Source organism: Scardinius erythrophthalmus, assembly GCF_964197995.2.
Source record: "Scardinius erythrophthalmus genome assembly, chromosome: 14".
In the NCBI taxonomy this organism is placed as follows: domain Eukaryota; kingdom Metazoa; phylum Chordata; class Actinopteri; order Cypriniformes; family Leuciscidae; genus Scardinius; species Scardinius erythrophthalmus.
The window spans coordinates 29,130,773-29,274,951 of NC_138234.1; the positions used below are offsets into that span (position 1 = coordinate 29,130,773).

At 38.1% G+C, this 144,179-nt stretch overlaps 5 protein-coding genes and 1 long non-coding RNA gene across 7 annotated transcripts in view; all 6 read right to left on the minus strand.

Annotated features, from left to right (window-relative positions):
* Positions 1-9,705: 9,705 nt before the first annotated feature.
* Positions 9,706-11,832, minus strand: LOC308701806. The gene is made up of 4 exons (XR_014031514.1): positions 11,753-11,832; positions 11,230-11,286; positions 10,691-10,765; positions 9,706-10,600 (listed from the first exon to the last, which is right to left on the minus strand). It is a non-coding gene; the product is annotated as an uncharacterized lncRNA (long non-coding RNA).
* Positions 11,833-22,949: 11,117 nt separating this feature from the next.
* On the minus strand, positions 22,950-60,245 carry LOC308702209 (adhesion G-protein coupled receptor G7-like; the record flags this gene model as incomplete). The annotated part of the gene is made up of 15 exons (XM_081384874.1): positions 22,950-23,118; positions 23,213-23,371; positions 27,539-27,620; positions 46,203-46,531; positions 46,623-46,735; positions 47,092-47,256; positions 47,483-47,640; positions 47,740-47,844; positions 50,430-50,560; positions 50,677-50,768; positions 58,660-58,809; positions 58,939-59,042; positions 59,122-59,235; positions 59,326-59,775; positions 60,074-60,245. The coding sequence occupies 15 exons, from the start codon at positions 60,243-60,245 to the stop codon at positions 22,950-22,952; spliced, it is 2,493 nt and encodes an 830-aa protein (XP_081241000.1).
* A 6,250-nt stretch (positions 60,246-66,495) lies between these two features.
* LOC308702210 (adhesion G-protein coupled receptor G7-like) lies at positions 66,496-68,594 on the minus strand (the record flags this gene model as incomplete). Its single annotated transcript, XM_081384875.1, has 5 exons — positions 66,496-66,601; positions 66,728-66,887; positions 67,114-67,272; positions 67,844-67,925; positions 68,318-68,594. The coding sequence occupies 5 exons, from the start codon at positions 68,592-68,594 to the stop codon at positions 66,503-66,505; spliced, it is 777 nt and encodes a 258-aa protein (XP_081241001.1). The 3' UTR covers positions 66,496-66,502.
* Positions 68,595-82,319: 13,725 nt separating this feature from the next.
* Positions 82,320-86,005, minus strand: jagn1b (jagunal homolog 1b). The gene is made up of 3 exons (XM_081384173.1): positions 85,887-86,005; positions 84,719-84,833; positions 82,320-83,213 (listed from the first exon to the last, which is right to left on the minus strand). Exons 2-3 carry the CDS (start codon positions 84,805-84,807, stop codon positions 82,751-82,753), a joined length of 552 nt encoding a protein of 183 aa, XP_081240299.1. The 5' UTR covers positions 84,808-84,833; positions 85,887-86,005; the 3' UTR covers positions 82,320-82,750.
* Positions 86,006-88,254: 2,249 nt separating this feature from the next.
* col8a1b (collagen, type VIII, alpha 1b) lies at positions 88,255-107,526 on the minus strand. Of its 2 annotated transcripts, XM_081384730.1 has the most exons (4): positions 107,453-107,526; positions 106,338-106,494; positions 92,032-92,311; positions 88,255-91,694 (listed from the first exon to the last, which is right to left on the minus strand). In XM_081384730.1, exons 3-4 carry the CDS (start codon positions 92,306-92,308, stop codon positions 89,785-89,787), a joined length of 2,187 nt encoding a protein of 728 aa, XP_081240856.1. In that variant the 5' UTR covers positions 92,309-92,311; positions 106,338-106,494; positions 107,453-107,526; the 3' UTR covers positions 88,255-89,784. The 2 variants fall into 2 exon arrangements, with proteins under 2 accessions (XP_081240856.1, XP_081240855.1); XM_081384729.1 differs by lacking the exon at positions 107,453-107,526 and having other exon boundaries at positions 106,338-106,505.
* A 32,273-nt stretch (positions 107,527-139,799) lies between these two features.
* The window catches only part of LOC308701446 (uncharacterized protein), a 7,320-nt gene continuing 2,940 nt past the window's right edge, over positions 139,800-144,179 (minus strand). Inside the window, exons 2-8 of the mRNA XM_081383749.1 lie at positions 143,563-143,671; positions 143,285-143,406; positions 142,769-142,867; positions 142,462-142,658; positions 142,081-142,144; positions 141,925-141,987; positions 139,800-141,140 (exon numbers count right to left, since the gene is read on the minus strand). Coding sequence (XP_081239875.1) covers positions 140,073-141,140; positions 141,925-141,987; positions 142,081-142,144; positions 142,462-142,658; positions 142,769-142,867; positions 143,285-143,406; positions 143,563-143,671 — 1,722 coding nt within the window. The 3' untranslated portion in view covers positions 139,800-140,072. The remainder of the gene's footprint in view (positions 141,141-141,924; positions 141,988-142,080; positions 142,145-142,461; positions 142,659-142,768; positions 142,868-143,284; positions 143,407-143,562; positions 143,672-144,179) is intronic.

Sequence of the window (144,179 nt, forward strand, 5' to 3'; positions counted from 1 at the left end):
AGGGAGTGTGATTCTCTAGGAAATGTTCTGCTGGGAAACCCTGGGTTTGGCCATTCATGTGGATGTCAATTTAATACGTGCCAACTACCGGAACACTGTTGCAGACCAAGTCCACCCCTTCATGACAGTGGAGTTCCCTGGTGGAAGTTGCCTCTTTCAGCAGGATAATACACTCTGCCACAATGCACACATTGTTCAGGAATGGTTTGAGGAACATGATGAAGAGTTCAAGGTGTTACCCTGGCCTCCAAAATCCTCAGATCTCAATCCAATTGAGCATGTGTGGGATGTGCTGGACCAACAAGTTCGATCCACGGCAGCTCCACCTTGCAACCTACAGGACTCAAATGATCTGCTGCTAATGTCTTGGTGCCAGATACCAAAGGACACCTTCAGGGGTCATGGAAATACCAACATGTAAATTATGAAAAACAAGTTGTGCAGAGTAAAGAGAGAAAGAAAAAAGACATGAACAAGAGCAAGTACAAATTGTCTTGCTATATTGTTACCCTAAAAATTAACATTTAAAAATTGACTCTTATAATAATAATACAATGAATTTATAATATATAATTATTTTGATAATAATTATTATTAATAATGATAATAATAAAACATTATAAACATTTATATATGAATAAGAAGTAACAAGAAATGTTTCTTGAGCATCAAATTAGCATATCAGAATGATTTCTGAAGGATCATGTGACACTGAAGACTAGAGTAATGATGCTGAAAATTCAGCTTTGATCACAGAAATAAATAATCAGTTCTTTTAATTTCTAATAATATTTTGTAATATTTTACATTAAATAAATGCAGCCTTGGTGAGCATAGGAGGCTTCTTACAAAAACATAAAAAAGGGTAATGTTTCCAAACTTCCAAACAGGTACTGAACACACACACACAGTTTAAATGGAGAAAATCTAAAAATGTCCCTCATGACAGGAGATCGTTTAATAAGTACCGTGCTTTGTGGAGTTTCATCACAGGAGAGCAGGATGTTGGTTATTTTTACAGCATTTGTGATGTTGTGGGCTGTTAGCCGTTCTGGTATGGATGTGAGGATCTGGGTACTGGAGGCTAATTTGAGGACATCGGCTTGACCTCCAGAAAGCTTCATTTAACAAAAAAATATATATATCAATTATGCAAACATGCAAGCTTTTCTGTTTTCATCTGAGGAAAATTCATGTTGTATATGACTATATATTACAATCATTAGACATTGATTACTTACATCATTATTAATGGTGTCCAGGGTCAAACCACACTCTAGAGTGTTTGGAGGATCAAATAAGTGAGTAGATCTATTACAGAGGGCCGAAGCTTTGGCGATTCCAGCTGAAAAACATTCATGTTAAATGAAGAGATTTTTAAAGTATAGAGTATATTGTAAATACAGAAAGGTAGACTGAAATACCATTTGGTGTATTTGATGGACATCGCTCAACTGAGAAAGCAAACTGGCCTAAGACTGTTTTTGGAAAGGTGAATTTACTTGTTTGTGTGGAGCTTTGTTCAGGGCAGAAATTTGCTGTAAAAAAGTGAAGACTCTTAGTAACATTGAGAACTTAAGCAAGATTATTCAGTCTACATATCATGCAATATTTTAAATGGGTTTTACAGATGTTGCAGGTAGTTCCAGTCCAATCGTCTGGGCAGAGGCAGATCCCGTTTAGTAAGGTACCCTTGTTTTCACACACCAGATTGGGTTTGGTCGTTGTTGTGTTCAGGGGTGCTGTAGTGGTGGATCTCTGGGTTGTTGTCTGGAGTGTAAAGTTGTCGAATGTTGAGGCGCTGGTGTCCAGGGGTGCTGTAGTGGGGGATCTCTGGGTTGTTGTCTGGAATGTAGAGGTGTCGAATGTTGAGGCGCTGGTGTCCAGGGGTGCTGTAGTGGTGGATCTCTGGGTTGTTGTCTGGAGTGTAAAGGTGCCGAATGTTGAGGTGCTGGTGTCCAGGGGTGCTGTAGTGGTGGATCTCTGGGTTGTTGTCTGGAGTGTAAAGGTGTCGAATGTTGAGGCGCTGGTGTCCAGGGGTGCTGTAGTGGTGGATATCTGGGTTGTTGTCTGGAATGTAGAGGTGTCGAATGTTGAGGCGCTGGTGTCCAGGGGTGCTGTAGTGGTGGATATCTGGGTTGTTGTCTGGAATGTAGAGGTGTCGAATGTTGAGGCGCTGGTGTCCAGAGGTGCTGTAGTGGTGGATCTCTGGATTGTTGTCTGGGGTGTAAAGGTGTCGAATGTTGAGGTGCTGGTGTCCAGGGGTGCTGTAGTGGTGGATATCTGGATTGTTGTCTGGGGTGTAAAGGTGTCGAATGTTGAGGTGCTGGTGTCCAGAGGTGCTGTAGTGGTGGATCTCTGGATTGTTGTCTGGGGTGTAAAGGTGTCGAATGTTGAGGTGCTGGTGTCCAGAGGTGCTGTAGTGGTGGATATCTGGGTTGTTTTCTGGAGTGTAAAGGTGCCGAATGTTGAGGTGCTGATGTTTATAGAGTCGGTCGAATTGTTTTGACACCAAGTCTGTTCAAAAACAGCTGTTTACAGAGACAAACATTAGACAAAAGGTATCTGTCAGGTTGCAGGTTTTATCTGTCTCTTCTCCTTCAATTGTTTTTAGTTTTTCACGTGTTGTCCGCACGCAGTTGATCGGGCTTTGTAATAAATGCGGACGTGCACGCGCAAACAGCTGTTTCTCATTCTTTTCCTATGTGTTCCTATTTCTACCCCTCAGTTTTCTCTTTCATTGCCAGTGTGTTTTGTCTATTTAACTACACATTTGTCTCATTTTTGTTTTTTGTTCTTTTGTTTATTCATCCCGGCTTTTTTCTATGCCAGTGATTCTCGCTACCTCTGGCTAGTGACTTGCTCCGATGGATTATTCCTGTCTGCGCTTTAACATGTCAAGTGATCGTCTGCCTGGGTCTGAACCTCTGCCTGTTCTTATGGATTGTATAAACTGGCTGCCAATTCGGATTTGGATTTTCCCCTGTTCCTGCTGAGTCTTACCTGAGGGACGTGCTCATCTTTTTGCCTCCTGATCTCTTCATCTGTTATCTAGCCACCCGTATGGACTTTGATCTTTTGCTGGGACATTTATTGACTGTTATAACTCAATAAATTTTGAGTCACATTTGAGTCCTTTTCCTTGAGATCCCTGACAGCATCAACCTGTGATCACTTGCCTTTACAGAACCAAAGTCCCTGTATAAATCTGGTCCAGCTTGCCAACTTATTCCAAGAGCCAGCCATTAAGACAGGAAAAATCAGTCTAACTAACCTGAAAAGCAACCAATCTCAGTTTGTTTTGATTTCTAAGTGCCATTTAGGCACTTTTGGCAGGTTGAAAAACCTAATTTAAATAGCATCAAATATTAGCAGAAGTGTGTAGTCTCAAACAAAACTTAAAACATCAAAATTAAGTCAAAAACTACTTGATATGACTTGAATACATTGGACTATAGCAATAAACGTAATTGATATGGGTCAGACCAGAAATAGCTCAAGATAACAACTGTGAATGTTCACGTTTTGCACCGTATACACAAACACATCACTCAAACCCCCTTAATGTGATTTGTAGCGAGATGTATAGTGCCTTAGTCAAATTAGTAGGCTACTTCTATCTCACAAGTATTTGGAAAATTAGGATGTGATATGCAGTGGTTACACAGAACATATGTGGAAATTAACCCAGAAAACAAACACACAATCAGGAATGCAAGTTGTGCAAAAAGGGTAAAGAAAGAAATAAAATATGAGAAGTAATGTCTTGCTGCACAATCAGATAAAGCATCAAAATGAAATAATAATGCATTAATGTCTAAAATATACCCATTATTAATTAATTATAATGACAATAGTGGAGAAATATTATTTTATTATTGCTATTAATTGTTAATAATAATAACAGCATGGTCAATACAATCTATGTATTACAATGTGCACACACACACATATTTATATATACAGTATATATATATATATATATATATATATATATATATATATATATATATATATATATATATATATATATTTATTTTTTTTTTTTATCATTATGATAAATAAACCATTAACTATATATAATTAACTTGTATAACAATTCTAACTATTTCAAAAGTGAACCTTACCTGTGGTTAAGATTAAGAGCAGAAAGTGGTCCATTACACATGACAAATATAAAGCTAACTACTAATATGAACTCTTGTTACTGTCTGGTTTATAAAGGGCTGGATCTTTGCTGGAGTGGGAAGTCCTTCAGTCATGGAAATAACCATCATTTCCAATTAAACTTACATTATAGACAGAGCTAAATGAGGCAGGAAAACAGCACTAAACTGTAACAGTATTTTACATATTATTCTGTATTATTCACACAGGCACAGCACATATATTTCTTACCAATCTTTATCAGGGTATCCCCAAAACATGCATGCAAAATTATGGAGGGATATTGTGTCTTGAGACTGAAAGCTCAATAATACATTAATTCATCCTATTTACCCTTTGTCAACATGTTTAATGCTGAAACTCATGAATGATGTAGAGGAATTTAAAAATGAAACAGTTTCTACTTTCTACAAGTATGAATGAATTTTTAAGGTAATGATTACCTGTATCCTACCTCAATAACAAGATAAAACATGAACACGAGGACACTGTACCGAACATTTTCTTATGTAAGTAAAGACATATAGACGTAATAAAAGTCCTTATCTCTAGATGTATAATATTTACTTTACTGAATCATTAAGCATCAACATTTGACAAATATCACTATAAATTGTAGTTATATTTTGTTTCACCATCGCTGAGCCTTTAGAGCAGTAAAGAATAAATAAAACAAACCACATATTTTCAACTAAACTTTTTTTAATAAACAGTAAGAAAATTGAAATCCATAATTTGTCCTAAAGCAAGTCTGATATAAATCAAAGACTAAAGTAAAGTTTTTGAAAAGACTGTTTGCATATTATATTATATATATTATAATATCTAAAGTTTACTATACACGGTAAAAAATTATGTGATCAGTAAGTAATGACAACCTATGCTTTTACATTGCTTAACTCATAAAAATAAGTTATACAATTTCAAGTAATACAAGGTTCAGCTAATTAATTTAATGTAATTTAGGTTGAAATGATTTTATATTTTTAAGTACAATCAACTTGTACAGTACCTAATGAAAGTATATGAGATAATTGAATAATGTATTAAATAATATTAAACTGAACTAAAATAAATGTCAGCAGACAAAGGGAATATTCTACAATCTTGTCAGGTCTTGGACCTCCGTGAAGTTGGCACCCCATAAAACGAAATCATTTCCAAAACTATGCCATTCGTTTGTGCTGCGTTTGTGCTGATTTGTGCCGCAAAAACAAACGTTTATGCTGGTTTGGTGTTTGAGATATTGAGCATTATTTTTTTGTGTTGTGTGACGTCACTCTCCACCCCATGTCCTTCAAATCGCTCCAAACCGGTGTAATTCGTTTGTGCTCGGTTTGTGCTGGTTTGTGCCGTTAAAACAAACACTGTATCTGTTTTCCTTTCGCAGATATAACAAATTTAATTCGGTGCAGTGACGTCACTCTCCACCCCACCTCATCTAAATCGCACCAAACCGGTGTTGTTCGTTTGTGCTCGATTTGTGCTGGTTTGTGCCGTTGAAAGAAACATTGCAACTACGATCCCCTCTTAAACATAAAAAAAGAAACTTTTTAAGAACAGTTACATAACTGTCCACCCCATATGGTCCAAATCGTTGCAAAACTGTTTTTCCCCTCCTTAGAAATAACACATTGGATTCGGGACAGTGACGTCACTCTCCACCCCATGCCATCCAAATCGCCCCAAACCGGTGCTTTTTGTTTGTGCTCGATTTGTGCTGTTTTGTGCCGTAGAAAGAACCATCATAAATTATTCCATTCTTTAGACCTCACAAAATCTTTGGAGGAGTAGTGACGTCACGCAAGCAAGCCGCGCTCTCCATCCATCTCGTCTACAAACCTGTCCCGTTCGTTTGTGCTCGCACAGGGCCGCAGCTGTCAGTGTTCTTTTCTGTAGATATGGGAATGTTTTATTTTAGATTTGTGCTAGATATTGACATTTGGTTTTTATATAATCACCAATGCACTATATGATATGTAATGTACTATGATATGTAATGTACTGCCACTACTGTGACTGTAAGCTACGTGTGACTGATGCTTAATTTTGTATTAAAATGAAATAAAATAACCAATAAAAAAAATATATTTAAAAAATTGTGTAGTGTCTTAAGTTTTCTGAATACTTTTAACAGCTTAAAGTCATTTAAAGTCTTTCTGCCCCCTTAAAAACATTTGTTTACCCTAAGCACTGCATAGTGGGAAAACAAAACAGGAAAGGGCATCTGGCTGTGAAAAAGGTAAGCATGTGCTCTGAGATAAAATACTAAAAAAGTGCTAAAATCATGTGTGCAGGTCAATACAATTTACAGGATCATTTTAACAAATAATAAATTGATAGACGCGTCAAAGATGTGAAACTTTTTATTCATTTTGGGCATTTAGGTAAATGTATCATGTCCAAATGATCATCCATTGGTCATTAATAAGAGTAGACCTATGACATTCTTATGCCATGCCATAAAATACATTAAGTTATTAGTTTTGTACAGCAATGTACATTTCATGGCAAAAAGCTTGATTTTATGCAGAGGAAATGACAGAAAGCAATATAAAAGTGGAATATGTGTTCCATTTAATCCTCTGAAGTCATATAATTAACAGTGAACAGACTAAAATTTAACTAATTCACAGAAAAGATCGTCACCCATCCTGCACTGGGCAAGTTCAGTTATTTCTACTTTTCTTATAACTGGAAAATGTGTTGTCTTTTCAAGCTCTTTTGTAATGAATTTGTTGATTTAGTTCACAAAAGGATTCTTTGTAAATCTTAATCTGACTGATATATATATATTTTTTTTTTCTGAACTCATTGACTTGCTGATCCATATCACTGGAATGAAAGATTAGAAAACAATGACTTTGAGATGAGATTTTTACTGAAATATTGAAAATTCAGTCTGTTCTTTTAAGCCACCAAATGACGGATTCTCTAGTCATAAAAAAGTAGCAATATCTAAACACGGCCAATATAGGATGGATGACCAGATTTTCTGAGGTAAATCTAATTGAATGACCACAGAACAATTGGACTATAGTCTGCACATGCTTTTATTTCAGCCATCATTTACTTGAACTGATTTGGAAAAAAATATGCAGTTTAAGTGAATGGCAACTAAGTATATCACTCCCTATCATTTTGCCCAACATCTCGATTCCATGGAAGAAAGTATACATATACATATACATGTACTGTATATGTATATGTGTATATATGTGTATATGTGTGTGTGTGTGTGTGTGTGTGTGTGTGTGTGTGTGTGTGTGTGTGTGTGTGTGTGTGTGTGTGTGTGTAGGTGTGTGTGTGTGTGTGTGTGTGTGTGTGTGTTTATAGATATATAGATCGATAAATACTATATATATATATATATATATATATATATATGTGTGTGTGTGTGTGTGTGTGTAGCGACTGGGCTATTTGAATCATTCATTCGTTTGGCCTGAATTCTGAATTAACAAATTCAGACTCTCTGTGTTTTCTAAGCACTTTCCTTCCCAAAACGATCTTTGCTAAGCTTACTAAAGCTTGTAAGCTCCTGACCCCCCAAATACAAATCATACGCCGGCTCCAGAGAGACTGGAGCAAATGGACTTTTACGACACTAATTGCACCTCAGAAACACTCCAGAACCTGAAACTAACATTCCTCTCTGCACCAAAGAGATAACGAAACTTTCTCCTGCTACGTGACATCACACCCCCACACACACACAAACATCCCTTTGTGTTTTGAATTAGGATAGAATATCCTTTAATATATGTACAATTACATTATGCATGTGTGATTAGTTTTTGCTTTATAATAGAGGTGTGGTTTTGCTAGGGTATAGTTTTGAATTCTAAATGGTCCCTGAAAGAAGGTTCCTCAATAGTGTCTTGTAACCCGACCTCGACCTGGTCATAAACTTTATGACTCCAAAGCTGCAGCTCATCCAGTTTCCTCTGCAAGCCAACGTTCCAACACATTAACACAAACACACACACACACACACACACACATACACATACACACACACACACAAACACCATTCATGGAACTTTTCAGAGAAAAGTACCTCTAAAATGTTTGATATGTATTCCTTTGTTTCTCAGGTGTCTTCACATGCCATAATGGAAATATTGACAATTTTATTATGTTAATCAAACTTTAATTGTGTGTAATTCTGCATATCTTATGTAACTTGGTGTTCCTATAATCTTCATATGACAAGTTTCGTATCTCTGTAATCCTCGCAATCTAACAGAGTTGAATTTCGATAGCAGAATGCAGTAATGTACATTGTTTTACACATTTCATGTCTTGAGCAAATCGGCTCAAATTTGATATCCCTCATGACTCATTCGAGTGGGCGTTGCCTGCAGGACAAAGAAACTTCTTCCCGCTCTGAAATCTCTGAAGGTGATTGGTTGTTCGCACGAACAGAGGCGTCAACCCATCTTTTCCATAAAAGACGACTCAGGAAATCTTCGGAGAGCACTTTTACGAACCCTCTTCGTCAGCGAGAAGATCCATATGGCTCCCTTTTTGGGAGCGTTCTCCGTTTTTCTTTTTCTTTAAGTCTTTTCTTTATTTTCGTCTTCGGACTCTCCCTACGTTCAGCGAAGCGAAAGTAGCCGGCAACCTCAACTTTAAAGAGACTTGAACATCCCGCGGCCGCGCTCACCGAAGCAAGCCCTGCTTTCTTAAAGAAACACACGCATGCTGGATGCACGCACGACTCTGCGTTCTTCAGCAACAAAGAGAACCATTTTGCAAGATAAGTTTATTGAACTTTTAATGTAATCTGATTTCTTGTTGTCTCTCAAAGGTTACCTGGTCTGTGATTTTGCCTAACTGTGATCTTTCTTTGATCGCACATGTTAGTTTCACTTTCTCTCATCTCTCTCATTGTCCAATCTCTCTCTCTCTCTCTCTCTCTCTCTCTCTCTCACACATTTTCGTTATTCGTTTAGTCTTGTATTTGTTTACGTGTCCTGTACATACATATTTACTCGTGTAAATTGTAGTATTTTGTATTCCTTAGTTCAATGTATTAGTCCAATTATTAAAATTCCATATATCCTTGATTGCATCTGTCTTAAATGCTCATAATTACAAAGTCAATGATTTGTTGATCTTAAGCTACACTGATTTGTTACTTTTAAGTAACCTAATTTTATAAGAACAGGAGAGTTGTTTTCATGGCCAGAAAATAGCTTTCTTTGAATTATAAGAAAGAGATAATTTTTGTTGAGAAATTGTTAAGTTAATCTTACACTGTAAAAATAAAAGGTGCCTGGAGGAACCTTTTGGGGTTCTTCACTTTGCCACACCGGCGGAACCGTCTGTAGATCCTCTAGGCACCCTTTAAAAAGGGCCGGTTCTCTGAGGAACCACACAGGTTTCCTGAGGAACTCTTATATTAGGCACTGTGTGGAACCACTGTGGGTGCCTCCAGGAACCAAATTTCATTTTTTTTTTAAATATTTAATTTCATGTTATTACTATGGTTACCTTTGACTTCTATTATAATAAACAAATTGAACCAAATACAAAATAAGAATTGTTTATTACATATTTGATATTCATTTTTATACATACACTTCCATGCACATGGGGAAAAAAGCTAACTACAGATTAATATCAATGACTACACAAAAAAATAGTATAATACATAAGCAACATGAATAATCAACCATGTATATACAATAGATAAACAAGAAAAGACATCTCAACAAAATGCATGGAAACACATATGTTCCACTAAATAAATCAATGTAAAAAAATTACATTTGAACTAATTAAAAATGTCCATCTTTACTTAACTTTAAAACATTTGTGTTTCAGTCCGATGGTTAGTCTGACATCACTGTTTCCAAGTCCAAAAGCTCTATCAGATGCCAAAAACAAACAACAGTGCTAATATACACTCATTGTGCTGTAACCTTTATCTCTATACTGAAATCTCTGATGGTTAGTTATTCAGCTATTTTGAATCATAAAATGTTTAAGTCTGGGATGCCGTTAGACTGGAGACTGTAATACACTATGGCTTTTGAAAAGCTTAAATGTGTGACTTGAATCAACAGTATTCATAAATGGTTGTTGAGTATTCTCATGAAACAAGATAGAGGAAGTAGAGGCTTCGACCCGGAAACAGAGTTAAGGTGCAGTAAAATGATCTGTTGTTCTGTGAATGTTCACTGGTGAATTCAGTCATTTCAATATGAATTCACACGATCAGCAATTTCGTTTGTGGTCAAAAATGTCACTATGGGACCAAGTTGGTGTGAGGTACTTAACGAGTTAGAAAAGTGAAAAGGTACAGCATCGTTTTCCGTTTGTTTTTCCTCTTTTCTGGTGGATGGTCCAGGCACTTCGATGATTTTCAGGTCTACAGGAGGATTTTTATTCTTGATCAAACTTGTATTTCAGCTTACTGAGATCCCTGCAAAGTACAAAATGTACTGTTAGTAAGGTTATTAAACTGATAGTTGTGAAATTTTAATAATTTCCTCAGCCTTGTGACGTTCCAGACCTGTTTGACTTTCTGTCTGTGGAACCCAAAAGCAGATCTCAGGCATAATGCAACCCCAGTCACCGATCGCTGACACTGCATGAAACACAAGCAGAAAACAATTGTGTAAATCATTCATGAAACCATTCTTATGCACACTTGTCTAGTTCAATTCAATGCAACAATTTATGTAAAAATGGTTAAGCTCCAAAAATGTCCCAGAAAAGATCCTAAAAATAATCAATGAGTTCACAACTCATGTGTTATGGGTTGTGTTGCAAGTCTTCTGAAGCCTAATAGCTTTTTCCTATTTATTTATTTTTTTGTCGAAAAAGACTAAACTTGAAGTTATAATTCAGAGTTAAAATGTCTATAGCATTTTTTGTGAATCAAACCTGTGATATTATTTTTCTGAGTAACATGAATGAGATTTGAGATCATGAGAAAAGATTTTCAGAGAGTAACTGATTAAAAAACACAAGTACACAGTCAAACAATACAATTTCACACAGAGAAAGTTCATAGTAATAAAGTACTTGCATGTGGTGCAGGTAACTTACTGTAATTCAATGTTGCCACTGAAATGTTCAGATTATTTTAGAAATGTAATGGTTGTTCTGGGGAAACAAAAGAACAAAGCTGATTATTCACAACATAATATTTATTGACCAGTAAATGGCTTTAAAATGGTATTTGAGAGAATGAGGGCACCTGTAGTAAAGTTAGGCTAAACAAAAACAGACCAAACTATAACCTGTATTTGTTATTCATAACAAACGCCAAGAATCAGAGAATTTTCTAAATTAGTTAGGCTATATCAGCAATTTGAAGACACAGTTGTACAAAATATGTTGAATTGAATGACTAAATCAATGTAAGACAATAAGTCAATAATTTCCATTTGTTCATTAGATCAACGTAGTTAGCATCGCGGCTAAAACCTTCATGCCAGATACTGTGCAATAAACGAGTGGTAAACACTGTAAAAACGTAGTAATGTATAATAAATTTAGTTTAGATATATGTGTGTGTTTGAATAGTGAGTAGACTCTGTATTTATATTTATTTGGCGAGTTTACAAACCTTGTAATGGAGAGCCGAACAAACGGCGGAAGCTTTGATGAGAGGAGCCGTTACTTTCTGATGACGATCAGCTGAGCTCTGTTGCGCGCGAGCAGCGCGAGGATCACTGAAGCGACGACAGCAGAGGAATAGCAGCAGTTTCGTGACAGAATAATACTTTTCTCCTCCTGCTTCTTCTTCTTCATATAATATTATTATTATTTAGTGTTGTTGTTTAAGGTTTAAATGACTTAATAAAATAGGCCTATACTAAATATATGTAAGCTACCCAAGTGAAAAAGACTATAGTTACTGTTAAATGTATTAAAAATGCATTAAAGTATATTTGTATTGTAGGTCTACTAAAAACACACTCAAGTACATTTTTAATACATTTAATAGTACATCTTTTCCACCTGGGTATGTATACTGAATCAAACTTGCCTATAATAATAATAATAATAATAAAAATGCATTAAAGTAGGCTATATTTGTATTGTAGGTCTACTAAAAACACACTCAAGTACATTATTAATACATTTAATAGTACGTCTTTTTCACCTGGGTATGTATTCTGAATCAAACTTAAGTAGCCTATAATAATAATAATAATAATAATAGAATAATAATCTAATTCGGGCCTCACTGAACCATTGGGTTCCTCCAGATGCTGGCTTTAACATAAGAGATCTTCCAGGAACCACTTGAATGTTAAAAGATCTTCCAATAACCCTTCTATCGCATTCAAGTTCCTCTATTTTCCCCCAAAGCACTTCGAGGTCTCATAGTAATGAAAAGGTGACTCCAGAACCTCTGAAGTAAATACAAAGTGCTTAAAGGATCCCATAAGTTCCAGCAAGAACCTCAAAGATTGTCAATGGTCCTCCAGTAACCCTACTATAGGAAAAAGAGCTTTGAGGCACCAAAATTACATTTTGAAGTTCCTTGAGTATCCGACAGGATACTTGAGGCTCCTTTAGTTTTTACAGTGTACGGCCGTTTTGCTGTGTGTTACATGTTAAATGTACTACTAATGCCAGTGCGACAACATATATATACACACACACACACACACACACACACACACACACACACACACACACACAACCGTGGTATGAATAAGCATGTAACCTGTTGGTAACAAGTTAGTTCATTTGGCCCAACTACTTTATTAAAAATTACATTAAAAATAATTCCTGTTTTCATCAGATGCCTAGGAAACCAGCCTGTGGACGTGATGACATCATCAAAGTAATCAGTGCTGCAAAGGAACAGATTATTACAGGGACAAACATAGCAGTTCCTAGAGAAAAGGTGTGGGCAGATTTAAGCAAACAACTAAATAACAAAGTTTCACCAAAGAACCTTTATACTATTGTCAAGACAAACAGGCACAATATATGGCAAATCCTTGAGCTCAGCAAAATCGACACAGATATCCAAGATCAAGGTCCAAACAGTGACAGCTCACAAGAAAGCTCAGCTGATTTTCATTCAGTAGTGTCAAAGGCAGACACAAATCAGCAAAGTCAATGCGACTCTCTCATCAGAAATGGGTAGAAATCTGGTCTGAAAAGGTTGATTACAATGACAAATCACTCAACACATGTAAAAGAGAATACACCATCCTGAAACGTGGTGCATGGACACACATCCTGTATGAGGAGATATGGAAAAATATCAAGACCTCATGCACTCTTAGATTCAGGAGGGCAAAATGTTTTCCAAATGTTGCATCTCACTACATAGACATAATTGGGCACTGCACAGAGTGTGACGCACAATTGTCTATAACCGCAGAGAACATGCCAGTGGATAATGAACCAGTTGTGCTTCAATGCATAATCCGCAATGTTGATGACAGTCTCCATTCTGGCAAAGCAAAACGGAAGTTATCAGGGGATCTGAGAACACGCGTGTCTAAAGAACTCTGGGAAGGCCGAAAACCAGCACATGTATGGCTAGCAGCCGAGGCTTACAAAATGATGGATGTTGGTGACCCAGAGCCTAGCCACCTGCCAAATCTGGCAACATTAAGAAAAGCCAAACAAGAGATGGGTGACAAAGAGCTCGGAGACAAAGACCCAATCATGTCATTGCATCTACTAAAATACAGTGTACCCCACAATGGAAGTATTCATGACATAGGCCTTGATAAGTTTTTTTGCCATTACTGGACCCCATCTCAGTTGCAAGTGTATCAAATGAAATCCAAGTACTCTGGCTCATTTGTGAGTTTTGATGCAACAGGTACAGTTGTGAAAAGACTGAGAAGACCCTGTGGCAATTCTGGACATGTCTTCCTGTATCAAGGAGTTTTGTGTTCACAGGGAGATCATATTCCAGTAGTGCAAATGCTATCAGAGAGCCACACCATCAATTCTATTGCCAACTGGCTCAATGAATGGCAACGAGCAGGTGCTGCTGTGCCCAAAGAGGCGGTCTGTGATTTCTCCTTGGCTTTGCTTGGAGCACTGGTTAAGGCCTTCACTCCTTACCCAGACTTGAAAACATACATCAATCAGTGCTTTGGAGTGCTGACAAGGAAGCCCGAAGACTCAAAGCTACCACCTTGCTTCATCAGAGTAGATGTTGCACACTGCATCAAGCTCATTAGCCGGTGGGAATGCCTTAGACAAAGAGGAAACAGAGTTAGAGAATTCTATCTACGAGCCATGGCACAACTTTTACAGTCTGATACACTGGAAGATGCAAAGGAGCTCATTCATTCAATTGCAGTTGTTGCCTTCAGTGAATCAGAAGGAAACGATGACAAAGGTTTACCTGTTGTTGTTTTGGAAACATGCAAAGCACAATTGAAGAGACGATTTGCAGAGGGGGTCTTGCCATGTGTCACTAAAGATGATCATTTAACAGAGGTGACCAGAGTCGAGGAGACACTCCACACAGATCTGAAAGCATGGGTTACAGATTTCTGTGAAGAAAGTAAGATGATTGCAGCACATCATGGTGACAGAGACAATATTCATTTCCTTCCAGAGCTTGTCCCAAATATAATAAGAATGGCATGCTACCTACCTCTTTGGACAGCTGTGATGGTTCCACACTTTAAAAGCGTACACAACACAGCAAGCTCTGCAAATGTTGAGGCTGAATTTAAAACATAAAACATGGTCTTTTCAAACATGAAAGCCTCCCCATCCGAATTGACCGTTTTGTCACACGCCACCTTGAGTTTCTTGAGGGAAACATGAGGATTTCCTCTGCACCGGTGAAGATAACAGAGCACATTGAGACAAAGAATCAGAAGACACAAACTGCCCATAGTGAGCAGGACACAGAGGTTAAGCAACAATCAGTGGAGGAAGACCCTGTTGAAAACTGGAAAGGCCTCTGTGTTTCTCCAAAAAAACGACTGTCCTACCTTACCCTGAGTGGTTGCATGCAGACATAAACCTGAAAAGAAAAAATACAAAAATTAATGTCTTGAAAAATGGCAACTACCAGGCAACTAAAGATGCTTATGCAAAGAGGGCAAAAATGCTGTTGGATACATTTTAGTGTGTTCACCTAAAATCAGGTGTGAGGCAGGTCAATGCGGATTGCAATGTTGCTAACATTATCGCATCAACAATGAAACAAATGCCAAGTGCAACACTTACAGCTGAGTGCTCTTCTCCATACTGCAGCCGAAATACTAAATCTTCAAGGACCATCTATCTCCTACCGGTCAACGTAGATATTCTACAAACTGGTGGACTGAAAAGCCTCCAAGCAGCACTGGAAGATGGGCTACACCTCAACAGGTCCAAGTGTCTGAAGCCACTGAAATCACCCCAAGAGTGTCCAGATAACTGGAAAACTAAGGATGATCCATCAATGAAATTCCTCTGCAATGACAACTACTGTGTATTGAAACAAGTGTGGATACTAACCATCCACTGTCTGAAATCCCTGTCCACATGGAGCTGGACAATCAGCTGTTTACTTTGCGAGGGGTTGTTGCATTCATTCCAGGACCAACAAGGGAATCTCTTGGACATTACGTGGCTTACTGCAGAAGAAACTCTTTTGCCTGGGAGAAATATGATGACCTGTGTGAGCATGTCACAACAGTCTCAGCAAAAACCAAAATACAACCCCATGTCATGTTGTTCACAAAGGAGGACTAAACCTTTGATTAATGAATTTCTTGGACTGGTCTCTGCAGAAATTAGTTAATTTTCATAATCAATAAGAGAATAGTCTATATTGTTTTTCTATTGTTGTTAATCTACATTATTCACTTTATGTCTGTTTTAACAGTTCCATAATTTTTTGAAGCTAGCTTAGCACAAAGATTGGATGTAAATGGCTACAGCTAGCATACTAATCCCAATAAGTGACAAAATAACGCCAACATTTTCCTATTTACATGTTGTGATTTGTATAGTCCCAGTGTGTACAAATAACAAGGTCATATGAGACACAGCCATTTTTTAAACGTTTAAATACTAGGAACTATTTTCTCAGAAGGCGAAGCACTGCTACTTGGGCGGAGTGATTAGCGCAGCACCCGAGAAGCGCCGTTCCGTCAACAAAACCAGCGTGACTAACTAGCTAGTAGCGAACGTGATTCGTGATCATGGCTGACTTTGAGGAATTGTCAGAGGATTTTTATTTGGTATCAAACCAAGATCCAGAACCATATCGTTTTGAGTCAGAATACACAGACGAGGAGTTACAAACTTTGGAAGCTGATAGACAAGATGCCGAACAGACTGAGGTCGAGGGGAGAATCAGAACGGGAGTAGCCTACTATTTCACAAACAAGGTCACTGTTTCTCAAAAATTAAAATTGCCCATACCCCCCTCCAATTCATTAGCAAGTTGAAGGCTACAGTCCTGAAAGTACCCTTAGCGCCGCTTATTTGTTACTGGGGCGATAGAGCGCGTTTGTGACAACACAATACTAACATTACAGGGGATACATGGAGCCCGGGAACAACTGTAATAGTAGTGAGCACCCTATTCATGTAATGGTGTCACTAAGGTTACACTAGCTAATGGCACTGTAACAGTAGGCTAACGCTGGTCATCTAAAAACATAAAGGAACACTTACCACAGCCGCAGGTGATCCGCTTTGCCCTGTCTTTACTATCGATGGGATGGCCGTATCCTTCAGCATACGTTTTGTGGTCCCTGTGGCAAATTCCATTTTTTCAAAATAGTCGTCCTCAGTAAATGTTCTGAGCAAACGCGATAGTTCTTGATGATGTCTACAGGTGTGTTTGGATCTATATCCAGAGCAAGTAACGTTAGCCATTGATTCATCAGGTCAGCGTTTTTGGTTGGAATCATGGTATTACCTGTTCTCCCCTGTTTATTGTCGCAGCTCTTTACAATACAGCGAACACCCATGATTGTAAACTTTGCATTTACTATCTAGTAATTGCTGACTCTATTACTCCAACTCTGAGCGAACTCTCTGCTCCTCACCACGGCGCTTCTCGGGTGCTGCGCTAATCACTCCGCCCAAGTAGCAGTGCTTCGCCTTCTGAGAAAATAGTTCCCAGTATTTAAACGTTTAAAAAATGGCTGTGTCTCATATGACCTTGTTATTTGTACACAATGGCCCTCATTTATCAAAAGTGCGTACACCAAATTTCCAGCATACACCTGGCGCACACCCAAAACCACGGTGACTTTGAGATTTATCAATATGAACGTTGGTGTACGGCACGCTCAAATCCTACGCCAGCTCAGGAGAAGGTGGTGTACGCACGTTTTGAGTGCGGGAATGGGCAGAAAAACAATTCCTAACACCAAAAAACGCACTGACAAACTAAAAGATATGATATATTATGACCCACTGTAAAAAAACAACAACATAGTAATTATAAACTTCAGTGTTTATTTTTGTGCAACATGGACTTCAATGTTTAATTTGTGTGATTTTACCAAAGCATTTGATTTGTAGGCATATGTATTCCTTCAGTTGTGAGCCTGTGCGCTTTACCTGACGTTTCAAGCCTTGTTTATACTTTCGCCTGGCTCCGCAGCGCGAGTCTCCGCAGACTGCGCGCGCACCTCCCCAAACGGACGAGGCGTTTATACTCGATGCGCTAGCCGTTGTACTATTCTTTAAAACGATGGTTAGGCCAGGGTTAGGCCCGGCAGATGTGCACGGACTGGGTTTAGTAATGAAAGGCTTTCAATGACCAAAAAAATAATTCAGACTGACAAAATAATAAAAATGGCATTCTTCTTCTTTTAAATAATAATAATAATAATACAGTTTTTTACAATTGCTATGACAGATTTTTCAATACATTTAACAAATTTCCAAAACTCTTAACACAGTTAGCACTACATCCGCCTGTGTAAGCTATACTATTAACACATTTCTTGTTGCTTTAACACAAAATGCATACAATTAACACAAATTTAAAATGCTTGAACTTCTTTTACACACAAGCTCAAACAAGAACAAAACAATGGATTTTTACTGCCAAATTTACCAATGATTTAACACTGTATGTCAGAACAGATAACACCATGTTCTAAACCTAACCTTACAGGCTAAAGTCAAGGTAAACAGCTGCTTATATTGTGAACTGAAACAAAAATATATCCCCTGTATTTTATTCTATTCTTACTGAGAAACAGCTGATTGAATTATGCAAATAATTAGAAGATGACTCTTTTTTCATTCTTCTGGTGCTTTTTCTGTTTGTATATTTTGTATTTTCACATTATTCCATTGCTAGTGAGAAACAGCTGATTGAAGTTCAAATATGGGACAATGTGGCATTCCACCATTCCCGTCTAGTCACAGCCTGGTTTGACGCCCATCAGAGGATGATGTCCATTTTCCTTGCCCCTTACTTCCCTTTCCTCAACCCTATTGAGGAGTATTCTCAGCCTGGAGATGAAGAAAGGTTTTTGACCATAGTCCACTGGACCATAGCTGAACACTGCCAGGATAAGGCAAGCCAAAAGATTCTTCCCAAGATGCCTTGCCAGGGAAGATATCAGGTGTGATGTGGATGAGAACGTGGACAAATGCAGAAGACCGGGCAGATTAGAAGATGGCCTTTTCTGTTTGTATATTTTGTATTTTCACATACAGTAAAACTGTAAATGGCAGCTATATTGCATATTTTTGTTATCTTGCAGAAATGTCCTGTTGCAAATAAAGCTGTTACTGCAGCAATTCTGTCTCTGTCTTCTTTTTTTCATAAACCATACATTCTATAAAGCTTCTCTAAGAAGGGTCATTTATTTTGTTGTATTGAATTTCTGCTGCTGCAAAAAAAAAAAAATGCATGCATTTACATTACAAACAAAACCAAATGTAGAGAAAAAAACTGCAGTGCAAAACACAATCTATGATCAATACAATATAGCCTACTGTCTGTTGTATAAGGGCAGACCTGACACATATAAAATAATGCAGTTTCTGTAATTTCAGCTGATGATAGTGTTTTTTTTTTTTTGTCATTGTGTTATGATTGACTAAATGTTCCTGTTGGAAGAGAACATGTGTTAGTGTTTTGAATAATTATTTGATTTTGAAACATGTTTGCAGTGTTTTGTTAGACATAGTGTATTGTGTTAGTGTATTATTGCATTTTGAAAATTAGTTTTGGAGTTTAGTTTACAATGTGTGATTTTGAGCATGAAATTGACCGTTTGCCAAATGTGTGTTTTAGGTGTGTTGGTGTGTTAAGAGTTTAGGAAACTTGTTAAATGTATTGAAAAAAACTGTCATAGCGATTGTAAAAAACTGTAATACAAATAATAATAATAACGACATTCTTCTTCTAAATAACAATACACCTCATTAATAATACAGATCTAGAAATCAAATTTGTTTCTTTACACTTCCCTGGTTTCGCTTTCTCTTTCTCAAAGAAGTTTCTCTTCTTTGCCGTCTTCCGTGTGTCCATGGCGTAAAATGAGGGCGTGGGGGGAGCGGAGACTTGAATATATAGGGGCGTGTTATTCTAATGACGATCGTTTTCAGCCGCGGCATTTATCAAGGTCAGGTATTGCGTACACCTGGATTTCAAAGGTACGCACAGCTTCATAAATCAGGCGATGAGAGGAGTGTAAGCACAATCTTACGCCAATATATACGCCCCTTTCTACGCAAGAATGATAAATGAGGGCCACTGTGACTATACAAATCACAACATGTAAATAGGAAAATGTTGGCGTTATTTTGTCACTTATTGGGATTAGTATGCTAGCTGTAGCCATTTACATCCAGTCTTTGTGCTAAGCTAGGCTAGCGGTGGGTGCGTCAAACAGACTTAAAGCACGCACGGAGATGAAAAGGGTATCTATGGACTTATCTAACTCACATCTGACACACGTGAACTGATGCCAAATATCGCGATGTGTTCGGAACGAGACTTCTTCAGCGCGATTTCCTACTGAAAAAAATATAATCTTAAAAATATCAATAAACAGCAAAGGAATCCAACTTTCCTGGCTATTAAAGACAGAAATAATAACATTAAAAAATACATAAACCATGATCAGATAAGATCTTGTGAATAAATGTAGATTAAACAGCTTCTCTGCTGCAGCTGACAGGCAGAAAGAATCGTGCTGTGATCACGAAAGACGCTTCCCATTGAAAATACATTACGTGCTGGTATTGCTGCTCCCTGGTATTACGAAAATAACTAAATAAACGTGTCCGTGACACGAATCAATAGATTAAATTACGTGACCATATCACGAACTGACGTCAGGCGACTTGCGTTGGAGTTATCCGTGGTCTCACCACAGACTCAATCCGTGCTCCTACAGATTTTAGATCTGACTACAGCCAAGCAAGCAATAGGTGTAAAACGCCATCAAACTGGATTTTATGATGACAGGACAAGACAAAATGTCAACTTAATTACATGCCATTGCAAGTAAGTAAGTAAGAGGAAGAGGACCAGAAAGCGGTGAAGCTCCTAGATCACTTGTAATTTTCCACAGCTCATGTGGTCTGGATTTTTTTTTTTTTTTTTTTTTGTCTACTGAAATGTTTTGGAAAGGTATTTTTTGCAGCATTTCGTCAGCAGAACATAACAAAACACATTAAATAACAGTACAAACCACTGAAGAGATGTATATCTATCTCTCACAGCCTCGCTATAATTTTTCTCCTGACTTGGCTTTAGGGTTCTGGGGCAGTATTACAATAACTTCTTAACCGCTAATATGATCTCAACTAAAATGACCATGGTAACTAAAGTAAAGAAATTCATAAACTCATACATATAATCTCATTAAGATCATGAAAAAATAAAATCAGACCCAACAGTCTATATGTAATTTCATCAATGTTTAATATATGTCAACAGTGATTAGTAAAAAAGAAGAAATGAGCCAAACTTGGTGTGAAGATTGGTGTGTTCACAGTACATTTATATTATTTTACATTAGAGCAAATCAAACATTGCAAAAAAAAAAAAAAACAGAACTGGCAGCTGACAATATTGCAATTCCAAACCTTAGTCGACAAGTTTTGTTCAGATCTAAAAAAAAAATTGTTTCTTTAGTCTGAACAGCAAATAAAGCCAATGAAATCAGGTGTTAACAAAGCTACATCTATTGTTGTTGTTGTTTTCAATTGTTTTCTCCCTCAGATCAGTTTTCGAGCAGTTTTTATCATCATTTGGAATGTGGCACAGTTTCGTGTGAATTATATGACATTCATTAGTGGTGAATAAAAGCCTATCTACTTTTGTAATTAGCAGGGCAGATTTCATAACCTGACAAATGTTTCAACAGTAAGTCCAGATCTAGTAAGATCAGTCTAAGTAAGATCAGTTTTGTGTACAGTGTGAACAAAGCCCAAAAAGCTCCTAATGGCACACACAATAAAACATTGTAAATATATACACACAAAATTAACACACTCACATAAAATTGCTAGTACAGCAGTACTAGCTTTTTTTAAAGTGTGAAAAGATTTTCCCCCATTTTGTGCCCCACCACTTCTCAAACCAAAGTTACACCCTTGCTACTGTGTAATTGTAGCCTATGCTATTCACCTAAACATGTCCTATTCAATGCGTTCACAGTCTCTTTCACGGCCATCATTTGTAGTTGCCTATTCACAAACTGTTTGCTCAAGCATAGCGTTGAGTTCACTGTGTAGCCTCACTGAATCATGTAGTTCAATTTTCCATATTTATTTAAAGGGATACTCCACTTTTTTTGGAAATAGACTCATTTTACAACTCCCGCAGAGTTAAACAGTTGAGTTTTACCGTTTCCGAATCCATTTAGCCGATCTCCGGGTCTGGCGGTACCACTTTTAGCATAGCTTAGCATAGATTGGACAGGACCATTAGCATCTCTCTCAAAAAAAATGACCAAAGAGTTTCAATATTTTTCCTTTTTAAAACTTGACTCTTCTGTAGTTACATCGTGTACTAAGACTGACAGAAAATGCAAAGTTTCTTGATTATTACGCAGGAATGAGAGTATAGTTCCTAGCCATATCAGCCTAGAAAAATCGCAACTTTACATTTTCCGTCGGTCTTAGTACACGATGTAACTACAGAAGAGTCAAACTTTAAATAGTAAAAATATCGAAAATCTTTAGTCATTTTTTTTGAGAGAGATGCTAATGGTCTTGTCTGAATCAATGATCTATGCTAAGCTAAAAAGTGGTATCGCCAGACCCGGAGATCGGCTGAATGGATTCGAAAACGGTAAAACTCAACTGTTTAACTCTGCGGGAGTTGTAAAATGAGCCTATTTCCAAAAAGAGGGGAGTATCCCTTTAATGTCATTATGTCAGTCAGTATCAATATTTGCTTTCTACCATGCACAAATAAAAATGTCACTGAACTTTTGCTGTGTAATTGTAACAATGAGCACTCAAACACACCGAATCAACAATTACTAAAAACACACACAAAAACTGATTTTGTACAAGTTCATTGAAATTAATTAAAGGAAGTCTCAAAATAATCATCAATAATCCTTTGATGGCCCATCAGGACAATTCAGACTCAGTGGATCTGTAGCTTTTGTTGCTTTCTGGTTTCTTATTTTTCCATAAAGAGAAACTCTTCCTGTAAAAGCTTATGTTTGATACACGCACAGTGTCCAGAAATGCTGGGTTTGAGTTTAATAATGGCCTCAGAGTGAATAAAATGAATATCTGAACACCCTTTGGAAATGGAAAGAAAAACAGAAGCATTGCTGATTTCATTTATAATCCATTATAAGATGTTGTGCATTTTTGTGCAATGTGCATTAACACACCTGTGTTGTGTTTAAGAGACAGAAAACCACACTCAGAATAAGTTTGAGATTTGTTTCATGGGTGATGATCAAAATGTAGCCGGTGACCCAGGACAGGCCGAGTATCACTGCCAGAGAGAAACTACTCAAAATCTTCTTCTTTAGAGGAGTTTTCCGTGATCTAAACAGCAACAGTGTTATTGGTTAAATATATTCTCATAAATGCCTTTTGGTTGATAACTGATAGTGCTTTTATGGTCCCAAAGTAAACATACCTGTTTAAGTTAGGGTTGGTCCTACAGATGTTGTGAGAGAAGTGCACCAGTATTGCCATGCTTGAGAGCAGCATGAGCATTAATGGGAGCAAGAATCCCCAAAACATAGGTTTCCCCATACTGAACTTCTGTTTGTGGTCCAGTGAAGCCAGCCAGCAACTGCATCAAAGAAGAGAGACAACTGAACTACTAAAATCCAGAGAGAACAATGTAAAAACACAAATAAAGTAAAAAAATATTTTACATTTAACGGGTTGGTTCACCCAAAAATGAAAATTCTGTCATTTACTCAACCTCATATCATTCCAAACCCATTAGACTATAGTTCATCTTCAAAACACAAATGATGATATTTTACTGAAACCTGTGAGCTTTCTGTCCCTCCGTTGACAGTTACGCACTACCACTGAAACTAATCATGAAACTAATCCACATGAATTGAGCAGTTCAGTCCAAATTTCAGTCAAATTTTCAATCACTTTATAAGATTAATATATTGAATTTAAGCTTTTATTCACATATAAACATTCATCAAAGCCCGCATCAGTTATGGTATATGGAAGCCCAAGCATGCTTGCACACAGCATTGTTTGAGCTACTGCAAGCACCAATGAGGTTCGTTTTTATGTGTTACGCAACACGTTTAAGCTTCGGCAAGAACCAATGAGGTTCATTCTCGTGTTACACAGCACGTTTAAGCTTCGGCAAGAACCAATGAGGTTCATTCTCGTGTAACAGCACGTTTAAAGGGGGGGTGAAATGCTATTTCATGCATACTGAGTTTTTTACACTGTTAAAGAGTTGGATTCCCATGCTAAACATGGACAAAGTTTCAAAAATTAAATTGTACGTTTGAAGGAGTATTTCTGTTCCAAAAATGCTCCTTCCGGTTTGTCACAAGTTTCGGAAAGTTTTTTTTGAGTATGGGCATGTGTGATGTCAGGAATTTCCTTATACGGGTCCCAAGAGCACTTCTGCCGGAAGAACCGCGGGCGCGCGCACTCGTAGACCAGAGAGAGAAGAGCGAAAGCAGTTCGCCCATCAAAGCGCTGTGCTCGGCTTTAGGGAAGTCAATGTCACCAAAGAAGTGGGTTTTTGGTTGCCAGGGCAAGACAACCCTTCACAGATTCCCAAAGAACCCAGCGTTAAGGGACCAGTGCATGGAGTTTGTTTTTTCAGAGCATCATCAAAGGAGTTGTGTAAGACTGTTTGTTCCCTGCATTTCGACAATGCTTGTTTTATAAACAAATCCCAGACCGACGGATTTGCAGATCATCTAATGCTTAAGGATCGAGCAGTCACAATGATAAAGGTTCGCGGTCGTGCGTTGGAACGGTGAGTAAAACTGTTGAACAAATGTCTCTGTGTGTTGTTAGATCGGTTAGCACAGCTTTAGCTCCGCCCACACGGCCCGCCTTCAGCCGCTGGTTTTTTTCCGGAAAGACTCGGTACAGCCTATCTTTCTTTTATAAATATCATAAAACTAAAGACTTTTTGGAGATATGAAGGATGCAATACTACTCTATAGGTAGTCAAGATTAACAGGAGATTGAGTGAAAATAAGCATTTCACCCCCCCCCCCCCCCCCCCCCCCCCCTTAAGCTTCGGATAGAACCAATGAGGTTCATTCTCGTGTTATGCCGAGTTCAGACTGCATGATTTTAGCCCCGATTTTGGCTCGCCGACAGGTTTTGAGCAATCGCCGACAAATGCCCGAAATCACAGGCAAATCGGTGCTCGTTCACGCGAGTGACAATCACGCTGTGTGAATGAACAAAGACGCGATCTGAGAGAATCACCAATGAGTCGCCGACGCCCGTGAGATATTTGGCATGCTAAATATCTGGACCTGTCGGCGATTCAAAATCCTGCTGTGTGAAAAGTGTTCTGACTGAAAACTACATCAGCGATGACCGATAGCCAATGAGAGAGCAAGATACAGAGCATCGGGGAGTTCGGGGAGGAGTTATAGACCACAATATCTGTATTTTAATAGATATATTTACAATTATATCAAACAGAAACAAAGCACAAACATTTGCTTGACCAGCAGCAACAGCAGCACATTGCAACATTATTTATTTACCCCAAACTCTCTTTGCAGAACACACAGTCCTTGCTCCCCTTGTCTTCCCAGCCATTTCCTCACGCATAATGTTTTTCTTTTTCTCCTTTTTGCTGCAAATCAGTGCACAGACAATTTGGATCGCAAGCTTCTTGCAGGCTATCATTTTTAATAACAATTTCAAACTCGCGCGAGAACTGCGGTCTTACGCATGCGGGATTTTGCGTTATTTCGTTATCACTTCTCGCGTGTGTTTGGTTGCGAAATGTAGTTTGCGAGCCAGACAGAAGTTGTCGGTGATTATTCCTCCTGAAAGTCATGCAGTGTGAATCCTCCTGCCGCCGATGCATCGTGCAGTGTGAACACACCAGCAACTGAATGTTACCCTGGATAGTCATGCAGTGTGAAAAGAACAGTGACCCGACTACTTTGAAAATCGTGCAGTCTGAACTCGGCATTACACAGCACGTTTGAGCTTCAGCAAGAACCAATGAGGTTCATTCTCGTGTAACACAGCATGTTTGAGCTTCTGCAAGCACCAATGAGGTTCATTCTCGTGTAACACAGCATGTTTGAGCTTCGGCAAGAACCAATGAGGTTCATTCTCGTGTTACACATCACGTTTAAGTTTCGGCAAGAACCAATGAGGTTTATTCTTGTGTCAGACAGCACATTTAAGCTTCGGCAAGAACCAATGAGGTTCATTCTCGTGTCACACAGCACGTTTAAGCTTCGGCAAGAACCAATGAGGTTCATTCTCGTGTTACACAGCACGTTTGAGCTTCAGCAAGAACCAATAAGGTTCATTCACGCACGTAGGGTGAGGTCTGTCGCTATGCGCAGTTCCTGCATTAACCTGGGTCAGAACTACCCTTGTGCAACTCTTTGAGTGCCTTGGCCTGATACACTAGCAGGAGGGCCATGGCATGCAGGCAGAGGCAGAGACGCCTGTCCAGCATTGCTATAAGCCTTGGCCGTAATCACGGATGAAAACTTACAGGCCTTGAATGGGAGATGCGTATTACCCCGGCAGATGGCAGCATTTTAAAGCCATAGCTGCATCGCAACAGCACGCTCCACTGGGGGAGACCCACGTACCCCTTGGCCACCCAACCATCGAGGGTGTGGAGGAGGCTCCGGGGAAGAAAGGCACTGGAGTGGGAAGCTGCTGTTCAGCATACCCCACCCAAAGATACCAATCATCCAGTCTTGAGCGTTTGGGACACAGTGGAGGATTTCACTCGAGCCTGACGCTCTCAGCGACGCAAGCAAGGATGCTTGAGCTTCTGTTTATGTTCGCTGAACAATGTTCATATTTGAATAAAAGCCTAAATTCAATCTGTTCATCATATATAGTGATTACATTTGGACTAAACTGCTCAAAGTGTCAAAGTGGTTGTTGCGTAGACTGTCAATGGAGGGACATAAATATCTTAGATTTCATTAAAATTATCTTTGTGTTTTGAAGATGAACGAAAGTCTTATGGGTTTGGTACGATGTGAGGGTGAGTAAATGATGACGGAGGCAGGGCTCAGATTAAGCCAGTTTTAGGTCTTAAATTAGGGCACTGAAGTAGCTTTTTTTTAATGGTGCCTTAAAAAAACATTAGTGTGCATCTTTAGACAAAACAATGGCACTGACATAAAACAGCTCAAATATGCATTTTAGTCTTGGACTAGTTAAAGGTATAGCGGAGGATTTTCTTTTTCCAGGTAGATCATCAAGACTATTGGTCCTTCTAAGTGTCAATCATTCTGGTGATATGTTTACATAAGGCCGTCGTACGTGCTCGTGCACACGATTCACACGATGGCATGCGCTCAAAACACAGGTTGGGCTTCCCACTGATGCCTCAATCGCAAAGTTTCTTGACAGGTAAAGTTTGGCATGCTATTTGGAGAAATCCATTTAAAATCACTGCTAGTAAAAGTTAATGTAAGCTATGATTAGCTTGTGCATGCTTTCTCGTGCACGTTTAATAGGCGTTCCCTCTCGGGAGCAGGTAGAGTGTAGTGCATGCATTTTTTTCAAAAAGTGGAGAGGGCGGTTCTTTTCTAAAAATCGGAAAAATCCTGCGCCATACCTTTAAGACAGTCTACGCAACAACCACTTTGACACTTTGAGCAGACTTGTCTGTGAGTCTGGGCATAAAAGTAATAAAGTTGAGTTTTAAAAAATGTAATTTTTTAATAAAGTAATAAAGTTTTAATTATTAATAAAGCAATAAAGTAAAAAAAAAATGGAAATATTTAATACTTACAACTCTTCTTGTCGATAACCTAAAGGATCTTTCACACTGTAGGTGGAACCCAATGAGATACCAACAATAACAGCAGGTAGAACTAAACAGAAAAAGATTTATTGACATTTAATGACATTATATATTGGATATATTATTTCATATTTAGGGTTTAGTCTTATGTTTGATTTTGCAGTTAATACCCAGGATGCAGGGGTGGGTGAAATAAGAAAAAACGATTTATTCATAGAAATGTTGGTTGATAACAATATACACAAGTATACACCTTTCTTTCTTTCATTTTTGGAAAAGTGATTAAAAAAAATGCTGAAAAACATTTTAATTAAAATACAGTCATGTACACTGCAGTAAAGCTACTTGATCAATATAACTAAACAATCATTTGAAATACAGTTTTATAATATCTTCTCACAGAGTCAATAGTGTTTTCTTTTTTTCTAATACAAGCAAGACTTCGTATTTAGTTTAAAGGAGAACTCCGGTCAATTTTAACATTGAGCTAATTTTTTGTACATTTGGAGTGCTGTCAATACAGAGAACAACGACAAAAATCTGTGTTGCCTACACCGTGTTATCCTCTTTTTAAAATTTGCACCCTGTTGACTTCAATGGGGCAAGTTTTAAACCTGCTTTTAGCCTCTTAACATCCTTGATGTGTCATTACAAGTGCACAGCAGGGGCGTGTCTAGAGCATTTTCAGTGGGGGGGCCATGCTGGGGCAGGCACTGCCTCCAAACGGGGTGGCCGTCAGTGACCAAAAAAAAAAAAAGCTAAATTCTACAGTATACAGTATTACGTAAATCCTATTGATTTTTTTTTTTTACTTGATTACTTACTTGTAAACTTGTAAGTTACTTGTATACAAATGTAGTAATAAAGCACATTTTTGATTCATTTATTTTTTTGTCATCCCTGTATATATTCATTAAGTTAAATTTGAGAGCCAGTGTTTATTATTTTTAGTGTTTTCATAAAACTAACAAGTTTATAAAATAAAAGCAATTTTAATGAGCAATTTTAAAAACCCAGAAGCAGAAACAATGTCAACTATTTTATTTTAATTAGTTTGACCATTACAATACAGTAGTTTTATTCACAATCTCTTTCAAATAATAATAAATAAATAAATAAATAAATCCCCCCACTGTAATAATTCAAATGGTTTGGCCAAAATATCATTGTGTTTCATTCAACATTTCTTTCAGGTTAATTTACAAAAAAGCTGAGTTTTAGCACTGTAACAGTTCAAATGAAAACACCACAGTTTAAAAATAAAATATGGAACCATTACATTGTGCTCTGCTAATATATTAAAGAACAGTCATTAGTTTAGAAACAATAAAAACAGTAGCAGAAAGAGAGGAAAACAGTCGAAAAAGAAAGAAGGCAGACCTCAACTAAAACAGCTGGATTTTTCTGTTTCGGTGGTGACTGGCAAACCGTCTAACAAAATTACGGTGCTTTTACGGTGCGTGTTCACTGGCACGGTGCGAGTGGAGCAGAGCGAACGTTTTCAATTCATTCCTATGGAAGTCGAGCTTCACGCTCGCGCAGTTTCATTTTGGGATTGACAGCGGACCGGAGAAAGCGTTGAGAGCGACCGAGAGCATCAAAAGGTTGGGCAGTTCTCGACAAAGCTTGTCTATTTCTAAATGTAATCGCGTGCATCGCTGATGATTATACTGTCCGTGTGTTGAAAAAAAACTTAGATTAAACACACTCGCAACAGACACACCCCAAAGCGGAGACGTTAGGCTACAGCGTTGCCAGCGGCACTGAGCGGAGTTTTGCCGCTGTAGTAGACATTGTAGTATCCTGGAGTATCCACTAGGTGTCATCTGTATATTAGAGTTGTTGGGTTTTATCTTGGTAAATGTTGGTGGAAGAAGATGTGCCATGTGGGAGGCATAGAATGTTTGATGCCTGTTGCTGTAACTGCTGCAAACAGAAAGTAAAGGATTAACTTCAACTCAATACATGTGGTGGTGATTTATATGGACGATATCACATTTCTGGCGACGAGGATGGGTTATTAAGATGCAACTTTAGACCAAATTCTGAGGGATCGGCTTGTTTGTGGCATAGATGATGATCGAATTCAGAGACGGTTGCTTTCAGAAGCAAATCTGACATTTGAGACTGCTTTTAAAATTGCAGTGGCCACTGAAGCCGTAAGCAAAAATGTGCTCGATTTACAAAATAAATCCGGTGTACAGGCATGTAACAGCATCATGTTTAAAGAGAGGAAACCAGATTACTGGAAAAGAGGATAATCTGGTGAACAGAAAGAAATCAGAAAATGTCACAGATGCAGTGGGAAAAACCACAAAGCCAATGAATGTAGATTTAAGAAGGATAAATGTTATGTGTGCGGGAAAATCGGACATATCGCCAAAGCCTGTCGAAACAAAAGCCAACAGAGTGGACACGCAACAACGGGAAAAGGTGGAAAAGGAGTGCGTCCGCATCGAGCATTCAATGTAAGTGAAAATAATGAGAGTGATGAATCTGAAGAAACATTCACTTTGGCATGTGTAAAAACTGAGGCATTGAAGAAAGTGAAACCCCTCATTGTTGAGTTGCATGTTAATGGCAGACTTGTAAACTTTGAGATTGATACAGGATGTAGTGTCAGTCTTATGAATGAGGGAATGTACAAGGACATCTGGAAAGATTCAGAAGCTCCCAAATTGAGACTTACACAAATCAAATTGAGAACTTATACAGGAGAGCCAGTAGAGATAGTGGGTGTGGCTGATGTACAAGTAAAATACCAGCGGCAGGAAAAGAAAATGCCTCTTGTCATAGTGAAAGGAACAGGACCATGCTTACTAGGCCGAGCCTGGCTTGAAGAAATTCAACTACAATGGAGTGAGATAAAGCTGGTTCAGTCGGAGGTGATGACATTGCAACAGGTGCTATCCAAGCATGAGGAAGTATTCAAAGAGGAACTTGGGACATTAAGGGGTACTACTGCTACTCTTCACGTGCCAACTGATGCCACACCACGGTTTTTCAGACCTAGACCCGTGCCATATGCCCTGAAAATAAAGGTGGAAGAAGAGATTAATCGACTGCTACGGGACAAGATCATCTCACCTGTTAGGTATTCAGAGTGGGCAGCTCCTGTTGTTCCTATCTTGAAACCAGATGGCAGTATAAGATTATGCGGTGATTACAAACTCACAGTTAATAGAGTGTCAACATTGGAACAGTATCCAATACCCAGGGTGGAAGATCTTTTTGCTCTATTGGATGGAGGAAAGCAGTTCACAAAATTGGACATGAGTCACGCATACCAACAAATCATCATGGATGAAAGCTCCAAGAAATACTTGACAGTGAATACACAAAAAGGGTTATTCACATATAATCGTCTACCCTTCGGAGTGGCTTCAGCTCCTGCTATCTTCCAGAGAACAATGGAGGGATTGTTGCAGGGTATTCCTGGAGTAGTTGTTTATCTGGATGATATATTGGTGACTGGCGTAAACCAATGAAGTCACTTGAAGATACTGGATAAAGTGCTGTCGAGACTGAAAGAAGCTGGTTTGCGACTGAAACGAGTAAAATGCGTGTTCCTGGCGGATGAGGTGGAATATTTAGGCCACAGAGTAGATGCCCAGGGTCTACATCCTCTGGGAATTAAAGTGAAAGCTATTGAAGAAGCACCAGAACCAAGGAATGTCACAGAGCTTAAAGCATACCTGGGACTGCTTAATTATTATAACAAGTTCCTTCCAAACCTGGCAACGCTGTTGGCCCCACTACATCTGCTGCTGAGAAAAGATGTTCAGTGGATGTGGAAAAAGCCACAGCAAGAAGCTTTTAAAAAATCTAAAGCTTTACTAAAATCGGCAGAGGTGCTAGCACATTACTCATCAGATTCATAACTGGTTTTGGCTTGTGACGCCTCACCCTACGGGGTTGGTGCAGTGCTCTCGCAGCGTATAAAAGGAGAGAGTGTGGAGAAACCCCTTGGGTTCATGTCTAGGACATTAACGCCTGTGGAGAAACGTTATTCACAACTGGACAAAGAAGGCTTGGCTGTGATTTTTGGCATCCATAGATTTCACAAGTATTTGTATGGTCGTGCATTTACAATTTGCACTGATCATAAGCCCTTGATCCATTTGTTTAATGAAACAAAAGCAGTTCCTCAAATGGGATCACCCAGAGTGCAAAGGTGGGCTGTGATGTTACAAGCATATCAGTACAACATTGTTTACAAGCCAGGAAAGTACCATCAAAATGCTGATGCGCTGAGTAGACTTCCAGTGCCAGGGGAGGGAGAACCTGATGACACTAATGATCAAGTGCTGATGATAGACTTAATGGACGATTCGCCTGTAAGTGCAGCACAAATTCGGAAGTGGACATCACATGACATAACACTCTCCATGGTACATGAGTACATCTTAAAGGGTTGGCCTGAGAAAGTAGAGCCACATGTGTTACCGTACCATCACAGGAGAGATGCTCTGAGTGTCAAAGATGGATGTGTGACTTGGGGAGCGAGAATCGTCATATCATCGCAAGGTCGAGCGGCTATATTGAAACAGTTACATCAGACTCATTCCGGCATGTCCAGAATGAAAGGATTGGCCCGATCGTACATGTGGTGGCCTGGTATGGATCAGGATGTAGAGAGAGTGGTTCAGAAATGTGAGGTGTGTCAAAGTTTCAGAAAGGCACCTGCTCAAGCTCCTTTGCACCTGTGGGAGTGGCCAGGCTCACCCTGGGAAAGACTTCATGTAGACTACGCAGGGCCCTTTTTGGGAAGAATGTTCCTAATTCTGGTAGATTCTCATTCCAAGTGGTTGGAAGTTTATCCTGTAGGCCACTTCCCAAATTACAATTGAGAAACTGAGAATGTGTTTCAGTACACATGGATTACCTAAAATGTTAGTGTCAGACAATGGAACGTGTTTTACCAGTAACGAGTTTGAAACTTTCATGGTGAGAAATGGCATTCAACATGTAACCTCAGCTCCTTATCATCCTTCTTCAAACGGCCTAGCTGAACGTGCTGTTCAAACTTTCAAGGAGGGGATGAAAAAGATGAAAGGTGACACCGTGGAGACAAGAGTAGCAAGATTCTTATTTAATTATAGAATCACTCCTCATGCAACAACTGGGTTATCACCTGCTCAAATGCTAATGTCACGGAAGTTGAGATCCACATTTGACTTACTCATTCCTAATGTGAAGTCCAAAGTTTTGAAAAAACAGCAGAAACAAAAAGAAGGCCATGATAAAAGTTGCAAACTCAGAAGTTTTGAAGTTGGAGATTCAGTGTACGTGAGGAACTATGCTGGTGGACCTAAATGGATTCCTGCAGTAGTGGAATGTTGTACAGGACCTCTTTCATACAAGACTGCTCTGGGGCATGGACAAACTGTGAAAAGACATGTGGACCAAATAAGAAATCGTTGTACAGATGAGATGCTTGAGATTGTACTACCCACAGAGAGTGAACAGAATGGTGACACTTCTGCATTGCCTAGTGCGGAGGTTGTCAATGCACCTGCAGACAAGGAGATGTCTGCCCTTGAGAAAGAACAATCGCTAGAATTGACTGTTGTAGAAAAAGAGACTAACCAACCTACAAATCTGAGAAGGTCTGTAAGAGAGAGACGTTCTCCAGCTTATTTGAAAGACTATGTTACATAAGTCAAGTCAGTAAAAAACAAAACAATGAATGCAATCTAACTGATAGTTGTTGATGTGTTATATTTTGTAAATAATGTTATTAGTATTTAGTCGGTGATATTGGTGGTAATAGTATTAATAATTAAAAAAAAAAAAAAAAAAAAAAAAGAGTTAACTAATTGATAGCTTAAGGAGGAGGGGATGTAGTATCCTGGAGTATCCACTAGGTGTCATCTGTATATTAGAGTTGTTGGGTTTTATCTTGGTAAATGTTGGTGGAAGAAGATGTGCCATGTGGGAGGCATAGAATGTTTGATGCCTGTTGCTGTAACTGCTGCAAACAGAAAGTAAAGGATTAACTTCAACTCAATACATGTGGTGGAGATTTATATGGACGATATCACAGACATGCACCGTGACTCCAAGATTACCGAGTCTGTCATGAGTCATGGTAGTGCGTAAATGTGTTTTTATGAGCTTAAAGGTATAGCGGAGGATCTTTCCAAATTTTAGATAAGAACCGTCCTCTCCACTTTTTGAAAAAATGCACATGCGCAACACTCTACCTGCTCCCGAGAGGGAACGCCTATTAAAAACGTGTGCGAGGTTCTCCTCTTGCACACTCTGTTTACAAGTTTACATTTACATTTAGCAGACGCTTTTATCCAAAGCGACTTACAGATTAGGACTTAGTTAAGCGAGTCATCATGAAAAGGCAAAAACAACGCAAGAAGTGCTCAAAATACAAAGTTCAGGCATTATTCAGAGTAGCATAAAGGGACTTTAAGGGGACTTTTTCCCTTTTTTTAAAGGGAAAGGGAAGGGTTTTTTTTTTTTTTTTTTTTTTTAAGAGGTTAAGTGCTCACGGAAGAGATGGGTTTTCAGTTGTCTTTTGAATGTTGTCAGGGATTCTGCATTCCGGATGAGGGTGGGGAGAATGTTCCACCAGCATGGAACTGTGTATGAGAATGTTCTGGTAAGAGATTTTGTGGCTCTCTGTGATGGAACCACGAGACGTCGCTCGTTGGCCGATCGTAGGCTTCTGGTAGGGATGTAGGCTCGTAGGAGTGAGTGAAGGTAGGAGGGAGCTGAGCCTGTGATAGATCTGTAAGCAAGCGTCAATGCCTTGAACTTGATGCGAGCAGCGAGAGGTAGCCAGTGCAGAGAGATGAACAGAGGAGTGACGTGTGCCCTCTTGGGCTCGTTGAAGACAAGATGAGCTGCAGCGTTCTGGATCATCTGTAGAGGTTTGGTTGCACATGATGGAAGTCCAGCCAGAAGAGCATTGCAGTAGTCCAGCCTAGAAATGACCAGGGCCTGGACGAGAAGTTGTGTTGCATGCTCAGTAAGGAAAGGCCTGATCTTCCTGATGTTGTGCAGTGCAAACCTGCATGATCGGGTTGTCTTTGAAATGTGATCTGTGAAAGTCAGCTGGTCGTCAAACGTTACTCCAAGATTTCTGACCGACCTTGATGGGGTGATTGATGATGAGTCTAGCTGGATAGTGAAGTCGTGCTGTAGAGATGGATTGGCAGGGAGGACGAGAAGCTCAGTAGTTGCTGTCGGCATCGCTCATACAAGATTACTTTCCAAAAGAAGATTTGCACTTTTTCTCCAAATAGCATGCCAAACTTTACCTGTCAAGTAGAAACTTCGCGACTGAGGCATCAGTGGGAAGCCCAACCTGTGTTTTCAGCGCACGCCATCGTGTGAAACAATCTCCCAAAAACACTCTGATCTTGTTTCTCTTTTCTGAGGCCTTTCTCTTCTTCTCATACAGTTCGTACAAACTTTTTCTCTTGCGACCCTCAGACATTTTCAAAGGACCCGGTGAAACGGCGAGCTTCAATGAATGGCTGAGCTCTAGCTCGCCACACATAAACACCTGAAAGTGCACATGCGCAGAAAGCGAAAACTTAGGGACGAGCACGTACGACAGCCTTACGTAAACATATCACCAGAATGATTTACACTTAGGTGGACCAATAGTTTACACTACCCACCCGGAAAAAGAAAATCCTCCGCTATACCTTTAAGTGCAGAGAAGCTGCGCTCACAACTTGCAACCGTGTTTCTCTGGCGCTGCACTTCTTTGAATAGCGAACTTCAGAAGGATTGGCCGTAAAATGAACCAATCACAAGACATCTTATAGGGGGGGCACCTGGGGTGGCCACGTAGACCCGCCCCTGGTGCACAGGTCATGTGAGTGATTCCTTCGGGGGGAACGCTGGTTAATCTGACTGCAGTAGATGTGAAAGATATGAATAAAAATGATGTTTATTCAGCCAGCGCACATACATGTATTTTCTTCCTGTTTTCGAGTGGAAGGCCACAGTAGTCGATTGTCGAGTTAACACGCGTGATCATAGGTACTAAACCTATGCGCGTGAACTCGACAATCGACTACTGTGGACTTCGACCGAAAACAGGATGTAAATACAGGTATGAGTGATTTCTGAAGACTTATAAATACTTTGTAATCTTCAAAAACATACTGAAAACCTTTTGGCGATTATATATTGGCCTATGTTTATACTCGACATGCTTGAAACGCATGGTTACTCTAGATAATGCTTAAAGGAGTAGTTCACTTTAAAAGGAAAATTACCCCATGATTTACTCACCCTCAATCCATCCTAGGTGTATCTTACTTTCTTCTTTCAGACGAATACATTTGAGTTAATAAAAACCCTGACGCTTCTGAGCTTTATAATGGCAGTGGATTGCAACCATGCGTTGAACCAAGCTCAAACAAGTAATAAAAACTCAGTGAGTGTTTTAGCGCAATTTTCTCACATCATGGGATCACAACACTAAGAGATAGTAAATCTTTTCCTGGATTTTTTTTGTGCGTTCCCGAGATTAGACCTTCCTTAACATAATGCAGAAAACCCGAAGTCTCTAGGTGGTCTGGTTGAGGAGTAGATAGAAGTGCAAGATTGGTGCGCACAGACAGAACAGAAATCATGAGTTAACAATCGCAATTTTGTCCGGTGGAAAATTGCGCTAAAAAGTGCATCCATCCATTATAAAAGTGCTCTACTACACGACTCCGGGGGGTTCATAAAGGCCTTCTGAAGAAAAACGATGACTTAGTGTAAGAAAAATATTCATATTTAACACGTTACAAATTAAAATTCTAGCTTCCAGCCAAACACAGTCTAATTGCGTCTAAAGCGCAACTTACGACGACAGAAGTAGCATGGCGTAGCGTAAATATCAGCAATATGTCGCACAACTCCCATAAGTTGCCCTTTAGACTCAATTCGAATCCGTATGTTCTTTTGGCTGGAAGCTTCTTTTGAGCTTCAAACTGATGGTTGCAATCCACTGCCATTATAAAGCTCGGAAGTGTCAGGGTGTTTATTAATATAACTCCGATTGTATTCTGAAAGAAGAAAATCATATACACCTAGGATGGCATGAGGGTGAGTAAATCATGGGGTAACTTTCATTTTAAAGTGAACAACTCCTTTAATAATAACTGAGGTACTTCCCTCACCGTTATCGCTTCTTTATGCTGGTAAGAAAAAGTCACTGTGAGAGGGTCAATTCCACACAATCATACAGTACTTTAGATGATTAACGTTCAACAAACCTTAAAGGGATAGTTCACCCTAAAATGACAAAAAAGTCTTTATTTATTCACCCTGGTGTTGTGATAATGCCACATGCCCTTCTTTCTTCTTCTGATCATAAGGGGAGAAGTTTTTCTTTTTTTTTAAATGCCACTTGCACTCATCCATATAATGGCAGTGAATAGCGGACAACATGTAGCTTTTAAAAAATATCCAAAAGTATCACAAAATGATCCCATGCAACACGTTTCTTATATTCCATGTGTACTGGGGGTATATAAAAAAACAAGCCAAACAAAAGTTTTATGTATTTTTCTTATGAAAATCCTGACCTTGGCAGTTAGTCTTCTCTGCACGGCTGCGCAATGTGTGCATTCTATTAGTGCCGCAGTTCACTCCATCTTGCCCAGAAAAAGCACACAAGTTGTGAGAAATCAAGATTAACAAAAATGCAACATGAAATGCCTACACTGTAAAAAAAAAGTGTAATTTTACAGGTAATTGTCTGTATTTTTTACAGAATTTTACCGTTTCATTATACAGCAAATATCTGTAAAATAAAAGGCATTTGCTGTAATTTAAAGGTCCATTGTTAAATTTACAGGTAATTGCTTGTATTTTGGTTTTACAGCAATTTTACGTTTTTTAAAAGGAACTTGTCTGTATTTTTACAGAGTTATGTGTAATTTTACAGAAATTATTAAGTAATATTTTACAGATTTTTTCTGTGAAATTAGAAAACAAAGAAAAGAAGGTATAACTGCGGAAATCAGCATCTATTCAATATGTTTTCCTTACAGATTATTAAGCATGTGGGGGCTAAAGTGAGTTTTTTTAAGGTTAAATAAAAGTATTTGTACCATAGACTGTGATTTGTACATACAGTACCCTACATAGACTACAGTAGGCCTGAATTATTTTTTATTTCACATTTTATTTTATACTCATTTCGATCATTATTTCATTGTCTTATTCTCCCATAATTTCATGTATATTTTATGAATATTTTTCCAAATCTCCGTTGCTTCACATAGAGCATCACAGTCCCGCCCACAGCCGGTTCCGGAAGTAAAAATTCAATACAATTTCTCCATTGACAGTTGGGATATAAGCCATAAAAATGTAACCATACATGGTAGACTTAAAACCAGCTACGGCTGTACTAAGCGATTATATATGCTCATATAACCGCCAAAAGTTCATGGGGCACTAACCTTGTTTTGGGATAAATGCCTTTTATTCGCGATGTCTTGGAGAAGTACTTCATTACCCACAATTCTGAACAATCCCACAGTGATGCATCTGATTGGTGGAGCTTGTGTAACTGTCTGGTTAAACCCCGCGAAAGTCCGTGAAGACTGAAGATCATTTTAAAAAAAAACTGTGTTTGTTGCGTTTTTTGCACGGTAGACTTATCAGTGCAATCATGATCTCCTTGGCTGCCATGATGGCTTTTTTCAAGGAGGAAAACAAAAGTGTTAAAAGGGGTGAAAACCACTTCAAATCGGGTCATGTAGTTGAGTGTAGCGTGTCCGAGGGTCAGCTTGTGGGTTTTGTAAGGGCCAGCATGAGGGACAAGACCTACAAAGTTGTGGTGAGTTTGGCAAGGGAGATGGCAACGTTAGTTAGCATTATCGTTCACTTTAGCTAGGCTACTGTAGCCTCCATATGGTATGAGTCATATCAAGCATTTTATGATGCCACTGTCAAAACAATATTTAGCTTAGGCATACCTCTTCATGCATTTACTGAACATTTGTGTAATAATTTATTCATGGCAAGTTAATAAACTGAATATGATGCACTTTCTGGTTTGCTGACCATCAATGTTTAATTTTCACTTGTTGTGATTAAGAAAATACATTAAATGTTATTACAATTAAGGATGAACTATAACTTCATGAATAAAATGAGCATGGACCACAAGTGGGAAATTGTTGATGCATTTGTCTGCAACCTGCCCGTGGGCCGTTGAAACTGATGAGCAGAACGCCGCGGACCGCCAAAACTATTAAACCTTGCAGGCTGTTGGTGACCCGGCTACCGGCAGTTTCATAAACACGTCCACACACAACACAACATGCTAGACATTACAAATAATTGTAAAGTTGGAACCTTTGAACAAAAACATCTTCAACCTGTCCTGTCAGCAGAGTGTCCTGTAATATTGAGAACAGGCGCGCTCAACTCCCAAATCATTTATGGGTGCGAGTAATAAAAAAAGTTATCAAAAATAAAGACGAAAACCGCACTCTCAAGGTATAATTTCATGAATTTATTGTAACCATGTCAACACAGACGCGTTTCGACCTAAGCCATCATCAGTGTGTAGCAGAGTGTCCCTGTGTCATAAAGGGCTTAACTTGAAATAAACACACAAACTACACACTGAACACACACGCTAAACCATCTCATTAAACATGTCTTTTCACAAAATAATTGTAATTTTCTTTCTTTCTTTTTTGTTACACGATAAAATACACGATGATAAATATAAAATTCAATACACAATACCTATAAAACACTATTATTTACACGATTACTACTGAAAGAACTGCTATAAACAAGAGAAAAAGTTCGCGTGGCTGTCGTCAGATTTAAAAAGGCTCTTTCGCGGTTGTGGCTTCAGTTGACTTCAGTGAGGCGCGGTGGTTTATGGGATGAGTAGTTCCTTCGCTCGGAAATGAAAATATGTACACAGTCTTGTACCTTTGACTTTTTTTGGATTTTCTCGTCGTTTTTTAACTCGAAACGATATGTTGTATGCATATGAGTTCAGCCGTAGCTGGTTATCCTCAGACATGCTCTAAAACTCTTTAAATACGGATTTTCCAAAACGTCTATGGGAGAAATGAATGGGAAATTTACTTCCGGCACCAAAGCGCTCTCGGGCTGTGGGTGGGACTGTGATGCTCTATTCAGGGCTTTGTGTGTGTGTGTGTGTGTGTGTGTGTGTGTGTGTGTGTGTGTGTGTGTGTGTGTGTGTGTGTGTGTGTGTGTGTGTGTGTGTGTGTGTGTGTTTGAGTGCGCGCGCGCGATGACGCAGGTTCAAATTCATTTCCGCTGTTTACTCCCGCCCACAACGGTTAACGTTAGCTGATCAGTCGAGTTTGGGCAAGCGGGAGATTTGAATTCAGTCTATTCTCGTGAAGTGGATTGTGAGATCAACAGTGGTTCAAAGCAATCGTATTCCTCAAGAGCAGCCGTGAGCAGGAGCTGTTTTCAGTCAGTCCGTTTGGATTCTTCGGAAATAACGCCGTTTTCAGTGAGCCTTGTTCGTCACAGCGAGCGGACATCATGCCAACCGATCACCGGCTGAGGTAAGAGTCTCATTATACTAAGTTACATGTGAACGATATTTTTATTACATTTGTGTTAAGTTTACAGTTTTCAAGCTAACGTTAGCATTCTTAAATGATGTTCAGTTAACTGGCGAGAGCTGGAGGGCAAAACACTGAAAATGTAGCATGCGTCTTTACATTTTCCATCTGTTTTAAGAAAGATCAGTTGAACCCACATCTCAAAAGACCTAACACGAGCTTTCGTAGACTTGTTAACTTATACATATCAAAGTCCGTTTAATTGTATATAAAATCTTCGTTAATACGCGATACTATCTGTCAGTAAATCAATCTCTTAAATGGCGGGACATTTTGAAACACTGCCTGGAAGCTGAAAACTCTTCTCTTAAAAAATATCCTTGGTTTTAATTATAGTAAAATTATAGTAACCACGTTTTTGGCGGATTTTTATTACTATTTTTAATAACCACAGTTATACTACAAATAGGCCTACCATGTTTTTTTGTTTCTTTGTGGTTAAACCATAGTTGATTTTCGTAAGGGTTAACGTGGCTATCAAGACTGTTAAGAAAACGAATTCAGTAAATACTGTACTTGATGATACAGGAAAGCACATGAGACTAGAATATGAACACAACATGATAAATTGCATATTCTGGCTGCATCTGCTTGCCAACACGCAAGTTAACGTTAGCTATAGAATGCATATGTGCATATATTAGGCTTATAAAATAAAAGTTGATAGAATGTTTGTGTTCTGATGAAGAAATGAACTTATCTACATTTTGGATGAACTGGGTTCATCATAGTAGCCTTTTTCATAGGATACTTTTGATCATTGGTTATGAAAATTGCATTGATCCAGATGAACAGAAAGTTAACTTACACCCCTAGGTGTCTCAGCTCAAACCTTCACTATTAGCCTTTCCTGCTCAGCTTCCAGATCATAGTCAGTTGAGGATTTGCATTGTCCCAGTGGAACATATTCTGACATGTGTAAATGTAATACTGAGTTGTTAAAGTTTTTTTTTTTTTTTTTTTTTTTTTTTTTTTTTTTGTGATGTCAGGTCAAGTGGAAAGCAGAATGATCATGGCAAACAAGGTATGGGAATAAGTAATTTAAAATATTGTTATGGCTGAGTCATCTGATTCCATATGATTGCACTAAAAGTGGCAGAACATTTAATTTGTTTTATACTGTATTTTCCCATGTGAATATTCATTTGATCCTTGTGAGGCCACTGGAGCTGCACAAGGTTTGGTTTTACTACAGTAAGACCACGATTGTGTTAGATTCCACCCATCTATTTATTTATTATTATTTTTTTTTATTTTTTTTTTGTAGTGTAACTAGGCTCTGTCATTTAGAAACATGACTTTTCCTATCACTTAATGACATATATCTCTACCTTTCATTCCAGCCAGAGGATCTGACGGTTGCTGCTCGCATCTCAGCCTACCTGATGGAAAATTCTTGCTGGATGAATGACCTTCACCTTCAACTCAACCTTGCCAAGACAGAACTGCTTATGGTTTCAGCCAAACCATCCTTGCTGTGTGATCCTGCTGATTTGCCTTATACAACACCAGAAAGATCCGGCCCTTCCTATCGGAGCCACACAACTCCTTGTCTAAGCTCTTGTTCTATCCAGACTGGACTATTGTAATGCTCTCCTGGCAGCTCTTCCAGCATCAGTCAAACCTCTGCAACTGATCCAGATGCTGCAGCAAGACCTAAACTCACTGCTTCAGATCTATGTGTCTCCAGAAGCTTGTGTTCTGCAAGTGAACGGCGCCTTGTGGTGCCATCATCCCAAAGAGACACAAAATCACTTTCACTGACCTTTCCCTGGACTGTTCCCTGCTGGTGGGATGACCTGCCCAACTCAACACATTTTCAAGAAACTGCTAAAGATCCATCTTTTCATAAACACTTGACCCAATAATACTAAATCTTTGTTTTATAAAAAAAAAAAATAAATTGTGCACTGTGCTACACTAACTGGGACTTGTCACTGCACTTGTTGCTTCTATTGTTCTCTTAATATAAATATAAAGTCTTTTAATGTGGATATTTTTACATGTTCTAAATGATATACTAAACCTGTATTTCCTATCATTCACGTATATTGATGTTCAGTGTTTGTTTAATGAGTAATACTGTAAATGTGCAGGTATTCAGTACTTGTACGTTTAGTTAATTTAACAGAAATTGACTGTCCATTTGCTATTATTAAGTGCTTAATTAGAGATTGGTCAAAGTTGTGAAACTGGATCTGCAAAAAAATAAAAACTGTAAATATACAAACTTTGTATTTGAATTTATGGACTTATTACATTTTTATACTTAACTTCATAGTTATTTTACACAGAAAAACTATATATTAAAAGATAATTACTGTAGATAGACAGAGCATTATTATAAAATAACTTTATAAAACCCTAAATTTACAGTTTAACCTTAAAGTTAAATGTTCTTTTTATGTAATTTGCCATAATTTATCTGTTTTCCACGGTTTAATAAGCCATTATTTACAGTAATGTACTGTAACTTAATTAATTTTGACCGTAAAGTCAATTCTGTATTTTTACGGTTTTTGCCTGTAATTTTGTGAAATGGTAATTTGCTGTAATTTAACAGAACCCGTCTAGAAACTTTGCTGCCAGAGATTTACCGTTTTTTTACGGGATTTTTTTTTTACAGTGTAGAAATTCCCCGAAAAAAAGTATCTGTGTGCTATTTTAACCAAGTTAAATATCTCGGGGAAGTCTCAAACTCGCACGTCGCCCAGTAGTGCACAGAAGACCAACGGCTAAAGTCAGGATTTTTCTGCAAGTTTCTGTTTTTGTTGTTTTTTTTTCAAACCCTATAGTATACTCCCAGAACACTTGGAATATATGGCATGAGTCGCATGAGATCATTCTGTGATGCTTTGGCATATTTTTTAAAAAGCTTGATGCTGGTTGCTATTCACTGCCATTGAATGGATGAGTATGAGCAGGACATTTTGTTTTTAATTCTCCTTTTGTGGACACAAAAAGAATGAAGGGCATACGGCATTGGAACAACATCAGTTTGAGTAAATGATGAGAAATTATTCATTAAAGTTTGTGAGGAAAACTCAACAGAAAGCAATGAAAAAAAAAAAAAAGGATTTATTTTGCAGTGGTGCTAATGATTCAGCAGCAGAAAAGTGGCACAGGTAACACTAGCATAACCACACTAAAAATGTAAATATTTATACCAGTTGATACATTTACGCATATATCATTTTAACCTGTACTGAAAACTAGGGATGTGCACGAATATTCGAATTTTCGAATATTCGATCTGTAATTATTATTCGAAAAATAAAATACTATTCGAATTTTATCGAATTTATGAAGCCGTAATACTTTGCGGGTAGTAAATGCAGTGAATCCCTGATAAATCCCCAAGCACTAACTCGCAGTTATAATTAAATGCACTGGGTGGCACTGTGGCGCGTGTTTGACAAGTTGTTTGTATTTGATCATAATGTCGTCGTCTGCCTCGCGAAGTTTGGAATTACTAGTCGAAAATGAGGTTACTAAATGATTTTACAAAATGGAATTACTTTTGATCAAATGAATTAATAAATCTGGAGTTATAATATCTTCACCACAATGAGAAATCACATGAAATCCAAACTGCAGTCGACTGAGGAAAGACAGCTGTCCATCACTGTATCACGACTGCAGGTAAGCGCAGCTGTAGTGCGAGTGATCCGAGATGATAACTTATCTAATAGCAAAATGATTTTGAGATATTTCCTTCCTTTAAGTTTCGTTGAGAGAGAGGTTTAAGAACAGAAAACGCAAAGTGCTGTTAGAACTAGAAAACCGTTATCTTTGTTTCTCTAAAACGTCTGTCAGCGCAGCGCGTTTTCTTACTCGAGCATAAATTGCTGGCGCGCCTGCATGTGGATATTATTGTTTTTCTCCAAAAAAAAACAATGTTTCAACATAAACGTGAAACAATATAAACACGATAATCATATGCTGACTCGAGTGTATGTGTACGGAGGGCCGGATTAACATAAGGGCTAGGTGGGGCTGAAGCCCCAGGGCCCACGGAATTAGGGGGCCCGTGATTGGCTGGAGGAAATGAGATTGTCAAGTCATAGGTTGTTGATTTGTTTATAATAAAATAACAAGAAGTTATTGGAAAATGTGCCTGACTGATATAATTCACCGGCCAATCAAATTAACTCTACAATTTGCGCTATGACGTTGGGAAACACCTCTTTTCGTTGTGTTTTCATATAGAACATGGGAATAAATCGCTCGCAGGAGTTCAAAAATGATGAAAAAAAAAGTGATAGTGGTGAACAAAAAAGGAAAAACAAAGTCGAAAGGCAGAAAAGGGATGCAAAAATTCCTAAACTAACTACTTGGGTTCACTTTCATCCGTGCCCGTGGAAGACCCCGAGTGCAGCGGCAGCAGCCCACAGCTTCACCCTCCTGCCTCGTCACCGATCCGCGTGTTTTAGATGTCGAAGAAGGGAAGCAATTGCAGCTGAAGTAAGTTAATGAGTTAAGCACTATTTGGATGTTTCACGTGGAGACGTAAGGTATTTTCAATACGGGCTATAGGTGATTTTATTGCAGTCTGAATCGGAATGTCAGTGTTTTTTTCTCCCTCCACCCACCTGCGTAAAAATCCCTGCCGAATTACGAACATCAAGGTCCAATATATCCAAGGTTACACATGGGCATTTTTTGCCCCGATGAGTTTTTGTCTTATTGTAATATTACATAATATAAAATAAATATATCACACAAGTAAAAGCACAGTTTTCTCCAAATATCAGCACAATTGCTAATGTGATATATGTTATGCAACAATGAGTTGACCAATAAGTTAACATTGAGAGTTACGTTTTAGTTTATCGTCATTTCGCCGATGGAAATTACAAAATGAAACCACAGCAGAAACAATCTCTGAAACTGATAGGGGTGATTCGTTACTGAATAATTTGCGTTTTGAACGAATGGGTTCATTTAATGATACATTGACTCCTCGTTTGCTTCGTCGTTGAATCAAACAGCTGTTTGAATAAATCGGTTGAATGAATGACTCGCTTATTAAGACAGTGACTTGCCGCCACCTACTGGTAGTTTTAGTTTCATACTTAATGTACCCTTTAATTAGAAATAAAAAATAAAATATTTTTATATTTAAATATTAAATAAAATAACAATCATAGCATTTATGTAATTGTAAATGCAGTGTAAATGTATTAATATTTTTTTTACAGATATCCACATGAGAAACAATTACCATCTAGGGCTTTAGAAAGCAAATGTTTTATTAATGCTTACTTTGTCCCTTTAGATAAAATGAGAGAAATAGCCATAAATGCACTTATGGAAGGGGAGGGGGTAAAAATGTTTTATCAATAAAATGTTCCCAAAATGAACCAAGAAATTATGTGGAGTAATTTTTATCATGATGTTCCATCAAAATATGTGCAGTAGAGGGTTAATGTGTTAAATAGCCTGGACTATTTAGTGTGCAAAAATAATAATAATAAATAATGATAAAGAAAAACATTAATTAAATACATTGATTAAAAACAATAAAACAAATTTATTGCAGTAGAAGACTGTGGCGTGGCAATCAGATGAAAGGGGGCCCTTGGTGTTGCTATAGCCCCAGGGCCCAAAGTCCTCTTAATCCGGGCCTGTGTGTACGTTCTGTAACTACGATAACTGGCGCAATCTGCTTCTCTGCTTTATTAGGCGTTTTTTTCCGTTCGCGCTGCTTGAGCTTATATCCTTTTGTTCTTTATATTTTTTGGTTTACACATTTTCTTACTGTTTAATGTTTTCATTTAAAAGAAAACTTTTACATATTGTAAGCTTGTTGTGTATATTGCCTAATTGTAAGTTTCTTCATAAATGGTGACAAAAAAAAAAAAAACTTAAAAAATAAAGTTAAACGTCTTTTTCGTTAAACGTCATTTAAATAAACGAATATTCGAATATTCGAATTTTATGAGCCCGAATATTCGAATGCAATATTTTTTAAAAATGCCCATCCCTACTGAAAACCAAGATGTTAGTCACAAACTACACAATACATTAGTGTTTTGTTCAATGTCCCCTACCCCATCCGATAGCCAAGGAGACCTTTGGAAACCATTGGGGTGTTCCAGACACGTTTTTGAAGAGGAGGAACACATTAATGCCGTACAGAGTGTTCCAAGTGAACGTGGCCAACAGGAAGTACTGAAGCAGAGCTGTAAATGCTGTACAGGGACCCTCATCTGGGTACTTGTGATGGTCTGACTCAGGTACTATGTTCTGACCAGACAACTTTGCCACATTCCGATGTTGGACAGGGTTGTTTATGCCGAAGATGAAGAGAAGGTAGAAAACCGTCATGCTCATGCAAATGTTCACAACTAGCAGAGTAGGACTGCCTCCTCTTGACTTCCTGTGGCAAAGTGCATGAATATAAGCTATAAAAAGTTTCACCACTCAAATAGCTGTGGCTATGCTTAACAGTGTAAACTATAAGCCTTTACCTGGTTTTGATTTGGTACCCAGCTGTGACAGACAGACCCAGTACAGACAGAGCGCAGCCAATGAGACTGATCCAATGCAAGGCTTCAGAATACTGATAGTTGATATCAAATGTCTGCAGAAAATTACACTAAAATTATAGTTCCAATAGACTTTAATTCACAGCATCATAGACTTTACACTCTTAAAAATAAAAGTTATTTATTGGCATTTTTGGTTCATTTGCATTCCATGGAACATTTCCATTGCACAAAAGGTTTATAGTGGAGAACGGTTCTTCTGATTATTAAAAATGTTCTTTACACTAACAAAAAATGGTTCTTTTAAGAATTGTTCAGTTAAAGGTTGTTTGGTGAAGCAAAAATGTATCTTCTATGGCATTGCTCTGAAAACCACCTTTATTTTTTAGAGTGTACTGACCCATTTAAGTCAAATATCAATGAAATTTACAATTGCTACAAAATATCTTACCATCAGAATGGCAAAGTTTGCATTTTTTATTTTTTTCTGTTGACAGCTGCATACTGCATGACCCCAAGTGTTATTTGTTTTGGAGCAGCCTTCTGTACTCCAGTCATTTTTAGTGTAACTCCAAAACACACATGCAAAGTCGTTGAGGGATAGTGTGGAATCGACCTGAAAGTTCAACAATGTATTAATTCATGAACACCATACCTGTGCCGCCCTCTGTCAATATCACACTAAGAAAAAAATGGTTTAGAACTATATACTGAAAGGTTCTTTAAGGGAACCAAAACCCCCTTTTGGAACCTTTATTTTTTTAAGAGTTTCATTATTAATAAGCTACAGCAAGCCACAAACCACAAAAGCGGCCCAGAGGGAAGTGTGATGTTGGACTCACCGATGGTGTGAATGCAAACTCAATGTTGACAAGTTCAAGATTTTCTTGAAGGTTAGCAGATATTACTCTTCTCTTGGTATCCAGAGACAGTTGAAAGCTTTTTGACTGAAAGAACTGATCACTATCATAGAGGACAAACCCAACATCTTTATCAAAATCTACAGAAAAAGTGACAAAGTTACTATAGTTAAAATATCATTTTCAACCGATAATTTCATGTGGAATAATCACAAAATAAAACAAGGGGGAAAGTAGACCTTCACTGAAAGTCAATTTCATTTGAAGGTCAATGTTATCTTTGGAAATCTCAGCCTGTGTCGTATCCAGTTTTATTCTGTCAGGTAAAAAAGTATCACTTTGCCCTGAAGAAATGAAGAGAAACATGACTGTTAGGAGCATTCTAACATTCCAAACCCTTACAAAAAAAATAAATAATAATAAATTCAGTATACATAAGTAAAGTTCAAGTATATTTTTACTTTATGTATAAGTATAATAATATCAATATACTTGTAGTATACCTGAGTGTACTATTTCAATACTACTTAGGACAAAATTGGCCCACTCTTTTTAGTGCATAAGTGAACTTGTAGGTATACTGATAGTTCCCTTTCTGACGTTGTGTTGAAATACAGATACTAGGGGTCACTCTTGGGAGCCCCAATCACTTCTGATGTATTCAGAAAAGGTCAATGAAATTAGCATGTGGAACCAGAGCAAACATCAGCGGTCTCTCTCAGCGTTTGCAGAGATAAGTGCAGGGAGTTCCCATCAGCGCCGTTCTGAAAGAGGCACTTTCCTTAATAAAAGAGTGAATTCTTCTAAAAGAGCTGCACAGCAGATCACCTTTTTTCAAAAGATGCCGTTCTGTGCGTGTCCTCCTGGGTGCAGATGATTTCTCTCTTCGACGGCCACGAGTGATGTTTTCACTGTATGGACCACGCTCATGATGCAGGGTTCGTATGGGTGCTTGAAATCCTTGAAAATGCTTGAATTTTGATGTGTTTTCAAGGTTTGAAAAGTGCTTCAATTTTGGATAAAATACTTGAAAATGCTTGAAATTGCAACTGTTTTTCTTTCACAACAAATACCTATCTGACTGAAGTGTGTTTATTAAATGAAGAAATTAAATGTAGCTCTTCAGATATAGAGCGATTTGTACTACGTTGGCCAGAGCAAAAGTAGGCGGAGTTTTCATTTTGATTTCCGCGCTTGTTTGGATGCCCCGTTTTTATTGGCCGCGCGGCTAATCATCACAGAGTGCAGCGGCAAAAGTTGAACTAATTTTAACTTTGATCGCGGCGTGCGCGTGAACTCGCCATTTCTGCGCTCTGCTTTGGTCAACGCAGCAACAAATCGTCTTCACGCGGCGCAAGCCATTGAAACAAATGGGTTTCATAATGCAGCGCATTCCGTGTCCTGTCTGAAAGGGCCATTAATGACAGAGTACTTGGTGTGATAATGTAATGTTTGTAATACATGTCCGTTGTGTCACGTTCGTTTGTGGAATATGCAGTGAACATAGCCAAAGTTACAGCACAGTAACTGTAATGTTATCTACCCGCAACTTAAAACCTACAAACGTTAACCCAGTGCATAACAACAATCGTTGATTGCTGAACAGAAATCGTGTCAGATGGAGTGTCATACAAGTAGCCTACTGTAAGGTTGAGGATGGCTTTATGCAATATTTACACGGCTCCATTCAGATAAATGGATATGTCTTGATATAATGAAAACATTTTTTTTTTATTAATATAAGCTATTTATCAGGCAGGTGTCTGTGCCCTGTCAGAGTCTTCTGGGTTAAAATGGAATTACAGGTTGTTGTCCGCACTGTCTCAGATTTTGTTCAATCCTTGTCTATATCAAGAATGTGTCCCAAAACCAAGGCCTGTAAAATATTTCTGTTCAAATCCTGTCTTCATATTTTCAGCCCTTGAAATTACTTCAGTTTTACAGCCTGAAAATCACATTATCTGGGAAGCAATATTTGGACATTAATTTAATGAAAAGTATTATTCATAGGCATTATTAACTTAGACAGTGATACATTTTGAAAAATAAAATTTGTGGAAAAAAAAACTTTAAAATGGACCTTGAAAGTGCTTGAATTTGACCTTGGAAAGGGGTACGAACCCTGATGATGAAATAGCGTTCATGGATAGGTCGTACACTCACTACGAGAGCATGCCCATGGGAACGTTGCGGACGCAACTCTCATACTTCTTCAAGAGGCATAGAGTCTCCTCAGCTGCTTTCTCTCCTGGTCCTTCTACCTCTGGGTACAAGGCTTTGGCGGCAGGTGCTCAGGACAATCTGGAGGTTACATTGGGAGAGCTTCTGCCGAGATAATGCGGGCCCCCTGTTCTTCAGCACACTCGTGTCCCCCAGTCGAGTTTCTGGATGAGTTAGGCTGCTCGTCCATGGGTGAGCTTAATTTCTTAATCTGGGCTCATGAGGAAGATGAGTTATCAATCACAGCATCAGAGGGCGGGCTTATGCCTTCTGACTCATCTGAACTTCCATCTTTGGGTGTCATAGTTCAGTCTGTGGCTGACATCGAGTTGGCAGCCATGACTTCCTGGGCCTCCACAAGCATCAGACTTGGGGCGAGCCTCACTCCCATGGGACGGGGAGGGACATTTACATAGTCAGAAAGATAGCAATTTTCTCTTTCCCTGGGTCACACACATACACACACACATGGTGTTCATAGCCCTTGTTTTTTTTATGAAGGCCAGACATCAAATACTCGCACCAGAACCTTGGTGGATACGTACCACGTATCCTGGTTCTCTCCTGGTGGAGAGAAGACACTTGGCCTCCCCGCAATTTGTTGCAAGCGAGAAAGGTAAGTGTGAGAGAATCAACTTGTCATTTTGACATGTCATGAATGCACCTTTTTTCTTGAGAGTTCTGTTGTATATTTAAGCTTCAAACTTGCCTTTAAAAGAGGTTAATTGCACTTGTCGGATTGGAGTTTGCCCCTTCAGTGACAGCACTGCCATGTTCGGTTGCACCAGCAATGGATTTGACTTCTCACACAGAGAGAGTTTCTGTAGAGTCTGTGTTAGTCTAAACAAACACAATTAAAAAGTCAGACAACAGGTCAAAAAGAAAGTACTTACTAATTTGGTTGAGATGGTTCTGTATGTAAGTGTCAGTGCAGTGAGTGTGAATTGTTTTGTTACTCATTTATTGCAGTTTGGTTGACGGAAAAGTACATCCCATGACTTGCACTCAGGAGCTGACTGACTGTGGCGACTGCTGACACTGCAATATCCTGAACAATGAAGAAAAAGAGTTTCTCAAAACAACTCTGGTTTGTATAAGCACTGATAAGCCAAAACATTATGACCAGTCACAGGTGGAGAAAAATATCGCAGATCATCTCCTATCAAGAGCACATATTAAGTTCTAGGTAGATTAGATTGTAAGCAAACTATAACAATTCTTATCATCAACATGTTGGATGCATGAGAAATGGGCAGGAAAAAAGATCTGATTGAATTTGATAAGGTCCAAATTGTTATGGCAAGGCTACTGGGTCAGAGTATCTCTGAAATGGCAAAGCGGGTTGTGGGTTGCTCACGGTCAGTAGTGGTGAGAATTTACCAACAGTGGTCCGAGATGTGTCCACCGTCAAAATAGTCTACAATGGGCACTTGAGCGTCAAAACTGGATCTTGGAGCAGTGGAAGAAGGACGCCTGGTCCAATGAGTCCCTTTTTTTTACATAATAAAAATTATAATGTAAAAAATCACAGGTAATGACACCAGGATGCACTGTAGGATGCCGACAAGCTGGTGGAGGGAGAGTGATTCTCTTGGAAATGTTCTGCTGGGAAACCCTGGGTTTGGCCATTCATGTGGATGTCAATTTAATACGTGCCAACTACCAGAACACTGTTGCAGACCAGGTTCACCCCTTCATGACAGTGGAGTTCCCTGGTGGTAGTGGCCTCTTTCAGCAGCATAATACACTCTGCCACACTGCACACATTGTTCAGGAATAGTGTTACGATCTGCGTTTGTTTCTCCTTTGTTTTGTCCCTCCCTTGTTTGTCTTGGTGTTTTTCTGGGCGTGTGCGCGCGCTCTCTATTTCTTTGAGCGTGTGCGCGCGCTCTTTCTGTTTCCAGGTGGACGCACCTATTCGGGCACCATTTGCCTGATGGAAGTGACTTGTATAAAACGCCAACGAGGAGGAGAAAGGAGTGCGTCTTCAGATCTTGTGGGCTAACCAGCAAACAATTTGTCTTTAGTAGCTGTATATCTGTTAACTGTTGTCCGTACTGTTTAGTCCATTTACCGGATGAAATGTTCGTGGTTGTAACGTCTGTTGTGAGTGAGTAAATAAATCATTGCGGTGATTCAGCAGTTCATTCATTCTTTTTTATGTTACGAATTCTGTCTTCTCTCAGAGCCAATATATATTTGTGAGAGGTCGTAACAAACTGGGGGCTCGTCCGGGATTTTGAAGAGATTTAGAACGCGTCGTAGGATTAGGGTAAGTTGCTCCGGTTATTTAGAGTGATCCAGCTGGCCGTGCTTAGCGCCAGACTTTCCGTCAGATTACTGTTTATCATGTTGAGTTTTTTATTTTAGTTTGTTATTTTTGGAGGTATTCCGGGGGAGAGATTTTATCTCTTAACTGGTAACCCTCTGAAGATTAGAGAGGTTGTAGTTAGTTTTGTGGCTAGGTAGAGAGGTCCGGAGTATGCTTACTTGATTCATATTTTCTTGATAATGGCGACGTTTGATTTGAACGAATTTATTAAACAACCGAGGGTTGAAATGTTGGACAACTGTCGGAAAGAGGATTTGTATATTATTGCTCAACAGTATGAGATATCTGTTTCTAGAGTGTTACTTAAAAAAGAGTTGAAAACTTGTTTGCTGGCTGGTCTTATCGGAAAAGGGGTGTTACCTGATGACGCTGAAGTAACGCAGCAGGGTGAACCATCAGTCCTTGTTGCAGGAGAAGCTCCTGCTCCTGTCACTCCATTGAATATCGGTATGGTAGGTCCACCGTTGTCTATGCCAAAATTTGAACCGTTGTCAATTTCTACTATGTCATCAATGTCTCAGGCTCGTGTGAAAGTGCGTGTTGCTCGATTGCAGTTGGAGGCTCAAGATAGAGCTCAGGCGCGAAAAAGATTAATTAGAACATCAATTGGAGATGTATCGTATCGAGGCAGATACTAAAATTCGGTTGCGAGAGTTAGAATTGAGACAGCAAAAGGAACCGGTGTTAGAAAATCGATCGCCTGTAGACTTCAGTACTGCCAACTCTGTAGCAGTTGAAAATGACTCTGGTAATTCTGCGCCTGTCCCGGTGTTAGATTCTTCATCGGCAGTTGCGTTTAGTTTGACGAAAAATATTGCATTAGTGCCGCTCTTTAGAGAAAAAGAGGTGGAAGCATACTTTCAGGCTTTTGAGCGGATAGCTATGGCTTTAAAGAATGGCCTAAAGAATCCTGGTCGTTGATGCTGCAGTGTAAGCTCACGGGGAAAGCACAGGAGGTGTGCGAGTCATTATCTTTAGAGGATAGCGTTCAGTATGATGCCGTAAAAAAATGCCATCTTGCGTGCGTACGAATTAGTGCCCGAGCACTATAGGCAACGTTTTCGTATGACTAAAAAATCTGCTTCTCAAACGTACGTTGAATTCACTCGGGAAAAGAGCACATTATTTGACAGGTGGATTAAAGCCTCTAAGGTTACTGATTATGAATCTCTGCGCAAGCTTGTGTTTATTGGAGAGTTAAAAAATTCAGTTCCAGAACGTACAGCTCTTTATTTGAATGAACAAAAGGTAACTACAGTCCAACAGGCAGCTATTCTGGCTGATGAGTATGCTTTAATGCATAAAACTACTTTTGTTAGATCTCCATCAGAATCAGGATCTAGTTTTCAAAAAGAAAATGAAGTTTGTCATACTGACTCTAAAATGAAGCCTTTAGCGGTGAGATTTAGGAAGGAGTGTAGCTACTGCCGTAAAATAGGGCATTCTATTTCTGAATGCTATAGCCTTAAGAAGAAACAAACGCGACCTGAGGCGATAAGTCAGTCTCGGGGAGTGGTGTTTCTTAAAACCGTTTCTCTATCTTCTCCTGTTCCGGGAGATAGTGCTGAAGACTGTTTTAAACCTTTTGTGTTTGAGGGTTTTGTGTCGTTGACTGGAAGAGTTGAGGATCAGCGCAGGGTGAAAATCTTACGTGGAACAGGGGGATCGCAGTCTTTTGTGTTAGCAGATGTGTTACCTTTCTGTACGGAGACTGCATTTGAAACAAGCACTATTGTACAAGGAATTGAAATGGGTTATGTGCCAGTTCCCCTTCATAGAGTATGGCTAACATCTGATCTGGTGTCAGGGTTTTTTGATGTAGCCGTTCGTTCCTCTTTCCCCATAAAGGGAGTTGATTTTATTATGGGGAATGATATTGCCGGCGGTAAGGTTATGCCTGTGTTGCAAGTTACTAACATACCCCAGGTTGAAATGCATCCTAAACAGCTTGCACAAAAATTTCCTGATGTGTTTGCAGCCAGTGCAGTATCAACAAGAGCACAGGTAAAGGCAGCTTGTCAGCCTGAAGTTGATTTGTGCGATACTTTGCTGACGGGTGCTTTTGTAGACGGTGAGTTGCGTAACGAACAAATAGGTGAACCCGAGTTAAACCTTAACATTGTAGCTGTGCCAGAAATGGCTGCATTTTTGCCTGTTTCTCATGAAGCACTGATTGAAACTCAAGATGATGATTCTACTCTTGAGAAATGTCGTGAGAGTGCTAATGCAGGGACGAAATCCGAGAAGCATCAATATTATTGGGATAAAGACGTGTTGATGCGTAAATGGAATGCACGCTCAGTTACGAAGGAAGGTAATGAGTGGGGCTCTGTAAATCAAATCGTTGTTCCTTTTGGATTTTCGTCAACATGTTTTGGCTGTGGTGCACGATCATCCCAGGGCAGGTCATCTTGGTATGACTAAAACATATGATTGTATTCTTCAGCATTTTTTCTGGCCCGGTTTAAAAACTGAGGTTTCTCGATATTGTAAAACCTGTAACACGTGTCAGATGGCTGGTAAGCCTAATCAAGTCGTTGCGCCAGCTCCGCTTCACCCAATTCCAGCAGTGGGTGAACCATTCGAAAGAGTTATTGTAGACTGTGTCGGCCCACTTCCGCGTACTAAAACGGGGTACCAGTATCTTTTGACTATTATGTGTGTAGCCACAAGGTTCCCTGAGGCGATTACGTTGCGCAAGATCACGGCAGCTATGGTGACGAAAGCGCTTGTAAAGTTTTTTACAACCTTTGGACTGGTGAAGGTAGTTCAGACTGATCAGGGCTCTAATTTTTTGTCAAGAGTTTATCAAAAAACGTTGGAAGCTTTGAATATTTCGCATATTGTATCCAGTGCGTTTCACCCAGAATCTCAGGGGGCCCTGGAACGGTGGCATCAGACTTTAAAGTCTTCCTTGCGTAAATATTGTCTTGAAACTGAGAATGACTGGGATGATGGCGTCCCGATGGTGCTGTTTGCTGTTCGCGAGGTGAGACAGGAGTCTCTTGGATTCAGCCCAGCTGAACTGGTTTTTGGCCATTGTGTGCGTGGACCTTTAAAGGTTTTAAAAGAACAGTTTCTTTTGGTGACGCAAGCTAAAAAAACTAATGTTCTTGATTTCGTGACGCGATTTCGTGAGCGGTTACATGACGCTTGTGCTGCTGCAAAACATGCACTGGGTCGATCGCAGGAAAAAATGAAGCGGCGATATGATAAGAGCGCAATTGTGTGAAAGTTTTTGCCGGGGGAAAAGGTGCTGGTATTGCTGCCCTTACCACGGGCTGCTCTTGTTGCACGTTTTTCAGGACCATATGTTGTCATGAGGAAGGTGAGCGAGACTGATTATGTGCTTCATACTCCAGATCGCCGTAGAAAGACGTGTTTATGTCATGTGAATATGCTGAAGGCGTATTCCGAGCGTTCAAACGAAACGGCCGAAACTGTTATGGTATTCGAATTACCCACCGAGAACGAAAAAGTGGGACCTGTATTGTCCATGTTTAACGCACAGTCTGAGGATGGGCTGGAAGTGCACAGTGTGATGCTAACTGGGGGGTTCTTGAATAACTCTGAGGTTTTAGGTTCTCTACAGGAGCAGTTGTTTTATTTAGATGCTGAACAGAAGCAAGATATTATGGAGCTGATTAAAAATTATCCTGTTCTGTTCAATGACGTTCCTTCCTGTACCTCAGTTCTCCAGCATGATATCGACGTGGGTTCTGCTTCACCGATTAAACAACATGCATATCGATGTTCAATGGATAAAAGACAGGTAATGAAAACGGAGGTAGAGTATTTGTTGCAGAATGATTTTGCAAAACCGAGTAAAAGCCCGTGGAGTTCTCCATGCGTTTTAGTTCCCAAACAAGATGGATCGATTCGATTTTGCACTGATTTTCGGAAGGTGAATGCGGTAACGGTGTCAGATTCATTTCCCTTGCCGCGGGTCAAAGATTGTATTGACAATATAGGAACTGCACAGTACATTACGAAGTTAGATCTTTTAAAAGGATATTGGCAAGTCTTGTTGACTCCGCGTGCGTCTGAAATTGCTGCATTTGTGACACCAGATTGTTTTGCTCAATATACGCGAATGGCATTCGGTTTGCGTAACACGCCTGTGACATTTCAGCGTCTTATGGAGTTAGTTTTAAGTGTAATGTGTACTTAGATGATGTGGTAATTTATTCTGCCACTTGGGATGAGCATATGACAACACTACAGACTGTTTTTAGTCGTCTTTCTAGTGCGTCTCTCACACTTAACTTGAGAAAGTGTGAATTTGCGAAGGCAACTGTTACTTACCTAGGGATGCAAGTTGGTCGAGGAAAGGTTCGACCAATTGACGCTAAGATCTCTGCTATTCTGACGTATCCTGTTCCTACGACCCGGCGGGAATTGCGGCGATTCTTAGGAATGGCCGGTTATTATAAGTGCTTCTGTAAAAATTTCTCTATGATTGTGGCACCCTTGACTGCTCTATGCAGTCCTAAGAAACAGTTTCTGTGGTATGACACATGCCAACATGCTTTTATGTGTGCTAAGTCTCTTCTTTGTAGTGCTCCAGTTCTGTCAACTCCTGACCTGTCCTGGCCGTTTACGTTGGAGGTAGATGCGAGTGCGACGGGAACCGGAGCTGTCCTTCTGCAAGAGGGTGCTGATGGATTTTCTCATCCTGTGTCTTACCTCTCTACTAAGTTCACTCGACCATAGAGAAAGAGACCTTAGCGATGTTAACGGCGCTACAACACTTTGACGTTTACCTTGGGGCTGTTTCTTTACCTGTGGTAGTTTATACTGACCACAATCCGTTAGTGTTCCTGTCACGTATGTATAACCACAACCAGCGCTTAATGCGTTGGGCCTTACTGGCCCAAAAAAACAATTTAGAGATTAAGCATAAAAAGGGTAGTGACAACATCATTGCAGATGCTCTTTCGCGAGGATAGAGTCTCATGTGTTGTTTTTGTTTGTTTGAATGTCTGACCCCTCTACAAAAAAACAAAAAAAAAGAGAAAAATGTATGTTTTTTTTTTCTTTTTAGGTGGGGGAGTGTTACGATCTGCGTTTGTTTCTCCTTTGTTTTGTCCCTCCCTTGTTTGTCTTGGTGTTTTTCTGGGCGTGCGCGCGCTCTCTATTTCTTTGAGCGTGTGCACGCGCTCTTTCTGTTTCCAGGTGGACGCACCTATTCGGGATTTGCCTGATGGAAGTGACTTGTATAAAACGCCAACGAGGAGGAGAAAGGAGTGCGTCTTCAGATCTCGTGGGCTAACCAGCAAACAATTTGTCTTTAGTAGCTGTATATCTGTTAACTGTTGTCCGTACTGTTTAGTCCATTTACCGGATGAAATGTTCGTGGTTGTAACGTCTGTTGTGAGTGAGTAAATAAATCATTGCAGTGATTCAGCCGTTCATTCGTTCTTCTTTATGTTACGAATTCTCTCTTCTCTCAGAGCCAATATATATTTGTGAGAGGTCGTAACAGTGGTTTGAGGAACATGATGAAGAGTTCAAGGTGTTACCCTGGCCTCCAAAATCCTCAGATCTCAATCCAATTGAGCATGTGTGGGATGTGCTGGACCAACAAGTTCGATCCACAGCAGCTCCACCTACAGGACTCAAATGATCTGCTGCTAATGTCTTGGTGCCAGATACCAAAGGACACCTTCAGTGGTCTTGTAGAGTTTATGCCTCGGTGGGTTGGCGCTGTTTTGGCAGCACGTGGAGGGACCAACGGCAGATTAGGCATGTGGTCAATGTTTTTGCTCATCTAGTATTATAAACATGTTGCAGACATACTTTTGGTTCTATGAGGGAGATGGGTGTGATTTATCACAATATGAGTGCTGAGCAGAAAAACCTTAGCAAAGGAGTGCAAAAAAAAAGTGTTTGCATGGTTGCATACGCAGAATCTAAAACTGGACCTGCACAGTCGATTATGTATAGTGTTCTGTGGTACCTGGAGTAGTCAAATTAGTATATCTGTCTATTTCATGTGAAGTTTGGAAAATTCGGCACTGATATGCAATGTTTACATTGCATATGGAAATACCAACATGTAAACTATGAAAAACAAGTTGTGCAGAGTAAAGAGAGAAAGAAAAAAGACAAACAAGAGCAAGTACAAATTGTCTTGCTATATTGTTACCCTAAAAATTAACATTTAAAAATTGACTCTTATAATAATAATACAATGAATTTATAATATATAATTATTTTGATAATAATTATTATTAATAATGATAATAATAAACCATTATAAACATTTATATATGAATAAGAAGTAACAAGAAATGTTTCTTGAGCATCAAATCAGCATATCAGAATGGATTCTGAAGGATCATGTGACACTGAAGACTAGAGTAATGATGCTGAAAATTCAGTTTTGATCACAGGAATAAATAATCAGTTCTTTTAATTTCTAATAATATTTTGTAATATTTTACATTAAATAAATGCAGCCTTGGTGAGCATAAGAGGCTTCTTACAAAAACATAAAAAAGGGTAATGTTTCCAAACTTCCAAACAGGTACTGAACACACACACACAGTTTAAATGGAGAAAATCTAAAAATGTCCCTCATGACAGGAGATCGTTTAATAAGTACCGTGCTTTGTGGAGTTTCATCACAGGAGAGAAGGATGTTGGTTATTTTTACAGCATTTGTGATGTTGTGGGCTGTTAGCCGTTCTGGTATGGATGTGAGGATCTGGGTACTGGAGGCTAATTTGAGGACATCAGCTTGACCTCCAGAAAGCTTAATTTAACAAAAAAAATATATATATATATATCAATTATGCAAACATGCAAGCTTTTCTGTTTTCATCTGAGGAAAATTCATGTTTTATATGACTATATATTACAATCATTAAACATGATTACTTACATCATTATTAATGGTGTCCAGGGTCAAACCACAATCTAGAGTGTTTGGAGGATCAAATAAGTGAGTAGATCTATTACAGAGGGCCGAAGCTTTGGGGAATCCAGCTGAAAAATATTCATGTTAAATGAAGAGATTTTTAAAGTAGAGAGTATATTGTAAATACAGAAAGGTAGACTGAAATACCATTTGGTGTATTTGATGGACATCGCTCAACTGAGGAAGCAAACTGGCCTAAGAACGTTTTTGGAAAGGTGAATTTACTAGTTTGTGTGGAGCTTTGTTCAGGGCAGAAATTTGCTGTAAAAAAAGTGAAGACTGTCAGTAACCTTGAGAACTTAAGCAAATTATTCAATCTACATAGCATGCAATATTTTAAATGGGTTTTACAGATGTTGCAGGTAGTTCCAGTCCAATCGTCTAGGCAGAGGCAGATTCCGTTTAGTAAGGTACCATTGTTTTCACACACCAGATTGGATTTGGTCGTTGTTGTGTTCAGGGGTGCTGTAGTCGTGCATCTCTGGGTTGTCTGGAGTGTAAAGGTGTCGAATGTTGAGGTGCTGGTGTTCAGGGGTGCTGTAGTGGGGGATCTCTGGGTTGTTTTCTGGAGTGTAGAGGTGTCGAATGTTGAGGTGCTGGTGTCCAGAGGTGCTGTAGTGGTGGATCTCTGGATTGTTGTCTGGAGTGTAAAGGTGTCGAATGTTGAGGTGCTGGTGTCCAGGGGTGCTGTAGTGGTGAATCTCTGGGTTGTTGTCTGGAGTGTAAAGGTGCCGAATGTTGAGGTGCTGATGTTTATAGAGTCGGTCGAATTGTTTTGACACCAAGTCTGTTCAAAAACAGCTGTTTACAGAGACAAACATTAAACAAAAGGTATCTGTCAGGTTGCAGGTTTTATCCGTCTCTTCTCCTTCAATTGTTTTTAGTTTTTCACGTGTCGGCAGCACGCAGTTGATCGGGCTTCGTAATAAATGCGGATGTGCACGCGCAAACAGCTGTTTCTCATTCTTTTCTTATGTGTTCCTATTTCTACCCCTCAGTTCCCTTTCGAGAGGTCTCTCCTATTGCGTAAGTAGCTTATGCTATGGGAAAACTCCTTTTCTCGAGAATATGAAGCCAAAATTTTCAAAACGCAGTGTACACAGATGAGCGGCTAACGCAGTCATTGGAACCTCCACTTCGCTGAAACTTCGGATTGAAGCCTTCGCCGCCGTTGACAGGCACCCAGCAGCGGGACAAGCCATTGCTTCGCAGTACTGAGGACGCCGGCTTCCTTCACCGCCTACCACTGTTCTGCTGAGCCATTCCGGCATGCCGTATCCTTTCCTGATCACAAGTGTTCGCCGCCGCGACACTTCTAAAAGAGAAATTTCCAACGAGGCGTTGTTTCAAATGTCTCGCACCAACTGCGCCTCGTCGGTGGAGACCGTCACATCCTCTGCGCTTCCTGTCTGGTCCGTTACCATGCAGAAGCTGCACTCGCTAAGGGCGGCTGCCCTGAATGTGACTTGATGGATCTCCCCACCCGCGGGCTCGACCCCTCTTCCCGCTCTCTCTCCCTTTGTTTGAGCCGCGCAAACTGCGCCGTTCACAAGGGATGTCAGAGTGGACAGTCACGAGCAATGTTCAGCACCCGGGGCTAGCTTTCTTTACGTTACAAGAAAGATATCCCACCCTCGCGCCCCGTTCACATGCGTCACTCACCAGCGAAAGGAGGAAAGAGAGTGTTTTAGTCCCACCAAGGCCGGACCAACCTCCAATTCTCAAACATTTCTCAGTCCCCTCTTAAGTTCAGGTGGCTGGAAATATCAATATTGCAGCAAATGAGCCTGTTATAATACATGCACGCCTGCAAACAAATGCCGACACAAAACATGATGATATGTTGATATGATGATATGCTCTCTTATATGCTCACGCTAACTGAAAGCTGATATCTTTTCCCCCTGTGGCTCAGTGGCGAAATCTAAGGCGTGAGCTCAGAAGAGAGCAGCATAATTTTATATCTGCCGCCAGAGCCAGGATTCGATCATGGGTTTCTGGCGGCAGATATAAAATTATGCTGCTCTCTTCTGAGCTCGCGGCCAGCTTTCTAGCGTGCAGAGAGCGAACCCGCCCCTCGCGCCCTCCCGTTCAAATGGCGGGGCTCGGGTATGGATGAGCGTTTTAAACATATGAGCCCACGCCGAAGCCCTCCGCGTGACTCACATGACGCTCTCTTATCTGCTCACGCTAACTGAAAGCTTATGTCATTTCCCCCTGTGGCGAATTCTAGGCTTTCGTGCCAGAGACCCGTGTGTTCGAATCCCGGCTCTGGCGGCAGATAAAAATTATACTGCGCTCTTCTCAGAGCTCGCGGCCAGCTTTCTTACATACAGAAAGCGAACCCGCCCCTCGCACCCTCCCGTTCACAAAATGACGGTGCTCGAGTATTTATGAGTGTTTAAACGTATGAGCCCACGCCGGCCCTGCCCCCCGCGTGGCTCACTTTTTACAGAGACAGACTTATTCTCTTGTGTTTATCCACACCCCTTCTGTGGCTCAGTGGTGGAATCTGAGACTTTCGCGCCAGAGACCCGAGTTCGAATCTCGACTGCGCCGGCCCCGCCCCCCACGTGACTCACTCTCTTTGGTAGCGTAGACAACTTTGACCCCGCCTCCCATGTAATCCCAGCAATATATGCTCCCCTGCAAATATAAGCTGTTCCACATTCCCCAGTACTCTTCTCAGGTGGCTGGAAACGGCGATGTTGGAGTCAATGGGCCTGTTACAAAACATGCTCACCTGCAAACAGACGCCGGTTTTACGGTGATGCAAATAAAGCACAAAAAGGAGCTCTTTTTTGTCTGTGTCATATGTAGGTTACGTGCCCACTACAAAGTACGCACTCCTACACACAAGCACTGTTCCCACAGTTTCAAATTTTTCCCCAGCTCAGGCTGGAAGTCACATAAATGTAGCACGTGTGCCTGCTGTCATGCACGCACCCCTGCACATAAGCACTGTTCCTACAGTCACAAATATCTCCCCCGCTCACGCAGTAAGTTTAATAAAAGTAGTGAGCGTGCCTGTTTTACAACACGCACCCCTACACACAAACACGGTCAACTCGACACTCACTCTCCCCCCTACCAGCGCGGGAGAGATATTAAATGTAGATCCTGTGCCCACTCTTCAGCGCGCACAGCTACACATAAAAACTGTTCCCGCATCAGTTTTCCCTCTAACCCATGCTGGGAATGTGAATATGAGTGTGCCCACTGTGCAGCGCACGCCTCCGCTCATAAGCGCTGTACACATGGCATCTATAGCCCAAAACGGCCTGACGGCCGGGTCCCTATCTCACAGCGACCCATCCCCAGCCTTTATTCAACCCCTAGCAATACGGGTCGGAGCCTGGGAGGCTATCCCCAGCATATCAAAATGGGTGTTGAACATAAGAAATAAGCTACTCGCTACAGTTTGCTCGCAGACCGCCGTGCTTTTCAGCCGTGGTCGAGACGAGAGTGAGAAAAGATGTTTCACATGTTCTCCGCACCGAGGTGCTCAAACTGTTAGAAAGGGGTGCTATCGAAGCAGTACCCCCCTCGCAGAGCGAGTCGGGTCTGTACAGACGCTATTTCCTCGTCCCGAAAAAGGATGGTGGTCTCTGACCCATCCTAGATCTCAGACGCTTGAACAAAGCACTGGCGAAGTGCCCGTTCAGAATGCTGACAACCAAACATATCGTCGCGCAAATTCGCCCGGGAGATTGTTTTTTCTCAGTGGATCTGAAAGACACCTATTTTCATATCCAAATATCGCCTCATCACAGGCAGTTTCTGAGATTCGCTTTCGAGAGACAAGCATACCAATACACGGTTCTACCGTTCGGTCTATCGTTGACCCCCCCATACATTCACAAAATGTATGGATGCAGCACTTTCCCCCCTGAGACAGCGGGGAGTGCGAATACTAAACTACCTCAACGATTGGCTGGTTATAGCACAATCAGAGGCACAGCTAATAATGCACAGATCTTGGATCATCAGCCATATAGAATGCCTGGGTCTGAGGATAAATTTTTCCAAGAGCACACTATCCCCCAGACAGAACACCTCCTTTCTGGGTATAGTAATAGACTCTATACATATGAAAGCAAGCGAGCGCCCGTGCCCCCCTCAAAAGATTCCAGAGGATGTTGGGTCTTATTGCCTCGGCATCAGCAGTGCTCCAGCTCGGATTATGACAAATGCTACCTCTCCAACGCTGGCTAAACAGCCGTGTACCAGCTCATGCGTTGCGCGCCGGCCACTTACTGATCAAGGCGAGTCGCGGCTGCATCAAAACCCTGACTCCCTGGAAAGCTGTCGACTGGTACCAGTCGGGCGTGAGTTTAGGTGTGATTTCGAGGAGAAAGGTGGTCACAACAGACGCCTCCAACCTAGGTTGGGGAGCCCTCTACCAGGGCAGGCCTGTCTCTGGCCTTTGGTTGAGCCCAGAGAAGCGCCTACACATAAACTGTCTGGAGATGAGAGTGGTCGCTCTAGCACTCAAAGCCTTGCTCCCGTACCTGAAGGACAACCACATCCTAGTCCGAACGGACAACGTGACAGTGATGGCTTACATAAACCGCCAAGGCGGCCTCAGGTCAAACACCTTGCACACCATGGCCAAGAGTCTAATTCTGTGGGCTCAGCACAACCTGTGCTCCCTGGGGTCGGCGCACGTGCCAGGCATTCTGAACCAGGGTGCAGATGTGCTATCAAGAGGCAAAGTTTCCCCAGGGGAATGGTCTCTTCACCCTCAGACGGTTCAGCTAATATGAAGCACCTTCGGTGAGGCAGAGGTCGACCTCTTCGCCTCCAAAGACAACGCTCACTGCCGATTATTTTGTTCAAAGAGAACGGACACGCTCGCCCACGAATGGCCGAACTGCCCGTTGTACGCTTTTCCCCCCCGGTCGTGATGCCACCTCAAGTCAGCAAACGGATCAGGGAGAGCTAATGTGCAGTGCTTCTTATAGCCCCCCTCTGGAGGAACCGACTATGGTTCTCCGAGCTGGCACAACTGCTGAAATCAGTCCCGTGGCCGATCCCACTGAGAAAAGATCTCCTCATGCAGGCGAATGGAGAAATCTGGCATCCCCATCCCGACTTATGGGCCCTTCATGTATGGCCGCTCAACAGGTACCCGGGGACCTCCCAGTTAAAGTGGCAAAAGCTAAGCTAGAGCGCCCTCAACCAGACGCCTCTACGGTCAGAAATGGAGAGTGTTCTCTAGCTGGTGCGCCGCTAGAAACCTGAGCCCACACTTGTGCGAGATACCGAGCGTACTCACCTTTTTACAAGAGCTTCTGGACGCGGGTCACACCACCTCCACGCTTAAAGTATATGTGGAGGCCATAGCGGCATTTCACCCTCCCGTGGCCGGGCAATCACTAGGGAAAAACGACCTGGTCGTCCGCTTCCTTAAAGGGGCAAGGAGGCTAAACCCTCTGCACTACCCCTCTGTGCCTCTGTTGCCGCAGCACAGCCAATGACCTCGCTAGCCGCTCATCTGTGTATGCTATGCAGCTACACTGCGTTTTGAAAATTTTGCCTTCATATTCTCGAGAAAAGGAGTTTTCCCATAGCATAAGTTACTTACGCAATAGTCATTCCCTCTTCTCAGGGAACCGAGGTTACGTTAGTAACCGAAACGTTTTCTCTTTCATTGCCAGTGTGTTTTGTCTATTTGACTACACGTTTGTCTCATTTTTTTATTCAGCCCGGCTTTTTTCTATGCCAGTGATTCTCGCTACCTCTGGCTAGTGACTTGCTCCGATGGATTATTCCTGTCTGCGTTTTAACATGTGTCAAGTGATCGTCTGCCTGGGTCTGAACCTCTGCCTGTTCTTATGGACTGTATAAACTGGCTGCCAGTTCGGATTTGGATTTTCCCCTGAGTCTTACCTGAGGGACGTGCTTATCTTTTTGCCTCTTGACCTCTTCATCTGTTATCTAGCCACCGTATGGGCTTTTGCTGGGACATTAATTGACTGTTATAACTCAATACATTTTGAGTCACATTTGAGTCCTTTTCTTTGAGATCCCTGACAGTATCAACCTGTGATCACTTGCCTTTATAGAACCAAAGTCCCTGTATAAATCTGGTCCAGCTTGCCAACTTATTCCAAGAACCAGCCATTAAGACAGGAAAAATCAGTCTAACTAACCTGAAAAGCAACCAATATCAGGTTTTTTTTTTATTTCTAAGTGCCATTTAGGCACTTTTGGCAGGTTGAAAAACCTAATTTAAATAACATCAAATATTAGTGTGTAGTCTCAAACAAAACTTTAGTTAAAACATCAAAATTAAGTCAAAAAATATTTGATATGACTTGAATACATTGAACTATAGCAATAAATGTAATTGATATGGGTCAGACCAGAAACTGCTCAAGATAACAACTGTGAATGTTCCCTTTTTGCACTGTATACACGGGTAAGTACGATTTTTTTAATGTTTTTAAAAGAAGTATCTTCTGCTCACCTAGGCTGCATTTATTTGATAAAAATCAAACAAAAAAACAATAATATTGTGAAATATTATCCCAATTTAAAACAGCAGTTTTCTATGTGAATATACAGTAAAGTGTAATTCCTGTGATCAAAGCTGAATTTTCAGCATCATTACTCCAGTCTTCAGTGTCACATGATCCTTCAGAAATCATTCTAAAATTATGATTTGATGCTCAAGAAACATTTATGATTGATTATTATCAATGTTGAAAACAGTTATTTACATTTTTATTTCATGATGCTATGATGAATAGAAAGTTAAAAAGAACAGTAAAGAACCTTACCTGCAGTAAAGATTAAGAGCAGAAAGTGGTCCATTACACACGATAAACATAAAACTAACTACTAATATGAACTCTTGTTACTGTCTGGTTTATAAAGGGCTGGATCTTTGCTGGAGTGGGAAGTCCTTCAGTCAAGGAAATAACCATCATTTCCAATTAAACTTACATTACAGACATTACTGTTATTCACACAGGCACAGCACATATATTTCTTACCTTTCCTGTATCCTACCTCAATAACAAGATAAAACATGAACACAAGGACATTGTACCAAACATTTTCTTAAGTAAAGACATGTAGACGTAATAGAAGTCCTTATCTCTAGAAGTATAATATTTACTTTACTGAATCATTAAGCATCAACATTTGACAAATATGACTAAAGTAAAGTTTTTGAAAAGACTGTGCATATTATATATATTATAATATCTAAAGTTTACTATACACTGTACAAAATTATGTGATCAATAAGTAATGACAACCTATGCTTTTACCCTGCTTAACTCATAAAAATAAGTTATACAATTTTCTACTTTTTGTTTAAGTCATACAAGGTTCAACTAATTTAATGTAATTTAGGTTGAAATTATTTTTTATTTTTAAGTACAATCAGCTTGTACAGTACCTAATGAAAGTATATGAGATAACTGAATAATGTATTAAATAATATTAAACTGAACTAAAATAAATGTCAGCAGACATCTTGTCTTGTCCTTGGCTTTTTGTGTCCATTTTCCATGTTTTAAGGCTCTCCCCTTGATTCAGTCTTAGAATCCAGATTATATCGAGCTCTCGTCTTTAGAAAAGACTGAAGTGTAAATAAAAAGAAGATCTGAACACCCTTTGAAGGACAGAAAATGAGGTTGTCAGTCACCAAACAATGCAAGACAGCTTGAATAAATCCAATAAAAATTTACTGTCCTTAGTATAAATGTGTCAAAAATATTATAACAGTGTAATAACACACCTGTGTTGTATTGCAGAGACAGAAGACCACACTGAGAATGATGTAGAGTGTTTTGTCATGGGTGATGAGCACAAAGTAACCAATGACCCAGGACAAACCGAGCACCACAGCCAGAGAGAAACTACTCAAAATCTTCTTCTTTAAAGGAGTGGTCCGTGAGCTAAAGAACCAAAAAATAATATAGACAATATTAACTTATTGAACTGCAAATATTATGTTGCCATTAAACATTAAAGCTCTGAGAATTAGACCGCTCCTGTAGTTAGGCCTACATTATCTTCAATAAACTATTATCAATCCGAATCAAATCTTAAAGGACGGTCTTCATAAACTGTGACTTAATTTAAACCCGGAACATTCGTTTATGGGTCAGTTACGTTACGTACCTCTTCAGGTTGGGATTTGCACAGCAGATGGTTTGAGAGAAGTAGACAAGCAGAGTTGTGTTAAAACACAACATGACCGCTAGAGGGAGCAAGAAACCCCACAACATCGGCCGCTTTGGATCAAACGTTCCCGCCTTGTCCAGAGACGCTAACCAACAGCTAAAACAGGACAAAGAGAGAACGAGAAATACTGGGATGTGTAAGTAATGGGTAAGTAAGAGGAAGAGGACCAGAAAGCGGTGAAGCTCCTTGATCACTTGTAATTTTCCACAGCTCATGTTGTCTGGATTTTTATTTTATTTTTTGTCTACTGAAATGTTTTGGAAAGGTTTTTTTTTTTTTTTTTTTTTTTTGCAGCATTTCGTCAGCAGAACAGAACAAAACACATTAAATAACAGTACAACCCACTGAAGAGATGTATATCTATATCTCACAGTCCTTTCATTCCTGTTAAAAATCAAATGGCGCTTTTGTAACAACGTGCGAGACTTCCGGTGTCTCAGCTTACACGTGTTATGCTGCTTGATGTCGCAAACTGTTCGTTATCATATCAATTAAAATGTATTATTGTAATCATAAACACAATTTGTAGCAAAACTGGTTTTACCACTACGTTTTTTATGCACTTTGTTATTCTTTTAGTTAGGCTAAACTATAGCGATAAATGAATCAGAAGTCTCGCACAGTCACAGGAAATAGCTTGGATAAAGCAAAATGATTTTCCACTTACAACTCTTCTTGTCGATAACCTGAAGGGTCCTTAAAGCTGTAGGTGGTGGCCAGCGAAATGCCGACAATAACAGCAGGCAGACCTAAGACATTATAATGGATCAAAGCGATTAAATGTTAGCCTATTATCCGCATGCTCATTTCTACATTTAGAATGGGTTACTCGCTTAAAGTGAATCTTAAATAAAAGTAAAAATTTAATAACAGTTCTTTAGTAAACCTCAAAATGAATATCTACTTTTCATCCTGAAAATTAAAATGATGTGATGCCTAAACTGTTATAGTACACTAGCAAAATAGAATATAGTTTTAATATGCCCATTTATTGGTTACCGGCAATAACATGAAAACATCAGCTAGAATTTTATAATAGGCTAAATATATAACATAATTAATACCATATCTTTGTTTACAGTTATGCAGACAGAATGAAAGTGTCATGTCTTTTAATATCAGTGTGTTTTATTAAATGTACCCCAGCCGGCTGTCATGGCGATGGTGCGGAAACCTCGTGGTGGACCATTGAGAGCGTTTCTGATGAGGAAAAACACGTGAGCCGCATACATGATGTTCCAGGCAAACGTGGCCAGCAGGAAGTACTGCAGCAGAGCTGTGATTGCCGTACAAGGACCCTGATCGACCTTCTGTTGCATATCTGAAGAAGGAATAACGTTCTGCTCGGAAACAGAGGCCTTTGAGCTCTGGACGGGATTGTTGATTCCAAGAATGAACAGCAGGTAATAGGTGGTCATGCACAAACAGATGTTCACTAAGAGCATAGTGGAGCTGGCTCCTCTCAGTTTCCTGTAGAGTTGTAAAGAATTACGTTTATTTGATATGGGGGGGGGGGGGGATTAAGAGGACACTCTTTATATTTTGCCTGTTTCACAAACCAGAACCATGGAAATACCATTAGTTGGCTAGACATGATAGAATGGAAATACACTGGGGAAAAAAAGAGAGTTTTTCCTATCTGTCTTGTTGTCCAGTAAAAAATACTGTCGATGCACCGATATTAAATTCTGGCTGATACTGGTGAGCTGATAGTTATGGTTATGATTAAGGTTCTAATACATGCCTGATATTAAAATCTATACTATTTTGTCCAGATAATTAAAAGGTAAAATACCTAAAAAATCTAAAATGGATTGTTTTAAATGTCACAAGGGAATTAACTGAGAGATATTACATTTAGCAGTCATCTTATTGGTAAAATGTTATTTTCAATAAAATGAGCAAGATTTGTGCTGTAAAAAAATGCATGGATGGGGTGTTGGTTATAGTAATGTTTTGATTTATTTATTTATTTCCGATTTTATTAAGTTTATTTATTTTTGTGCATGTAAGAAAATAAATCTACCTTGTTTTAAGTATGTTTAAATATATTTTTTTACTGAAAAACAAGACAAAATGCCAAAGTACATTTGATTACCATGTGAATATTACAGTATATAGTAGCTTGTTATCAAAGTACAATGGTATTACTATATTCCTCTATTACTATTATTCTTTAAATATATCCAGTGCTTTAGTACATACCTGGTCTTAATTTGATAAACTGTAGTGAGGATCAAACCCACAATAGACAAACTGCATCCAACAATACTGATCCAGTTTAAAGCCTCAGAATAATTATAGTCTGCTCTAAAGCTCTACAAAAAGGAGAGAGAAAACTTAATAGTTAATATAGTTGACCTAGATTCACCAAATTTTCAAGTGTAGGCTACTGTGTATTTTTACTACCACATTACAGGTAAGTTAACATAACAAATTGTGTTAGCTTAGCATCATGCTAACGACATCATATGAGTCTTGTCTGTGTCCTTTACTTGAGGAGCATTGTATACTAGAACGTTTCCACAGGAAGCGATGTTGCACTTTAGTTACTCATCCTATAGGGAGATCACTATAGGTTTTAAAGCAAAGTTTCAAGAGTTTCTTTAACACACGTACTGTATGTTAAACTAACCATTAGAACTGCAAAGTTGGTGGTGTGGTTGCATTTACACTGGACACCACTGGGATCTAGTATTTTGACACAGCCCTCTGTTCTCCAGTCTCTCCGAGCATAGTCCCAAAACACACATGCAAAGTCGCCAAGTGTCAAGCCGGATATATTCTGAAAACATAAGCATATTTAAAAAAATATCAGTGTGTGCACTACCACCAGAAGCTTGGAATAATAAAGAGTTTTTCATGTTTTTGGAAGAAGTCTATTCTCTTTATTTGATGAAAAATACAGTAATATTGTTAAGTATTATTACAATTTAAAAGAAATGTTTTCTATTTTAATATATTTTATAATGCAATTCATCAATAAATTGTGTTGCGTAACTAATTACACATAATTTAATGTTATTTACTATAGTAAGTACATGTAATATGTGTAACAGGGACACAGTAAAATAAAGAAAAGTATTACCAAAACTTTTGAGTGGCAGTGTATTGCGGTTTCCACAAAAATATTAAGCAGCACAAGTGTTTTCATCATTGATAATAATCAGAAATGTTTCTTTAGCAGCAAATCATCATATTCTAATGATTTCTGAAGGGTCACGCGACACTGAAGACTGGAGTAATGATGCTGAAAATTCAGCTTTGATTGCAGGAATAAATTACACTTTAAAATATACAGTATTTAACTAGAAAACTGCCATTTTAAATTGTAATAATATTTCACAATATTACTTTTTTTCTGTATTTTTCATCAAATAAATTCAAGTGAGTAAAAGAGACTTCTTCCCAAACAATGACTGGTAGTGTATTAATAATTTTTCTAATTCCAGTGGAATAATCCATAGTTCATGTTAATTGATTTATTTTCTGGGCAAGTCTAAGCAAAATTAGCAGGATAGTATGCAAACTGGTCATTCCTGATCCTCATAACCCTGACAGGGTTTATTTTGTGATAACGAAAGGCTAACTGTACAGTTATTCCATGTGTAGGTGTTTTATTGACTGGTAACATGAGTGATTCAGAGAAGCTGCTATATGTAATGTAATCATTATGAGTTTACGCTCACTCACCGTGGGCCTAATGGCGAACTCCACGGTATCAAGCAAGCTTTTGTCTGAGAGGCTTGCAGAGATCACCCTTCTCTTTGTATCTAGTTGGCTATTAAACTGTTTTGAGTTGAAAAAACGGTCGTTTTCATAAAGCACCATTCCAATACTTAGATTTTTGTTCCCTACAGGGAAAGAGAAGGAGAGAAATTTATTCAAAACGTTGAGTTTAATTATGCTCCTCAAACCAAGAGCAACAACAACAGAGACATAAACCGTACCCCAATCTTTCAGGGAATTGTTTTGCAGTTTGATAGTTAACATGAGATCAACGGGATGTCCTGAAGGGGATGTCATGTTAGCAGCGTCTCCACCCAGACCTAGTCCTTCAGGAGTAAATTTCTCAGACAGTCCTAGTGAAATGCAGCTTAGTTTAGGAAGTAGAAATGTCTTTTTAATATCAACAAAGATATAACAATTACATGTGAAGCTTTATTTGCTCTTTATGTTTCTGCTCTGACCTGTTTGAGCGTAGAATTGCACTTCCGGGGTCCAATTTGACAACTTGATGTGTTGCACCGCTAGGTTTGGATGCACCAGTGCACTAGAGTTCATGCTACTAACGTTCAAAGCAAAATCCTCCAAAGTCTTAGTGAGTCTACAGATATAATACACATGAAAAAGTTAAACACACATCCATCCTAATGAAAAGTAAATAAATGAAATTATTTTTTTTTCAATGTACATCTTTAGTTTAAAACAAGATTATCTTTTTTTCTACAATCTAAAAATAGATTGAGATTAAATTAAATTTCAAATAAGAAAATATGTTATGTTATTAATGTCTGCAAAAAAAAAAAAAGGTCAACTATGTTACTAACAAAAATGTATTCGATATAGTGAAGTGTGTAAATACCTCTCAAGGGCATCATAAGTGTCTTCAGAGTGTTGTTCTTCATCAGTTTCCATGAGCTGACTGATGGTGGCCATTGCTGACACTGCAACTGTCTATACAATAAAAAACATTTTATATTACATCTATACATAATGATTTTGCTGTAGTCAAACATTGACAGACAAACGTACTAACATGTTTTAAAGTGCCTCTATTATGTTTTTTTTTATATTACCTTTCATGCAATGTGTAATATAGCTGTTTGTGAATGTAAAAGTTATGCAAAATTTCAAAGATCGAAGTGCACGATGAATAAAGTTTTTGTCTCCTAAAAGAAAGAATTGATTTTGAACTGCTGAAACGAGGCATCAGTAAATCCAGTCTCACTTACTGTAGACCAATCACAACAGATTGGACCGTCTGACCAATTAGAGCAGAGCAGACCAATCACAAAAGACTAGACCGTTTGACCAATCAGAGCAGAGTGGACCAATCACAACAGACTGGGCCATCTAACCAATTAGAGGAGATTAGACCAACCGCAACAGACCTGACTGTCTGACCAATCAGATCAGAGTAGACCAATCACAACAGACTGGGCCATCTGACCAATCAGAGCAGAGCAGACCAATCACAACAGACTGGGCCATCTGACCAATCAGAGCAGAGCAGACCAATCACAACAGACTGGACTGTCTGACCAATCAGAGCAGAGCAGACCAGTCACAACAGACTGGGCCATCTGACCAATCAGAGCAGAGCAGACCAATCACCTCAGACTGGGCCGTCTGACCAATCAGAGCAGAGTAGACCAATCACAACAGACTGGACTGTCTGACCAGAGCAGAGCAGAGCAGAGCAGACCAATCACAACAGACTGGGCCATCTGACCAATCAGAGCAGAGCAGACCAATCATAACAGACTGGGCCGTCTGACCAATCAGGGCAGAGGAGACCAATCACAACAGACTGGACCGTCTGACCAATCAGAGCAGAGCAGACCAATCACAACAAACTGGGCCATCTGACCAATCAGAGCAGAGTAGACCGTCTGACCAATCAGAAAGAAGGGGTTTAGAGAGACTGAATCTTTGAATGACCGTTTACGGACTCTGAGAAAAGTGGTGAAGTGCAATTTTGAGAACATCAAAGTGATTTTCAACTTTGATGCTTGTAAACCTATTGTAGGAGACCTCCAAAACAATATTAGGACCCTTTAAAATAGCATAAGAGAGGAACTTTAATGTTTCTTCATCTGCTGAAAGTCATCTAGGATTCTTGCCTCATTTAACACTGTGGAGGACAGCAAGCTATGGGCAATCGTAGCAGCAGAGGTGATGTTCTGGGACGTCAGCTGCTCAGGCTTGGATGTTAACATCTGGACACTTGAGGCAACATGCATATTCTCTTCCAGAGTTACCTAAATCAAAACCACTGTGTCAATCTGGTGTCTAATCAAAAGCACATTAAAATGGCAGAGTTCAAACTACTGACTATCATGACTACAGTAAAGCAGAGGCAGTTCATTTACAGTGTCCATGTTACATGTAGTTACTGTAGTAATGACTATAAATTATGCATAATTACACACAACTAACCCTATAGTAAGTACACAAAGCCAATTATTATTACTTGGTACTTCATGTATAATTACCTTAAAATAAAGTGTGACAGAATATTTTTTTACATTTCACTTCATGGACTATGTTTGTTTGCCAGCAGTAATGAAACTGTTAGTTAAACCATTAAACTGCCATTAAATATTAATATATTAATTATATAATAATTGTATTTTATACAAACAAATAAATAGAATAGAGGGCAATTTTGACCTGAAAAAGTGTCAACTTTTGTCATTCAAAATGATTGTGAATTTGTTCAAACTTTTTAAAGATGTAAATACAGACGTTGACTTTGCTTTCGAACAGCTCCAGGGTCAAGTCACAGTTCAGAAGTTTAAGTTCACCAAATGCGTGGAAGAGTGTGAAGTTCAAACACTGAGCCGAAGCCATAGGAATACCAGCTAAAGGACACATATAAGACATACAACACAGGTTAAACAGGTTAACTTAAGAACACAAACAAAAAATTACATACCTAAACTATTTTTTCAAATTAAGTTAAATCACTGTACAGATGTTATACGATTTCTATTGCAAAAAGAAGACATTTCTAATAATGTGTAGTTTGTCACCATTATATTATAATTAGTGATTTAAGCCCCCCCACCCCCCACCCACACACACACACACACATATGCTTAGCATATTCAACCATTTATTAGTTTGGGGGAAGATTTTTATTGTTTTTCAAAAAGAATTCTCTAATGCTCACAAAAGATGGATTTATTTGACTGAAAATACAGAAAAAACAGTAATATTGTGAAATATTATAATAATTTTAAATGTGTTTTCTATTGTAAAATGTAATTTATTCCTGTGATGCAGTTACTCCAGTCTTAAGTGTCACATGATCCTTCAGAAATCATTCTACTATGTTGAGTTGATGCTCAAGAAACATTTATTATTATTATTATTATAAATTTTGAAAAGTAAATTTTTTTATTTTTTTTTGGACATCATGATACTTTTTTCAGGATTCTTTGATGGATAGAATGTTAGAAGAACAGCCTTTTACTTGAAAGTGAAATATTTTGTAACATTATAAATGTATTACTACTTCTTTACATATTGGGGTTTCTTATGTATTATACACCATGCTTATTTATTTACTTTATAATATAACATACCACTGGTTGTTCCTGGAGGGCATAGCTGTGTTGAATAATTAATCTGGCCGATCACAGTGAGTGGAAAGCTCAAACCGTTGAGTGTTTCCTCTGGACATGTAGTAGTACCTGCAACAAAATCATTTTGGGTACTGTTATATCAACGTCATCCTGGACCAAAACTTGAAATGGGGTGCATCTCAATCAGCTCCCTAGTTCATTAGTCAGGACACTGATCAGGGAGTCGGTCATTATAAGGGCTGTCTCAGTCGCGACATGCAAAATCCTTCCAGTTCGCTCCCTAACAAAGCCCACAATGTATACCGCAAAAACCAGGGAGCATTGATGCTCACTATGCTCCCTTACCAGAAATTACGTCACATTCCTGAAGCACGAAACATAAAACGCAAGAGCCAAATCGCTCAATTTACTGATTTATAAGATTTGAAAAGACAAACCGTTTTTTATTATATGTCAGCATAAACACACATTAATAGACAGGTAGTGAACACATGTAGTTAACTTTTATAATTAATATTCGGCTGAAATGTTGTAAGGATATGTAACTGAACAATGTGTTTACTTAGCATAACAAATAATATTATAAAGATATCGGTCCTGCCTGTTGTTGATTAATACCAGCAGTAACGTTCTACAATATTGTACGTTGACGTTGCACGTAGTCACGTCGCCGGACTTTGAGTAATCATTGTCCCATTGTGTAGTGACTAGGGTCCTTACCAGTGCCCAGATTTCTGTACACGATATACTGATTCACAACTCGGGAGCTGATTGAGAAGCACCCATGGTCTTACAGGCCTGGTTTTCCCAGGCAGGGATGTCAAACTCAGTTCCTGGAGGGTTCCTATACAGTTTAGCTCCAACCTTAATCTCAAGGACTTCGAGATTACTGGAAACTTCCAGGCAGGTGTTTTGGAGCTGGTCGGAGCTACACTCTGCAGGCCAGTGACCCTCCAGGAGCTGAGTTTGACGTGGTTTCAGAGAACACCTCTGCAATGCGTACCTGTAAGTTTAGGAGTGGTTAAAAGCAGGTTAGGGATGATGATTGATGTAGTGGTAGTAGACATGGTAGTAGTGGTTGTAGGAGTGGTAGTAGAGGTAGTAGGAGTGGTAGTAGATGTAGTAGGAGTGGTAGTACTGCTAGTAGGAGTGGTAGTAGGAGTGGTAGTACTGGTAGTAGGAGTGGTAGTAGATGTAGTAGTAGTGGTAGTAGAGGTAGTAGGAGTGGCAGTACTGGTAGTAGATGTAGTAGGAGTGGTAGTAGTGGTAGTGGGAGTGGTAGTAGGATTGGTAGTAGTGGTAGTAGGAGTGGTAGTAGAGGTAGTAGGAGTGGTTGTAGTGGTAGTAGGAGTGGTAGTAGTGGTTGTAGGATTGGTAGTAGTGGTAGTAGGAGTGGTAGTAGAGGTAGTAGGAGTCGTAGTAGATGTAGTAGGAGTGGTAGTAGTGGTTGTAGGAGTGGTACTACTGGTAGTAGGAGTGGTAGTAGATGTAGTAGGAGTGGTAGTAGATGTAGTAGGAGTGGTAGTAGATGTAGTAGTAGTGGTAGTAGAGGTAGTAGGAGTGGTAGTACTGGTAGTAGGAGTGGTAGTAGATGTAGTAGGAGTGGTAGTAGTGGTTGTAGGATTGGTAGTAGATGTAGTAGGAGTGGGAGTAGATGTAGTAGGAATGGTAGTAGTGGTAGTAGTTGTAGTAGGAGTGGTAGTAGATGTAGTTGTGGTAGTAGGAGTGGTAGTAGTGGTTGTAGGATTGGTAGTAGTGGTCGTAGGAGTGGTAGTAGATGTAGTAGTAGTGGTAGTAGAGGTAGTAGGAGTGGTAGTACTGGTAGTAGGAGTGGTAGTAGTGGTAGTAGGAGTGGTAGTAGTGGTTGTAGGATTGGTAGTAGATGTAGTAGGAGTAGATGTAGTAGGAATGGTAGTAGTGGTAGTAGTTGTAGTAGGAGTGGTAGTAGATGTAGTTGTGGTAGTAGGAGTGGTAGTAGTGGTTGTAGGATTGGTAGTATGGGTTGTAGGATTGGTAGTAGTGGTTGTAGGATTGGTAGTAGTGGTTGTAGGATTGGTAGTAGATGTAGTAGGAATGGTAGTAGTAGTAGTAGTAGGAGTGGTAGTAGATGTAGTAGATGTAGTAGGAGTGGTAGTAGTGGTTGTAGGATTGGTAGTAGATGTAGTAGGAATGGTAGTAGTGGTAGTAGGAGTGGTAGTAGAGGTAGTAGCAGTGGTAGTAGACGTGGTGGTGGTAGAGGTAGTAGGAGTGGGAGTAGATGTAGTAGGAATGGTAGTAGATGTAGTAGATGTAGTAGGAGTGGTAGTTGTAGTAGGAGTGGTAGTAGATGTGGTAGTAGGAGTGGTAGTAGTGGTTGTAGGATTGGTAGTAGTGGTTGTAGGATTGGTAGTAGATGTAGTAGGAATGGTAGTAGTGGTAGTAGGAGTGGTAGTAGAGGTAGTAGCAGTGGTAGTAGACGTGGTGGTAGTAGAGGTAGTAGGAGTGGTACTAGATGTAGTAGTGTTAGTGGACATGGTAGTGGTGTTTGTATTTGTTGGCGGGATGGTTGTAGTAGCAGATGTTGTGGTGTTTGGGGAAGTGACGGTAGTGGTAGTAAGAGGTGTAGTAGTATTTTTGTAGGAACTGGCAGTTGTTTCATTTTCAGCATTCAGTGTTGCATTCTGTAGTGACACCTCATTTGTAAATGCTGTTAAAAAAGAAGAAACAATTTGATTAGGATCAGCAAAAAAATGTTTGGTACAATGTGATTTCAAATAGGCCTATTGTTTTGTAAACCCTTTTAAATAATGAAAGCTCTATCCTATTGACAGTTTATATGCTGTTTATGTAATGCACCCAGAAAGGGCCAAGACAATATTTGTATGGGTGGGCCGCTTTTTCCCTGGCCCAATAAGTGCAGTATGCTATAGAGATAGACCACCCCATGACAGCTCTGCACATCAAGGTCATTTGCAAGTGAAATTCCTGCACATACTTCTTTTAAATGACCGTGACACATGCAAATCAGCCTAACCTGGACAATCCAAATTAGGATGCCAGCCAATAAAATAAAAAAACAGCCAAGTTCAAGGGGATATTTCATAAAATTGTTTTGACTATTTAAAGTCTTGGCATTCAAAAAACTTTACATTTATGTACATCTCACCTAAACCTTAATCAAATAAATATGAATATAATTATAAAATAAAAATAGTTAAATCGAGATGGTTCTGCTTTTACACTAACATATTTTTGTTAAATGATTCAATATAATTGTTTAAACTGGAATTTTTGCCATGATCTTGAATCAATAGCACACTAAAATAATATATAACATAAAACTGGGATCGGTGAGATTTTTTTATATTTTTAAAAGAAGTTTCTAAGGCTGCATTTACTTAATTAAAAATTAATTAATTGATTAATTAATAAAAAACAGTAATATTGTGAAATATTATTAAAATAACTAATTTATTCCTGCATTCAAAGCTAAGTTTTCAGCATCATTACTCCAGTCTTCAGTGTCACATGATCCTTCAGAAATCAGTCTAATATGATGATTTGATGCTCAGGAAACAATTTATTATTATTATCAATGTTGAAATGAGTTGAGTACGATTTTTTAGGATTCTTTGATGAATAGAAAGTTTTTTTTGTTTGTTTTTTTTTAACAGCATTTTTCTGAAACAGAAAGCTTTTCTAACATTACAGTACTGTTCAAAATTCAGGTCAGTAAGATTTCTTTTTTACAGAAATTTATACTTTTATTCAGCAAGGATGCATTAAATTGATCAAAATTGACAGTAAAGTAATTTATAATGTTACAAAACATTTTGTTGAACTTCCTATTCATCAAAGAATCCTGAAAAAAATATATATACACCAGTTTTCAACATAAAAAGTGTTTCTTGAGCATCAAATCATCATATTAGAATGATTTCTGAAGGATCATGTGACAATGAAGACTGGAGTAATGATACTGAAAATTCAGCTTTGATCACAGGAATAAATTACATTTTAAAATATATTCAAATAGAAAAGAGTTATTTTAAATTGTAATAATATTTCACAATATCACTGTTTCTTAATAAAAATAAATAAATTCAGCCTTGTTGAGCATATGAGATGAAATCTTACCGATCCCAAACATTTGAATTGCAGTTTACACATTTATAAAACAGGTGTATAATTTCATGAGAGCTCTGTTAATATAGAATATATAAATATAATGAGAGCTATATAGAGTACGGTCTCCATATGTATAGGTAAAAATCTCTGCGTTTCATCTATTTTTCTGAAAGTTAATCTGTAATGTTACAATAACTTACCTGAAAGAAATATGAGCAGCAGAACGGAGCGATCCATCATCTCCCCATTAATGATCTGGTTCTCGAGCATGCCTGGTTATGACTTATGTAGGAGGATCTCAGATGTTGAGTTTGACATGATATATTTGCATTTCTAAGGGAGAAAAAAGCTATGGACACGGTAATGGGCAATGTTTTGCAAAAAAACAAAAATGACAAGAAACATGGGTCAGGCAGGTGGTATCATTACTTGGCTTTAAGTATACAGGATGGCAAAATTATTTAAATCATTACGTGCCACTAAACCTGACAATGATAACATTTTACATGACTGCAGTGTACTAAAATAATAAGAGAACCTACAAGGCGGCCTACACAGGCATTAGTAACTATTTTGGATAAAAGTGTCATGTAGGCCTAACTATTAACAAAAATGAAATCATCTTATTTACTCATTCTCATGCCATCCCAGATATAAATGACTTTTTTCTTCAGATGACCAGCCTCATCTGAAGAAAAAGTCAGATCCATCTCTGGATGAGGGTTAGTAAATGATTTTCATTTTTGGGTGGACTATCCCTTTAAGGATTTTAAATTAACATGTCAAATGTGCCTAGATGGGCCAAATATTATGTGAATAACTTAATATTTGTATACACGTCATTATATGTCTTTACAGAATAATAAATCTGTGTAGAACATGGAGAGATTCAAAGCAGGCACACACGATTACAATCACAGTCACGATAAACAAACTGAAATCACGTCCAAATAAACACTGCATTGTGTAAAAGATTGACGTATGTCACACTTTTAAAGATGAATTACTTTTTTCTCAATTTCATTTTGTTATTCAAAGTGAGCCTTGTGTTAAGATGCAAATTATTGTCAGCATTCACCCATTTCAGATACGCCATTGAACAACAGGCAAATTAACGGCGAATCTCTCTATACTGCAAAACCCCCCAAAGCAGTAAACTATCATAATATAGAAACATTTCTGTCTTTATAGAAATAATTAGTAGCCTAAATGCACATGCTGGACAACTGTATGATTACGTGAACATTCAGACGAGTATTTTCCTGTCAAGAGGTCAGTGGTTTTCCTCGAAGTCACGAACTCCACTTCACAAACGAGGTCTATATTTCTCATAGGAGGAGTGCAAGGGTATTTATATTAATGGTTGTAACTTGTAATTATAGTTTTAGCGAAATTTAAACAGCTTGTAAACACACTAAACAATGCTGGGTTCAAAATAACCATTTATGGGCTATTTGACAACCCAGCGCTGGGTAAATGTTGGGCAGAACACATGCTAGGTCATATACATTAACCCATTTGCTAGGTTGTTTTTTGATGGTGCTGGGTCAGTCAACCTGATATTAAAGGTTTTTCATTTTAAATACAAATAAAATAGGACAGGATCAGTTCAAATACAAAAAAAAAATGTATTCAATGGCAAGTCAGTCTTTTACAATCATAAAACACTCAAAATACTGTGTTTGACCCCCTTTCGCCTTCAGAACTGCCTTAATTCTACGTGGCATTGATTCAACAAGGTGCTGAAAGCATTCTTTAGAAATGTTGGCCCATATTGATAGGATAGCATCTTGCAGTTGATGGAGATTTGTGAGATGCCCATCCAGAACCCGAAGCTCCCGTTCCACCACATCCCAAAGATGCTCTATTGGGTTGAGATCTGGTGACTGTGGGGGCCATTTTAGTACAGTGTTTTGAAATGATTCCAGTTTGAAATGATTCGAGCTTTGTGACATGGTGCATTATCCTGCTGGAAGTAGCCATCAGAGGATGGGTACATGGTGGTCATAAAGGGATGGACATGGTCAGAAACAATGCTCAGGTAGGCCGTGGCATTTAAACGATGCCCAATTGGCACTAAGGGGCCTAAAGTGTGCCAAGAAAACATCCCCGACACCATTACACCGCCACCACCAGCCTGCACAGTGGTAACAAGGCATGATGGATCCATGTTCTCTGAATGTCTCAACAGAAATCGAGACTCATCAGACCAGGCAACATTTTTCCAGTCTTCAACTGTCCAATTTTGGTGAGCTTGTGCAAATTGTAGCCTCTTTTTCCTATTTGTAGTGGAGATGAGTGGTACCCTGTGGGGTCTTCTGCTGTTGTAGCCCATCCGCCTCAAGGTTGTGCGTGTTGTGGCTTCACAAATGCTTTGCTGCATACCTCGGTTGTAACGAGTGGTTATTTCAGTCAAAGTTGCTCTTCTATCAGCTTGAATCAGTCGGCCCATTCTCTTCTGACCTCTAGCATCAACAAGGCCTTTTCGGCCACACTGCCGCATACTGGATGTTTTTCCCTTTTCACACCATTCTTTGTAAACCCTAGAAATGGTTGTGCGTGAAAATCCCAGTAACTGAGCAGATTGTGAAATACTCAGACCGGCCCGTCTGGCACTAACAACCATGCCACGCTCAAAATTGCTTAAATCACCTTTCTTTCCCATTCTGACATTCAGTTTGGAGTTCAGGAGATTGTCTTGACCAGGACCACACCCCTAAATGCATTGAAGCAACTGCCATGTGATTGGTTGATTAGATAATTGCATTAATGAGAAATTGAATAGGTGTTCCTAATAATCCTTTAGGTGAGATATATATATATATATATATATATATATATATATATATATATATATATATATATATATATATATATATATAGTAGAAGTTTTAGAATGTAACCGGAGCAGCCAATGGGAATCTGTGGAAAGAAAACATCACTTGGGTAAAAATATATAAAATAATAACCCACTAAATAAATAACCCAACTGGCTGATGGTTTAATGTTGAAAACGGACTGTGAGATTATGACAGTGTATTTGGAATGACGACAGTAATGTGCTGCACAAGAACGTCCATAGGAAAGGAAGAAGACAGAGGTGCAAAGGTTAAACAGTTAATCTGTGTAAGCTAATAAAGCTCAGGACCCGTGCAGCCATGAGAGTGATGGAGGATATGCACTTACCTAGAAACCTTCACATCAACTCAGCTGTTATCCACTCACATCCTGGCTACAAAAGGGTTTTAAAAGGACGAGACCTAAAGAAATAGTCAGTCGTAAACAGCAAAAGCCAGTCTCATGCATCAACTTGAAACTATAATAAAGCTCAAATATCTCAGTCATCTAGATAGAAGTATGTTATTTTCGTTATCAGTTTAAAGAGTTTGTGGAATCTGATGGACTCATTCATTTATTATAGGCTAGTTTGATTCAAATTAACTTTTTGGATTACATTATTGACACAACTGCAGTCACAAATTATGGCTTCTTATAAAAAGAGTTGCAAATCTCAAGCAAATATATAAACCCAATGTGAACTCTACTACCTCACAAACCTTAGTTAATTATCTGCTGACCATTTCTAGAAAACAAAACCCTTAGGTTGTTCAGTGGAAAGAATGTGAATATTTTTTAGTCATATATAAACAGAAAAAAGGAGGGTCTAAAATTAGCCAATGTTCAGTAAGATGACGTGTAAATATTGAAAAACTGCCAAAAATGTACATTTTGTATTAATTTTATTGCAAGATGATTCGTGGAAAAGAGCAGACTCTTACACAGATTGCTGTAGTAAATGGATTACTTTGCAGTGGGTTTCATATTTTAAGATATATTTCCCAGGATCGTCTGGATCCCACTGGCTCCCTTGTGGATAAGATTTGAGGTACAGGATCTGTTAAACAGCATGTGGAAAACGTGGTGGAAACAGACAAGAGATTACAGAGGCAGCAGTTCAAACCTAATCAGAATCTGGGCCGAGAGCCAGTGGATGAGAAGAACAGAAGATCCTGGTTTAACAAATCTGATCTCTTCTTAGGCTCAAATTAGTTAGTCAGGTAATCATAAAACCATATGTGATCAAAGAGCCCTCAGGAGGAGGAAACAAAGACACAAACAAGAAGCTGACAAGACATTTACTCTCCAGCAGTCTCTTATTTCTTCTTTTTCTCTTGTGTGTTGGTGAACCAGGCGTCCAGCAGCTTTTTGCTGTAGTAGATCTGCCAGCCATGTACTTGAACTGAAATAATCAAGACTAAGTACATTATAGACACGGCAGAGAAGCCAAAGATGAACCTATAAGCTTTGCCGTGGCGATAAAGCTGCTGAGCCACAGGAAACATCTCCATTCCTCCATAAAGAATAGGAGCGACACAAAAAAGCCCGGCGCTGATCATTGAGATGACCAGGTAGCTGATGTTGTTTTTCGGTAATGCCATGAAGCTGAAGACTGTGGGTATGATGCTCAGAAGATACGTGTACTCCCATTGGTACGGAGAGGCCACCACTTTATGGGACACCAGGTTCAGCTGGCTGACCACCACCTGTGCTGCTACAAGAAACCAGACCACTGCATGAGCGATGTTCAGCTTCTTGATCTCAGACTTCAGGGCCACACTGGGGGGATTGAGAAGGGTCAGTTCAACAGGATCAGAGGAACTTTGTAACTTCAGAGATTAATCCTGTAATAGATTAGTAGTTTTAAGGGGTCATTCCCTAAATATGCCCCATCATGTCTTCATTTATTGGATAACATGTTAATAATCATACAAGTTAATTACCATTTTATTTAGGGATGAATTTTAAATCATTTCAGTACTTTGTCTAGGACTACAAGTAGATTATCCCAAGTTCCAAGGAAGGTTAAGCAAGGTTCCCGCTCAATGAAGGACCGTAAACGTAGAACACATTGCTTAAGTGCATGTCTGTGTGAGGTAAAAGGACACAAGCTCTTGAAGCTCCGCCCCCTGTGCTGGTAGCAGCAGCTCATTTGCATTTAAAGGGACAGACACAAAAACAGTGTGATTTTGCCCCCCCTGAAAAAGTGACAATTTTAACATGCTATATAAAAATATCTGTGGGGTATTTTGAGCTAAAACTTCACATACAGACTCTGGGGACATCAGAGACTTATTTTACATCTTGCGAAAAGGGCATTATTCCACTCCTTTAACTTGAGCGCAGCGTTTTAGAATGCAAGACTGCATGTGCAACAGCTCATAGTAGTAGCTCAACTACTACTATGTTTGAGATTTCATGTTTTCATGATGGTGACAGGCTGAAAGGTGCTATTATTATCTTTGTTTTTACAAAACATTTACTGCTAATAATATTATTATCCATGTGGAGACCCTCCCCACAACGTAGGGAATACCAGGACACACACTGCATAGACACTTCTGGCTTCACAGCAGGTTGTGTTTGCTGTAGATAACCCAAACTGTTTTTGTTTTTTTTATGTGGTCACAATACTACATAATACAGCTGAAAAAAGTAAACTAGGCATGATGTTTAATATGAATGAGTGTGTCTGGATTTTTCATAATTTTTTTACTTTTATACATTTTTAAGTTGCACTTATTTAGTTATTTGTTCAATCTCAAACTATTTTATTTGTATTATTAAGATGTCTGCACAAGAGTTAACTGTAAACAGAGCAAACATTAAACTTTGCTGAAATGAAATGTCTTGCTTTGGTCTACATAGTGTTCTGTTAACTCCACTAATCTATAATTACTAAACCTAAAAATAGAAATGTGTTCATAAAAACTAACAAAACCATTCATGAAACTAACTAAAACTAAAAATGAAATGTACAGCAAAATTGAAAACGATATTAAAATAAAAATTAACTTAAAAATGCACAACTATGATAACATTGGTTCCAAGGTACTAACGGTTAGCACATTATAAAAGTAAAAACTGACAATTTAACGTTACTTAGAAATAAAGTACAACGTACGTATTAGTAAATGGATTTTCTTAGGCGCTTTTTGTTTTCAAGAGTTCAAAAGTACTGTACAACAGGAAAAAAATACGCGGAGGAGACACTGTAAATACAAGATTAAAATATTACTACGAATCATATTGTTTACATTCACTCCGGTTCACAGCGTACGTACCTCATCTGATAATGTGCCGCCACGCGCTCGCGGTGCTGAAAGTCGCTGCCGTCCGTTCCTGTGGCGCGCGGCCCTGCTCGTGATGCCATGGCAACCCAACACCGTCGACGACAACCTGAGGTAAAGGTAAAGGTAAACTCGGAATTTACCTCACTCACTTCTTCTGAGTGAAAGTCTACATAAGGCAAACACAAAAACAGCTCACTCGCGTTGCAGTTTGCCAAGCGCACATGTTGCAAGGACACAAAATTAACCAACGTGTAGCTGCTAACTTACGTTATAAACCACGGAGAGGCAGAAAAGTTACCCGAGAAACACGAACAGAGGCTGGAGGTTCACAGATTTGAGACTCGTCCATATTTTCTATAATATGCAAGTAACTGGTGACCGTGACTCAGTCTGCCTATATTTTCACGTATACGTTTATAGAGAAAAAAAAAAAAAAAAAAAAAAAAAAAAAAAAAAAAAAATATATATATATATATATATATATATATATATATATATACACACACACACACACACACACACACACACATACCTACATGATAAAAATTGAATATCACCATAGAATAAACTTAAAATTCTGTACCGTGTCAACTGTGTACTTTGTCGCTTTTGACTAAATAGTTATTTCTCAAAGAATGGCACTATGAATGCAATGCAAATAATGTAACGTGAGCTTCCGTAAATCCTTCACTTTAAGTTAACGTTACCTTTTTTTTCTCGTATATTGACTTTAACCAAACTATAGCTTGTTATTGCAAAAACTACAAATACTATATTTCCGAAAGCGAAATATCCTACTGAGAATCCTGCTTTAGTGAAGTACTAATTACCTTTTAAAAGTTTAAACTTCTCTGTAGTTTTTGACTTCACGACCTTGATCCGTAAAACAGCTTAAGTTGATCCTAAATAAATCCACGCATAGTATGATTTATTAATGAACATTACTGATTGTCAAGGTATTTCTGATTCTAAAACAAAGATATCTGTCACTCGCTCAAGCCAACTTCTACAGCTTTTGCTGACGCTTCCTACAGATACAGTACTTGATTTCATACAGAAACCATTCATGTTCATTCACAGTCATAATCGGCTTTACAAACGAGCAGACGCGCACTAATATATATCAAACTTATGAACACACATAGAATAAAATGCCTACCTTATTTTGAACCAGCAAACAACTTCATATACTCAGACACAGTAGAAATGTGATCAAAGTAGCTCTTCTTCTACATGTGCGTTCGTTTGGACATACTTCAATATCGCCCTCACTGGTGCGGAGAAGGAACGACTAATGCTTATGAAAATAGTTTCGAGATTTGCATCTAGAGGATTGATATTACAAAGGATACACACACTTGGTTATTAAATTATGCATTACATTGGTTAAATCAATTGGGAAAATATGTAAAACTTTTGTGTCATTCTAAGCTCTTTGTTGGTCTGTTTAAGGTAGGCTAACCCTCATCCTTCCCTCGTGGGTTTGTTTGTTTGTTTGTTTGTTTGTTTGTTTGTTTGTTTGTTTGTTTGTTTTTGTTTGTCCAGAAAGCTTATTTTATTTCATTTTGATAATATTTGTTCTATTTTTTTTTTTTTTTTTTTTTTCATTTTATCTATTTTCAAATTACTAGATTTAATCAATAGATAATAATGAAATAGCAATTTAGTAATTTAAGCACATTCCTCACATTCTTTCAACTTAAACCTTACCTAAACCTGCCTAAACCTTATAATTCAGCTCAAAATATCTTACATTGGGTGTCTTTGCCGACCTCTTGTGGAAAATATATATATATAACATGAAATTTCATGACTCTTGCCACTAGATGGTCTTATAACTCTATTTGGAGCCAATGAGCTATTCTGCTGAGTCCTAAAGTCAGTTCATTTCATGCATTCATTCAGATATACATGTAGACATTATAAAATTATTTTTTGATAAAGTTTTAGCATTTTTATTTTTTTCTATGTGTACTGAAGCATTCCTCGCATTCCATTCATTCCTATGAGGTCAAATTGACCCGAAAGGGAAGTATTTGATACTTTTTTCTTTTTTTTTCAACCTTAAAACTCCTCGAATCCATTCAATTTGTTTTGTGTGTAGCCTATTCCTGGTTCAAGTGCGACAAAAGTCCTGGGGTCTTGGACCCCTCAAATGAATACTCAATTTTTTTAAATGACCTGAGGGAAGGATGAGGGTAAGAGACCAGTAAGCACATTTGTTGTGTAGATAAAGAGTATAATTTATCATATATATTTTTTTCCCGAGGTAGCCAGAAATTACTAACTAGGCCTACTTAAACACAGCTAGCTCAATGAGAACTAGAGCTAGGCAAAATTCAGAAATTCGGAATTGGCTCTTTCAATTCAGGTCTCATTTGAAGAGGTCACTCCCCATAGTTTGTTGACATGATTCGTTTTGACTAATCATAACTATATGTTCCCTGATATGTAGAATAGATTTTTGTAACTGATTAAACATATTGTTCTAAACTAAGTTCAATACAGCCATCAAAAGTTTTTATTTATACCATGGGCTGTTTAAATACTCGATTCTGATTGGCTGGAAGGTGTGCAGTAAAACCGTTTAATGCACAGGTAGTTCCAGTCAGTTTGATTACAGTTCGAAATTAATCCGCTACATTGGTAACCATAGTAACACAGATACACTTGCAAGCAGAGTGAGAGACGCATATGGAAACGTTTAGGTAGGCTAAATGGATGATTTTTGAATATCGTTTAATTTGTATCAGTGTTGCCTGTCATTCATAAATAATTGTAATAAATCCATTAAAGAATCATTAAGTTAGCTATATGCTTAAGCAACGAGGGGACTGTAGCTGCTAGACTTTAAAGAAGAGATCGACGCACACAGGTAACTCGCGCACGCATCTCTCTCTCTCTCTGTTCCTTCTCCTTCAGTTCTCTGTCTCTCTCTTTTAATAATGAATTTAAATAAATGTGAATTCATTAAAATAAAAGCAATCTGATGGCTCTACTTTATTTAAAGCGGACGGAGTGCAAGAACTGACGAGCCTTAACTTAAGAAATAACCGTCATTTTTACACGTCTGTTAAAAATATACACTGTAAACATCAGTTACAGCTTTAACTTATTTTTAACTTGGCAAATAACCAAGGTATAAGCGGGATAATCCACGGCTAGCCATGCATTAAAGAATTTTAATGCACTTCGTAGAGGCAACCACCCTCCGCTTCGCGTCGGGTGGTTCTTCGCCTCTACGTCGTGCATTAAAATCCTTTAATGCATGGCTAGCCGTGGATTATCCCTTACATAATAAATTCTTAACTTTCTAACTTTTTATGGATATACTATTTTGATAAATAAATTATATATATATATTAAAAAGTATACTTACATGAATTTGTTTGAATTTCATTGCAAACAAGCATGAAATGTAGTAGGAGATTTGCTCATAAATGCGGTTGTTTGTGCAGTATGTAGCCTATATTACCATAGTGTCCTGTGTGTCCTGACACAAAATTACATAAATGATGGTCAGCATCAAGATTGAAAACAGGGATTCTTTATTTTTTGTGGAATTCCCTAATTACAAATTCACAAAATTTCCATTAATTAATTTTGTTTAAAAAAACAACAACGACAATGACATTAAATCTTCACTCCATGTTTGTTTAACCGTTCAGCGCCGTTGTCAAAAATTAAAGACAAATAATACATTCTTTTTTGTGCCCCACACCATCTCTTTGCACATATACAAATTTAGTCATTCAGTAGTAAAAATAAAAATAAATTACAGAGAGGTTCCTAAGACTGTTTCTGTTTAACTTAGTGTTCATGTGGCCGTATCCAGTGTTGGGTGTAACTCATTACTAAGTAATTCATTACTGCATTACTTGAAAAAGTAAAGTAAGGGATTACTTTTTAAATTTACTCTATTAAAAAAAAATGTAATTAGAGTTACTTCTGATGTAATACTGTATAAAGTATAGAACAATTCTATATACAACAATAATGGATTTAACATCAAAATTTAATGTATAATGTTAAAATGTATGTTTTTTATGTAACCTTCTCCTTTTAAATACTATGGTTAGTTCAAGAATCATTTATGCAATTTTTTTATCATTTATTTGAAATAATTAAAAGAGCAGCTTCGTCTATCCTTGTAGTGTTCAACTGGTCAATGTTGTTACTGTATGGGATTTAGAAAGTATTTAGTAACAAGTAATGCAATACTTTTTTAGAGAGAGTAATTAGTATAGTAATTAGTATATCTAATTACACTGTTGAAGATACAATTAACAAGTATTAATTACTTTGTTAGAGAAACTAACCCAACTCTGGCCTTATCGACTTTTAAATATTGATATACTGTGCTCATTAACAATCAATACCCTTGAGTTTTATTTTGATAAACAATGATCTGATATACTCAAATCAATTGGGTGTAAAATAGCCTAAATGTAAGGGTTCATGACATTTCATGTATTTTACTGATGGTGTTAGTTAATGAGATTATTGAAAAGCAAAATGTTAACAACCTAAACCCTTATGTGCTCACATACTCTTTTGAAGTTAATTGAGATGGCACAATGAGAAACTAAGACAGTAGAAAAATAGTGCATATCCAACAATCTGAAAATTCTTCATTATGACAGTCCCAATATCATTTTACATTGATATGTAAGTCAATGTGACCCCATCTATATACAATCAATATACTGTCAAACAATAGGAAATATGCAAATAAATAATGTGACAAAAGTTCTAACAAAGTGCTAACCGTATGGATGAATGAATACCTTAAGATTTTGAAAGACTGTTTATATTATGTAATTATGTGTATGCTTAAAACATGTATTTAACATTTTCTTGTATATTATAAATGTAGTTCCATTGCCACTGTAGCACAGTCTGCTATAAAACATACCTGACTGAATCTCTATGACTTAATCATCAATTTCTTACATTTTTTGAGATATAAAAAGTGTCTCTGTACTGGTGGCACATACACAATTTACTTAAGAAAAATGTAGCATTGATTTAATATGGGTGACTTTTTTTTCACATATTCACATGGGATATAACAAAAACCCAGAGAATGATGAGTAGACGTATGGATCAGCATAAAGTCCTGAAGCTTGGTCTGATGGTAACTTAACATAAACAGTGTCTCCAACTTGTAAGGGAAGCACTGCACTCCCTGATGCCTGATCCAGGTAACTTTTTTTGTATTCATCATATGTATACATTACTGGCTCATTGTTCCTGTATAAGGCCACCCATACATTGTTTCCTTTGCAATTAACATGGTAGACAAAGTAGTAAATTCCAGGTATTTTGCAAGTGAAGATGCCAGTTTGAGAGTTGTAATTCTGGTTGCCATTATGCAGAATCTTGCTGAAAACAACAGGTTGCCCAACTGGAGGAAATGGGGTTGTCAGCAGAGCTGTAAATGCTGGCATCTCTAGGCCATTCCTACCAATAATGGCTCCTCCAGGCTTTTCTTTCTTGTAACCACCTTTTGCCCCATCTAGCCCAGGACCACTCTCAGGAAGGATTTGCCCGATAAATGGAGCTTGAGCGGGAGGTCCAGGTAGGCCAGGTGGGCCAGGAGGACCAGGTCTCCCAGGTTGACCTGGGGGCCCACCCATTCCAGGTATACCAGCAGGACCTATTGGGCCTGGAAGCCCTGGTTTTCCCTCACCTGGCATTCCAGGTTTTCCAGGTGGTCCATATTGCCCTTTTGGGCCTGGTAGACCAGGTTGGCCCATTGGTCCTGCTGGACCCATTAATCCTGGGATTCCCATAGGCCCTGGATGACCTTTGTCTCCTGGAAATCCACCTTCTCCTTTTACACCAGGCTTTCCAGGGGCTCCAGGTAGGCCAGGTAGGCCTTGGTGTCCATTTTCACCTTTAGGTCCTAAGGAACCAGGTAAGCCTCTCGGTCCTAGTTGCCCTAATTCTCCTGGGAATCCTGGCTTGCCAGGATGTCCTGGGGGCCCTGGTTCACCTTTTGGACCCAGTTGTCCCTTAGGTCCTACTGCACCACCCTCTCCTTTTAGACCAGGGAAACCAATGCCTCCAGGGGGTCCCATGAGACCTGGAGGACCCGGGAGGCCACTTGGCCCTGGCTGTCCAATCATTCCATTAAGGCCACCATGACCCTTTTCACCTTTAGGGCCTTGAGGGCCAGGCAAACCACCATGCCCCATATCACCTTTAGGGCCAGGATATCCAGGCTTGCCAAACCCAGGCAAGCCTGGGCCCCCAGGTAAACCAGAAAGACCTGGTTCGCCCCTTCCACCTGGGAGACCTGGTTTCCCTGGTAAGCCATCCAAACCAGGTTTGCCAAAGCCTGGTAGTCCCGGTGGTCCTATTTGTCCTCTCTCCCCTGGGACTCCTGCCAATCCTGATTCTCCAGGTGCACCAGGTTTACCTTGCCCTCCAGGAGCCCCAGGTAGTCCATTCAGTCCTGGCTTGCCAACTCCTGGTAGTCCTACTTGTCCTGGTGGTCCTGGAGGTCCAGAAGGTCCCTTTATACCTGGCAGTCCTGGGAAACCAATCCCATTCTCACCCTTTGGCCCTAGGGGACCAGGGATCCCAGGGAATCCCTTTTGTCCGGGTTCTCCACGAGGACCAGGTTGTCCTGGAAGTCCTTGTCCACCTGGTTTCGCCACACCTGGTAGACCATGTGGCCCTGGAAGACCTGGAGGTCCTGGCATTCCTATCGGCCCTTTACCGCCAAATGGCCCCAACTCACCCTTCGGTCCTGGTAAACCTATACCTCCAGGTTTTCCTGGCAAACCTGGCATTCCTGGCTTTCCAATTCCAGGGTGTCCTGGTGGTCCTTGTGGACCAGGTTTGCCTGGAGGTCCTGGGATGACATGACCAGGAAGTCCGGGAGGTCCCTGGGGCCCTGGAGGCCCCTTTAGACCAGTCTCACCAGGGGGACCTTTCTCTCCTCTTGGAATAGTTTCACCTGAAAAGAGTAGCCAGTCAGCACTTCAGTAAAACTTACTTATTTACTTATTGGCTAAATGAGCTAAAATGAGATTGAACAAAAATTTACTATGAATAAATTGCACAAGAGACATGCCCACCTTCCCGAAAAAAAAAAAGAAAAAGAGGTAAGGTTTTCAAGAGGTAAACCCATCAAAAAAATTGCTTCCTGTCAGTTAACATTTGTCAACATTACCATCACAGTTCATTAAAATTAAATTTTAAAAGTAACAATATTCCATCTAATCTATAAATTAATATGATATCATGGAAGCTGCACACAAAATTATTATAAAAGAATTTGCACAAATACCAACCTTTTCCCATGTGCATGGGTATCTGTGGACGCTCTTTTCCATACTGAGGAAGCAAAGGCATCTCATTTCCATATGGCATGTGTGGCATTTCCTTTCCATGGTAATGGTGTTGGGGTATCCCTTCATTGCCATGTGGCAGGAGAGGTAACTGAGGCAGAGGCTGGTGCTGTTGAGGCAGTGGTTTGTGTCCATAAAATGCACCTGCATGGATATGATGTAGCAGACACAAGTGCTCCACCAGTACAAACAAGTGGGCAGAGAGGAGAGGCCCAGCCATGTCCTGTGGAATGGAGAATATGAGAGAAGGTTAGTAGTCTTGGGAAAACACAAAAAAGCTAGCAGTAAGGGCCCACACCAAAGTGTAGCAAAGCACGTCTATGCCTTACTCAAGCATTGGTACTAACTATATTGTTGTTTTCATTACTGGATGATGTTATTGATTTTACGGTGGTTACAGTGTGTCAAAGCACTCTGTAATATCGCCATCAATTAATTGTAGTCATGAAGTTAGTCATATTGTAGTCATGGAGTGTTTAATATGTATGTATATGTACATCTTCGTGTTAGCGGGCAGCAGAGCAAAATAAGAGCAACAGGTTACTTATTAGTTTATCATCGTTAGTATGATTAGGGAAAACTAAATGATAGGACAAAATGGCTAAGCATCACAATACGCTGGATAATTACTGTGTGAGAAGAACCACTGGCTCGCCTTAATGGTTTAAAATGTCAATATTTTCAATATTGCGACGTGACATTTTTCTTTATCACCAGTTGCTTGCAAAATGATGGACAATGATTCAAATTTCGTGCACGTCATTTCCCAAGATAAAATTAAGAAAATCATTAAATAAATTAGTAAATAAACAAGTAGGTAAATTAACAAATAACAAGCAAACTTAAACTTGTCTGCTTAAAATTTTGGCAAATAATTTGCCAGTGCAGGTACAAAAAAACTCTTTTTTTTTTCTTGCCCTCCCAACTCAAGAGTTAAATGTCGCCCATGCATACATATGTACAAGTCTTTTTGTACCTGCATGGGCTTAAAGGAGAACTCTGGTCAATTTTAACATTGAGCTCAATTTTTAGTAAATTTGGAGTGCTGTCACTACAGAGAACAACGACAAAAATCGGTGTTGCCTACACCATGTTATCCATGTTAACCATGTTACGGGTGAATTTGACTGCAGTAGATGTGAAAGATATGAATAAAAATGATGTTATTTCAGCCAGCGCACATACCTGTATTTTCTTCCTGTTTTCGGTTGAAGTAGTCGATTGTCGAGTTCACGCGCGTGATCATAGGTAACTAAACCTATGCGTGTGAACTCGACAATCGATTACTATGGACTTCGACCGAAAACAGGAAGAAAATACTGGTATGTGCGCTGGCTTAAACAACATCATTTTTATTCATATCTTTCACATCTACTGCAGTCAGATTCACCCGTGATCACTATGAAGGAATCACTCACATTAGCTGTGCACTTGTAATGACACATCAAGGATGTTAAGAGGCTAAAAGCAGGTTTAAAACTTGCCCCATTGAAGTCAACAGGGTGCAAATTTTAAAAAGAGGATAACATGGTGTAGGCAACACCGATTTTTGTCGTTGTTCTCTGTATTGACAGCACTCCAAATTTACAAAAAAATGAGCTCAATGTTAAAATTGACCGGAGTTCTCCTTTAAGAACGTGCATGTAAACACACACACACACACACACACACACACACACACACATATATACAGTATTTGCATTTACATGCACGTTCTTAAGCCGATTATGCTTCTTAAAACGACAATGTGTGTGGTCACATAAAGGTGTTAAACCATTTTCCTTTATCGGCAAAAGGTCAGAAACGGCTTAACAATAAACAGAGCAAGATTTTTCCCCATTACCCTGATTTCGCACGGCATGTAAACACCTTAACCTGCATTCTGTCAGCATATTGAAGTGCGCATCTGTGACATGACAGGGAAGCCTACTTAGGGCTGGTTCACACAGAATGCGATTTTGCTGTTAAAAACAGCAGGTCAGTGGAACAGAAAAGGGCAAGGTCTAGAGACGTGTTTTTAAAAAAAGTTGAACTTATTTTAACTTGATCCCCGCGTTTTCAGAATGCCCTGTCATGCACGAGCTGTCTGCCGAGCACGTGTTTACGTTGAAAAACAATGGAAACGAAGCGCAGTAGAATGGAAAATCATGTTCTGTGTCAACGGCCCTTTATTCGGCAGATTTAAGTGCATCCAGCCATAGCGCGTGTTTCACAGTAGGGTAGGAGAAATATTGCAAACTCCGACTTTTTCTTGACCCAAGAAATATGGAAAATGTGTTCTCATCTCGTGCAGCCAAAGGACAAGTGGTACAGTTGTAGTTAACTTCAAATATGAGAGGAAAATGAGTCTGTGCAATATGACATTTTGAAACACTTTCAAAATGACATTCTGGGGTTGTAATGCTTTATTTGACATCACAACTCGCATAATTAATAGAATAGGGCTACTCTGAGTAAAATAGCCTACATGGATGCTTAAGTTTTGATGTCACCACCGGGAATAACCTTTTTCTTTTTCTTTTTTACGGTCTTATAAACGCAGTTTACTTGCATTGGCAGGTTAATGATTTGCATGCAAACTAGTAAATCAGGTTATTTCAATAAACTGATTTTTGGTAGGTATCAGCATATTGGTGTTCATGTACACGTGCTCATTGTTTGCAACAAAATCAACCACAAATTATGAATGTCAGATTATTTTTTTATATTGTCAGTATATCTTCAAAATCTTATGTAGAGTGGCAGGTGCTACACACAGCAAGGAACAGTGCGACGTTTAGTGAACTTGCGTATACTTTTGTTTAGCATTAATCGCATGCATATATCCTACTTCTAGCCACTGTTGACTGGGCAGCAGAAGTTTCCAAACATCTATTAGGTTTTCTTAACATGCAAAATTGGACAGTGATGTATTCATCTTTCTCATGTCAAGTTAAAGGAAGCTATTTTGCAGCTGTGTTTCAATAAATGATTCTAGGGAGGTTGCCTTAACATCTAAAAGATTACATTTGGTTTTATAGCAAATCAAGTTTCATAATCCTTTATTTAAAAAAAAAAATAATAATAATAATTGATTGATTCTTCATGACATGATCCCATTTATAAAGCTCTTTCATCTAAGTAATTTATTAAATATTTTTCAAGTTAATTCAATGCCTTCTGCCCTTTATACAAAGTTGCCTATACTGTATTCAAAAATCACAACAAAAAAAGGTTTTCTTAAATTAGAAGGGCTTGACAAATGTTTATCTGTATAGTCATTGATGGAAGCAATGACCCTCCAAATTCAAATCAGCCTCACATGAGCCACATTAAAACTGATTGTATATTATATATTATATAATCTATGCCAAACTATGGGCTTTATTATTAATCAATACGAAAAACATATAGAAGTTTCTTAAACTAATTATTCATTAAAAAGAGTGACTGTAACAGACCTACACATTTGTTATACTTAAACATGACCACTAGAGGCCAGTAACTGCCCACAAAACCCCGTTTCGTCACTATTCACTGCATTGTATTCAGTGTTGTTTAGAAAAAACATAAATCTTACAAAAATTCTAAATTATCACACAAATACCACACTGCAAGTTACACAAATGCACAAAAAGACCCACCTATTGTCAAGCCTCATTTTCAGAATACTATGGCACAGACAACTTGATTTCTTTCTTTCTTTTTTTTTTTTTTGTTTATTCTGTCTGTTGCTTGAGAGCCATGTCCTTTCAGGTCTGTCCTGAAACTCTGATGAATGGGAAACCCAGCCACCCAGCCGGCAGCTGCGCTAAAATCCAAAACGCGAGCCTAAACCTAAGCCGACCCCAGAGCGGAGGGGGCATCTTGCTTTGATTGAGAGTGGGAAAAAAAAACCTGGAATGCTTTTTACGGAATCGGTTTTTGATTCTAATACATACAGACGTATTGGGATCAGTGTGTGGGTGGGATGCCAGAGCTTTGATTCTCTTTTGTGAGCTACTGTAATCAGAGATCTTGATTGATCTAGCATGAATAGAATGAAAAGAATAAGTAACACATAAACCATTTTTCTTGGGACGCTGCCAGCCAGGTTGATTGCGACTCCAAAGATACTTTCCACCTCTTCCACACATTTAAACCATCTACAGTATCATCTGTTCAAACCTCACTCTATATTCAGTTTCTCTCAGGGAGAGAGCACACCTTTATGAGGCACGTGATTTGTAACGTAATTTATTTATGCATTAACAACAATAATGAATAGAAAATCCACTCTATTCTGAACAGTCACAGTGCCAATCAAAATAAGTATTTTAAATATTTTACAAATGCTGGAAAAAAAAATGTGGTGGAGTCATAAACGTAAATTACAGGAGTGACACTTAAAAATAAACGGAAGGAATCAATTATCAATATACAGTATTCAAGAGCAATCACTTTTCAAATTGAAAACATACATTTTAAACAGATTAACTTTAGTTGATTTAAATTAATAAATAATTTATCTAATTATTTATTCAAAAGATAACTGATCCCTTAATCTTATTTTTAAGTGACAATCCTATTAATTACAACCTTTGACATTCATTCCTTCATTCATTAGTTCGCTCATTCAATCATTAGGCACCCAACCCAGACACGTCATTCCTCAGAAATGATTTTCCAATTTTCCAGAGAAATGTTTTCAGAGGATTTTATGTCATTCTTAGTTCGGAAAAACAACTCTTTCTCTGTATTCGACAAGGCTGGCATGTCAAAGTGAACAACTGGTCAATGTTCTCTATATCCCCCCAAAAAATTGTGGACATAAAAACACATTCCATCGGAACATTTCTCAATTACCGCTGGCCATGTCTGAAAAGTGACACAGAATATCACAATCAATAGCCCTCATTTGCATCCATGATACCCACCAGAATTAATCACAAATGAGATGCCGAAACAATCTCAAGAGAAGCATTTCAGGAGAGGTCATGGAGAGAGAAAAAAAAATGGCTCATAAAAGCTTCTGTTCATTCTGAACTCAACAACTCTGTTCACAACCAGGCCCAGTCGAATCTCTGTGATTATCAAATTCACAAGGCTAAAACAAGCATCTCACATTGTTCCCTCTGGCCTACATCCGATGTTCAAAGAAGGTCAAATATGTTGACAAGCGAGGGTCAAAACCACAAGGACTAGCATGACGGAACAACAGCAACCCTACACGTCCACTGCAGAGAGCAGGAATCAATGTTCTTTTTGGCCAAAATTTGCAACCGCAGCATTTGTCTGCTTGGTTTCATGCCACAGCTCTGTTATCGCCCTGCCCTGATTCTAATATAATCAAATTTCCATTCCTCCTTTTCTGACTGCTTCCAGATGTGCCGTCAATTCACAATAAACAAATAAAGAAGAGCATGCTGGGTGTCAACCACCATATAGTTGATGCTGACATAATACGATGATTATATGCTCAGCCTTGCATTATTTTGGCCTGTTCAGCTCTGAAGCCTTTGCTTTTGATTTCTGGCTACAGTGTCCAATTTACAACAAAACATGTTTGAAATTGTTCAAAGAAACAAAATGATGGTTTGATTAATTTATAAAAACACAGTGGAGTTCTGACATTTTTAAGTGCAACTTAAAGTTTGTGTCCAAAAGTTAGTCCATGTTTTGTACGTGCCCTTACTACGGACATAAACTGGGGGCTCGTCCGGGATCTGAACCCAGGACTTTTTGCATTGAGACTTCCCATGTTCAAGTGAAACCTGTACATTTCAGAATTTTAAAACATATTAGTACCTGGTAAATTCATGGAGATTAACTCTTTCCCCACCATCGACAGAGTTTTCCGTCATTTATGACAAAACGCTTTCATACCACGGACGGAATTTTCCGTGTTTTCACAGTTATTAAACTGTTTTACGCTATTACGCAACTTTTGAGTACTGAATCTCTGGATCAAAACAAGGAGCAGAATCAAGCGATAAAAGCATTGCTTATGCACGTTCTAATCTTTGAAAAATAATCTTAAAAAGCTTCTTTTTTTTATGTACATGTATACACTAAAAAATGCTGGGTTGTTTAAACCCAATGTTGGGTCAAATATGGACTAACCCAACGTTGGGTTAAAAATGCAATTTAAAAATGGACAAATTGCATTTTGGACAAAATCAAAAATGGACAAAAATGCAATTTAAAAAATTACAAATTGCATTGGTTACATTAAAAATGTAATCCAACGGCTGGGTTTGTCTATTTTTAAATTGCATTTTTAACCCAACGTTGGGTTAGTCCATATTTGACCCAACATTGGGTTAAAACAACCCAGCATTTTTTAGAGTGTACCCACATTCAAGTGTTGATTAAAAAGAATGCATGAAGCTAGAATAAATATTTTTAGTTTGAAAGCAGAGGCTCTGTTCTTTCTTTGATTGCATGTTCATATATTCATAAAACAAAATATTCAAAATATAAGTGAAGATTTTCAAAAAAAAAAAATATGGTGATGGCTGGCAACTTCTTTAAAAAAAACACTGTTGGGGAAAGAGTTAATAAAACCTTATATGTCTGAATATTTTCATACTGAATATACATTTTTCTACTTAAGCTCTGCTCAGTTAATTACAAATTAATGGAAAGGCCATGGAAAAGTAATGGAAATTCATGAGCCAAAAAGAGAACCCTGCACTTTTTCCCAAGGTTGCTCAGGAGCGATAGTCAATGTAATAAAATGACCAAAAAGACACTTTGGATAAAAAGCATCCGTAGCATGCCAACTAAACCAAATGAGATGGAACAGATGCAAATGATCTCTGCTTTTTCTTTTAATAGTGATTATAATTTTGTACAGTTGCGTTCCTGTAGCTCAAACAGTAGAGGATGGCGCAAGCAAAACAAAAGTCATAGGTTCAATTCCCCGGGAATGCATGAACTGATAAAATCATTGATTGCAATATAAGTTGCTTTGTCCGCAAAATGCATAAATGTAATATATTTTTATAAAAAAATTTTAAGAGAGGTTCAGTTTAGGGTGTTGTTCTCCATGCTGTCAAATGGATTCATGATGCAGTGTTTTGCAGATTCACTTTCGGATCTGGCTACTGAATTTGAACAGCCTTATGATGCTTTACAGTCAGCATGAACGTGATAATGAGGTGCCGACAGTAAACAGCAGAAGATGCCAAAAGACACACTCACCCACCCAACACACCGCTCCGTGTTCCCACCCTACCAATTACTACAGGTCTTGCTTTTTCTGGAAATGGGAAGAGTGAGAGAGAGAGAGAGAGAGTTTCAAGACATTTCTCCCATGAAATAGACATAACTAGAATTCTCTCACACACACATTTACCTACTCTTAAAAATAAAAGTTCTTTACTGGCATTTGTGGCTCCATGAAGAACATTTCCATAGAATCCATGGAACCATTCAAATGCACACAAGGTTCTTTATAGTAGAAAAAGGTTCTTTAGATTATTAAAATGTCCTTTACATTAAGAAATGGTTCTTTAAGAACAGTTCACTGAAAAGTTCTTAATGGCACAAAAATGATTATTCTATTGCATCACTGCTCTATATATACAGTATATATATATATATATATATATATATATATATATATATATATATATATATATATATATATTAGGGCTGTCAAAAGATTAATTCGCGATTAATCGCATCCAAAATAAAAGTTTGTGTTTAAATAATATATGTGTGTGTACTGTGTATAATTAAATTTGTATATATAAATACACACACAAGCTTGTATATATTTAAGAAAAATGTGTAATTTATATGTAAAAAATTATATTTATATATAATATAAATTATATATAAATATATACAGTATATGTATGCAAATATTTCTTAAATATATACATGCATGTGTGTGTATTTATTATACAAAATAATTATACAGAGTACACACACATATATCATGTAAACACAAACTTTTATTTTGGATGCGATTAATCGCGAATTAATCTTTTGACAGCCCTAATATATATATATATATATATATATATATATATATATATATATATATATATATATATATATATATATATATATATATATAGTTAAAAATACTCACTAACCCAAAATATAACCCTACTCATATACACCAAAAAGAAACCTTGCATTTTTATAATGAAGTAAGTCATAAGTTACACAATATAAGCTGGGCATCGTACTGGTATTCAGTCCAGTGTCGTTCTCGTGTGATACTGCACAGATACACCGAGGTGGAGTTGCAGTTATTCCTCAGGACAGCGGAATGCAGAATCAGCTGACAGAACGGCCCGTCCGCCAGAACTGCTGCCTGCTGTAAAACACATTCTCTCGCTCACTCAGTAGCTTGCACTTCTCTCTCAGGTTGAAGGGAAGATTTTCATGTAACCATATGTTTTATTCTATGGGGAATAGGATATTTTGGGCAGTATATAAACCATTATAAGGTAGCAGAAAGCCACTCTGTTTCCTCCATATAAAAATGGAATTAGTGCAATTCGCACCTGAATTGCACTAATACTTCTTTCAAAAAAAAATTTTTTTTTTTTTTTTTCATCTCAGGCTCATCCTACATTACATATTCATCAGACTTATAATGTTTAAATGTATATTTTGACTTTTTTAAAGGAATATTTCACCCCAAAAATTAAGTTTTGTCATCATTTACATACTCTCAGGCACATGGTACAAAAACTTATTTTTATTTCATACCAGAGAAGACTCTGGTAGTGTCGCTTAGATTCTTGTGTGCTATATGATTAGTAAAATGCTGTAGTAAAATAATATAAAATCCATTTCTCTTTCAAAGCATGTTTTGTTGACTGAGCATTCAGATCTGCTACTTTCAAAATGTTTTGGAGTTGATTGTATATCAACAATCCAAATATGAGGCCAATGGTTTTGAGGGGGTAAAACACACAGACATATTTTATATTGGAATTATTTTAATATTCTTATGGTTTTTATTAATATTTTAAATGAGCTTTTATTTTTATATTTTCCATTTTCATTTTAAATTCAGTTAAAGTTTCAATGATTTTACTGTTTTTGTCATTTTTATATTTTTTTTAAAATGCCTTTATAGTTTTTCATTAAATGTTATTAATTTTAGTACTTCAACCTAAACTAAACAACAATTAAAAATTTTGCCTCGCAACTTACTGAAATCAAATATATTTAACTTTTTTATATTTTATTTTATTTCAGTTAATATTTCTTTTATTTCAAGTAACATAATGTATGGTTTTAGTTTTAGTTAATGAAAAGAAATGTAGGAGTTTAGGGGAAAAAATTACAAGCACTTACATGAAAGCATATAAAGGCAAAAATAAGATATAAGGATTTTACTTAAATGAGTATTTTAATATAATGGTAATTAGTTGCTATTTCGTGCCTATTTTCTTTTTTTTCTTCTTTTTTTTGGTAAAATAATTAACTTAACTAAACATTTTACCAAAATTGAAATAAAATATTTGTTTGCTCCTTCTGCAGAGTAAAAGCTCTCGCAGGGCAAGCTAAATATCCACCAATAACACCTGTGCAGTCCTTTAGGTCCAATCAATTTCCTAATCTCTATAATTACTGTCTGAACACTTTATCAGCAATGTTAGATGGCGTCAGATGACTCTCATTGTTCACACAGACACTGATGCAGGTGATTTATATATCAGTGCAAACACAGGCCAGGATCAGAGGTGTTCTGGTGCATTTGTGAGTGTTGCACACACTCAGAAGCAACCAAAAAAAGAGACCCGGCTGAAATTAAACGTCTAAAATCCACAAAAATCTCACTCATATAAGGTGTTGCTGGTTGTGATGTCATAAAACATTTAAAAATGCTAAGCTTATGAATATTTAGTTAGGTTCTGTACAAAAAAACTATTTCAATAGCTCATTACATATAAAATGTATTGACCAGTTTAATTCCTCAAAAAAAATTATTGTGACTTTAACAAAAAATGCTACAGTAAAAAACTGTTACTTGGTTAACAGAAAGTATACGGTAAATAACTGTGATAGATCTAATGGTACATTTAATGTAATTTTACTGTAAAATACCATTAAATTGACAGTTTTTGGAAGTGAAAATGAACAAGTCGTATAATTTACAGTGAAAAACCATAAATTGACATTCCCACAATTCCCTGCGTGACACTTCACATTTGATGTATTTTTGTTGAAATAACTATGTTTCGTCATAGTTTTCTTAGTTTTTTCTAATCAGTTATGTATATTAGGGTTATGTTACATTTAATGTTGTTAAATTAATGTTTATTATATTTTTAAAATTTCATGTGTGTTACCATGATGGTGTTTAATGTTTGTGCGAATGACACTGTGCATTAACTTTCTTGTCAAAAGAAAGACGAGCTTTAATTGATTATGTGACTGTCATTACTGCTGTGATTGTTGGTTATCAGTGTATTACAATGGTACAAAACACATATTAATACTTCAATAGGTCAGTAAATTAACATTATATCAGATAATTAAATACAGTTTATTACTGTAAATTTAAAGTTAAGTCTGTAAAGGCTAAAATGTTGCTACCGTATTTTTTACGGTATTTTTTTTTTTTTTTTTTTTACAGTGTAATGGTAATGTTTTTATTATGGTGTGGACATGATGCCAGTAACTGTTAAGACATCTCTATACCAAGATCAAACTGCTTCCTATTATACCTGTATATTTGTGACACACACTTTTCCAATTATTCCAAGAAAAGTACTCATAATAAATGCATAAATGTTTGATCAGACCCAAGCCTTTTCAGCCTTGCAAATATCTGGCGTCTTAGAAACCAAATCGAAGCACAGAGCCAAACCTCTCTTTAAACAGAGAACTGTTGGTCCGCCACATTTTGGTGTTCGTGTTTCCGCACAAAGCTGATTTGACATGAGAAACTTTTGCCAGGGAAGACCTGTAATTCTATAGTCTACGATGGAGAAGATTTGTACGGTACACAGCTTTTGGCCTTCGGATAGAGGTCAGCACAATAGCCGCATTCATGATCCAAACTGCAGTACGTGGTAGTAAAACAGTTGTTTGATTTTTTTCCAAATAATACACGTCACAAAATAATTCTACGGAACCCAATCCACCCACAACCCTACAAAATCTCAAGCAAGACTTGCCTTCCTTCTATTTCCTTTGTTCCCTATTTGTGTAAGAGTGCATGGCTTTCATTCAGATCAAAAACAAAGTTATAAAACATCAATCTGTTAATAGCCAGAGGGAAGTGAGGGAGGAGCATTCACAGGTCAGGCTACGTCTGTGACTGTTTAATGAATCAGGCTGCTCAAGAAAGTTCCAAATAATGGAAGAAAGAGAGACCGCAGGGTTGCGAGGTTCAGAGGGTCGTTCCATGGAGATTAAAGATGCTCCGCAGCTAAACAACTCTGAGAACAGAGAACTAGCTCTTATTCGGAAATGGTTCCGTTTGGTTCCAAAAAACAAAAACAAATCAAAAACACCAGAACCGTATGATTGGATCTAATGATTCGCTCACTGACTGAATCAGAATCGTTTTGAAGGGTTCTTCACTGAACTCAAAATGTATTTAAAAAAAAAACTCACTGTGCAATGTGTATTTAACTCTTTCCCCGCCATTAATTGTTTTTTTTTTTCGACTTTTCACTGTTAAACGGTATGCGTCCCCTACATTCTATTACACATCTTCTGAAAGAGTCCTGAATCTCCTGATCAAAACAGAGGCAAAAATGGAGAAGAAACAAGCGATAAAAAATTGCTTTGCACGTCTTGCAAAATGCGATTTTCTAGCTTTTTGTTCAAAATGTTTTTTTTTATAAAACTTTCCCACATTCAAGCATTGATTAAAAAAAAATAATGCATGAAGCAGTTGTTGTTGTTAAAAATCAATCGCTTTGTTCTTTCTTTTGATATATTGCATGCTCACAAAAAGATATTCATACAACAAAATATTTGTAATTTTTGTGAAAATATTTTAAAAATGCTGGTGCTGGCCGACAACGACAAAAAAACAGCTCTGACGGGGAAAGAGTTAAGGCTTATTAGACTTATGCAAACTGGTTGTTTACATGACAATATGTTAAATATACACATTCAGAGCAGATTTCTTGTAATAAATGGTGCTTTAATTCTGAATAAATATATTAATATTTAAAAAAAAATTTTTTGTTTAGTATATTTGTTAATAGTGCTGTCAAACGATTAATTGTGATTAATCGCATCTAACATAAAAGTTTGTAAATATATAGTGTGTGTGTGTGTGTGTGTGTGTGTGTGTGTGTGTGTGTGTGTGTGTGTGTGTGTGTAGGCATATTATATATATATATATATATATATATATATATATATATATATATATATATACACACATGTATATATACAAACTTTTATGTTAGATTTGTCAGCACTATTTATTTATAAGTATATAGTTTGGACAAATTATTGTTCAAGTTCTACAAAATTAGTATTGGAATCATTGAGGAACAGGAAGTGGATTTGCAATATGAAATCATAAAATTTCTTGATATTATTAAAGCAGCGCTATGCAGTCTTGCAATTTCTTCGGAAAAAAAAATTGGGCCCGCCGGCCCAAAGTTGCAAGGGTGGTTTTTCCGCTCACATGCGCTAGGGGGTGCGAGAAGACCACCATTCAACCCGAAAAAAGTCATATAACCATTCCAATGACTCCGAAGCTGTTCAGTTAAGGTAAATTAAGCTAAAAAAAACTGCATAGTTCCCCTTTAAAGAATTAGTTCACCCAAAACTGAAAATTCTGTCATCATGTACTCACCCTCAAGTTGTTTCAAACCTGTATGAGTTTCTTTCTTCTGCTGAACACAAAAGAAGATATTTTGAACAATGTGAGTAATCAAACAGTTGCTGGTCACCAGTTAACTCCATAATATGAAGAAGAAAAAATAGTATATAAGTCATAGGAGACCAGAAACTGTTTGGTTACCGACATTCTCCTTTTGTGTTCAACAGAACAAATTCAGGGTGAGTAAATGATGACAAGTGAACAATCCCTTTAAGTATATAGTTTGCAATAATAATAAAAAAAAAAAAAAACAGATAGAGACATCAATAAATGGCTTCCTTGAAAGTACTGTGAATAGAAAACTTAATCACTAAGGATCGTCAAACTAAACAAATAAGACAATCATTATTATAAACACAAACTCTACAGATACCAAAACATATTCTGGTATAAGACATAAAACGTCCCTGGTGGAATTGCATTGACAGTTTATCTATTTAGTGATCAATGTCAAGACCGGAGTGGAAAAAACTGCATTTTTGCAATCCTGTTGGACTAGAGAAAAGGATCAAGAGGGAAAGGTTAGGAAGAAAGATTGCCAAGCACCAGAGCTTTGCCTCAGTGTCCAGAGCTGTTCGTGTGCCCACAGGAATGGATCTTCTGAACCCTGGAGACATAACATCCAGCACTGATCGCTGTAGGAAGCTGGGAAAATCACACACAGCCGCCCTCCGGCTCACAGCCATGCCCAGTGCCAGGAAAATCAAAGTGAAACTAAAGTGAATGTGGCTCTATAAATATACAAACCCTTGAGCAGAGCTGGATAAAGTCTCTTGCACAACAGCAGGTGTGGCATGCAGCAGGATATGAGTTAGATTCAATCGGGTGTAGGAATCCACACTTATATCCAATCCAAAATTAAATAAAAAATGTGCCACTTGGGCTTCTTATTAGTCAAGATTTTAATAAATAAATAAATAAATAAATAAATAAATAAAAATTTTAACTCCCCAGAAATTTAAAGACCGTTTATAATGCTATATATAAAATACACCAATAATTTCTTAAATAAAATAAACAATTCTCTGGGTTCCCAACCCTTGTTACAAATTACTTTTCATGAATTTTCCAAGACATTTCTACTCGTTTGTGACTGGAAAACACTTGCCAATGAAATATTTCACACCCAAGGATGACTAAAAAAAATAATATAAAAAAAAAAATTTAAGTAATTTTTCATATCTTATTAAATACCATATTTTTTTTTATGCCTTTTCCCCCCCATTAATATTAACAATGGAAACCCCTACTCCACAATCTACACAAATCCAAGAAGATGGATAACCCAAAAAAACCTCAAGCTCCATCATCAAGGAACATCTATCATGAACTGATATTACTTTCCTCTGCATGTACAATCCCATTCAGATCACTATCAATACTTAAAGCAATATTTCAAGTCACTTATTATATTATTCATTTCCCCCCTTGACAACATTCATTACATATGTACAGCACTCACCTCTCTCTCTCTCTCTCTCTCTCTCTCTCTCTCTCTTGGCCTCTCTCTGTCTCTGCCTTCTGTTTATCTCTCTCTCTGAGTGAGAAGTGAAGGACGAAGGAGATCCAGAAGTCAGAAGGAGAAATGTAGTTAAAGGCTTCAGGCAGCGTGGTTTCCACTTTTATGGGCAGGTAGGAGGGGCAAGGCAACTCCTCAAAGGAGGTGGGCAGAGGGGAAAAGAAAAAGAGAGAAAAACGTTCACGTAAGCCTCCACCCAGGGCGTTGATGCAGTGGCTATTTGGTTCAGTTATGACATTTACCCACAGTAACCTAATATATTTACTTATTTAAGCCATTTAAATGCTTTGTATTCGGAAATAAAGTTTCAGAATATCAGCCGCAAGAAGATAAACTTCCATTTATTGATACCGTTTAGTTAATATTGAGTAACTTAATTTTTAGACACAATATCAACGTCAGTACATCTGTCTATTGCCCCGTGAATAATGAAAAAAAATTCCAGTTCATCTCAGAGCAAGTGTTTCGTTCCTGAATGAATAAGTAAACTTAAAGGGTTAATTCACCCAAAAATGAAAATTCTGTCAGTAATTACTCACCCTCATGTTGTTCCAACCCCGTAAGACCTTCGTTCATCTTCGGAACACAAATTAAGACATTTATGATGAAATCTGAGAGCTGGATCACTCCTCCATAGGCTGCTAGGTGACCGAAACTTGCTGGCCCAGAAAAGTTATTAAAGAGATCGTTAATATAGTCCAGGTGACTCCAGTGGCTCAATCTTAAGTATATCAAGCGACGAGAATACTTTTTGTGCGCAAAAACAAAGAAAAATAACGACTTTATTCCACTATTCATTTCCTTCTCTCTGGGCCTCTAGTTGGTTCACGTAGTGTTTTTGCGTAGCGTCGAGTTTCGGTCACCTAGCAGCCTATGGAGGAGTGATCCAGCTCTCAGATTTCATCAAAAATATCTTAATTTGTGTTCCGAAGATGAACGAAGGTCTTACGCGGTTGGAACAACATGAGGGTTAGTAATTACTGACAGAATTTTCATTTTTGGGTGAACTAACCCTTTAAGCGTTTTGAAGTGTTCGAGTAAATGATTCAATGACTCACTCATGGGCTTTATCCGAAAACTAAAAACTGCTGTCTTCGGAGGACACATTCTCAAGGTAGGAAAGTATCAAGGCACGTCCGAATCCAATGTTAGCTTCACTTCCTGTCTCCATCTGATTTTGATATCCCACAATCCTGTGCTTTCCGTTCTGTGACAGTTGAGCTAAAAAATAAAGATCTGAAAGTTGCATTTTTAACCAATGTTTTCCACTTCTGTTGACATTTCTCGCGAGAAATTACTATTGTGGTAATTAAATATTTCCTAATTTATCACGAAAGCTTGCTCTATTTTGCTGATTATTAAACAATAATGATGCCTCAAAAGTCTGTCTGAAATCTGAAGTTTCGTGAGGAACAACGTGCACAAAAGCTGCATACAAAGTCATTGCCTTTGGCCCGCGAGACAACAAGTCAGCTGCCTAAGATTTCGGATATAGCCATAGTCACTTGCTGCACTCCTGAATGAATCAGAATCTGTCCGGTGAATGATTTGTGACAGTGGTTTAATTCGAAATAGCATAATACCATGCTATTTCTGCCATGTGGTCTATGGCAGAAATAGAAAAACTGGTGTTTTGCTTTTTTTTTTTTTTTTTTTTTATGAATGAACGAATCATTACTAATTTGATTCAGATTCTGACTCACTCATAAAGATAGTCCCTTGTCGCCACCTACTGGTGTAATGACGTAATCTACAGAAAGCGTCACTGAAAAATCCCCACATCTCATTTATCTAAACATTAGGGCTTCCTTCTTAGTCTATTTGCTACGCAGGTCTTGTATTCATTCTGTTTTGATCTAAAGCCATATTTTTCTCTGTCTGAGATCCATAACTTATACAGTTATTCAGGCCCGGCTCTGGCTTTGAGATGTAAGGTGGGCCAAGTGACATTCCTGGTGGGCTGGAGTTTTAACATTATTTAAATTTTTTCTCTGAAGCATATTTTGTAACTTTATTTTATTACAGAAGGGACAGGTCTTAAAATGGACTCTATATATAAACACAGAGTTTACTGGTTACTTGCCCTGCCAAACTTTTCACTTTAGTTCATTCCAACTAATGAAGAAATTACAAGCAATAGCACGAATAAAAATAATAGAACAAAGATACAAATCAAATAAACAGATTTCAGGTAGTATTCAGGTACAAAATACACTATATAGACTCTCTTCTCCTTCACTCCCTTGTCTGGTCTCGTCCCTATACGAACGCATACAGACTCTACCCTGATACCTACCTGTACTTACCCGCTTCAAGGATTCCTTACCCGAACGCTGTCTTCTGTCATCCGTCTTCAGCCTGCTGCTCTCTCTCCGTTCATCTATAAGACACAGACTCGTATTATCATACAGCTAAGTCCTTCATCCATTCTGTCTCTCTGCCACAAGCTCGCCTGTCTGCATAACTGTTCGGATCCTTGCCACTGCTCAATAAAACTGTTTACGTATCACTTACTTGTCTGCTTCTCTCTGTATCGTGACAGTCTGTGTGTGCATATACTGTACACACACACACACACATATATATATATATATGAAGAGTTCAAAAGCCTCTAAGTGCCATCTGAAATTTTCTTCTAGAATAATAATTTTTATCAAGCTTGTATATTTAAGTTCAGTAATTTCACTTAAATGACAATTCATAGGTAATTTTCATTGCCATTTAAGTGAAATTACTGAACTTAAATATTATGAGCTTGATAAAAATGATAATTTTAGAAGAAAATTTCAGATGGCTTTCGCATCTGAACTCTTCATATATATACTGTATATATATATATATATATATAATATTTCTGTATATGTAAACTTTTATGTTAGATGTGATTAATTGTGATTATTCGATTTGACAGCACTAATATTAATCATATTAAAGCTAAAGAAGTTATTCAGTCAAGAGCAAATTTGAGTGTTTTCAGAGTTTTTTTATGTTCCTGAGTTATTTATTAATATTAAAAACACAAGACAGCATCAGGTATATTAGGCTACTGTCACTTTAAGACCAAATCCGAGTATTTGACAAACATCAGACTGTTTACGTTCATTAAGATTTTTTTTTACTCAGTTAAGACTGTGCTTACAAGGATACTCGTCAAAATGGGTGCCAAAATTGAGTTTCTTTCGAGTCTTCTTGCGCTTAAATTGTTTAAAATCGTTTGAATGTCTATAAAGGGACGTTCTAATATTGCTGTCTAGTTTCTAAATAACAAGCGGATCTTTGATTCCAAGTGGCCGAAAAGCACGAACTCCCTCAAAATCTGGAGCTGAATTGTACATCGCTCCAATTTTGCAATCGGTTGTTATTTGGCATGGGGCCAGATGTTCTGTTCATTAATGAATTATTAATGTTCTGTTTCCTGCTGTGCGATGAAACGACTTTAATCTGTGAGATTGGCAGTGAATCCGGTGACTCACGCTAACAGGTGGATGTAAACCTCCGGTTATTCCCTTCCGTTCTTGAGTTGTTGGACAGTGTCAATGGACTGAAGGCGTCTGGATTATTTCTGCCACAGCGGAAAAAGCTAATTTTAAAGAGGCGAGATTTCTTGACATTTGTTCAAAAACAACTCAAAAATATTTGACCTGAAATTGAGTTTGTCATATCAAGAGAGTGAATGAGACTTAGACTGCTGTTGATTCGATTCATTTTCCCCTCCATTTCAGAGACAAGAGAGCACTGTCACCAAGCCATGTGTTTTCCAAAGTCTGGCAAAAATCTTCCTTTTGGCAAAACAAGTGCCAGATTTTCAAGCAGCAACATTCCCTTTAAGCAGATTATGCTATTGTATTTTGGAATGTTGCCTTGTATGGCGGGATATTATTTGCTTTTGCCACACACAGCCATACACACCCACCGTGTTTAATCATGTTGTTTGGATTCAAAATGGCGTAAATGGCGCAATCTTGCCCAGTGCTCATATTAATACTCAACTGAACAAGTTAAGAATCATTCTTATGTGGTGAAACTATTTTATACTGACTTACAGTGAGGGTAGTTCACATTCTCAAAATTCATTTTTAGATAGAATTGGCAATGCAACAAGAAAATTGACAAGAAAATACTGTTTCAGTCTTTATACTTCAAACGTTCATATTTATATTCAACTTCTGTATCAATGCAAGTAATTGTGAAATTTACTAGCAATTTCAGTGATAGGGCAACAATGCCGTAAACTCCTTTCCCCATGTTTTTATGGGTCTAAACAGATGTTGACATGCAACAGTCAATTTAATGAGTTATTATACGCAGGTGTTCAGGCAAGTACCATTGCAATCTCACTAGTTTCCTTTCCATCTTTTTATGGATGATTCTTCAGTTACGTGCACTAATTTTCGAACTGTTATCTCACATGACCTAGAATATGAATCTGGTGATCATGGTGGCCTTGATTAACCCTTTTATGCATAAATTATGACAACCTCAGTCAGGATTTTTTTTCTTATGTGTTTCTCTTGCTCTTAGGGCATTTTATTTTTTACACATATTTGTCAAAGATACTTTCAGATGTCCACTTGACTGGACAGTATGTTTTTTTTTTGGTTTTAACTGAAGAGATACTGTAATAAACAGTAAGAACACAGCAATACTGTGTGTATTTAACATACCAATAAATAAAATTATATAAAATCATGTGAAAAATATAAAATATATACAAAAAATATAAAACAACTTCAATTATTGCAAACGCAATTGAGTTTGTTCCTGTTCAACCAGGACGTGATGTTGATGATTCAATCAAAGATCGCCACAACTGGTGAAGGTATACTCTGTGGAAACCCTAGCCTGACGTCTTCATACTCAGATTCTAGTCAGAATATGAGTCTGATACTGCTCCATTGGGCTGTGATTATGGGGCGTGTTTCAATCGGACCAGGAAAGAAAATGCCTCTGCACTCAATTGGATAGACCTACAACCAATCAGAGCAATGGAGTAAGTGACGTATGTTGAGCGACGCATAGACAAATGCCTTGATCGCGGTTCTCTGTTCCTCTTTTAAAATAAATGCGCTGTCGATATCTTCTATAACAGACGCGATGGCGGAATCTACACATCTCAGTTCTCCAGCGGCAGCCATCTTTGTTGTAAACGAATTCAACCCAAGCGCTCTTTGGTGACTTGGATGATTACGTTACTGTTGATCATCTGTCCATCATTGTATAAAGCCCACCCTGACAATTTGATTGGTCCAAACAGCTCTGGTTTGAGCATAGTTGCTCCACAACGTATCAAGTCCAGACCGAACTTCCCATAGACAGTAGAAGAAATGGACACAGCGACCCCATAGACTTCAACGGAGAAAAGTGAAGTCAATTAGAAGCACTCACTTCCTGATGGCTGAGCGTACTGCGCAGACTCAAACTGAGCTTGACGATGTAGATGTGACGTGAGCAACCCGACTGTCTTCTAGTAGCTGTGCCAAGAGAAATCTGAATCATTCCCTTCCGAAACTTGCAGAGACGGAGAGTGTGAGTAGGAGGTGTCCATGAGCTAGGAGCAGGAGAAACTTTTGGTAAGTATTCTATGGAAAACCCAATTCAGACTAGAAACCCAATTCAGGAAACCCAATTCAGGCTATGGAAACCCAATTCAGACTAGAAAACGCTCATGCTCTCTACAGTCTATGCCGATTCACCCTTGTTAGATGATCATTCTGATTATGCACAAAATGGACATATTTCTACCGTAACTCTCCTCTCTGAGAAAAACCAGGCTCAGACTGAAATCTACATTGATATATTAATGTTTTCAGACTGTGGAAAAACTAGCAATCAGGTGTTTTCAAAATCTCATCTGAAATGTGTTGGGAGTAACGCATTACAAGTAACATGCATAATGTAATCAGATTACTTTTTGATGGAACGAGTAAAGTAACGAATTACAAGTACCGTGTATTATGTAATCAGATAAATTTTTTAATGTAATGAGTAAAGCATTACAAGTAATGTACATTGCGTAATCACATTACTTTTTTGATGTAACTGCAAATTACATTCTAATAACACAAATGCATTTATTTACAGCCAAAAACGTTTCTGCAGTATTTTCAAGAACAACATTCACGGTAATAGACGGTGATGCACGATGTCTAAATAATGATTAATAAGAATTTCTTCCAAATCTAAAATCAATACTTGGAAGATCTGACAATGATATGACTCCTTAGATGTTACTTGATGCTATTTAACATTATTATTTATTAATTTATTTTTTACCTGCAAGAGTCTCCTAGGATAGAAGGAATGGATGGATATTTTGGAGCAACTTGGCATTTCTGACTGGCTGTCGGCCATCTTGGTTTGAAGAAAAAACTCCACATTCAATGGCTTGCTACTTGGTGGCAATGTATAGGATGATGCACTAATGTCCACTGTAGTGGCTGATGTGAAACTATGCCATCAAAACCCATGCATATGGAAGAAAACACTTTTTGAATAGCTCTATGACCTCTATGTGTGTCGTGAAAGGGTTAACCTACAAGTGGATTTTATATGTCAATACAAACTGGTTGAGTAATTACATTGGATTAAGCTACTTTCAGACTATGATGTAAAAATGTCTGATATAAAATTCATAATTAAATTTAAATTTTCCATGTTTTCACAACACAGTTTGTATACATTTATTATAGAGGGAGCCCACAACATTATAAAATATAAAATGTTATAAAGAAACTATATGAAATGTCATAAAGTAAATAAAGATAGACAAAAAATCTACATTTTAAAACAAGAATCATAAAAATAAAAAATAAAAACGTATTCTTTAAAATCATTCTAGGCAAAAGAAAAGTTTCTTCTAATTGAAGAAACATCTAGAGCCCCCTGCTGTCAGCAAACAATAATGCATCTTCACAATTTGGCTGAACTGTATAGACATTCAGTTTGTCTGTGAGAACTTTCTATAAATTAAATTTGATCCTTGACCCTGAATACAAGTGCATATTAGTCATATTCCCAAACACAGTCTCTATCAGATCAAAGGTCTCGGGATCAGAAGGTGGGGGGAAAGCCAAGTTTATCCCACTGCAATAATCATAATTCAACAAATACACAAAATGAAGAGTTGAGAAAACTTGTTTAAAACAATGTCAGTTATATTTGATGAATAACGTTTGTAGTAGTTTACAATAGACATTAAGTTCATAATAATTCTCACTCCATATTTTACAATTTATCGGCATTATGAAAAGAAATCCTAACATGTTGTTTTCTTTATAGAGCCTCATTTCTGTTGACCGTAGTCGGTGTGAAAGCACAGTGTGAGCCTGCTGTTGTAGTTACGCTGCAGGCCTTACTTTGGATACACTGCAGCTGTGGAAATATTTGAGATCATTTCCTAGTCCTAATTCTCGCAATTCTTGCTTTCTCAGCGCAAACACAGCACCTGAAGAAAGTCCATAAAACAGGCTCAGATAAAAACATCATGACACACTCAAGTGGTGTTTCTGAAATATTAAGGCATATGTCTGAGACGGCGGTGGACTTTTCCAAGTCTGCAAGGTATTTGAATCTTTTCAAATAGCCGGTGAGAGTCACTTGTTCAAGACTTGGAGACGTAAACAGACAGCTCTGAATGAATGCGCTTAGCAGAAGAACCGCTGCAACAGCACATTTTTACTCTAAATATTTTTTCCCCCTGCAAGAAGTAGGCTAACGAAAGAGACTAGCAAATCTTCTTCCTTCAAATCATTGGCTACAGAACTGAAAAACAAAAAGCACGTAGCTATAGACTACACCAAAAGATCAAGTTTTGCCTAGCATGATTCAGTTTCTAACTACCATGAGGCACAGAGAGCGCTTAGAAAATACTGCTGTATTAGCATTAGCATCCTCACTGAAGTGAACTAGCATGGGAAGATCAGATTTAGCCTATAATTGAACAGACGGACACAATTGGACAGATATCTGACCAACGAAGTGTAAATATGTCTTTTTTTTATGCTATGTGGCATTTAAAGTAAGTTTGAGTTCATATTTGGTGGTCTAATTACCAAATAAAATGCCATGCTAATACTGTCAACACAGGTGAGCAAGGTTTTTTATCAGTATAAAGTAGGCAAACTCTATATTTTTTTGACTTATCTCAGTTTATATATTGCACTTGCTATGTTTTTCTCATGTTTCAGCACACTAGCACGCTAATATTTTGATGTGACTTGCAATGTGAAGCCATATGTGTCACTACGTTGTAAATCCACACTCACATTCACATTTAAATCCAATATACAATATTTATTTCATAATTAACAGCATAATGTTTTTAAAACAGCTTAAAATTATACTACCAAAACTAAAGAGAATGACAAAGTAGGCTGTAATGGTAGCATTAAAAAAAGCTCTTGCTTTGTGAATGTGAAAAATGCATTAAGGCTAAATGTGACAAAGAGAAGCTTTCATGCAGGTTTCTCTAAATAGCCCGGGTCTGCAATTCTCTGAAGGCTTGTATTCGTTTTGTGGTGTTTGCTATCACGGTCAGCCTCTGGTTTATGTCCCGGCTGAGGAGAAATCATGTGGAACGTATTTGAGGGGTAAATTCAGTTTGAAGGGTTGTGCCTGTCATCACCCTCTTACACGCGGCTCACGCTATACGCTTATGATGTCACTGCAATGATTGACGGCTCTAAATATCACACTGTGAACTACTGAACAAACATGATAGCATCAGTTCTTGATTTGGGAAAATAAATCAAATGCAACATTTGATAGCAATTGCATTTGAAAGACAAATGTTTATATGTGTTATTTTTTTCCGTTGGCTTTTGCGCACTATTCCAAGCCTTCTGAAGCAGTACGGCAGCCAAGTCTGATGAAAAATCGGAATATTACTTTAGAACTTGAATTTCGTATAATATATACATTCATGTTTATTATTATTTGTCCGTTTATTCTTGGTCCAAAAAGTTCCTCCAAGACGAGCAATGTTGTAGGTGAATGATTTATGCTTGCAGAGCCTATGCAAAACTGGACCTCAACTCTCATGAACACAAAACACGATGAGCAAAGTTATTCTTCTGCTCCTCTCTGGGAAGCGATTCATCAAACAGGGAATTTAGACAGAGCAGCAGTCTTTCATCAAACCAAACACTGAACCTCCCTTGATGTCTAGAAACTAAATAGTTTCCACACGTCCAGCTTGTACAGCAAGCAGAGCATTCTTGCAGTGAACCATAGGAGAGTCTTGGATAAGACTATCTATTATGGACCAGCACCAGGGTCAGTTTGGGTTCGTCTAGGTCGGTCTGCACCTGACCGAACTTTCTTTACGAAAACGTTTTACGAAACGTTTTTTTTTTTCGTCTTTGCAGTAGAACACACAAATTAAGCTGCAGCAGTTCGCAATTGAAATTGATTACAGGACAGTCATGGAAAGGATTTTTAAAATTGTGATTTTCATGTCTGGGAAGTCATTTAATAAAATCATAAAAGTCACGGAAATTTCGATCATAAATATAAAGATGTTTAATGTCCCAGTGATTGATTCGTTTGGTGTTTGTTTCAGGAGTTTAAAAACAGCTTGCTAAAGTGAACTTTCCGTAAAATTTTGCTGCGGCTGGTAAACACCTTCAAACTCCCATTGGATGGCGGTGATGATGTAATAGGTGGGTGTGGCTCTGAGGCTCCGCCTTCTTTGATGTGGAAATCATCTCCGGTTCATTTCTTCTGTTCAGTCCGTCGAGGACAGAAGCAGCGAGTAAAAACATGAACACACTGGGGAATATCACTTTATAGTAACTGAAAGTGGGTTTTTTTTATGTTTAATACTGTAACTACTTGCTTTTAAGCAATCTATTGTAATTGCCTTGACACTTTGACAAAGGCTTGTTGCCGAAACGTTGGTGAAATAAAGTATTTGCATGTGAGTGTGCGGTCATATCTCCTTCATACGAACAGTATATCGCTGGTCACGTATTTCAAACTTCTTTTTACCTCTTAGTGGAGAACGAAAAAGAACTTCACCGTGAGTATATCGGGGTATTTAAAGTGGTAATAATTCACCGCTGGCAAGATGAGCTTTTAATAAAACTCAGCTGTTAATGCCATAAAAAGAAAGAGAAAATAGAGAAAATGGGCTGTGATGCTCCCTTTTGAAAAGGTAGGAAAACATCAACACCCATAATGCACTGGGCTCGATCCAACCCAAGGCTCTTTTCTAGAAAGATGAAGCGACAGCTTTGGAAGGCGCAAGGATTATGTTCAGTCATTATCATACTGCAGAAAAGTAATACTTTCACACAACCACCCAGTATGAAATTGCTGGAATACGTCTCTCCTGTGATCGAGGACCTGTCTGAGTACAGACCTGACGCTGCAGAAACTATAATTTACAGGTCAAATAAATCAAAGAGGCATTCACACATTCTGAACTTCTATAAAGGTTCCCTTCCAGACTTCCACAACAAACATTATCGTGTCGGCGAATGGCCACGTTTTTGTGAAAATGAGCCTAACTGCTCTCACAACATCCTTGTTTGTTCTCCGTCGACCTGTCCGGCCTGAGTCAGTCAGAGTAATAAAAGTCGTCACCACAGACCATTTATGCTGAACTCATGAGCCAGCGCACGTGATGATAGACACGAAGGGTTTAAAAACATTGCGAGATCACTGTGTTCAATTCATTAGGCACTGGAACGCCCTCGCTGCGGTGGATGAGGTCAGGACTGCCTGCAGAAAGGGTAAAACGTCACTTAAATCAAAGGAAACAGGCCATTATCTCGCCATCAGTGGCACACCGCAAATATGTGGGGCTCCGCCCCCTTGTGCATACTTTGAGGCAGGCCCCGCCCACAAGTAGCAACATTAAAGGGACAGTGCACCCGAAAAATACAGTTCTGTCATCATTTAATCACCCTCATGTCATTCTAAACCAGCATGGCTTTCTTCTGCGTATTGCTAAGATTATATTTTTGGTTCATACAATGACAAAACCATGTTGGAACCCATTGACTATTATTACATGGACAAAACAAAAAAAATCTCTTTTGTATTTGGTGAAATATTTTCACATATTGGATATTTTGGTCCTCTCTTCAGTACTTCTGCATTGAAGGGGTCGTTCACCCAAAATTTGGTCATTTACTTAATGTCTTGTATTCTTGTATTAAACTGATTTGTAATATTTGTAGTTTTTTCTTTTCTACATTTTGTGGTTGTTGTTGTATGTTGTTTATTTTATTTTATTTTATTTTATGTACTGTGCTCTTGTTTTTTTATTTGCACCTTGAGTCTGTAATAAAGTTTGATGATGATGAATGTCATGTTGTTCCAAGCTTGTATGACTTTATTTCTGTTGAACATAAGAGAAGATATTTTGAGAAATATCAATGTTTTTGTTGTTTTTTGTCTATACAGTGGAAGTTACTGATGTTTGGTTACCAACATTTCTCAAAATATATTTGTGTTCCGCAAATGAAAGAAATTCATAACAGACTGGAACACCATGAGGGTAAATGATGATGAAATTTAAATTTTTGGGTGAACTATCCCTGTAATGTCGACTCAAGTTTTTGCAAAGACGTAAATTTCCATATTTGCTGGAGCTATTTTAAATGTTGAAGTTAATTGACAGATTGACCAGTTAAACAGGCATGGCTCTGTAAAATTAATGTTTGTGCAGTAATTTGCAAAAGAAAATAAGCGTAAAAAAATATACGCTTGCACAGTTCCTTTCTAGCCGTGTAAACATGCTGCAGATTTCGGTAAATGCTTCTGGAGTCATTTAATTTTTAACTGTGTTATAGGCCTACATACAGTATATCACTATCACTTACTGTGGTTTTTGGACATGTACCATTCCAAATACTAGGGTATACTGTATAAAAGCAGTAATCATTCTGTGCCATTGTGTGTGTGTCATGTGTCTATATATATATATATATATATATTCTGGGTAATGGGATGTGTAAAATGCAGCTTCTTTACAGAGGGAGAGTATTAAACCTATATATATATATATATATATATATATATATATATATATATATATATATATATATATATATATATATATAAACACACACATATATATCACTGAGCAGCACTATAAACGTGGCCAATTTTCTTGTCAGACATGCTTGAATGGCTTTTGTCAGGACCAAATTTTGGCCCGTTCCCCTCTGCTGTCATAATGCATAGTGCTCGGTTTGTAGTCCAAAACAAGAAAACCTTTTGAAAACTACCGGTGACACATAATGGAATTTTAGAGAAGTTTCTCAATGGGCCATTATTAAGGTGAGTTGTAGCTTGCTAAGCTTGAAGCCGCATGGAGGAAACGTGAGTAATGTTTACAATGGCTCTGTTCCTAAAACCTAGTGAGCTACCAACATAGGGTGCCTTCTAAGGCAGCAACCTAAATAAAATTTAACCTTGTTAGTACCTTATCGTCTCAGACTCAGCTCACAATAGATTTGCATTAGCATGCTGCTAAGCTAACAACATGACACTTCATATAGCTAACCACGCACAAAATTATTCTTAATTTTTAATATAAAAAGTTCATTTATATTACAGTTTTAATTATATTAAACTATTTTTTTTGTTACATTTAGCTAAGTCAGGCATCTTAGATGGATTTCTTCACTGAGCTCAGCATAATGCTCAATGAATTTGTCTTTATTGCAAGTAATACATGCAACACTGCCTTATAATGTGGATAAAAGAGGAATCTTAGAAATTAACTTAAAATAATCCCTATGTAGGCAGCTCACTAGGTGTTGTACCGGAGCCTATTTATGAGAGTGTATATTTGTCTTCATATTTATATTCAGTATATTTTCAGAGACTCTAGAGAACAGTCTAGGTATCTTTATGAGGTCACAGAATCATTATAACAGGTCAGTTTATCTCCAAATTCACCCACCAGAACGTAGCTTTCCATGTCGTCCGTGTCTGTTCCAAAACATGACTTGTAGTAGAATAAATATCACATCCTGGTAGTTTATTTCTTCAAGGATTGGAAGTTTGTGAAACAGTAGACATTTTCACTCAAGAAGAAACATTTGTGGTTTTGTCTTAGCACCTGTGGGCCCTTCAAGTCATTAAGTTAATGATAAAAGCAGACAAGGCAGCAGGAGAGCACAGTACTGTCAGCCATTTATGAATTAAAAATTTGTTGGAAGATGCTGTGCTGCATCCAACCGAAGAAATACTACCAAAGCTGCAACTTGCCTGTCTCTCGGTGAATGTATGGCGGTTGTGATGAGTCTATTACCGAAATGTTCTCCCCTTTGGGCCTTTATTTTTTAGGTGGAGAGGCAGTTTGATGGCGGAAAGTCAGCACAGATGTGTTACAAGAGCTGAGGGAAGCATCACTCAAGTCAGCTGACAGGAGAAGACGAGAAAGGAAGATATACAAGGACAAAGATGCAGTCATGGGGTCAGGCTGTCAGCTCGAGGCGCTTTATAAAAGCTTAGTTATTGGATTTGAGGGTTAAACTATTAATCGTCAGTGTCCCATGTAAAAATAAGAGCATCTGTTAATATGCTCAGAAACTCCCTTAGGCATGAAGAAACTTTTTAGAGGGAGAGTTCACTCAAAAATGTCATCCTTTACTCACCACCCTCATATAATTTCGAACATGTATTATCTTTCTTCGGTGAAACACAAGAGATATTTAGCAGAATGTTCAAGCTGCAATTTTCATACAACAAAAGTGAATCTGGACAGGTGCTATCAAGCATAAAATATGACAAAAATAACCATAAATTCACTTTTAAAATAGTCCACATGACTTGTAGGTCCAAAACAAAATGCGGAGCAAAGAAAAGCAAAGCAAAACACAAAACGAAACAAAGCAAAGCAAAACGAAGCAAAGCAAAGCCAAACACAAAACAAAACAAAGCAAAGCACAGAAAAACACAAAACAAAGCAAAGCAAAACACACATGAAACAAAGCAAAGCAAAACACAAAGCAAAGCACAAAATTAAACAAAACTAAGCAAAATAAAAAATGAAACAAAACAAAGCAAAATACAAAATGAAACAAAGCAAAGCTAAACAAAAAGCAAAGCACAAAATTAAACAAAACTAAGCAAAATAAAAAATGAAACAAAACAAAGCAAAATACAAAATGAAACAAAGCAAAGCTAAACAAAAAGCAAAACAAAGCAAAACATGAAACAAAGCAAAGCACAGCAAAACAAAGCAAAACAAAACAAAACGAAACAAAGCAAAGCACAGAAAAACACAAACGAAACAAAGCAAAGCAAAACAAAACAAAGCAAAGCAAAACACTAAATGAAACAAAGCAAAGCAAAACACAAAACAAAGCAAAACAATTGAACAAATAAAAAAAATATATATATACCACGGCCATGTTACAGATAGGCCTGCATTGCCTGTTTGAGACTAGTAGTCTAAATTATTGACATTATCCAGTTAATTTGATACAGTAATATTCTTGGCACATCCCTAGTAAATAATATCAAAATAATTAATACAATTTGACACCTAATTTAAATAAATCACAAGGATGAAATACGTTCAAGCTGGGAATGATGCAAAAGCCTGAAAGTTAAATCTATATTTGAGAGAACTGCCTTAACAACACACTAAAATAATTCAGTTCCTCTGATTTGTGTGCTTAGGAAATAATTCATGGCAAATATCATGGGAACACTGCCTTCATGTGATAATTACAGTATTTATGCCAGACTACCATGGTATCCGTCAAGACTTTTCTCTATTAAATGCCTCTTATTTGTTTGGCTAGCACATGTAGCCAGTATCTTATTTCGCTGTGGTCTGGAAGCTGCGGCGGCGTGGGGTTATTTTGACTGGAGCCTCTTGTTCGTTTAAATCAAATGAATATTTGGAGGTGTTTGGTCCCAAACCCTGTGAGGTCAACAGTCTCTGAGACACTGTCTGGTCGTTTGGTGGCTGTCTGGCTAAATCCCCCAAAATCATTTTGACCAACAGATTCAGACAGACTGTCACATTTAAAGTGGGAAGAATTATCATCTCTACTTTCCAGTTCTGCTCTTTTTGCCCAAGTATGGGTCTATGGTAATGCACAAGCAACTCTGTGATAGGTACAGGTTCTGAACCAGAAGAACTCCAGACAAAATCCTTCAAGAGAACAAGTGATGTACTAAAATGTTTACTGGATAAGCTTCTACAACCCCCTCATCTATTACCAGTTCACTTACTTATTGTGGACTGTTTCAAAAGAGTTTAACTTGGATATTCTGTAGTCTTTTCACTTTTATTTTGCCTATGTCCCCACTTTTTTGGAGTGTGCTGCTTATACACAACTGTTTATATTTATGAAATACAATTTCGTACAAAAAATTGTTTTTTACAACACAGATTCTAGATTTTATTTAATTTTACAAAATGTCCCAACTTTTCTTGATTTGGTGTTGTAAAATCTTTTATATTATTATTATATTGTATTGTATTGTATTGTATTGTATTATATTATATAAAATTATATTATGTGCCGTCAAATCGATTAATCATGATTAATTGCATCTATCATATATATATACACACACCAATGTATGCATATATATGTGATTAATCGATTTGACATTATATTATATTAAATAAAAGTTAGGGGTCCGTAAGATTTTTATTTATTTTTTCAAAGAAATGTATTTATTTATTTTTTCAAAAAAAAAGAACACATTAAATTGATCAAAAGTGATAGTAAAAAATTTAACATTTTTACAATTAAAATTTCAATTTCTTGAAATTATTACTTTTGAACTTTCTATTCATCAAAGAATCCTGAAAATTATTAGTTCCGAAATGTTTTATCAGTTTAGTTCTTAATAATAAATATAGAAATAAAAAAAAATTTGGAAATTAGGCACTTCATCTTGAAGAATTTAACTAAAGCATGACCTCATCAATAAACCATCAGCAAGATGGTGTTTTACAGAGCTGTTATTATAGCCACAGCTCTTTAATCAGCCTTTAGCTTGCAAATGACCCTTTAAGCACACCTAAAACATCAGGCCCATCTGGAAACTTTCAACAGGCCAAATCAACCAAACCTACAATATCACAGGTCAAAATATCTATGACGCCATGGATCTGTAAGCCTCTGCGATGCATGCTGTTTTGTGAAAAGAATGTATCGTGGGTGGAAATGACAATAAACTGCATCTGGATGAAGAATGTCCTGCAGGAGACTTTAGAACAGATACTTTTAATAGAGAAGAGTATTACTGAGACTTGAGGGTGGACTCTTTTGATTTGGGGTGGTACGCAACTACCTACTGCATTTATCAACGTCACTGGCAACCACCCAAAACACTGAATTTAAATTTTCGTGAGAACTATACCTTTAAATTGCACTGTTCTCTGCAATATGAGCACTCCATCATGTTCCCAATGGCCTTGGCTCAACTCATTTGCTCATAATCACAGGAACTGGCTGTTTAAAGTAGTTTAGCAAAGGCTGGGACTTTTAACAAGAGGTTTTGCTCAAAATGATGGTGAATTTCAACTGGCAACGACTTCACAGAGATCGATAAGTATTTTCTTACTTCATCTGAATATCGCTGAGATGAGAAGTGCTTATTTCTTTTCAGGTTCGGCGTGTTTACGAACCACGGGCAGGATCCTCATTCTCACGACATTCACAGACAATTTCAAATATAAACACATGCCTAACATTTCCCCCGCAAAAAAAAACACCACCAACCGCATGCCGCCGCAGCTGACTAATAAAACTTGAGAAACTACTAGGAATTATTCCGCTTGTATCGATTACGCAAACAAACCCTGTTTGAATTGGACAGATTCTGATGCCGGACAGGGTTGCGTGTCAAACAAAATGCTGGACTGTTTTTATACACGTCAGTTTGTAAACCTCTGTTAAGTATTAGCCTTTTCAAGTAAATGCGAATGTTTAATGGTCCTAACAGATGTGTCTTTGATACCAAACCAAAGTCCTGTCATATTCCCATGTAGCGTCCAGTTCTGAAATCCGGCCCAAAACTTCAAGCGCTTTCAGTTCAGTATCACTGCCCGACTCCATCTGAACAAATACGACTGGTCTCAGCCTCGGCATGATGATGTGTGTTTACAGAAAATATGGAAATTAAAACACTAACACAAATTTCATGGCCGAGTAAGTGCGAGTGTGTTTATATAGGAGAGAAACAGAGAGATGGGTGGTGAAAAGAGATTGCTGAAGCAAGACATGAACTCACACACACACTTATCTGGCACTATTTGGAGGCTTCAAAATCTGTGGCCTGTTGAGGAGAGGTGTGCCGCTATTTTTCTAAGCAATCAAATGTGTGGGTTTTGCCTGGAGACATACATCAACCCAAGCCATATCTAGAGATTAACGTCTGTTGTCTCCACAAGGAAATGCTTTAGAAATCAGACAGTGTTTATGAAGCATATAAATGTACAGTTGTCAAAAGTACCGACTTCAGTACAAAGTCGGTACTGAAATTTAAACAATGTGACGGTACCAGCATTTCCCTCTAGCATTTTGAGCGCTGTTAAACGGATTCTTAAACACCTCTGATTGGCCATTGTGTTGACACGCTCAACACAATGGCCAATCAGAGACACATATGTCTGTGATTGGCTACAATGATCAATGCTGCTCTTCACTGAGCACTTACACAGATTCACATGTGAGCGTTTGAAAGCATGCGTCTATCAGCGGATCCATTTATCAGTGGATATATTAGGGATCCGCTGATAGATGCCTGCTTTTAAACGCTCCCGTGTGCATCTGTGTAAGCGCTCGGTGAAGAACGTCAAAGATGTCATTGTTGATCATTGTAGCCAATCACAGACATATATGTTGAGCGTGTCAACATAATGGCCAATCAGAGACATATATGTTGAGCGTGTCAACACAATGGCCAATCACAGACACATATGTTGAGCGTGTCAACACAATGGCCAATCACAGACACATATGTTGAGCGTGTCAACACAATGGCCAATCACAGACATATATGTTGAGGGCGTCAAAACAATGGCCAATCAGAGACATATATGTTGAGGGCATCAACACAATGGCCAATCAGAGACATATATGTTGAGCGTGTCAACACAATGGCCAATCAGAGACATATATATTGAGCGTGTTGATATGAGCGTGTCAACACAATGGCCAATCAGAGACATATATGTTGAGCGTGTCAACACAATGGCCAATCACAGACATATATGTTGAGGGCGTCAAAACAATGGCCAATCAAAGAAATATATGTTAAGGGCGTCAAAACAATGGCCAATCAGAGACATATATGTTGAGGGCATCAACACAATGGCCAATCAGAGACATATATGTTGAGCGTGTCAACACAATGGCCAATCAGAGACATATATGTTGAGCGTGTCAACACAATGGCCAATCAGAGACATATATGTTGAGCGTGTCAACACAATGGCCAATCAGAGACATATATGTTGACCGTGTCAACACAATGGCCAATCAGAGACATATATGTTGAGCGTGTCAACACAATGGCCAATCAGAGACATATATGTTGAGCGTGTCAACACAATGGCCAATCAGAGACATATATGTTGACCGTGTCAACACAATGGCCAATCAGAGACATATATGTTGAACGTGTCAACACGTTCAACATATATATATATAACGTGTCAACACAATGGCCAATCACAGACATATATGTTGAGCGTGTCAACACAATGGCCAATCACAGACATATATATTGAGCGTGTTGATATGAGCGTGTCAACACAATGGCCAATCACAGACATATATATTGAGCGTGTTGATATGAGCGTGTCAACACAATGGCCAATCACAGACATATATGTTGAGCGTGTCAACACAATGGCCAATCACAGACATATATGTTGAGGGCTCAAAACAATGGCCAATCACAGAAATATATGTTAAGGGCGTCAAAACAATGGCCAATCAGAGACATATATGTTGGGCATCAACACAATGGCCAATCAGAGACATATATGTTGAGCGTGTCAACACAATGGCCAATCAGAGACATGTATGTTGAGGGAATCAACACAATGGCCAATCAGAGGTGTTTAAGAACCCATTCAACCCATTCAGTCAGTCAACCTCGAGATCACAGTCACACACTGTAAGCGAAAGCAGACGCTCTGACAGACAATGTCAAATGCATTCTATTTTGAGTTCTCCTTTAAGACTTTGTGGAATGGAATAACATTGATTATTCCAAAATGGATAATGGTCGCTCTCTCAATAAAACTGTGAACAATGTAAACACTGTTATCAGCCAAATATATCAAACGAGGAATTACGGCAAGTTTCCGATAGAATCTGAATGGCTTTGGGTGGTTAAGGCTCAAATTTTGGACATCAAGACAACCGCTGGAACATTAAGGGTCACAACCCGGACAAATCAAAGCTCCAGCAACATCTGTCAACAGACCTGAAAGTACTCGCAAGGGATTTTGGTGGGATTTCCAGACATGTCGTAGTCTGTCGCAGATGCAAATATTCCCTCGCCTCTATCAGCTCTAGAGGCCGATTCACTCTGTCTCTTTCTACCGTCCTACCGTTTATTTTTGAATACCGAGGCCATGAGCGTCTCAGACAGCTCCGCAAATATTCCAAACACATATTGGACACATGCTCATACAGCCCCGTGCCAGTGTACACACCATGCGGCTCCTCACTATCTATCAACCCTGGCAGGAGCGCTACGACTGCAGGCTGAGAGATTTACGATAATCAAAGCTCATCTGGGATGGGGAGGGCTACCGATGATGGAAGAGGAGTCCCTAGGGTGTCATACGGCTTCCTAGGCAGAAGCTAATACCATCCGTTTCCCTTCACAATATCTCAACTGCCTTCGGAGGGTGAATATGGATTTATTTTGTGGCAGTGATAATTATGTTAAGTGTTTGATTCCAAGTTATTTATTTTGACTTGTCACCCTGTTTCGGTTAAAAAATGCTACGCCCCATGACGCTTTGTGGGAATAACTTCCGTTAAACTGTAAACAACCAGTGAACACAATAAGCTTTATGAACACAATAAGCTTTAAAAAAGAAAACTGGGCACACTGCGGTGACATTATTCTACTCATCCTTCAAGAAAACTTAAAAGTGTAAAAGCATTAACAAATTACTTTCAACAGACCTTAAATTACCCCAAAAGCTTATTTTTTTCTGTAGCAATGGCATGTTTAATATCACTCCAGACAGCAACCTAGTGTTGGCCCAGATCTGGCCTACATCTGGTACACGTGGATTCCACACGAACCAGATGTGGGCCGGATCTGGGCCGACACTATGTTGTTGTCTGGGACTGTAGTAATATATGTATATATTATGTAACATATGTTGCCTAAATAAAATAAAAAATCATTAACTTTAACATTAAGTTACATTAACACATCAAAGTGACAGATTTACCTGCTTCAGAAACAATCCAGTAAACACTGCTAATATGATTAGAACTGAAAGGGGGAGAGAATTACATTTTAAAGCATCCATATGAAAACAAACCTGCAAAGAGACGCGAGGACTTGGGGAGAAAAACGTGAGATTCTTTGTGCATTCCAGTTAATTATTAATGGGATATATCATAAATTAAATCAGGAGAACAGACCACAAATGTGAAATATATGTTGTCTTTTTTCATACCGTTACAGAGGAATTCAAAGGAAAAAATGAATAATCAGGAGGAAAAGAACGCAGTGACTGAAAAGAGCTCTTGCCATAGATATTCTCACAATACCCTGTCACATTAAAATACCAAACGTTACATTATTCTTTATAAGGAAATTTTACAGCTTATTCTGTCAAACTGACAGATAATGGTTATAACCTTTTAATCTGAAATGATTTGTTTCGCTCTTTTTGAGTGTAACTTTCCCAAAACGGAAGTGCCTCCCATGATTCAGAATGCAGTTGTGAGAAAAAAGGTGAATAAATGACAATTTTGCCAAATTAGTTGCTCTTAAAGGAGCACACAGTCATTTTTTACTTATAAAAGACATACACACATGGTTACACATAGAAATGAAGATCACTTTGAAGAAATGTAATTAAAATTCTGTTCAACCACGTTAAATGAAACATCATATTAGTTATTAGACATATTATCATATCACATTGACATGCAACTGGCCAAGTTACTATGGTTGGTGGCCATGTTTCTGTAAGTATCTGAGTCTTATTTAAAGACATGTTAATACGTCCACCAGGTAAGATGCACACCAATTTTCAACTTCACAGATTATATGGTTATGGCATTATAAAGGATTGTCAGCTTGTAGTGCCCCCTATAGGAGCAATTTTGATATAACTTGGTGTGTGTCCTCATAATGCCCTGTGGTCTGTGTGTATTACGTTTCGTTAAGGTTGGACATTGCTGTCAGGAGATATAGGTAAATTTGAGAAAAACTAATGATGCCACGCTGCTTAATTCAATAATAACTTTACAGCACTTCAACAAATCAAAATTTCATCACCATCCCTTGCTGCTGTGTAACTATTTTGGTGAAGATTGGACCAACGGCCTATGAGAAGTTTTAAAAAGTTAGAAAAAAATCCAAATGGTGGAAAAGTTTTATAAACTGAAATGAAATCGAAGATACACAGTACATTTTGTAGGGCCTGACTCAAGGATTCAATGAAAAAAGTAATTTTGTTTCAAGACCTTCGGTGCTTGGACCCCTAATAATAAACATACAGTGTTTTAACAAACATAATAATAAACATAATGAACATACACTGTTCCCAAATTTGCACGTACACTCATAGTGATAATGAATCATATCATACCTACTTTTGTTTCAATAGATCAAAGTATTTTTGAGATACACTCTCCAATTTTGCATCCAATTTTTGGTCAACATTGGGAAGTTCATACATCAAACATCATAACTTTTTTGAACATAGATATTTTGTTTGGTCATTTCAGTGTGGCTTGGTCCAGTGATCATCTGAGCCAATTTTGGGAAGATCAAAATTTGAAGTAGTAGTGAAAAAAATAAAACCTAAACACAGCACATTGTCAACCACTGTATTGATTGAATGTGAAATTAGTGCTACACTTTATTTTGATGGTCCACTTTAGACATTCTACTAACTATAAATAACTTTTGCAACTCCAAGTCAACTTACTTTCATTAAAGTATAAGTAAACTATAATAGACTGTTAGTAGAGTGTTTGGTGTCCTTAGGGTTCTGGTTAGTAAAACAAGCTGACATGTAGTTGCAAAGTTACTTTAGTCAGTAGGATGTCTGTTGGGGAGCATCAAAATAAAGTGTTACCAAAATTAGAATTGTTAGAATAGTTTCTAAGACAAAGGGTTCAAAAGTTATAACAGAGATTTAATTTATAACTGGTGGTGGCGCTATAGAGTTGGTCCTGGAAACCCCAAATTTGGTCAGGTTACTATTCAGGAAAGCCACAATCAGGGCACCAAATTTCATAATTTTCCTATGCACGGTTCATAGGGGTGCCATATAATAATAAAATAAGAAAACCAGAAGATACAATAGTGGGCTACAGATGCTTGACCGCTTATATAAACAATAAAAATGATGTGTAAAAAAAAAAAGAAGAAAAAAAAGTGTGTAGGCAGTAATTGGTGAATGAAATTCATACTGTACATCCAGGCCAACAGGTGTTAGTTTAACATGTAAAACCACAGGTCCTATTGGGACGAATAAGAGCCAGCTAAAAACTTAAGGGGAGTGTTTACAAGACAACGATGTAATAAAAATGAAAAGAATTTTCACACGGATCCGAGAAAACGACTAAATACGTTTTGTTCTATGTTTATTCTGAAAAACTGTATTATTCATGCCAGGCCAGTAGTTGGCGATGCCACTTTGTAAAGACACTAAGCACCTATAGACTAAACATGTAATACGCATGTGCATAACATCACTATTTTCACAAATTCACGATTTTGTCATTTACATGGATACGATAATGGAATTGTTTTTTAAAAAAAATTTGCACTTTGAAACCAGTTTTCAAAAGTTTGCATTTTCAGGCCTCCAAAACACCACTGCCGTGTAAACGAACGGCCAAAACGCAGAAAAAGTTTTCCATTTTTAATTGAAAACGGTATTGTCTAGACACCCCCTTATTTTCCTAATAGCTGCTCCAGCTTGAAAGAGTTCAAGCAGAAAAAGGAAAACTACTAGTTCTTTAGATATCCGTAACCCAGTGCATCATGGGATCTCATCTCAAGACCACTAGTGAAGCGTCATCCAAAAGGACACAACCACAGCAACCTCTCAGTTTACATCTGATACTCATGGCAAAGATAGCAGGGTTTCCAGTTGATGCTTATTGAGTGTTCAAGATCCAATAGCCATTTAGGAACAAACTGGTTTGTGTATCTCTGAAAGGCCAAATGTTCACATGTTTAGTCTGATAGCGGGTTTCAGTGCCTGGTATGTTACAATAGATTTTTCCAGAGTAACTGGGAAGCAAATAATCCACAACGCAACAAAGCGCACCTCATGAATTTCCAGGCTGAGGATTTGAAGAATGCAAGGTTTCAGAGTTTCTCAGCTGGACCAGTGACCCCCATCACCCTCTTCCTATCCTGAACAGAGTGTGTACTTAGACACTGTCCAAATGTTTAGTCTCATGTGCTTTATTCTACTGCCTTCCCTACAAATTGTTGCCAGTGCACATTTGAGACTTCGTTCAACACTCCTGTTTCCCCCTTCCTCCTGAAACCACTTTCTTCCTGAAAGCATTCCTCATGGAGTAGTAAAACAAATGACTTCAGGCCTTTCCTGCTGCCTCGCGTTTAGGCCTTATATGCAACCAAGCCAATTGAAAAGCATAGATAAACATGATTTATTTAGAATTTAAAGGGATAATTCACCAAAATGTCTGTTTTATCATCATTTACTCACCCTCAGGTTGTTCCAAACCTGTATTGTTTTCCTTAATCCATGAAACACAAAGTTAGGGAGAACATCCGTACTGCTCTTTTCCATACAAAGAAAGTGAATGGTGATTCATACTGCAGAAAAGTGCCATGCAAGTAGTTTATATGACTTGTGTGCAATTTTACAAGTCTTCGGAAGCCATACGGTGTGAGGAACAAACGGAATGCAAGGAAATATGGAGTTGGAACAAAACTAAGGCGAGTAAATTATTTCAATTTATGGGTGTACTGTTCCTTTAAGAGTATAATTATATCACTTAAAATTGTTTTACCATATTTTTATGTGATACTGTGCGTTTAATAAATAGTATAAATTACATTTATAATTTGCTATAGAGAGTAATATAAACATTATTGCACGTTCTCTATGGAGCATGTCATAATAAATGTGCTAGCCGGTGTGCTAGCTCCGTAACTCATTCAGCATTAAAACAGACATTAATATGAGCTTATCTTGAGAAAAGTAGATCTTTTTGTTGACGTATCAGTGTGTTTCCTGTCATATGAATATTGGAGTAATAAATGTCCTGCAGGCTTACTATCTCCACTATAAATGCCTATTCTGATTTAAAGCGAAAATAAAACTCACGCATGTGCAACTAGCAGAAGAATGTTTTCAATGCTGCTGGAGGACTAGCGTGGATTTAAAGGGACAGTTCACCAAAAAATGTAAATGATGTGATTATACTCACCCTCATGTTGTTCCAAACCTGTATGACTTTTGCTTCATCAGTGGAACACAAAGTAGGATTTTCTGAAGAATTTCAACAGTTCACTGTAATGAATGTGTATGGGGACTGGGGACTCTAAAAAAAAATAAAAAAAAATTAAGACTTAAGCATAAGTCTAGTCTCAGTTTTGTTTTGTTTTGTCTCAAGATACACATCAGTCATGTTTTTTTCTAAGGCACATTTATAAAAGCTTCTTAAATGTCCTAATTAAACTAAGGTCTAATCCTGGCTTAATCAAAGCCCTGTCTGTGAAACCAGGCTTTAAAGTAATACAAATATCTGAGGAAAATCTTGACATCCGCTTTAGCTGTTTGTAGTATGTTCATAAAAGTTAATGAGAGTAGCAATGATTGATTTGTGAACAAATGATTCTGGATCTTTTCAGTGAATCTGTTGAACTAGTTCACAAAAGGATTCCTTCACGAATAAAAATCAGTGATTTATGACTGTTCCTCACTCAAATCTATCGTATGACTTCGGCTCAAAAGTTGTATGGACCACTTTCATGATGCTATTCAACAGTTTTGAACGACATGAGAGTGAGTAAATTCAGAGGGTGAGTCCAAATAGCTTTCATTTTTGGGTGAACTACTCCTTTAATGTAGTCTGAATGTAACACCCGCAGTGTGTTTGGCTAGACTAAAATAATCAGTTCCAGGGAGATATTGCTTAGATTTTGGGGGATACTTTAGAAGACCATCAAATAACCCTGTCAGACAGTCTCTCAGAACCAGGGCTTTCATTTTTGGGATTGTTTCAGGGTTGGCAGGGCCATCTGAACGCCTGGTTTCACACTTCCCTTACTTGTAGAACCAGCTATGCATGCTTCACACCGCCTGGCCAGACTTCACGCGACCGCCGCCACATTCAAAAGTTAAGCCCCTTCATCCCTCTAATACACTTTTATGAGATTTTTCTTGGCCTCAGGAGATGACTATAGATCATCTCCAAACCCAAACAACAAACATTACATGAGGAGACGGGCAGGCTTTGTGCGGTGGAATGACTGGTCTAAAATGACAGTCTCTATTAAAGCATTGCAACTTTAAAAATGACGGTGATTTATTTATTTTTTATTTAGTCTCATAAATGAACAAGTCAAGGATCTACTGTCAACCAAACCAAACAAAATGGAGGGAAAAATGTATAAATCTGCTTTGGTGTCCTTTGCATGGAAAGCATTTATGATGCATAACACTCTTTCTTGAGTTTTTAGTAAACTTGTACAAATTGTTTTAGTCAACTTTGTTCAAATCAGTTGAGAATGATTCAGTGAGTCACTCATAAGACTCAAAAACATTCACTTTTGTCACCCCTGCTGGCATAAAATATTTCTGAATGAATCAGAATCAGTGAATGAATCTGAACTAATATTTTTAGAGGATTCAAAAGATTTAAGTGGGATGAATCAAAACACACACACTACTAAGCGCTCAGTTTTTGTTTAGTTCCTTGTTCCCTCAACAGAAAGCCAAAAAGATTTTGTCTTTTAGGATTTCTGTAGAAAATCTTCACAAATGAGCGCAACTTTTATGAATTTTGAAGCCTAAATACAGTACATTCGCCAGAAATAAAAAGCTAAAGGTTATAAATAAACTACACCACAGTAGCATCTTCCAACAACTCTTTTGATCTTTGTTTAAAATCTACAAGTTAGAAATTGTTAACAACTGCCTGTTTCAAGACAAATAAAAGCATTTAACCAAAAACCCATTGATATGGCATGAAAAGTCAGAGTAATATGCAGTGTTGTGGTAATGCAGTACAAGAATTGCGAGTTACATAACAAGATTACTTTTTTCAAGTAACTAGTAATGCATTACTTTTAAATTTACAACAAAATATCAGAGATGGAGTTTCAAATAAGTGACTCAAGTTACTTTGTTTTCCTATGTATTGACTGACAGCTCCCTTGTCCCCATGTTGAGAGAAATCGTGAGTAAGTGCAGAGACGTTGTTTGCGCAAGTGTGTGAACATGATGTTTTTGTAGTTCTTGACTAAATGTGAGCAGGCATTTACTCATCTCACATGCACAAAACCAGATTCATATTGCTCAAAATTAATTAAAACAATAAAATACTAACTCAGAATATTACACAAACCTGCAATAATTAAATATCTAAACTCAAATATACTTTATGCATTTAATCTCCTTTTATTAAACAATGTATTTGATGCAGACCTTACATGATCCAATTCAGCCATACAAAGAATAAGCAAAAATTACTTAGGTTAAACATCACATTTGTGTTTGTTTTTATTGCTGAAGTGTGTTGAACTTTCTTCCCCTGCATCTTATTCTTCTGTAGTCCAGAATGGCAGCACAGCTGAAAGGTTTGTTTGAGATGCGCCCTCTACTGTTCAGGCGTGAATTTGCATTTATTTCAGCCTGGAGCTTCTTCCTAGTCAATAATTGTATCACTTAAAACTCTTCTTTGATCACCAAAATTACATATTTAAACATTTTTTCCTTGCAAAAAAAAATCTTCAGTCCTTAAAATAGCTTGAATGTAACTCTACACCCTTGCCTCATTTAGTATACGCGGTTCTATGAATATGTAAATTAGTCCTGCCTCCACTCACTCACTCCAGCTCTGAGATCCACTCGTTGACGATCACACATTGACATGATTGGTTACAAGGTAGTTTGTTACCCCTGGTCAGAAACACCAGCGATTTCAAACCTTGTTTTTGAGACGGTCTTTGGTTCACTGCAGTTTTAAAGACAAAATACTCAGCAATGGTGTCGACTTATGAATTTGCATATGAATGGTTTGTCTTAAAGCACATTAAAAACACCACATATAAACAACATTAAAAGCTTGATTTTCACCACAGGGGGCCTATTGAACTTTTCTTTCTTATTAAAAAACAAACAAACAAACAAGCCCAGCTAGGGGTGGGCGATATAGCCTCAAAATTATATCACGATATTTCAAGAATATTTGCGATAATGATATTTATGACGATATAAAAAAAATGTAGGCTTTTTTTTTATTATTACATTTATCTCACCAAAATGTTTGCTCACTCATTGTGTTTTTACAATTGGGTAATTTTGTTTTTAAGAGTTTACACAACACAAGGAAGCTTGATTTCAATCTTTGAATTAAATTGAAAAAAGTAGCAAAAAATATATACAAAATAATGAAGATACAAATAAAGATTTTTGAGTTGGTCCGTCTAACACTATTCAGAAATACTACAGAAACTGAATAAGGTAATCAAATGTAAAATAACACTAGTCCTGAGTACTGACTAAATTAAATACATAGGCTATTAATTCTGATTCCTTACAATGAGAGCTATCTTTTGTTGTTTTGACGACAACATTAATGACAGACACATATGGCTGCTGTCACTTTTAGAGCTAGTGCCCGGATCCATTACTGTTATACTGTCGGTCACACTGTCACGCGCGTTTTATGGATATTTCAGACATAACCGACTGTTTACGAATACACTAACCATGATCGGAATTTTTACACAATTTTGCCTGTTTTTTCCCCTGTTAAAGCGATATAATCCGCGAAAAATAACTTTTGTTACTCGCGAGCTGTTTGTGAGACGGCTTTACTGTATGTATGCACGCAGAGTAAACATCTCTCAGAGAGCGCGCGAGAGTAGTTTAAAATCGCAAATGTTTAAACTGATGAGACTTAAAAAGAAGTGAAAATGATAAACTTTAGTTACGATGCAAGTGACAAAAGATTCCGTCATGTCCTGACTGCTACACAAGAGTGTGGTATTGAGGCTTGACTTGTGCAACCCATTTTGAGAGCGAGAGAGAGGAGACGCGGCACCGCTTAACACTCACGCGGTTGGTAAAATCAGTGTTTACGGGGGAATTTCCCGCATTATAAGTGGTAGACCTGCAGGAATTATTAAAATACTTTTGAAGTAGCTCCTTTTTAGGTACTAAATCCTCATTGGAGGCTGACTTGCTGCTCTCGCGCTCAGACAGGTGTTGTTGTTGTGCGTGCTATAGGGAACGTAATGCGCCATATCAGTGATATCGCGATATGACACTTTTTTATCATGTAAAAATTTATACCGGTATTATCGTGGACGGTATGATATGGCACACCCCTAAGCCCAGCCCAGGTGAGAAAAAGTAAAGCAAAAGTAACCGTACATTGCTTTAAATAAAAAGTAACTAAGTAACACAATTAGTTACATTTTCAGGGAGTAATGCAATATTGTAACATTACTTTTCAAAGTAATTTTTCCCAACACTGTTAATTCTGAATTCAGCCCTAATTCAGAAACAATCACAAATGTATGTATGCACGAAACAAGGAAAAATGTCTATTTCACATTTTTAGAGGCCTCTAAAAACAAATTGCACACGGGTATAAAATTGCTTCTAAAGCAATTTTAAACTTCTACTTCAATTGTAACAATTTTAGCAATTTTAACTTCTAAAATTGCTTAATCAAAATACATGGATTCTGTAAAATGCTTTCATTGCTGATGCTAAGGCCATGCTAACAAGCCAAACCTTGGCTGAATTATCAAAAGTTTACACAAGCCCCTTCTGGCACCACACTGACCTCTAGTGGCTGCAATGGGAAGTGCACACAGTGTGGTTCAGTGAAAAGGTGTGTTTTGGATTCCTTAACATGTCAATTTGAAATCCTTGAGCACAATGACTACAATTAAAGGATCAGTGTATGAGATCAAAGAAGCTGGGGTTGTTCTAATACAAGCACCTATCAGTCTTACTAGCCAAAACAAAGGAACATGCTTTATTTGGGCTGGAAGTAAATCACAGTTCGTGGCTGATTAATCAAGGACTGACCCTGAGCTAGTCGTCTCATAATACAGGAGTTAGTTTTAATGGCGCAATGGATTTTAAATGAGATCGGTGGTATCCATCGGACTAGGAGGACAGCTGGCTTTCTGTGGGCCTGCAATCTCCTGTGCTGACCTTGTCTGAGGACTCACCGCTAATACTAGGAAAACAGAAGCTAATCTCTTACACCAACACATGTGGCTTCCAGCTCAATGCATTTATCATCGTAATAATAGGCTTTCATGAGGACCTAGCATGCTAACAGCACCCTGAACTAGCTCGGCCTCATAAATGAAGTACTATTGCAGACCAAAAAAGACCGTTAAAGATATGAAAGAAGGTGGTTGTTCGCAATCACATGATTCCTCCATTTATTTATCTTTGTCAATGAACTATATATGTTCCAGATTCAACTGACAAGAGAACTAAAATTACAAGAATAAAAAGCAAACACAAGGTCCTTCAACTCATGGAGTCCAATACTGGCCATGTTTCAAGAACATATTTGTTTGGTCAAATATTCCTCAGGTTCAGAAAAGGGATAATGTGAAACCCATCTGACCAAAGTAATGAAGGACGGCATAATTCTGGAGCAATTGGTGAGTCCTATGTTTCCCACGATTCCTTGCACCAGAATGTGTAAGGTAAACAGGATTCATCCTGAAACTTACGGTTGATGTATTTGACAGAGTCATTGGCACAGTAAGGCCTTGTTCGCACTACATACAAATTTGATTCAGTTTCGCACAAAAACAAAAAAGAAAAAAGGGAGGGAGTGCGTGCAATAGTTAAAGTGAATTAAATAGGCTAATGCAATACCGACAAAAGACCACTGAACTTGTACAACATATTTCTTGTAGGAATGTAAAATTCTGATGGACAAGCAGTGAATTTATTTTATGGTTGATTATTATGGAGAGCTTTATTTTATAACGTAAAGCCCAGACTGACCCTCAAGACCTGTCATAAAGCCTGGCTACACTCGACACATGCAAAGACCAGGAATTCACCTTTTAACCGGGTCTGTCTCAATGTTCCACTGATGAAATCAGAGAGCGAACAGCAGATGGCTGCACTCGTGAAAGCAAAGAGAAAGAAATCTTTCCATCTTAACCATGAGGTCACCAGTGACATTTGAGTTTGCCTTAGATTGAGACACTGGCCAGAAGGACACCTTGCAGTGACTATGATTTAATGTTCCCTCTGTTCTGCCTCTCCATAAAGGCCTTTGATGGGTCTGGACACAGGAAACAGCTTGTTGGTACAGCTGGGCATTTTTTTTGCAGGCATCTTTCACTCAAATATTTAAGCATCCTATTTTGGTATATCATGCGAAGACTGTCCAATGTCTGTCTGTAAAAGCCTGGAAAAAATCTAACTTCCCATTCTAACCTCTTAAAGGCACAGTACATCCAAAAATATAAAATAGTATCACCAATTACTTACCCTCATGTCATTCCTAACCTGAATGACTTTGTTTTCAATGAAAAACAAAGAATATATTTAGCAGAAAGTTCACGTTCCCCTTTTCCTTGATGAAAGTGAATGGTGACCTTTTGGTGTCAAGCTCCAAAAATGGAAAATAAGTAATCGATTTCATTAAAAAAGGATGTTACCATGTCTTGAACATTGGGGGGACCAAAGGTTTTGTTTTGGGGGTAGAAGGAGCAGCAGAATGTTTGGATGGTTCTGGAGTAGAAGAAGCAGCGGGATGTTTGGATGGTTCTGGAGTAGAAGAAGCAGAAGGATCTTTGGAGGGTTTTGGAGTAGAAGCAGCAGCAGGAGGTTTGGATGGTTTTTGCAGCAGCAGCCTGCCTCCTTTGATCTGATTAGCCATCACAACCATTTTGACATTGACAAGCGCTGTTAGCAAACTGAGGCAGAGCAACCTAAAAATGCAACTTTTAAAACTTCTTGTAGCAGTATCAAGAATATAAAATATTGTTTAGTGTGGTCATTTCTAATTATTGGGGGGAACTTCCTTCCCTCAATGTCTGCATTCAAATGTTTAATTGATCGAAAGCCCTTATATTTATGTTATGAAAGTGGTTAGCAAAGCTAGTGAGATACAAACTTTCATTTTCTCTGAAATGCTGATGATGAAGTACAGTCTGAAACCATTTAGTGTCTGGAAGACATTAGCGTTGAGAAAACTTAAACAAAATTTCCAAAATCAACTGTTTTGAAAGTGTACCCGCCTTCAACGCCGATTTTAACTGATCCAGCAGAAATCTGTTGATGTAAGCCCTGTGGAAGTTGTTCCCTGCCGTATGATATGTTAACCACATTTGGACTCTCTCTCGGTCTCTCATCCACTTTTTCTAAGCCAACAATAACGGGTGACTCTGATTGAGTCAGCAAAGCGTTAATGTGTTTCCTCTACAGTCCTTCAATGTTCCAACCATTTATGTATGTGGACAATTCCAGTCTGAACATTATAATGAGGTAAAAATCACCACAAAATAATCAACATTATATCATCTCCAACAACATTCAATCAAAACTAACTTTATGAGTTGTGAAGGAGCCATTCACACTAAAGATGATAATGGGAACGTTATTACATGGTTACAAAATAATAACCTAAAAATTACCATTAGGGAACATTCTGTATAAGATTTTTTTTGGTTATTTAAAAATAACCTCCTTGCAACGTTCTGGGAACATTATTTTATGGTAGCAAAGAATAAAATCTAAAAAGAATGTTCCAGAACATTAAAATATTCCCCCCAAAAAATAATCAAACAGGAACCAAATACATATAATTAGGAGAACGTTCTGTCATAACTTAAAATTTTTAATTGTCATTCTAATTCAATGAGTGGAATAGGGAAGTCCACACCACAACTATAATGATAACAACTCAGAGGAACAATAACGCTGAAATCACTTTCAGAAAGATTTTTTTCCAGCTGATGAATGATAAAAAAAATTTACAGCCATTAAGCATTTAAAGCATCAGACGACAAAATTGAAACCGGACATAATAAACAAAATTGTCCATTGGTGTGAACGCTAGTTATCATTCTAGGTGTGAATGGCTCTTAAGTGTGACTTGTAGTAATACAAAGCTAATGATCAATATAGATGAAAACAGTCTCATATAGCACGCTAAGGACTTGGTAGGTAAATTAGCATTGCACTGACAACTACTCAGAACACCCTAAAATCCAGCCAGAACACACTAGCAACCACTAATAAATACACTAACAACCATCTAACAAGGTCCAAGAATCCACACGGAATGCAGAAGCAACCAAATAGCAATGCGCTAACAACTACTAACATAGAACATGTTATTAAATCACAGAGCAATGCAATGGCAACTACACAGCAACAGTCTTAAACAGCTTAGAAAGAGCCCAAAACGCCACAGGAAAATAGCAACATGCTAACAACCAACAAAAACATTTCAGCAATTGCACAGCAATGTCCTCACAGCCACCAGAACATGCTAGTTATTTGTGGTAGTGAGTTTTTGCAAAGGAAAGCACCACAAACAAATGAGTTAGTCCAGATCTTATGAAAAAGTATTTGTCTAAGGCAGGGGTGTCTAAAGACGGTCCTAAAGGGCCAATGTCCTGCAGAGTTTAGCTCCAACTTGCCTCAACACACATCTGGAAATTTCTAGTATTCCTGACAAGACCTTGATTAATTGGTTTGTGTGTGTTTAATTGAGGTTAGAGCTAAACATTGCAGGACAGCGGCTCTCCAGGAGCAGAATCTGGTCAAAGGTCTACATAGCTAAAACAAACAGTTTGTAGATAGAAGCAGGCCACCTGCTGGAAAATCCAGTTCAAGCACCCATGTTCCAAAACTTGACCACTCTGAACTTCTCAGACTTTCTGAAGAAGCCAGGGCTTTCTACAACACATAACCCAGACGTCTGAAAAACTTTTATTCATCGTCAAAGAAAACACTCTTAACGTGGAGAAAAGAACAGAAAACACATTCATGTTCAAGACATTTTAATGTAATTTCATTAAACTGTGAAGTAAATTCTGACAGAAGTACATCTGATAATGTGAATAACCACCATTGAGTGTCCATAAACTCTAAACTCTAAATATCCACTAGAGGGCACCACAATATTTTCTCTAGGTCTAAAAGTCTAAACTAAGTCATTGCAGAGTAAAACAAGGCTTGTAATAAATGAGAGTAAGAACACTTGAAGAAGACTTCCTGAGGTGAACTTTACTCATATAGAGCATTTCTGAGCAAATTCTTCACTTTTCTTTCTTAGCAGCGATTCTTCTAGAGCGGCGGAGGCCAACAACATCAGCCTCCGGGGTCTTTGAGCCAGTGGTGGTTTTGGAGGGTTTGGAGGCAGTCTGTGCCTTTAGGGTGGCACGAGGTTTGGAGGGTTCTGGAGCAGAAGTAGGAGCGGGATGTTTGAAGGTTTTTAGAGCAGAAGAAGCAGCAGGATGTTTGGAGGGTTCTGGAGCAGAAGCAGCAGCAGGAGGTTTGGAAGGTTTTGGAGCAGAAGGAGCAGTAGGATGTTTGGAGGGTTCTGGAGCAGAAGTAGGAGCGGGATGTTTGAAGGTTTTTAGAGCAGAAGAAGCAGCAGGATGTTTGGAGGGTTCTGGAGCAGAAGCAGCAGGAGGTTTGGAGGGTTTTGGAGCAGAAGTAGGAGCGGGATTTTTTGAAGGTTTTGGAGCAGAAGGAGCAGTAGGATGTTTGGAGGGTTCTGGAGCAGAAGTAGGAGCGGGATGTTTGAAGGTTTTTAGAGCAGAAGGAACAGTGGGATTTTTGGAGGGTTCTGGAGCAGAAGTAGGAGAGGGATGTTTGAAGGTTTTTAGAGCAGAAGGAACAGTGGGATTTTTGGAAGGTTTTGGAGTAGAAGAAGCAGTAGGATGTTTGGAGAATTTTGGAGTAGAAGGAGCAGCAGGATCTTTGGAGAGTTTTGGAGTAGAAGGAGCAGCAGGATGTTTGGAGAGTTTTGGAGTAGAAGGAGCAGCAGGATCTTTGGAGAGTTTTGGAGTAGAAGGAGCAGCAGGATCTTTGGAGAGTTTTGGAGTAGAAGGAGCAGCAGGATCTTTGGAGAGTTTTGGAGTAGAAGGAGCAGCAGGATCTTTGGAGAGTTTTGGAGTAGAAGCTGCAGAAGGAGGTTTAGAGAGTTTTGGAGTAGAAGGAGCAGCAGGATGTTTGGAGAGTTCTGGAGTAGAAGGAGCAGCAGGAGATTTGGAGGGTTTTTGGACTGCAGGGGTTTTCATGGGTTTAGGGGCAGACGGAGCAGCGGAGGCTTTAGGGCCTCTGTGGACTTTTTGCCGTGGTTTAGTTGACTGAAGTGCCTCCTATGCGAGCCAAAAGTATTTGTCATTGACTATAAATTTGTAGCAACAAATTAAGGCCCGGTCACACCAAGAACGATAAAGTTTATTATAAGCGGCGCTCCAGATTTGTTGTCTGCAGCTTTCAATGCTCTTGTCGAGTGGATTCTGAATGGCTGCCAATGTTTTTATTGTTAAAAAAATAGTTCTGAAAGTGATTCAATGATATTGTTCCTCTGTGTCATTATCGTTAAATCTTGTGTGTTGTCTTGACTATACTAATAGAATTAGTACGATTATTAAAGCTTTACAGTTATTGCCCTTGGTGTAAACGGTCCTTACAGGGATATTAAAATTAAATTAAGTCATAATTTACTTGTTCTAATGGCATATATGCCCTTCTTTCTTTTATGAACAACAAAAGAAGAAAATAATAAATGTCCCGCTCACACTCGTTCATATACTGGCAGTGAATAGCGACCAATGTCAAGCTTTTTTTTAAAAGAGGCAAAAGTATCACAAAATGATCCCATGCGACACGTTGTATATTCCAAGTGTTCTGTGGGTATAATATAATAATAATAATAATAATAATAATAATAATAATAATTCATTATTAATTCATGTCGTGTTTCTCACAAATTGTGTGCTTTTTTAGGGCAACACATTAGAACAACACCAGTGTCCGTAAATGATGACTTAATTTCAATTTTAGAGTGAACAATCCCTTTAAGTCTTATTTTGTTTGAATGTCTGCAAAGTGCTAATAGTATCGATAGCAAATATTGGTTAAAAGTGATCCACTAACCTCTTTACCGGACATCTTGGATTCCAGCGCAGATATTTCAGATGTAAGCGCACGTACATTTACCTTTGCAGAAAAAAGGATAATCTCTAGTGCTTTTTTTAACACTTTAAACATACTAATTTCAAACAATGAGGACATGCTCTTGCTAGCAATCACCTTGATTTGGTTGATGTTCTCCTTGTCCTTCTCAATGTCCTTTGTGAGTTGCTCCACCTTTTCCCTACAAATAAAATAAATGTAAATCTAAAATGCTGCTAATCTGCTTTAGCTTGTTGAGGAGAAGTGTAGAATTGATAAATTAGGAATTGAGCTAACAGTTTCCTGGTGGACAACAATATAAAACTGGAAAGAACATCCCATAGACATACACTGACTGAACGAGACAAGAAGGGTTTGGGGTGGGCAACGTTCTTAAAACCATCCAAAACATGTTAGCAAGCGCATGCCAATATCCTAGCATCATGCTAACGAGTTTTGCATAAGTAAGTAGCATTCGAAAATGCCAAAACCATTGTGTACAAGTTGTTGGGTTAATACCTCACTACTTGTGCTTTTTCCACCACCGCCTTGAGTATGCTGACCTCTGTCTTCTCCTCAGCAGTAGTACAATGCACATCAGCAACCTTCAGTTTAGCAATAAGAGCTTTAAAATCAAGCCCTTCCAACTGACTAGAGCTGTGGTCCCTTTTAAGTATTTCCATGGAAATTTGCTGTATCCGTTCGCACGACGGCACCTGAAACACCAGAACCACAAGTATTGAGATCAGACAGGTGTTTCATAGGTATCACATTATTAAAATGGCACGTTTGAAGAGAAAAATGCATGGCAAATGTGTCAAGAGACCTTAGAGAGCTCTGTTTGTATTTTGTCACGTGCAGCAAGGGCCATGTCCCGCATTTGTTTCGTGTTCTTCAGAGACTTCTGCATGTCGCTTAACTCTTGCTGTAAACAATATCGTTCTCTTGGTTCAATTCAATTCTTGAAAATGAAAATCTTACAATGATAATATTCAGATGATCAGTACAAGCATAAATGGGAAAAATAGGAGAGGATGTTCAAAATATCATAATACCATACTACAAATTTATGCAGTTTGCGTTCACAGTATGCAACATTTCTATGTTCAAAGAATACCAGGTGACAAATTATATTTGTAAAAATGTGCACATGCAAATTAATAAGTAATATATAAACATAAACATTGGATTAAACATAGTAAATAACCATATTTTCTTTCTGATTACAACATGAAACCACTCACTACAGTTGTGATGGTTTAGCATTGCATAACGTGTATTGTATAGCAGGCAGTATTTCGTGTGCTCTAATTTACTTTTTTGAAATTATGCATTCATTAACCTGTGCCTGTTGAACTTGCTTTTTCAATTTGGTTTGATAGATAAACTCCAGGTCTGTGTCTGTCCACTGGTACCCCTGCATTCCCTGGATGAAGGTTTCAGGGTCTGCATTCCCAGTTATTGCTGTATATCCATAAAAGAGAATGTTAAAGCAATAATATGATACTCAACAAGAACCAGTGAATATATGTGGTGTGATATCAATAGGCCGACTTACAAATTTAGAAACCGAGAGATAAGTGAATATGATTTCTTATGCCAGTGATCAAATGAAATCACCTGATGCAGCTGTAGAACTAGACCTCCTGATGGACATCCTCTCATCTTTAACTTTGGGCTGCTGGAGAACTTCATTTGATCCATTGCAAGAAATGCGTTTAGTTATTTCCTTGGAAAGAATGAACTAATTAAGAAATGTTATCCTTGAAAATGTGAAAATTCTAAAACAATAATAAAACGCATAGTTTAATCGCAAGCTAAAATGATAACATAAGTATTTTTAATGTCAAGTAAAAATCTAAAGATAAAGCCAAAATACTAGTTTTTACTTCATAATTATTAATATGAATGCTATCATTCTATTTTTTTTTTTTTTTACTTTGAAAAAACAGACCTCAACAATATTATTCACAAAATATATTGTTTTAATAACCATTAAACTTTTCTCATTCTCATGTAATAAATGTGTAGATTTATTAAACTAGACAAAAAAAAATAAAAATGTACTAAAAAAATGTACTTTTAATCTTTGAAATTATAACAATATTTCCAATGGCCAGGAAAGCTCAACGCACTGCAACTGAAGAAAACACACGCAAATAGAAAAACACAAGCAAATAAAAAAAAAAACATCTTTATGTGCTGCAAATCCTCACAACGCAACCAAATACAGAAAC

Bases quoted from the DNA above. Each gene is read 5' to 3' on its own strand.
- col8a1b (XM_081384730.1), bottom strand. From the start codon at position 92,308: ATGGCTGGGCCTCTCCTCTCTGCCCACTTGTTTGTACTGGTGGAGCAC. The intron at 91,695-92,031 runs GTTGGTATTTGT...TACTCTTTTCAG, and splicing joins ACCCATGCACATGGGAAAAG to GTGAAACTATTCCAAGAGGA.
- jagn1b (XM_081384173.1), bottom strand. From the start codon at position 84,807: ATGGCATCACGAGCAGGGCCGCGCGCCACAGGAACGGACGGCAGCGAC. The intron at 83,214-84,718 runs GTACGTACGCTG...CAATCCCCCCAG, and splicing joins GCGGCACATTATCAGATGAG to TGTGGCCCTGAAGTCTGAGA.